The sequence below is a fragment of the Rutilus rutilus genome (genome assembly GCF_951802725.1).
Source record: "Rutilus rutilus genome assembly, chromosome: 16".
NCBI classification, from domain to species: domain Eukaryota; kingdom Metazoa; phylum Chordata; class Actinopteri; order Cypriniformes; family Leuciscidae; genus Rutilus; species Rutilus rutilus.
In genome coordinates, this window is record NC_140224.1 from 5,648,872 (window position 1) to 5,771,783 (window position 122,912).

Here is a 122,912-nt window from a genome sequence, read left to right on the forward strand (position 1 = left end):
TTCGATTCTCAATACCGGCAGGAAATTACTGAGTAACCCACAATTGTGTCCACAGTTTGCAGTGTGTGTGTTCACTATCACTACTCCTAATGTGTGTGCACTAACTTGAATGGGTTACATGCAGAGAGTATGGGTTACCATAATTGGCCTTCACATGTCACTTTCAATTGTACCACCTGACCACAGATTCATTTTGCAATTGATAGTGTTGACATAGAAACACATAATATCCTCAGAGAATGTCATAAGTATGGGAGTTACGAGTTCACTACGGGTTCACATAGTGTGAACACAGCATATACACTCACCTAAAGGATTATTAGGAACACCATACTAATACTGTGTTTGACCCCCTTTCGCCTTCAGAACTGCCTTAATTCTACGTGGCATTGATTCAACAAGGTGCTGAAAGCATTCTTTAGAAATATTGGCCCATATTGATAGGATAGCATCTTGCAGTTTGTGGGATACACATCCAGGGCACGAAGCTCCTGTTCCACCACATCCCAAAGATGCTCTATTGGGTTGAGATCTGGTGACTGTGGGGGCCATTTTAGTACAGTGAACTCATTGTCATGTTCAAGAAACCAATTTGAAATGATTCAAGCTTTGTGACATGGTGCATTATCCTGCTGGAAGTAGCCATCAGAGGATGGGTACATGGTGGTCATAAAGGGATGGACATGGTCAGAAACAATGCTCAGGTAGGCCGTGGCATTTAAACGATGCCCAATTGGCACTAAGGGGCCTAAAGTGTGCCAAGAAAACATCCCCCACACCATTACACCACCACCACCAGCCTGCACAGTGGTAACAAGGCATGATGGATCCATTGTCTCATTCTGTTTACGCCAAATTCTGACTCTACCATCTGAATGTCTCAACAGAAATCGAGACTCATCAGACCAGGCAACATTTTCCAGACTTTAACTGTCCAATTTTGGTGAACTCGTGCAAATTGTAGCCTCTTTTTCCTATTTGTAGTGGAGATGAGTGGTACCCGGTGGGGTCCCCTTCTGCTGTTGTAGCCCATCCGCCTCAAGGTTGTGCGTGTTGTGGCTTCACAAATGCTTTGCTGCATACCTCGGTTGTAACGAGTGGTTATTTCAGTCAAAGTTGCTCTTCTATCAGCTTGAATCAGTCGGCCCATTCTCCTCTGACCTCTAGCATCAACAAGGCATTTTCGCCCACAGGTCTGTCGCATACTGGATGTTTTTCCCTTTTCACACCATTCTTTGTAAACCCTAGAAATGGTTGTGCGTGAAAATCCCAGTAACTGAGCAGATTGTGAAATACTCAGACCGGCCCGTCTGGCACCAACAACCATGCCACGCTCAAAATTGCTTAAATCACCTTTCTTTACCATTCTGACATTCAGTTTGGAGTTCAGGAGATTGTCTTGACCAGGACCACACCCCTAAATGCATTGAAGCAACTGCCATGTGATTGGTTGATTAGATAATTGCATTAATGAGAAATTGAACAGGTGTTCCTAATAAGGTGAGTTAGTCCCTTTAGGTGAGTGTATAGAGGTGTGTTCACGCCATGTCGTAATTACCATAACGATTCTGAACTGTAAAAAGCCTTCACGTTTTTGTAGATCTTACAACATGTAAACTCTTAATTTTCTGAGAGCTACGACTTGTACCACATGACCGCTGTACCACCTGACCACTGCAGATTTAGGTGTGTACAAATTAAAGAGGCGCTGTGCAGACTGATCGATCGGTGTATGACATCAATGTAACGCGAGAGTGATTCTGAGCTTTATTTACGGTAATTACATTAACTCAATGTTAACAACACATAGGCTACAAGACACATTAAAAAATGACTGCCAATGTAAGAAACAATGCAGATGCAGATTTATGTAAAATTTTCTCATAATTATTGCTTTAAACAGATATTGTTTGCAGCCATTAGGCTGATTCTTCTTTATAATCACTAATCAATAATTGCAGAAGGCAATATAACAGGGCTTTTGATGTAACTATTTTTGAGTGTATTCATATTACAAAGACTAATTTCTTTTACGAAAAGTAAGAAAAAAAAACAACAACAACAGTCTATTGTAGAGAATGTATACATTTCTACATTTATATGTATACAATAATAGCTTGTAAAATACACACTGATGTCTATGGAAGCGGCAATAATAATCCTTTCATAATTTTTTGATGTGTTTTATTGATATCACACATTGATATCATATCCCATTACAAATATCTAAAAAGGAAATCTTAAATCAAGAAATACCTGCCAGCGAGGTCAGAAAATTTTATTCAGAAGGAAAACAGTAATATTTGTCTTACCTCACTGGGAGATGTTTCTTGGTTTAAGCTCTTAAATTTAACTTCATTTTGATAAATATTTCATTAAACAAGACTTAAGTCATTTTGCTTAAAATTGTTAGTTGTTTAGATAAATGTACTGGTCTGAAAAACAAGACAAAAAAATAAAAAATAAATTCTACCAGGACATGATCTGTTTTCTACAGATTTATATCTTACAGTGCAGTGATGCATGCAGTTGACATTTTAATTTGTATTTTGTTTAGTCATCTTTGTACATAAATGGTAAAGTAGCCTATATCATTCTTAATGTATTTTGCATCAAGATGATTCACTTGCTCCGTCCTTATCATTTTGATGCATGGGTGTATGGATTTGCATGTTTCTTCTCAGAAACGGAATTGTATCATCACAGCTTCATGACCCGCACCCTTCAGCTGGCTTCCTTCAGTTCTGTCTTTCTGATCTGTACTGACTTCTACATTTTCTTGGAGAGGTGCATTTCAAGACCAAGAAATCATGCATTCCTTCCTGCTGGGATGTTCGGTCATGGCGCTGATTTACCTCTCAGGTAAATGGCTGTTTTATACATTAAAAACTGCATTTTTGTTTGAGTTTTAAACGCGGTTCTCTTTCGATGCACTTTTTAAGATATGGGAGGAATTATTTAAGACAGCAGTTCTTTACAACCGATTGATTTGATTTTTGGGTAACACTTTAGAATACTGTTCCTTCATTAATGAATAACTACACAGGAACAAATGAGTAATGCACTATTAACATTGTAGTAACTACTATTAACTAACAAGAAACTCTGATTAACGAATTAGTAAGTAATAGCGTTCAGTCGAATGTGGTAGTTCACTATTAGCTAATCAGTAACTACTATTTTTCATACCTCACTGAAGACTACTAAGAACTACTATATACAGGTTCATAATTAATATTAATAATGCATAATATATAATAAGGTAATGGTAACTCATTAGTAATGACTCAAGTGTTACTACATCTTTCTAAAGGAACTATTAATTATTTGGATCAGTATTCTAAAGTGAAGATCACGGGAACACACTAGTAATGACTAAAGTGATACCAAATCCATTGGAAGGAATTACTATTCAAAATCTTACAAAAATCTCAAAAGCTTACAATGACTTCAGTCAATATTAGGTAGTTATCATGTTAGAATGATGTAGTAATACTTGAGTCATTACTAGTGGGTTACCATTACCTTTTATTAGAAATTATGCATTATTCATGTTAATTATGAACCTGTAGATAGTAGTTCTCTGGGAGGTATGAAAAAAATAGTAGTTATTGATTAGCTAATAATGAACTACTACATTCATCTGAGCGCTATTACTTACTAATTTGTTAATCAGAGTTTCTTGTCAGTTAATAGTAGTTACTAGAATGTTAATAGTGCGTTACTCGTTTGTTCCTGTGTAATTATTCATTAATGAAGGAACAGTATTCTAAAGTGTTACCGATTTTTGTTTTACATTTAAAAGCTGCAGGATTACATTTTGCATATTACAGTTGCCCTAGACTTGTTTTCAGTGTTGCTCTTCCTTCCCATCTGTGAGTGAAAGAGGAAGTCCCACCGCTTCAAAACAAGTTTGCATGTGCCACCTTAAAAATAAACAGTTATAATGTGGGATGCACATACTGTTAAGTGTCTTTGATAATGCCAAGCATGTTTCATGGTTTTACTTCTGCTGATAACTTACAGCAAATGGCCATTGCAATATTAAACCGGTTCTGTCTTATATATTTTCTCTCTGTCCATCTCATAATTTCAGCTGAGGCAAAACATATCCATGTGTTCCAGAAGCCACGATTCCTTGGCGTTAAGACCGATCAGAATGTGATGATGTTCTGTGTGTCGTCTCAGCCGTCTATGCCGGCTCGTGTAGTGTGGTTCAAAGACCGGACTGACAAAGGCACACTCAACAACAGCCAAAGAATATATATAAAGGAGAAGACTGAAAAAACAAATGCCTCTATTCTCATAAAGAAAGTGGAGGTTGAGGACAGCGGCATTTATTTTTGCAAGCTGAATGATACTCTTGGACCGGGAACTGCGCTTGACGTGTCCAGTAGGTGATGATTTGTTGTTGATGTCATTCACTTTCTTTCTCCGCTAGCCTGTTTACCATACTTGTATTTCTTTGTTTCTTCCATAGGACATAGTAATCCCCAAGCTATCTTGCGCAGATCTAGAGTCAAGGATGTTATCATTTTCCTTCAGGCTTTTCTGTTGATTTTGTGCATTGTCGTTCCTCTGGTTCAGTTTTACAAGCTGGTAAGAGCCACAAACGTTCTCTATTACCATGTGCACTTGTGTGAGGTATCCATCACTGTTTGGTGACTCTATGTGAACTAACTCATTGATTTGCAACTACATGTCAACTGACTCTCATTAGAGTATTAGACTGTTTGGTTTAGTAGAATAAGTTGACATGTGGTTGCAAAGTTACTTATAGTCAGTAGAAAATTGGTTGAGGAGCATCAAAATAAAGTGTTAGCGGATATTAAACAGGCAGTCTACTGATACTCTAATGACTGCTAGTTGACATGTAGTTAGTTGAATATCTAAAGTGGACCATCGAAATTAGTTTAACCAACTTTTTAGTTGTTGTTTTTTGCCATAATTCAGTTATCAATGAGCAAAAACAACAGTTTCTCATTGTGTTTGGTTTCAGGAGAAGAAAGAAGAAGCGGATTATGAAGAACCTGAGGATGATCACATATATGAGGTGACGGTTTGGGTTCATTCGGTTTGCTTGTTACTGTCATGTGTTGGTTTATGGTTGGTTGAGTTTTAAGCTCAGAGTTCTGCAACTATTGTTGCATGCACTACAGGAAGTGAAAACACACATGGTCTGTTGTGATAGACAATGCATGAAATTACACTTGTGATGTACAATGCGATTTCATTACACAAATAGGAACATTTCTAAACTTTTCCTCGAATTTGATTGGCCGAGCGGTGTTCAATGAGTTCAGTTGGTCTGTGTCAGTTTGCACTGCAAAAAATTATTTGCTTAGTATTTTTGACAAAATGTAGGGAATGCACAATATATCGGCCGATATATGTTCATTTCTAATGTTATCGTTATCAGCTCGATAAGAAAATTTGGCCGACATATTAAAGCACTGTATTTAATAAATGTATTATTTCCTTCAGCTGAGACTTGATGGTTTTGAATTGCATGAAATATGATTGAAATCAGTTCAAAAAGGAAAATACAGTAAAGTGCAACATGTTCAGCCCAAGTCTGTCATATAGGCTACATAACAATGGTCAATGTATCGGTTATCGGCTTTCAAATATAAAGTTATCGGTATCGACCAAAGTTTTCATATTGGTGCATCCCTAACCAATATAGTAACTTAGTTATTAAAGTAGTTATTATCCTTGGTGTGAACGGGCCTTAAGTAACTTTGCAATTGCATGTCAGCTGATTCTACTAATCCAAACCCTAACACCTAACCCTAACTTAACAGTTTGCTAATACTCAACTAAAAATCGAATGAGAGTTAGTTGACATGTAGGTGCAACGTTACTTGCACAGTCAAACAGACTGTCTAAAGGGGACCTTCAAAATGAATTATAACCCTGATTCATTCACCAAAGTCCCTTTAAGGCAAGTCATTTCACTCGGCGGCCATCTTTGAAACGCGGCTATTTCAGTCATGCACGTGCAGCTCCTATCTCTCTCAATGGGGAAACATCAAACTCTTTAAAGCTGTTCACCAAGCTCACGATTAAAATTTCATATTTAAAATCACCAATGAAATCTGACAACAACTGTCTGAACACTCAAATCATGACCAAAAATGTGCATTTTTCAGGCTGGACCAGCCAATGCACATGTACAGTCATAAGCGTGTGTCTCAAAACACTGACTGTTTCTATTGCAACTGGAGCTTCTGAAAGCAGCTGCAGTGATGCAATGACTTTACCACTTATTCCTCCATATTGTGCGTTGTACTTTCTCCCATTCATAGAAATATGAGTGCACAGTATTTGTATATCTAAAGTCTTTGGTCTTTTGGTCTTTGGTGCTGTTAGTAGACACTCAACAGTTGATTCTGCTTTGGCTTCACTTGGAATTAATTTACAAAATAGACGAAGTAACCAGCACTAATGAATTATAGACCTTTTTTCCTGTGTAGGAATTGATCGTTCTGTCTATATTACAGTTTTTCCCGATTGCAGACACATAATTCATGAAACTATTTTCTCAAACTGTAAACACAATCTCATAACTACACACCAACTCATACAAACCTCAAACTTTCATCATGTCTAATCAAATATTTTTGTAGTTTCTTGGTCTTCTGACAAGAATTTCTCTACCTAGTCATTTCTCAGTTCTGCAAAAATACAATACATGTAAAAAAAAAAGGACGTTCAACGGTTTACTGAACATAAAGTAGTGAGTTTTCCTTCATCTAAAGTACTGAGTTCTGTAATCATACTGTATGTGTAAGCTGTATGAAAAGCCTGTGTATGTACATAGCACATAACATGATTAAAACATGGTTAAAACCTGAACATGGTTAAAACCTGTATAAAATGAGGGCATTTTCGCAGGAATTATGAAGAAAACTGGAATGTGTGTGAAAACAGGTGACGTTTTAAAGGGATAGTTCACCCAAAAATGAAACTTCTGTCATTAATTACTCACCCTCATGTCGTTCCAACAACCATAAAAGTAAAAGTGAAGATCTTTTTGATGAAGTCTGAGAGCTTTCTGTCCCTCCACTGACATCCTGCGCAACTTCCACTTTCAAGCCCCAGAAAGGTAGTAAAGACATCATTAAAGTAATCCATGTGACTTCAGTGATATAACCTCAATTTATGAAGCGATGCAAATGCTTTGTTTGCGGAAAAACATAATTTACCACTTTCTTTACAAAATATTAATCTCAAACGCTCGTTCACGCTACAACGTCCGTTCTCGCGTCAACACAACACAGCGGCTTCAAAGTGGTAGTTGCATAGACTGTCAATGGAGGGAAAGAAATCTCTCAGATTTCATTAAAAAAAATCTCAATTTGTTCTCCGATGATAAACGAAAGTCATATTGGTTTGGGACGGCATGAAGGTGAGTAATTAATGTGAGAATGTTCATTTTTGGGAGAATAATCCTTTTAAACATTTTATGAGATGTCTTTGTTTTGAGAACTGAATTAATGGTTTGGAAAATTGTGTCAACTGAATCAGTTATTATAGTGTGTTATCAATCGAGAAAAACTGTAATAATTCATAAATGAAATGCATGGCTTCCTATGTCTTATTACTTTAGTATACTACTTTGACAACATCACATGCTCTTAATATTCTTTGAAATCCATCTGTTTTTTCCCGATTCTCTGTGTGCTGTACAGGGTTTAGAAATCGAGCATTGTGGTGGTGATGTATACGAGGACATCTCTGTTTACGCCCAGCCCACAGAAGCACCATGGGAAGTTGAGTCCCCAGACCAAGAGTGAGAAAAACACATCCAGATATCAGCTTCAACACCAGAACAATGATTACGTTCAGTCCATATCACGACTGTACATCTGTTTGTGCTGTATGCACACTGATGATGGCACTGAGTGTGAGTGTATGTTTGAAAAAGATTTCACTTAAAGCATGAAACTGTTATCTCGGAAGGAGTAACCATGCCGTTTATATACGTTTTGATGATGTTGTGGAATTTACACATTTACATCACAATATTCCCAGCTAACAGGGACCGTTCTCAGATGTGTACTGTCCTTCTTCCAGTAATGTTAATAGAAAGTTCGTTCAAAGTTATGGTCTTTAATAACATTGTCAAAACGTAGTTGTTTACACATTATTCATGGAACGTTTTTCTGAAATATTTTAATTGGACGGTATATCATGTTTTTTATTTTTATTTTACCCTACTACTTTTTTTCAGATGGTTCAGAGAACATCCAAATGTAACATTCCCGTAATACTTGCAAAATGATAAAATAGAGAAAACATTATGTAATGCTCACATAACCGAGAATTTTTTTTTTTTTTTTTTTTTATGTTCTGAGAACATTGAGAAATAACGTTTTCATAACTTAATGAGAACGTTAGCAAAACGTTCTTGGAACATATTTTTGTTGGCAGGGTTGTAATACATTTAACATAAGTTTTTATTGTTGTTTGCTTTATTACTCAGTTTATCAACTGATATTGTGTATGTGCTAGTTTTTTTGTGTTTTTTTTTTTTTGTGAGTGTGTTTGTTTTATAAATGCACTGGCTCTGGCTATTCTTTCGTGATAATAAGGTGCTGTGTGTGTGGAAATAAAAATACTAGTGGTAAGGAACTGCTCAAAGCTAAAGGAACCTGCAAATCAAATGTCTACTTTCACTTCATATCTGTTAAAATAAGCATCAGGTGTTTTCCACAAAGCAGCTTTTTTCGGTATATTTTCTTTGCATTCTGATATAGACTCCACAAGTCTGATGATCATTTGAAAGAGCATCTGCAAAGAACATTTGACCGTCTGTACAAGGATTTAACATTGTCAATGTCACGAATTTGCTATTTGACTAGTAAAATATTGCAAAATCCTAAATACGTGTTCTTCATTTTATGTTAGTATTTGCTTTGATTTTTTTAACCTATAGAAAACAGATCGCATTTCAGTTTGGACTGTACAGTAGGCCTATATATGGATTAAGTAAGCCTACATACTTGAATGGAGACTGAGACTGAGGATAATACACATGTGGAAAAGAGAGAGAAAGAAATACAAAAAGAGACACAGACTGACAGAAAGAGACCGTGTTTAGTCTTCTAATAATAAAGTGCTGTAAGAGCTGCAGGGAAAGCGCGCCATCTTATGGCCATTCAGACAAACTAACAGTCGAAATCATTTTCAGGCTGGAATACACACGACTTTTCAACAGATTTAACACCTGTTGTGCCGAATTTCGACCCCCTGCCAAATTAAGTCAGTACATGACTGCCTAATCCACAACTAATCCTAAACCTACCAATGCTAGGGTGGCATAATATAATTTGGGTGTCGAAATTCGGCACAACACTGGGCCAAAGAGTCATATACTGGCTCGGTATCACAGACAGGGTTTAGATTAAGCCAGGATTAGGCCCAAATTTAACTAGGTTTTACAAACGTGCCTTAAAACATTACTGGTGTGCATCTTGAGATAAAACAATGGCACTTACATATTTTAAGATACAAGAGACTTCTAGTTAAAACAGCTCACGCGTGCATTTTAGTCCGGGACTAGACTTAAGCCTTGTCTGTGAAACCCGGGGTTTATGTCATAATTGCGAATTTTAAAGTCCTAAATTCTCATAATTTTTACTTTTTAATTTCAAACATTTTATAATTATGACGTTTCAGAGCATTAAATGGGCTTCCATATTCATATGATGATGATGATGATGATGATGTGTGAGATCCTCAGTTGTTTAGTGTATGATGTTCAGTTTTTCTTAAACTTCTACAAAGTCCACAAGTGTGTGTGATGTTCTGAAAAGTGCTAACATCGGAAAACATTTTCTTTTGAAAGGATTTGATCAACTTTCTTTATATTTCATAAATAAATTCACAAAATATATTAAGAATTCAAGTTTTTATTGAATGTCAGAAATACAAAAATACATATTTTTTATGTAATCGGTAATCACTGCATTTTTGCATATTAATGTCACAGCTAGAATGAAGGATTCATTAATAAATAAATAAATAAATAAATAAATAAATAAATAAATAAATAAATAAGGATAAAACTATGCATAATATAAAATCTATAAAATGTTTAAATAAAATAAATCTATAAAAAATAAATATTAAATAACAATAAATAATAAATATCTTAAATAATTATTAAAATGTAATATCTTTAATATAAATAAAAGCTAAACAGAATAAATAAACAATATAACTCTTTTTCAACTGTATAACAATGAATCTGCAGTAATAAAAAGAGGAGTGTAAACACTGATTAATAACACTGAAATATTTTTATGTTCTTTTGTAAATGCGAAGCTTCTAGAAGTCCCGTCATTAAGCCTGAATGTTGAAGGGGAAATGCTCCAGCTGGTTCATCAGACTTATGACCCGTTTTCTGACGATCTCCCATTCACCTCCGTCCTCCTGTGAGAGCAATGCAACATTAGGATGAGTTTCCACATTTACAGCTGAGGGTTCATCTTTCTATACTAGAAGAAGAATCTCACCTTGTTCAGGTCTGTCATTTGTCTCAATCTTTCAAAATAGAGATGCAGCTTTTTGTTCTTCTTCATTTTGTAATCGCCCTGCATTCAGAAAGAAAAGAATGAGTTCCTCTGGCTCGACTGCTGATGACATATACGTATATATATGCAAATATAAACGCACTGTACTCACACACGAGCGCAGTCCATCAATCTGCGAATGGACGATGTTTAAGAAATCATCAAATTTTTTAGCATCCCAGGGCACGACGGCGTCGTCAAAGAGGCCGGTGATCTCTTGCAGAGCCTGGATGACAAACAGGATCTGCTTCTCAGGCTGAAAACAATAGAGATACATATATGAATATAGCTTCATAATCAACAGCACAAATCAGGGTTGTTGTTTTTTTTGTGAAAAATCATTTTTGCTAACCTCTGCTCTTCTGTGGTTATCGATCAGCTCATATGGGATAGGGTTGATGCCCTCACGGTCATTATTGATCTCACCCTGAAAAATATTCAGAAACAGATTTAATGAAGAGACTATATTGAACAGAGTGAACAGATTCAGATCTTAAAAAAAAAAAAATTGTATCGTATTTGATTGTTATGGGTCATATAGTATGATATTGTAAGAATATGAAGTTCATCAGTTTTATTCAAAGGCCAAAACTGAGCAGAAATATGAAAGTTGCTGTAGAGGTTGACATTATGGCCAAAAAGTAAGATGAAATTCTGATAGCTTGTAATGTAAATCAGTATAACAGATACTGACATATATTCATGTAAGTATCAGTAGATCTCACAATAATGTGTCTTAGTAAGATGATATTTAAATGTTTAGTTTTATGAACCATATATAGATATGGAGCAAAGATGCAATGTAAATAAACAATACAATCAATCAATCATCAATACAATGATGATTGACAGATTAAACTTTCCTCAAAATTTTTCATCATATTGATACCAAGTAATCAAGTAAACCTAAGTTACTTCACGTAAGTGTTCATCTTGAAATATCCCCTAACAATATAAAAGTTATTCTTACGTTTATTTTACACACTGGACATTTCTACATTGTACTAAAAGACCTTTTACTTACTAAATGTGTGAATTATCAATGTGAAGATTGTGGTTCTTCAGCTACATTTAGAGACCTTATAAAGTCATGTATCGAATATGATACAGTATAGGGATAAATAAACTTTTTTTTTACACATCCATCAAGACAATTTTTTTAAATACAAATGTTAGTCTCTCAATGAATAGCCAAAAAATATAGGTAGGCCTATGAAAAATAATTATAAAAAAAAAAAAAAATCGGAAGACATTCTTTAAGTAGAAGAAACACTCACCATCGTTCTGATGAGATTCAAAGAGATTCTATGGTGGTGCTGAAACTTTGATTGACTTTCTCGACCATGTTTGGTCCACCTGCAGCTCAGCGCAAGGCTGATACACACTGCCAGAAGCAGGCAGAGCTGAAGATCCAGACGAACATTCATTCTGATGTCTCGAGTGATGATCAGTGATTCCACAGGTTGATCCGGTTGATGAGCTGCTGCTGCTGTTTCAGTCCTCCGGTTGTTCTTTACTGCTGGTGGATGATCTTGTGTCTTCTCCTCCATGCTGTCCTCTTATATATGCTATGTCCTTATCTCATGAATCGAATATGAGATTCACTTTTCAGATGTCAGCGGCCACACACCTGAGCGATAGGTATACCACAGTGCGCAAGCTCGAGACTGAGTGGGGGAAGTTTAGCGTTTCATCAGAATTCCTACAGTGATCTCTCATTGTGAACAGTTAAAGTAAATAACAAATACATTACACTTGAATAAATACAGTATAAACGCCACAGAAGACCTATTGGTAATGTACAGTATAGCCCTAGCCAACAATAAAACTGAAGAGAGAGAGAGTGAATGGACTCGTGTTGCCTTAGATATATAACGAACACGACTTCTAAATAAATAAACAAAGAAATTACACGATAGGTTTACTGTTTATCAGAATAAAGCATAAATCAATGTTGGAAACCGTAAATATAACCTATATATTAATTAGCCTACACAAATGTTTTCATACAGTGTGTGTGTTTTGTTTATTAATTTATTTTGGTAATTTGTGTCTGTTTGTTTGTTGTTTGTTGGTTTGCAGAAGAAGAATCGTCATGTTTCTGTGCGTTTGCGTGTGAACCTTGACTTTTACTGTAGAAAGAAATTCCAAAGCTGAATACCTTAGAAAGTGAAATCGAAAGCCAGTGACGTCACGAGTCGTGACGACATAGGCTACCTATTTCATATTTCATATTTCAAATAGCCTATTGTCAGTTTGGAAAATGCTGCCAGGTAATGCCTTGAGTTGAAAACACACGACAGATGATGATGATGAAATGATGAAGAAAAACAGATAATGATGATGATAATAATAATAATAAGAAGAAGATAAAAAAAAAAAAATCTGGTTTAAATAGTAAAATTCCAAAACCCTTAAATAAAGGTGAATGCAGGTAAAGTGGGACACTTTTTTGTTAAATGTGTGATTTAGATACCTATGTTTCTTTTCTTTTCATTTCTTTTCTTATTTTTGTTAACTTTAAAGTCCAGCTATTTCAATTTGAATACAGTTCATATAAAGTGTTATTTGCAAGGTATAAACATTTTGAGATCATGTATCCGTGACAATGTTAGCCAGATGGTCTGGTAAATGGGCCATCCCTGATTTATCAAAAATGATATTAAAAACATTAGCACATATCATTAAACAAACCCAAAAACATATAGCTTAGGCTATGAGTAAAATTCAGTTCACTCAATGCATGTGTACAATTTAAAACAATAGATAGAACATGTTGTGTTGACATTAAATTTAATGAAATCTGAATATTGGAATGTTTAGAAGTGAAAATGAACTCTACAACATAATAAAAATGTGAACATGCAAGGCTACCAAAAAAATGAATAAGAGGACCATTCATTAGGGCTTTTTTTCTGTCTATTTTCTCTAAATTCACTTTAATTATGTTCATATCTTATAGCTCTATATACTCTGCATCTAAATGTTGCTCCTCTCGTCCTTTCCTCCCTCCACAGATTGAATTTAATGCCTTCTTTCTTTCCTTTCTTCCATCTCTGACTTGAATTTCCTTGTTTAATGATACATGTCAACTATAAAATAACCAGTGAATGTCAATTTGAGAATAATTACTGAAGGTTAAAGGTCGCCCCGCTTTACATGAATCCCACTTTATCTAACACATTCAGCCAAAGTGGGCCAGCAATATTTAAACACAAGAAAACTTCAAGCCTTTTAGTCTTTGCATTTTATTCCTTTGTTAACTGTAGTAACAAACAATAATATTTGTTTGAATTTAGTTAGCAACCTTAAGTTAAAATCTTATGTCTAAGGGTTTTCTTTCATATTGAGGGAGTTTTTTGATGTGTGGCCACGACCACCAGTGTCATTTTGCATCAACCAAAACTAAACGTACATGGAAAATAGCAAATAAACTCTGACTCATAAATGAAGACATATGAAATAGGAATTTTAATTTATTTGTTTTGAAACTCATGTGTGAAGAGTTGTAGAACAACCATATTTTTCTTATGCTTTATTTTTCATTAATGAATAATTTTTATTGTCACTTTTATACAATATTAGGCTATTTCTTGTAAATGTGATTGTTTTCTCTACTTTACATTACTTTTCTGTTTTATTCAACTATGCTGATTGTTGGTTGTAACATTTCATTCATTTCCATCAGCCATAAATCCAGCATTAAGAAAATAATAATTGACTTTCGCCGTCTGTTTAGAAAAGCATGCTGTTGTATTGACACAGGTCATCATCTCGCTGGAGTCTTCAACACACTCAATCCTGCGCACGAGTTGCGCAATCGCTCCAGTCGTCAACAGGAACACGGTGAACCTTGCGTTCATTTCCCATCCTGCCTTTCGCGTCAGCTGATCTGATCACATCGCCTGTGCTCTTCTGTTTTCCTGGATCAGCGAACGAGAGTGACAGATATCACACGACTCGTGCTCATGTCGATTCGGTAAGAGGAAAGATAACACATCGGCCATGACCATGTATTGTTGAATCGCCACCGCGACAGAAAAACGCAGAACAAACATGGTGAGTGGACGAGCTTATTGCGCTGTTTATGTATTTGGAATAACAATAACGATAGCATTACTGTCTGTTGTGTAATGACAGATTCGTGAGCAATAAGAAAGTCTGGATATGGTCGTGTGTTTGTTTGCTTCTGAAATTCATTCCCAACGGAGATGAAATAAAATACTTTTTCGAGATGAAATGCTACTGTTTTGACCATGTAAACAATGCTTCTGGGTGTGTTGTCGTGTTATTCTTTAATATTCAGTGAGTGAACTGTCATGAATTCTGTGTTGTCTTGAGTCTCTAGTGCAAATGACATCAAAAAGAAGTACACTTTAATATACTTTGAAAAAAGAGTAGGCTACTTATTACTGAAATAATGTAGTTAGCCTAATATTAGTAATATGCTTAAGTGCGAAAGTGAATGTAATGTGTTTGGACACTTAAATGTATTATAACTTAAATTTATATTTAAAAAATACTTTTTTGACCCACTTAGGTGGGACTTAAATACATTTTTAAATGTAATTTCATAATTCTGTTTTCTTTTAATATGGTTGAAGTGCACTGCTAAATGTACATACAAGCATTTACTGGACTCAGAATGCACTTAATTTGATGTAAAATGAGCATGTTAACATATGCATGTACTTCATTGACGTGTGAAAGAATCTATTTGAAGAGGAAACTTGTTGGCTTGTGTGTGTATCAGTTCCACTATTCGCTGCCTAAACAAAGACTGCCAGTAATTAGCCTACGCTTTTCTTCTCCTCATTGTGTTTTTATTAGCTACCCTATAATCTCCTTTATTATATGAGCATGTAGGGAAGTGTAACACCATCAGTCTAACAACCTAGAAAAGATCTACAGATGAAATCACTATTATATATGAACTGAGAGAACAGAATTAGTGTCATTTAAATAAGCAAATTCTCATGTATAATTTGATTTAAAAAAAAACAGGCTCAAAAGTATTTCATGTACATGTTTAAAAAACATCATGGATGAAAACCACGGAGGGCTGTAACACTTTCCAGCGTAGAACAAAAGATGGCACAAAATGAAAGAGACCAACATAAACTCACACTATATGTGTTTCTAAATTTGCTTCTGGTATTATTTGTGTTTTGAATGAAAATGTTACCTAGAAACAGCGTCCATTATTTGTTACATACGTGTGGTAGGTTGCAACAACAGCACTCTTTTTACTATTAATTTACTCTTATTCAGATGTTCAGATTTACACTGATAAGTTGTAGATTTTGAAACTACTTAAGTTTGAGGCTAACACATAATGACTGTGCTGCAGTGTTACAAAATGACTGTGCTGCAGTGTTACAAAATGTTACAACACTCCCGATCTCCTCTATAGTCATTTGTCTATTTTGCAGTGTGTAAAGCACGACTAATCGAAGCCAGAGGAGCCATGCTGGCCACCCAAACACCTGAGAGCGGCCCAGAGGCAAAAGATGTCAAACAGGTTTGCAACTTCCTCATCTTTTTGAAGATTAGTTGGATTGTGGACATTACAAGGTCATTGATATGAATGTTTTGACTTTTTGTTGAGCAGGTTCTTGGAGGAAATTGCAGGAATCAGGATTTGTTCTTGTAAACCTGCGTTAAATCAAAGATGATGTGTGTTGTTTGATGAATGTTAAAACACTTTCTCCTATCACAGCTTAAATGCAGAGAAAACTATCAGTAAGCCATGCATAGGTTGATTTGCATGTGAAGTTAACACTGTGGCACTATCATAACATTGTTTCTCGTTCTGTTTTAATACGGTTTGGTAAAAGGAGTTTATAGGAAGCTACAGTTTGCGTGTTGTCTTGTAGATGTCAGACCGCACAGGCGCACACATAGAATGGAAACTAGACAAGTATTGAGCTTGTGAGAGAAGTGTCCGCTCAAGAGATAATGCTTTCTTTCTGGCCATTTCCTCTTTATTTGCTTAAGACTTTTGCTATTAGCTGCAGTTCTGTAGCACTTTATATTCAAAAGATTTCACATACAGGGATAACTAAAGCAAGACGAGGAAAATGTGTACAAAACTGTTCAGATTCAATCGCTCCATTTACACAAAACTTAATGCACAGATTCAATCAGATTAATATTTTGTGCTATCTGATACATTCACTCAGGCAACTGTGTTTCGTTAGATCTTTAATTCATACTATTTATTTTTAATAAACCGTTACGATAATGAAACAAACAACAAAAATATATATACATACTGTACTTAACCATAAAATATACAAAATATACAATATACATACATTCTTGGACTAATCGTCATATAAAAATATACATACATACACACAAATTGTATCTTTCAAAACGAATAAAATAAATATATGGAAATAAATAAAGCAAAAGAATCTTGAAGCACACAATTACCCAAACATTGTACATTAAGGCTTACAAATAAAAAACATTTTTTTCTAATTGATCAGTTATTTACTTCAGTAAAAGCAAAATTTATTAAATCTCCCGAGAAACTCACTAATTTTGCCCATTTCTTTTTAAACATATCTTCTTTACCCATTCAAACTCTTGACATTTTTCTAACGGTGTATTGTTGTTATATTGTTTCAAATATATTTTAAATACATATACATTTAAGACTACCTTTCCAACTAAAATAATACTTGAGTTTAATAAGAGTTTTTTTTTTCTGTGTGTGTGTGTGTGTGTGTGTGTGTGTGTGTGTGTGTGATCATCCCAAATTACCCTATATGAATTAAGTGGTAATTTAAGACCAATAGACAACAACAAAAAGGCAATATCAAAATAAATGCATAATGTCTTCCTCCTCTTCTAAACAGGAGGATTTTTATAAAATTGATTTAATCTGAAAATCCCAAAATGTTACACTTAAAAAGGTTTTATAAATGATCTAAAATATTTTGCAAGCTTTTAACAACCGAATATGATAATTGTCTTTGTATCTTAATATTGACATACATAGAAAGTGATTCATTCAGACCTAGCATATCTTCTTAAAGAGGTAGTTCAGATGATCAGATTACAAAGAGAAAGGATGTTTTTGCTGTTGTTTATACTATGGTTTATTCACATCATGCAACAAGATCTAATCTGTGCCTGTTTCCTCTTTCATTTATCATGATTGACACAAACTCATTGTTTTCTAGTCATCTTGGCTTCATTCTTCCCAGAAACTTCACTACTGAGGTTTTCATGCTGTTTGACTTGAAGCTGTGTTTGTTCCACAGCTTTGATTGACAGCGCTTTGGCGCATTTGTAATCAGTCAGCTGACATCAGGTGACAGTCTGTCTGTAGGTATTGCTCACATTCACATGGTAAAACACGATGACTTCTCCGTTCTGCCTTCTTCTCTTAGATCCTCAAGAGGCAGCCTAATGCTTGCAAAGCATTGTGTATTGCAAGAGCTTTTTTTGATTCGGTCTGCTGACCTAAATGTCACGATCATTCAGTGACCTGATCTCAAACCAACCATGCATTACAATCAATGCAAATTACACACCCTTAAACTTTATTGACTTTGGCGTTTCTACTGGATCACTAAATAAAAGACTATTGCTTTCATGCGTTTCCTGGTATTTTCCTCCATGGTTTCTTTGTTTTGACATCTTGTCAAAGGAAAGATGTCTAGACAGATGCGTTACAGAGTCAAGTCACCTTTATTTATATAGTGCTTTATACAAAGGTCTTTCTGAATACTCGATTCTGATTGGCTGGAAGGTGTGCATTAAAACCGTTTGATGCACAGGTTGTTCCAAGTCAGTTTAGGCAAGGCAAGGCAAGGCAAGGCAAGTTTATATATATAGCACATTTCATACACAATGGCAATTCAAAGTGCTTAACATAGAAGAAATTAAAATAATCAAAAAGAAATAAGAATAATTAAAACAGTTTAGAAAAATAAAATACAGTACAGTACAAACAGTCGGACGAACAGCGGCACAGTGCTCATTCAGTAAATGCATAGCTAAACATAACAGTTTAATTATCGTTCTATATTAATGCGCTGTTTTAATTGAAGCACACACACTCAATCGTCACTCGGAGTCGGAGATCATGCTGCTCACACACAGAAACATTCAGGAGCACAGAAACGTATCAACGCTGCTATTAATAAAATAGCTTTGCTATTGAATCACTTCATTATATTTCTCAGCAATGAGGGGGTAACATCGCTGGTTTTGAAGTATTTCAACTCACAGCTTCGTTGTTAATTGAGAGAGACGCTGCACAGACGCAGGTAATTCACACAGGCATCTCTCATCTCTCTCTCCCTCTCGCTAAGATTTCTCGATTTCTCTCTCTCTCGATAATTAATTAAAATAAATGCTATTAGTTAATTAGTTCAAATAAATGTAATCTTACGGCACTACTTTCTCTCTGTGTCTGATTTAAATAGGACAGAATGCTTGATCTAACTGACGAAAATAACCAACCATTTTTACCCTTCCTAAATATTAGCTTTAAGTTTTCAGTGCTGGAAAATGACCATGGTATAAGTGGGATAATCCACAGCTAGCTGTGCATTAAACCATTTGAACCATTTGGGTCAGTCGTCGCCTAATAGTTAGAGAGTCAGACTGGTAACACAAAGGTTGAGGGTTCGATTCTAAATACCGGCAGGAAATGACTGAGGCCATTGAGCAAGGCACCTAACCCCCAATCGCTCCCTGGGCGCCACAGCAAAATGGCTGCGGGTGTGTGTGTTGTTCACTACTCACTGCTCCTAATGTGTGTGCACTAACTTGGGTTATGGGTGGGTTAAATGCAGAGGACAAATTCAGAATATGGGTTATCATATTTCCTTCACGTCACTTTTACACTTTCAAATGAATGCACTCCACTTTGCGTCATGTAGTTATTTGCCTCTACGCCGTGCATTAAAATCGTTTAATGCACATCTAGCCGTGGATTATCCCTTACTTATATAATACAGATTGTTTCAAAACAGCTTCAAAATAATAAACAGAAAAATAACAGAATCAGTGATGCAATAGTGTCAACTCAATTCAGTTCAGTGTTGATTGATCTCTGTTCAATAACTATGTAAAGTTCATCAATTATGAAACTATTCAATTCAGCTATATGCAGCTCTGCAGAAGACAATAGTGTCATTGTTCAGCTCAATTCAAGTTCAGTTCATGTCAGTGTAGTCTAATTTACTGAATATTAAACAGAGCGATATTAACCCTTCTCTTGTTCTCAGTGGATCAAGGAAAAGATCGCACGGACGCTAAAAGCCCTGCAGAAGCGCTACATCACCACGGACACGGCGGTCACCAGCGAGGACCTGGAGGCGAACCTGCTGTGTTGTGCTTTGGAGGCGGTTTTCATCCATGGAATCAAGAGCAAGTTCATCAGATTTGATGGAGGTAACTTGCGCAAAGGAGGATCACGAGGAGCGCTTCCTCAACCTGTCTTCTGGAGCCTGTTGAAGACCGTCACACACAGGTGGGTCATAGGTTAATTGAAATTTATTTCAATAAAGTCGGCAGGAAATGAAAATTCACCCTATCTATTGTAAGGGGTATACAGTTTAGGACCCAAGGACCAGATGTTTGAAAGAAGACCCGGAGTCAGAATTATAAAAAATTGAAGAAAAGTTTCACTGAAGATAGTTTCATCAGCAGAAGTCAGCTTCAAGACTCACACAGGAGTTCGTAGGCTGCCCCGCTTACAGTTACAAAGATCACAGCAGTTATACCATTTCCAAGGTCTAAGCTACGTCATTGCTTACAGGTTGAATGATTCTGACTGGCTAAGAAATTGATAAACATAGTAATTTTCCACACATATACAGATAGACAGAAGCATATCCCCATAGATTATGCCGCTGACACTCGGACCCTGAAGTTAGGCACGTCGTGACCTTCCAGGTCGGGGATTTGGGTTGCTGGGTGCCAGCATGTCCCGAACAACAACTCAGTCAATCTCCAACAATGCCAGTGGTTCCTTAACCTGTAACCAAGAAGACTAACACACACACCGACACACATCTTTTCCAAGATTGGATTTGGCCAGGCTCTAACTATAAACAGGAGTCTCGTCTCAAAACATCAAGATAACAAGTTATTTCTCTCAGGAAGAGCTACATTTTAGTCTAACTGAAAAGTAAGGCTTTAACTGAGAAATGCTCCCTTAAACTGTAGACTTCAATGACCCCTATATGTTTTTAACATGTTGAAGACCTTTCTCAAACACAAAACATTTCCCTATTTTATTTCTGGAAGCCGGGTTAAATGAGAAAGCACTGTTACTGCATTCAGATATCAAATACTGACATTAAAAAGAATACATGAAAAGAACATTTCAGTAATCACACTGGTAACTTCTATAACAAAGTAAAATCTCCAGAGAAGTCATTCAACTCATTTGATATTTAGAAGGAAAAATATTGATTAATACCTTGATTATAATCACTCATTACATATACATTGAAGCAGCAGTGGATTCCAATCAAATGCATGGTTTAGATCTTATTGTGAACAATTTATTTGTGCATTCGTTTATTTTTTTTAAAGGGTTCCTATAATGCCCTTTTCACAAGATGTAAAACAAGTCTCTGGTGTCCCCAGAGTGTGTATGTGAAGTTTTAGCTCAAAATACCCCACAGATCTTTTTTATAGCATGTTTTGACCTTGTAATATTTAATTCAAAATGTCATAACTGGACCTGCATAAGAGATCTTAGGACCCCAAACTTTTAAATGGTAGTGCACCCACCAACCAATTTCCAGCTTTCAGCAAATCAGTTAGCGAAGGCCACATAAAACTTTTTTTTTTTTTATCTGAAGGGTCATTGGCTCTCAAGGGATAGCATCTGTCTTTTGAATTTTGGATGCATTGGATGCTAGTGGGAACTAAATGTTATTAATGAGCCTTCTTGGATTACAGTATACACCACTCTTTTCAAAATAATTCCTAAGCATTTGGTTTTTTACTGACCAAGTCGATTGATGTTGATTCATGCTTCAAAATAATTTTAACCAAGTCTTTCCAAGTGAGCAACCTGTCACCCGTTTGGAAACAGAAATAGGCATGTCAGGGAGAGACTGTGAGGATTGTGACAAGCCTGTAGGATTAGTTGAATCATGTGGTTTAGTAATTGGCTCCAGAGCCTATGGGCAATAGTCAAGTGACACTCACTCACTCGGTACTCTGAGGCACTTTGACTCATGCTTGAGGGTTTCGTTCATAGTTAACTCAGTAGGAAAGTTTTCAGTCTTTGTTTTGAGTCTTGAAGGAAGGAGGAGGAAGTCGATAAAGACAGTACTGACAAAATGTCTAGTATGGAAATCACAGTACGTCACAATGCGCAATTTTATATGCATAAAGATGTAGATTCTTGTGTGGTTCATTTCATTTTGCCTTGTAAAAGTGACAGAATAGAGAAATGCCAGTATTTGTCAATGTTTTCACTTATTTAGATGACCTTCTCTAAAAACTGAAAAAAAATATATATATATGAATGCACACAAATAAATAAGTATTGAGACAATGTTGAGAGAAAAAGAATTGCATTACAGTATATGAAAATGTCATCAAATACTCACCTTTATGTCATTCCAAACTTTGAACACAAAAGAAGATCAGGATAAATCCTCAGAGAGTTCTGTCTATCCATTTCAAAACTTTAATGCTTTAAAAAGTTCATAAAGACATGAAAGTAATCCATATGAACTAGCGGTTTAAATGATAACAGGTTTAATTTAGGCTTTTATTCATTTATAAACATTGATCAATGCACGTCAAACATGGTAAACGGAAGATCAAGAAACAAACATTTTTGGTTCTCGAGCCTCAATCAAGCACGTTTGAGCTTCCGTTTACCGTGACTTTTCAATTTTGGATGAACTGACCCTTTGAGTGATCACATGCAACTCTTTTGATTCTGTAGGGACGTAGTTCAAGAACTGGAACGTCTAAGCTTCATAAACTCAGACATTGGTCGCTGCAGAGCATGGGTTCGCCTGGCTCTAAATGACGGGCTTCTGGAGTGTTACCTGACCTCACTGCTTCGCGAGGGGTCCAAATTGGGCTCCTACTACCAGCCCGGGGCTCTTCTGCTGGACCCGGAGGATCGCGAGGTTCTTCTCACCCTGCTGCAGGGTTTGGCCTCGATGACCTTCCAGCTCTCCTATAAATCAGCTGTGCTGAATGAGTGGACCAACACACCACTGGTCCTCGCAGGCCTTTGCCCCCTCACGCCTGCCGACGAGCACCTTCTGGGCCCCAAGCGCAAGGAGTCTTGGGATACAGTCTCACAGTCATCTGCAGGGTCCGGAAGCTCAGATTGGGCTCAGGAAGCGATTCAGAGGGAGTCGAGGAAAGAGCAAACCGAGGGTTGTGAAACGAACACTCCGCTTACCTCATCAAACCTCAGTCTGAATACGTCAGGATCGTCACAGCTGTCCTCCAGCCTGAGCTCTGATAGTCTGCTTCAGGGTCAGGAGCCCAGGAGTCCCGAAAAGGAAAGCTGGAGTTGTGACGTGGAAATCAGCCACAAAGCACAACAGAACACCGTCACAGAGTGAGTAAAAGTTAGTCTATTCTGTTAAGTCTTGTGACATGTCTCAACCAAGTGCAATAAAGTGTCAAGTGATAAATCACGTGAAATGGAAGTTGCGATTGTCTTTTTTTCCATGTTTTGATGTGCATCCGAGTGAAACGGCTTCTTGAATAAGAAAACAATGGGTGGGACGTGATTTTGTCCGTGAGGAATTGATTGGATGGTTGGATTGTTATGGTTTGCTATTGGTGGATCTCATGTGAGTGACAGGTTATTCCGCCCTCATGCCAGTAATCAGAGAAGAGAAGAGATGTTTCTGCAAGAGGAATTCTGGAAGTTATTTTGATTAAAGATTACGATGTAGATTCTTACGAAGATTACGAAGATATTCCATGATGACTTTAATCAGAGTTGTACAGATTTTCAAAATCAACAAGTTGGGTAACTTAATAATAATTATAATAATAATAATTGGTCTGAATAATCAACTATTTGGCCATATAATGGCAATGATTCAGCGTCATATTTAGCAATATACCAAAACCTGCCTAGGTGCTTTAAATAGGCTACATTCCTTTTAAAAACTAAATAGTCACCTTCTCTAATTGACTCGTTAGGTGTTGGTCAACTAGTTGGCCAGCAAACCACCTGCAACCATCAACAGCGTCATGCTATAAGACATTTTGTCAGTTGCTTGGTTTTTATTTTCATAACCATCCAAAATCCTTTCCTCAGCTGTATATTAAGAATCACATGACTGGGATTTTGTCGCTTCATGCAACATTTCACTGACACTGAGCTCAGAAAACTTGCCTCCATGTTTTGAAAGTTGTTGTGAAGGTTCTTGTTAGGATAAAGTTTCCTAAAGGAAATGCCAGAAAAATTATTTGAAAAATTGACATTTGAAAGAAGTTGTTGTGTTGTCTGAAGTACTTATTTAACATACTTGTTTTTTTGTAGAGAGAACAACTCCTCTAGTCAGGATTTGAAGAAGGAAGACTTTGATGCGTTCGTGCCAGCTCCAGATATTCAGCTCCAGAGTGACTCTACCAAACATGCTGTTGATTTGAAAACGCACATGGACACGGACACAACTCTGTCGGATGCACACATCACAGAGGGATCTAAAGCATGCTCAGAAAAGATATCAGCTGAAGCGTTACTGGAGACAAAAGAAGGAACAACGGAAGAATCGGAGATTCTAGTTATAAGCACAAGACTAAAAGTCAAACATGCAGTCACTGAGACCCAAGAAAGGGAGCAGAAGAGACAGAACAGAGACTCATCTGTCGAGTCCCCTTCAGTTTCTACTGTTGAGAAGACCTCTGACCTCGTTAAAGACCCTGTCACTGTTCTTCCAGAGACCTCTGCTGCCCCTATTGCAGTAGAACAATCCCGAAATGCTGCATACAGACGTTCCGCAAGTACCGTCAGCAGGAAAATATCCTCAGACTCTCTGTATTCCTCTTGTGTGAGTGTTTTCAAAGAATCATATTCTCTCTATAATATCCTTTAATATTATAGTAATGTTAATATACCAACTGACAGGGATCGTGTATAATTACAGCATTAATTGAGAGATTGTTTTCCTTAAGAACAATTGATTTGTACTGTATCTGATGTATATCCAAAAGATATTGAATCTAATCGAAAAGCTTGTGAATCAGAATTGATTCATAAAATGAATATTCATGTCAATATCTAGCCCTATTTGACCCTTAGGGTGGATGCTAATAGAAGATCTTAAAATCTGTTTGTCTCTCAGAAATCCACATCTTGGATATCAGAGGATGACTTTTATAAGCCAGAAGAAACGGGCAGTTCTGAAGCATATGCGGTTATTGACATCACGCAATTGAACGGGGAGGTGACGCCCACCTCTGAACCGGACACCCTCCAGCCCCCACCAAGCGTAGTGCACCGGAGACAGAACGGTAAGATGGATAAAACAGGAATTTGCTTATGCCAAATTCTTGATTAGTAACTACTGGAAGACTTTTGGAAGCCTGGAGCTGCAAAAAAGTGCTATTTCATTTGTCTATTTTTGTTGCCTCTGATGTGTTATCTGTGCTTAAAATTTACTTTAACTGTTTCCTTCTTGCAGAATAATGACCGTAAAAAAACTTGCAGACATACACTACCAGTCAAAAGTTTTGGCTCGGTAAGATTTTTAATGTTTTTAAAAGAAGTCTCTTCTGCTCACCAAGGCTGCATTTATTTGATATAAAAAATAATAATAAATAAAAAACTGTTTACAATTGTACTGTTTTGTATTTTAATATATTTTTAAATGTAATTTATTCCTGTGATCAAAGCTGAATTTTCAGCATCATTACTCCATTCTTCAGTGTCACATGATCCTTCAGAAATCATTCTAATATGCGGATTTGATGCTCAAAAAACATTCATTATTGTTAGCCATGTTGAAAACAGTTGTGTGCAATTTTTTCAGGATTCTTTGATGAATATAAAGTTCAGAAGAACAGCATTTATCTGAAACAGAATCTTTTGTAACATTATAAATGTCTCCACTGTAACTTTTGATCAATTTAATTCATCCTTGATAAATAAAAGCATTGATTTCTTTCATTTCTTTCCCCCCCAAAAATAAAATAAAACATTCTTACTGACCCCAAACTTTTGAACGGTAGTGTTTAATGTTACAAAAACTTTCTGTTTCAGATAAATGCTGTTCTTTTGAACTTTCTATTCATCAAAGAATCCTGAAATAAAAATGTAAATGACTGTTTTCATTATGATAATAATGAGAAATGTTTCTTGAGCATCAAATCCTCATATTAGAATGATTTCTGAAGGATCATGTGACACTGAAGACTGGAGTGATGATGCTGAAAATTCAGCTTTGATCACAGGAATAAATTATGCTTTACTATATTCACATAGAAAACAGCTGTACTAAAATTACACAATATTACTATTTTTTTTTTGTTTATTTTTTTTTATCAAATAAATGCAGCCTTGGTGAGCAGAAGAGACTTCTTTTAAAAAACATAAAAAATCTCAACTTTTGACCGGTAGTGTGTGTATGTGTATGTGTGTATGTATATATATATATATATATATATATATATATATATATATATGCTGCAAATGCAAATATACCACTGCAATAAATATTTTTAAAAACGCTGTTACACTCAACCTTGAAAACAGCAATACGATGAAAAAGACAGATGTTCAATAAAAAGTAGAAATCGTGGATGTGTGTATAAGATCATCTGTGTGTCTCTCAGGTCTTCCTAACCCGTTCAGGGGTTTGCTGAAGCTGGGTCAGCTGGAGCGGCGCAGTGCGGTGGGCATGTGGTGGGATTACTACTGCGAGCTCTCTCCGTTTGAGTTACGGCTGTACATCAATGCAGAGGAGCGCATCTGCTATGAAAACCTGTCCCTGCTGCGCTGCGAAGACGTCCGCCTGTCCTCTGGCTCCGAGGGCCGTTTTCGGCTCTCCTTCCTAAACAAAAGAATCTACCTGCGGGCACCGTCTCATGGGGAGGCTGAGGACTGGGTCGATCGCATCATAGAGGCCATCAGCAAACTCCGTCCCATGATGAGAGACGAACAGTGGGAGGTGCTGCAAACGTCCATTGATCAGGAGATCCCCTCGCCAGCACCCTCGAGCCCCGAACGCACCATCTCAGAACTTCCAGATCCCCCTCAGTTAGATTGGACCCGTCATAAGGACCCAGAACTAGATGCCATAAAGGAAGCGGTGGTCTATCAGAACTTGGAGGAGAAGGGTTGGCGGTCTCTTGTGCTCTCACTCTCCCTGGAGACCCTCAAAGGTTTCCTGGTCCAAGATGACTCCAAGACACCCCTTTTCTCACACCCCATTAGTAACATCAGGGATGTGGTTCCAGATGTTTCTCTAGGTAGTCCTGCGTTTTTTAAGGTTCTGACTGCGCGTGACACACTGACGCTGAGGGCAGAGAGCGGTGAGGAAGCCCGAGGATGGAGGAGTCTGATACGAGGAGCGCTCGACTCGTATCTGGAGACGGAGGATGACGGAGCGCTTCAGGGCGTCTCGTCGCCCGGCGGCGTCCACAAACTGGTTCAACACAGACTGAAGGGAGACGGGGAGTTGCTGTCTCACTTGTCTGAGGTCCCCAAGGAAAGAGGACTAGACGCGCAAAATTACAAATGTGCAGGTACGAGAGGATGGCATGATGAGTTTTCTTTTTTAGAATTATAATCAAATGAAATTCATACAGTCAATGACTTTAACTGTTTGGCTTTATTAAATATAATAAAGGTATAATTATTTTGTTTATTATATTATTATTATTATTTCCTGAAAATAAAAGCATCAAAGTAGTTATATTTATCATTCATATTTGAAGAAAATATTTAGGTAACATGCAGGAAGCCACTTTGTTGTCATGTGACAAGAAAACCATTAAACAGGAAATGATACCACAAAGAAGACTCATGTAAACTCATACTGTCGATATGTGTAAACTGTAGTAACTTTAATTTTTAGATCATGGGGTCGGTAAGACTTTTTGAAAGAAGTCCTATGCTTTCCAAGGCTGCATTTATTTTATCAAATGTTTTATTATTTTTTTAAATATAATTTATTCCTGTGATCAAAGCTGAATTTTCAGCATCAATACTCCAGTTTTCAGTCACATGATCCTTCAGAAGTCATTCTAATATGAGGATTTGCTGTTCAAGAAACGTTTCTTATTATTATTAATGTTGAAATCAGGATTAAAAATATTCTGGATTATTTGATGAATAGAAAGTTTAAAAGAACAGCATTTATTTGAAATAAAAGTCATTGGTGACTTTATAAATGTCTTAACTGTTACTTTTGATCAGTTTAATGTGTCCTTGCTGAATAAAAATATTATTATTCTTTTTTTAAATCTTACCCACAGTGTATATCAGATATTTATATATTTTATGATATGGCAAGGTTACTTTGGTTTTTACATTTCAAATGTAGGTTTCATAGTGATAGACAACATGATATTCATGATTTAAAAATATTTCTGTAATCATTGTTTAAAAAGTAAAAATTGGAGAAAATTCTATTTTTACTTGGTTACACCACGGGACATTTTTCTATACATTTGACAGAAATGTATGAAACCAACAAGAATGCAAATATTACATTAGAGCTGTGCACATGCACTTTAAAATGGATTTGTCTAGTCTTTACTTTTCATCGCCCCAGAAACGAGCCGTCAGCCACGTGTTTCTGTCCTTTGTGAGACTGAGGAAATGAGTCCCTTATGTCGATCTTGAAGTGTTTTTCACTGTGCCTGTGCTCTCTGGCACTAAGTAAAAGCTCTTGTAAACGTGTACCCAGGTTGCCCTCGGCAGATCGGCGTGTCTTTCGGGAGAGCCAGACTCTGTGAGTTCTCAGGCCAGTATTACTGTGAGTCCTGTCACCAAGGAGACACAACCATCATCCCCTCCCGCATGGTGCACAACTGGGACCTAACAACACGCCAGGTGAGCACAAACTACTTTTTTTTTTTTTTTAATCTTTCTTTATTAATTTTTTTGCTTTAATTATTATTATTTTTTATTAACATTCACTTCCCATTTTTCTTCATTGTAGTTCTTCCTGTAGTTCTTCAAGTTTTTATTGTCATATTTTTGCAGCTATTAAATTAATAATAAATTTTTTCTTCTTTTTTTTTAAGCCTTATGACTTTCATTTGATAAAATTCACAAGAAACGGGTAACACTTTACAATAATGTTCTATTCATTAACATTAGTTAATGTATTAACTAACATTAACTAACAATGAGTAATACATTTGTTACAGTATTGCTTAGTCTTTGTCAATGTTAATTAATAAAAATACAAATGTTCATTTGTTTAATCAGCTCAGGTCCGTTAAATGATAGTAACATACAACTTTTGATTTTTAATAATGTATTAGTAAATGCTGAAATTAACATCAGCGAAGATTAATAAAGGCTTTAGAAGTATTTTCACTGATAGTTCATGTTAACTAATATAGTTATTGTATATAAACCTTATTGTAAAGTGTCACCATGATATGCTGATTTATACACACCTGTTCATAAGTTTGGGGTCAGTAAGATTTTTTAATTATTACTTTTGTTCATCAAGGATGCATTCAATTGAACAAAAGTGACAGTAAAGACATTTATAATGTTACCAAAAATGCTGTTTTTGAACTTTCTATTCATAAAAGAATCCTGAAAAATACATATCATTGTTTCCACAAAAATGTTAAGCAGACAAAAACTATTTTCTACATTGATAATAATAATAATAAGAAGAAGAAATGTTACCTGAGCAGCAAATCATCATATTAGAATGATTTCTGAAGGATCATGTGACACTGAAGACTGAAGTAAAATTCAGTTTTGCATCACAGGATTAAATACAAATGTTCAATTTATTCAGATAGAAAACAGTTATTTTAAATTGTACTGAACCCAAACTTTTGAATGGTGGCGTGTACAGTATACGCCAATAATTGTGATTTGATTCAAAGACATTATTATTCTTCAGCTTGCAATAACATATCAGATTTCATGAGATCAGAAGCGGCTTCTCTCTTGTGCTTATTTGTTACAGTCTCTATGTTCTTCAGCTGTGTGTGACTGTGCACGTCTCTATGTTCAGGTTTCAAGACAAGCCTTTAAGTTGCTGACTCAAATAGAGCACGAGCCGCTTCTGAACCTTGATGTTTTGAATCCTGACCTGTTTGATCACACTGACACTGTGGCTAAAGTGCAAACCCTGAGGCAGAAACTCCGTTTCCTCGGAGACTACATCCTGATCTGCCGCAGCGGGATCAGCAAACAAGTCCAGCCGAGGTGTGTTTGTGTGTGCATGTTGATCCTTTGCACACCATTAAAGCTTTAATAGATGTTTGCAACAGATCCGTAACAAGTTTTTTTTATTTCCAGACTCCAGCAGAGGACTTATTTATTGGATAACAGTGATGTATACAGTGTATTGGACTTGCAGCAGGTATTTATTCAGTAAAAAAAATGAGCTGTCATCAAAATGGTTGACTATATTTACCTCCCAGAACTGTCTCGCACGATCGTGTTCCCAAACACCACGCATACGAACGCAAGATAACATGACAGCATTAATTGCGTTACGTCTGCGCGCTTTGAGGCGCAAGTCATTTATGATGCCACAGTGGCTTCCCCGATCGCAGAAACTTGTAACATTTTCTCAGTAAGTGATGATTTTGTTTTCTTAAAGGGGTGGTTGATTATGATTTCACTTTTCTAACTTTAGTTAGTGTGTAATGTTGCTGTTTGAGCATAAACAACATCTGCAAAGTTGCAATACTCAAAGTTCAAAGCAAAGGAAGATATTTGCTTTTAAAGAAAAGGACTACAACAAACGGCTGGTTGGGACTACAAGACATTCCTCCCGGGTTAGTGACATCACTAACCCTAGAATTTACATAAACCCCGCCCCCGGGAACACGCAGTCCATGTTGAGAAGAGGAAGAGTTGTTGTATAAGAGTACATTTGTGAGTCAGCTCAAACTTTAGCATCCATCTTTTCACATGCAATAGAAAGTCACTCTGTGTGCATCTCACAACAGTTCCTATATGAGCGATTTATAGATTTATCATGACAGAATATCTTAATTGAAGATAGTTAACTCCACATCAGCAACATAAATTCATCAACTAACCATTCAGAGACGTCCTGTTGCATTCTACATGTTGTCACTTCTTCTTGAGTCTCTCCATCTTTGTCTGACTCCGTTTTAGCATTAAAGGCAGAACAGTTTCTGTCATTTTAGTGTGTCTGCGTGAGGTAATAGCAGCTGCTAACACACAGGAGCTCTTGAAACCCCGCCCTCTGCAGCAGCTCATTTGCATTTAAAGGGCCAGGCACAAAACGGTGCGTTTTTGCAAACCCTCAAAAAGTGACAACTTTAACTTGCTATATAAAAATATCTGTGGGGTATTTTGCGCTAAAACTTAACACACACACTCTGGGGACATCATAGATATATTTTACATCTTGTGAAAAGGGCATTTTACCACCCCTTTAAACGCATGAAATGGAAACGGGGCTTTAGTTTTGTGCGATATTCCAATTTTGCGCATAAGTTAAATTCGCAACTTTTGATCGAAATATAGCTGTTATTGAGGTCTGGAAAAAGTTTTTCCTGAATATCAGCATGATTGCGAATGTCATGTTGATTTTTATAGAACAGTTCAATAAACAATATGCTAACATTTTCAATTATATTTTGAGACCAAATAGTCATTTTCTGTATTTGCTGTTTTGTCAACAAAAATTTCCAGATGAAACCTCTGAAAAGATCTGTTGTCCGTGTCCGAGCAACACATAGCGGCGCTTCATTACTGAATGAATCTGTGTTTTTAACAAATCAGTTTAATGAATGACTTAATGACTGAATGAATCAGCCGTTTGATGAATCATTTGAATGATTAACTCTGATTCAGGTTTTAGTTTCATATATCATTTAAAAAATAATATATATATAGTTTTAGGCGGTAGATATTGCCTCATAGCACAGAATATGAAAAGCTTTGTGAGTCAGCCAAGGTACCAGCACAAAAACACACTCAGCAAAATATTTAATTATCATAATCAACAAAATCCCAGAAAATATTGAGATGTGTGTGTGTATATATATATATATATATAATCGCACACCTTACTTTACATGATCAGACTTGTGTTTTCTTGCACACAGATAGCAGACGGACACTATGAATCTTACCTGCAGTCTCTGATTGAGTTTGGGTCGAAGCACGTGCACAACTGTGACCTTTGCACCCAGAGGGGCTTTATATGTCAGATCTGCAACTCTGACAACATCATCTTCCCTTTTCAGTTTGACAGCACCTCCAGGTATTGTCATATAACACACATTATGCCTAAAATATATATAAACAGGGTTGCCAGGTACCAGAAAAATGTCCATCCCTACCTACTCAACATAAATGAAAACTAGCCTAATTCTTTTCTACGTCCAATCAGTGTTTATTTAGATGATTTTAGCGAGACCACGTGTATGCAGGAGGGACATCTAACCGAAACTGTGACGATTGCAGTATTCTTGCAGTGTTGCCATGTCCACTTATTATAAGCGTTTTGGGGCTTGTTGTGTAAGCTTCACTCATATAGCGATCAAGTAGTTATTAAAGTGGGCAGTTGCAGGTCGCGATATTTTAGTCTTATTTTCAGCTTAAAGCATTTGGATTTATTTCGGTTTATTCTTGTTTGTTTTTTATTTCTAGCAAGATCTAGCAACACGAATGAGTCGAGGCTTGTAGGCTACCTGTTTTCCTGTGATTTCTTGCATCACACACGTACAGAAGAGAGACAGATGTGCGTTTTTATACGTCATTAACAACTAGTTGGTCAGTTCGGATCCGTACACACTGTAGAATTAATGTAGAGTTAATTTGGTTGTAGAATGTGACTCTCACCCCTATAAATGACCGTGTACAAAACAGGGTGAAGTGCTTCAATAAAGGGCGTTCGATCTTTTGAAATATGAGATTTTAGTACATTTTACTGTTCAAATCATTTTAATTTGTGACAATATAAATATACTGCCGATATCCAAGTTTATATAATTTTTTACTGTACCAATGTTTTTTCATGAACCATTAAACTTTGCATATGAAAATGCACAATGAGCCTATTTTGCGACATTTCTCAGCCGCCACAGAGTTAAATTCTTTAAAAAGGACATAAGGCCTTGAAATATGACGCACTGCCCTGACGAAAGCCACATTTTAAACGCTTTTTACTGTATCAGCCTTTTTAAACGGACACAAGGCTGTAATATTAGAGGTATACAATAGAGCAGATAGATCTTTATTAAATCATGCGCATCCATACTCTCGTTTACTTCATAGTAAAATGCCAGTGACTCTCAAAGGAAATATGTTATAGACAGTATACATAAAACGGAAATTGTAACGCGTGGGCACACAGAAAAAAAAGCCCCGCACACATGAAAAGTTTCTCATCAGCACGCAAAAGTCTGTATATTTTTTATTTTTGCAAAGGTCTGTTTAGGGGCTCTGTAGTTTTCAAAATAGCCCAAATGTGCTAGAAAAGCACAGCCCTGGCAACACTGAATATAAAACACTGCACATCTACTTTCACTTTTACACCATTCACACTGTTGTTCTGCCTGTGACTGCATTTTTCCCACCACTTTAACATTCACATGACTCCACCAGAGAGGGAGCAAAAGTGTCGGCACAGCAGTCTAAAAAAATGGTGTAAAAGTTAAAGTAGATGTGTGTACTTTCACACCATTTTTTTTTTTTTTTTTTTTGCTGTGCCGACACTTTTCATCATGAGAAGTGATTTTCTGTGTGTTTTCTGTCTCTCAGGTGTAGTGTCTGCAAGACGGTGTTTCATTCCTCCTGTAAGGCCAAGTGTCCGCGCTGTCCGCGCTGCGTTCGAATACAAAAGTATTTGGAGAGGGACTTGGAGGACTGATTTAGCTGTTTGTTAAAAGCATGAAGGTTTCTAAGAAAACGGTCATGTGCCAAGTTCTCTGTTGCTGTCGTATCTACAGAGCTCAAAATCCAGGGTTAGTACCATATTATTGTAAAGTTATCTTATTTTTCTCAGTTAGCTGACCAACTGGAAGCGCTTGATCTGTATTTCACACTAAGAGTTTATTGGACTCATCAGAAACTCGCCTTAAGTGCACTTATTTACACATACATATGTACATATTTACTCACATTAGAACACCCATGTATGTTAATTCCTGAGATGTCAACAATGCCAAACAAACAATGGTGGAAGAACTGTTATTAAAGCTATGATTTTTGCTTTTTAACTTTATAAACACACCAACATTCAACGGTTAATCTATTTCTCTGGCCTTCACTTGTTATTCTGCAGGTTTGTGTTTGGAATCATAAGTCTTAGTTCTCCCTCTCTCTCTCTTTTTTTTTTTTGCGTAGTCATTACTGATTTAGTCCAGCCAATAAAATCATATTTATGAAACTTAAGACAATTAAATGCCAAGGATCTTAAAGCTCTTGTTTTTATATTTTTACTATTGTTTTACATCTGAATGTCACATGCCAAGTTTTATATGAAGCATTACTAGTTTACAAAACATTGTGTGCATTAATAAGTATATTCTTGTATATGCAGGAATTGTACGCACCTATTAAAGAAGGTGATCAATGAAATTATGAAACGTACTAACACTTACAACCTCCTTTAACGGGTCATTTTTGTATTATACTGTGCCTTTATTTTCAACTTTCGTTGTAGCATTCATTATCACTAAAATGGATTGTTCCAAAAATGTAACTATTATAAGCCAATGTGAATTATTAATGTGTGCCACAAAATCAGAAAGTCTCTGTGGATGATAAAAAGGATCAACTCTTTTTTAATATTTGATTCTTGGTTTAATGAATGTCCATTCTTAATGATTGATTTGCCTATGAAGGTTGACCGCTGCTTCATAAGCACTTGTTTTATGTTGGAAACTTACATTTTTCTTTTTGTTTTGTACTTTTATTTTAACAATGCTGTTTTTCCTGGTATGTTTATGACAAGTTCATTACATCACCTGTTAAAGGAAAAACTCCCAGATGACGTTCTGTCTTTCTTATCTTCTGTTTTTCCACTCGGGGCAGTGTCACCTAAGCAAAAGTGTCTCAACATAAATTGGCAGGCAGTTACTCTTTTTACAGTCATGAATACTGAAGCTTTTGTTTTGTTTAGATTTGATGTTAACTCCTTTTCTTTTATTATTAATAATTCTTTCAGAGTAAATGTTTTCATCCTCATAATAATGTGCATTTAGTCGTTTAGCAGACGCTTTTAACTGAAGTGTTTATAAAAGCCAACAATATTTACAGTACACATAACTACCTGGAAATGTTGACTGTGCTCCTGTGTGTTTAAGCTGCTCTCTGATCTCGTACTGTCTACAGGTGTATGTTCGTGCCAGTGTAACTTAAAGAAACAACATTCCCTAGAATCATCAGCTATAGAAAGACGGACACATATTTTTGTCTAACTTGTCATTCTCCTCAAACTACGTCGCGCTGCATTTGTCTCTGACTGGTTCTTCGTGTTTTCTTACCTCCTGGCACTCTTTTTCTGTCTGTGTTTGCTTCTTTCCATCCATCATCTCCATCCAGTCTATACCAAACAAACTCCATTTAAAAATGTTTGTAAGCATGTTAGAATCTTAAATTGAGTCCAACTTGTGTAACTAAACCTGGATCAGAGTTTGAATAAATTATTTTTACTTTAGCTACTAGGCTACAGAGAAAAACTTTTTTATGCACTGGTCAATTCTGAACGATTTTGCTTCCATGACATGTCTTTTTTCAGACTAGAGGAAAGAAAGCATCCAAAATGCATATTTAAGTGTTTGTTTTATTACACGTCTTCTTCTGTTTACATCTGCATGGATTTCAATTACATTTTATTTCAAATTCAAAGTCAATACACGATCAGTGTTTACTTTGGTAAGGCTATTAGTGTTTATATTTTACACCGTGCGGGATGGTTTTCGCGGGAGACTGTGTACAAACGTCACTCGCCCGTGTGTGTCTCATATCCGTAAATAGAGAAAAGTTGCTCCAGCTCCTTCGAGGCTTGTATGGTGTGGTAGTGGCATAGGTTAGTTGTCACAAAGGGCTAGAAAGGTTGACATGGAGCATGCTAAATCTCAAACTGCTGGGAAATCACCCGTTTTAAACAAACGCCGAACAGAGGAGAGTCTACTGGCAAAAAGAGAAGGCGACAGAGTTCGTAATAAAACGGGTATCAACACTGACTAGTAGCAACTAACATTGACTAATATAACTGAGGCTTTTCGGAGATGGGTGATGGATTTTTTTAAATAAAAGCATCGCGGAGAAGGCTTTTTTTTTTTTATTACACAGGTGAGTAAAGTATTTTATTGAGCAGATACATTGTCATGTAGCTCTCTTAACAGAGTTCATCATAAAGTAAGGGTCATATTCATCCGCACAGTCACGCAGAGCCGAAGCACAACCAAAACAGTGTTCTTCCACAAAATGCATGCAGTTTTGTTTTTTAATCGCTAGAGGGCTGTTAAGTTGAAGGCCACGAGTTTTTTATTTTTTTATAGAAATCTCCACTTTAGCAGCAGTTATATACAACAAACTTTACCGTTGTATTCCTATCTACCGGTATATTCTGAAGTGTACAGAGTTTGTTAAAATATAATTCACCTGATTTACATACCATCCCCCCCCACCCCCCCACCCCCCCCCCCATAAACATGGTAATATGACAGTATTTTCTGATTTATGGAGTGGAAATGCATATATTCAAAGTCCCCTCTGTAAAAAAATCCAAAACTTAATATGTCAACGAAATGAACCAAGAATTTTGAGCCTGGCTCTATCCAATGTTCAGATTTCTGTTCTAGAAATGTATTTAAATGACTGCATTTTTAATTAGATAATGCCTCATTTGAATATATATATATATATATATACGGATCATTTTACTGACTTTTGTTCGATCTCGTTCATCAAAATGAACGAATCTTTTTTCGAGTCATTCAAGGGGCTTTAAATGTTATACTTTTAAATAATTACAAAAATAATTTACCTTCCGAATCTTTCGTTCATTTGTCACATGACAGACGCATGAACGACTCATGGGGTGGGGAACGGTGATAGTCGTCTATTGAATATGTGGATGTCTTTTTCTCGATGATAACCTTCTCTACCTCAACCGCACCCCATACTTAAAGACCATCCAGTATTCAAAGGCTGTAATGCCGTTTCCTGTTGACCCTGGACCAGTTATCAGCACGACACAGACCACAGAGTGAAAGAAAACACACGAGAGATTAGCGTCATTGACGGATGCGTGAACCTAAAACCTTCATAAAGGTTCCTTAAAATCAGAGCATTCCTGCCAACACCCACGTTTGAAGTCTGTGGATTCCATATGACTCGGAAATATTGAGTCATAATGCCGAAAAGGACTTTAATGAAACACAAAGTACAGGCCTTCAGTTTATATTCACGCCCCTGCCTGCCGGCGTTGCCATGTCAATGTTTAAAAACACATCAGCACGGGCACGTTCTCTTCAGCGTTTCTCTTTTTTTTATTTCCTGCTTCCTCATTTCTCAGTTTTTCCATCTTTTGACAGTTGTTCCCTCGCTTGGTGAATGTAAAAGCACTGGTGGTTTTGATAAGCAGTTGTGCTGTAAATCATACGAGGATCAGTGTTTGTTTGTAGACACACACACACACCCTCTGCTCACTTCACTCAGCCACACTGAAACCCGTCTAGCAACACAAATCTGGGCACATTTCTCTCTCACACTGACTCAACAGCACTACAGGTCTAGAGAGTATGGGGCTGACACATCCTGGATTAATCGAGGGAGAGACAGAGGTGATAGCTCATTACTAATGTGAATTCTCCAGTTATCCCAGAGCTCACAGAAGAAGGAGTCGAGGGATTATTCTGCTTTCCAATGGTAAGTTACTTTTATCTGTGTGTTTCATTCACCCAGAATACCTCATCTCACTGTTAATGCATGGAGTTTTGTTATGAACAGCTGTCAACATTATTTCCTGCAATCTGTATATATTCATGCAGTAATAAGTGCAATGTTCTTCAGAGACTTATGATAATAGTTGTACTTTCCCAATCATGTACCAAAAAGGAGAGTTTTGTTTTGATTGTTATGCTGTGCTTTATCTATAAAACAGAATTTGATTTAAAATGTGTTATGATGTAAGCAAAAGATTCAAATGATTCAAATAACATCTCATAATTGTTTGTATATTAATCTCACTTTAGGTCTGTATGTGTTTATATACAAACGTGTGTGTATGTACTGTAAATATCTAAACTATATGTGTAAGTCACATGTGTACATGTGTTTATATGGAATAATTCATAATTGTTCAGCAGTCTGAACACTCTGTCTAACTTGAATGTTTTCATGAGTGGTTCGGATACATTGATACAAGAGGCGTTGACTGGCTGTAGTTCATTCCACTGAGACACAGGCACAGCAACGCTCATGTCTTTGTCAGTAGCTGTTGGTGTGGAAGTTTTATAATTAAAATAAGATGTTAGTTAATCAGTCATCACAGAAACATCAAATCTGCTTTAGCAATTATGTCATTAGTATTTTGCAACAACCACAATGAAACCGAGATTGCAGTTTGCACACAGCATGATGGATGTTTTCCTGTTTTACGAGTTGATGTTTCCCCTATTTTGGCGTCTCTTCTTCTGTGTAGGTTTGGGGTTAGTGCAGCGTTCCTCTGCAAAATACACTCACTTCCTGTAGCAAGTGCTGTGCAGAAGAGCTATCCGCCGCTTTAAATGTTCATGCTTTTAGCATAGCTGTTTCCCTCTAGGTAGTGATGGGGAACTAATCATAATTTAACTTAATATTCAAATTTATAGCAAAATACTGTCTTTTGACAAGCAATATTACGAGATATTATTTGTATTAATTGTACAAATATTGTAATTGCAATATTATTTGTAGTAATTTGCACTACACATTACAGACCAAAAGTAAAAACGACTGCAAAAAACAAGGAGAGCCGTATCTTTCTAACACATATATTAACGATTCATTGGTTCATTTATATGAATCATGAGTCTGCTTTTTTGTCCATACAGTAGAAGTCAAGGGTAGCCTAACCAAAATGGTTTGGTTGCCAACAAAATATTCTTCAAAATAGCTTCTTTTGTGTTTAACAGAAGAGAGGAAGTCAGGTTTGGAACAACATGAGGGTAAGTAAATGATAACAGAAATCAGTGCTTATTAACGTGACAAAGATGCAATATTAACCTCCGGTTTCACAGACAAGGTTTAAGACTAGTCTAGACTAAAATGGATGTTTGAGCTGTTTGATCCGAAAGCAACTTTCACTGGTAGATCTTCAAATATGTCAGTGCCAGTGTTTTGTCTCAAGATACACATCAGTAATGTTTTTTTCTAAGGCACGTTTATAAAAGCTATCTTATGTCCTAATTAAACTGAGGCCTAATCCTGGCTTAATCTAAGGCCTATGTTTGTTAACTGCATTTGCAGTTAATTTATCATTATTTGTTCCTGCCCTGTTTTATATGATGATTTATTGTCGGGGGAACTCATGGGCCGGATGCGCCGTCCTGCCCTGAGTGTCTCTCTCTCTCTCTCTCTCTCTCTCTCTCTCTCTCTCTCTCTCTCTCTCTCTCTCTCTCTCTCTCTTCTTCATGCCTGTATGTTTTCATCACTTGTTGTCTGCTCTCTGGTTTCATTAATGTAAAAATTCAGTTTTAGGCTGTCTGCTGTCAGGTTTCTCTCATCTCTCACTCCGACACACCTGTTGTTCCCCTGGTTTATCTGCATTCCTCTGCTTCACAAATATTTTGTTCCACCCCATCAGAAAAGCCCTAGTTGCAATAACAAACCTTATGTAATGCTCTAAAATAACCCTTGTTTGTTTTGTTTTTTGCCATTTTCACCTATGTGCACCTATTAGTGACACTGATTTAATTTACAGTACATATACATATTCTCTTTGGCTAATAATTATTTTTTAGAATTTTACATTTTAATGATGCTATAGGGTGCTGTGGGTGGTTGCTAGGGCATTGATATGTGGTTGCTAGGTTGTTACTTACTGTTCCAAGAAAAAAAAAGCACCTAAAGTTTTGGCTTTTTGTTTTGCATTCTTTACATTCTTGTCCCAAGTGAATCTGTAAGTAAAGGTTTGTTTTGTATTTTTTTAATATTCTTGACCCTATTAGGTCTGTACTTCAAAATGTATTATGTTTTTGTTTTGTCTTGTATTTTGTATTTCTATTTTTGGTCCTAGTAAATCTGTAAGTAAAGTTTTGTTTTGTTTTTTATGTTCTTGGTCCTATAGCAAATCTGTGTTTTTGTTTTTCATATTTGTGTCCTTAGTAAATGTATACGTAAATGTATACGTAAATCTGTTAAAGTTTTGTTTTGCGTTTTTAAATTTTTATTATTAGTTTTTATATTTTTGTTCCTAGTAAATCTATTAGTAGTTTTGCTTTGTGTGTTCTTGTTCATTATAAAAAAAAATCGTTGTGTTTTGTTGTTCCTAGTAAATCTGTAAGTAAATTTTGTTTTGCTTTTTTAATTTTTTGTTTTGATTTGTTTTTCATATTCTTGTCCCAAGTTTGTTTGAGCTTCAGATCTGAATTGTTTCAAACAAATGACCTATTGTTTTGTTTTTTTTTCTCCTCTTTCTTCAGATCTCATGATGATTATATATGAGCCTTGATTTCCTCTTTGCACCGAACACCAGCCACTTAACAGGTTTGGGATCAGCAGACGTGGGCCACTATGTCACTTTCACAGCAGGTTCTGGTGAAATTTGAATACAGTTACACTGCTCGAGATGGCAGAACGGTGTCCATCAAACCCAACGAGCACTACACCCTGGTAGCCAAGACCAATGAAACCTGGTGGCACGTTCGGAGGCACGAGACGGACAAGCCTTTTTTCATTCCAGCTACGTATGTGACCGAGCTCCCACCTGAAACAAACCAAACTCCACTGGACCCTCCAGAAGAGTTTAGTGGATTGAAACCCCTCAAGCCCAGCTCCGAGACAGCTCCTGATAGTCTTCCCGCCAACATTAACCCTGCTGAGGTCACGCTTCGAGTCCCTGACTCCATAAAACGAGACTCAGAGAAAGACGGCCATAGAATATCAACATATATTATTCCAAAGGAATTCTTTGAACTGAAGGGTTTGGATCCAGATCCCCTAAAGGTTGAAGCAGAGGCCGGTCCTGTGCCTGAACTCCAGATTTATGACAATGTTTCTTTCAACCCTGGTTCTCCATCTAAAGGGGAAACACCACCCTCTATCGTATTGACACCTGCTTTTACAGATAACACCTCAGAATTGGAGATCAAATCAATTGAGAGTCCAAAAGAGTCAATAGAGAGGCCTCGGGTGGACTCAAAGAGCCTGGATCAAGATATTCAAATGCTCATTAGATCTGGCTGGAGTGAAGACATGTGGAACCTCATGGATAAAGACAAGAATGTGTATGAGAGTATAAATACGGTGAGAGAACCAGAATCCTCAAAACCTGATGATAATATGACAGTAAAGACACAGAGTTCCCCAGTCCCAAGCCCTGTTACACCAGATAAGCCTCTGGTAAGTAATACTTCTTCATGTGCAAAGTAAAGCTGCATTAGCCTACATAAGACAGCCATTTCTGTATGTAGCAAAACAATTTTCTATTTTATTCCATTCTCCGAAATATGTTTGTAACAACAGCAATGTTGCTCAGTGACAAAGGCTAGGTATAGCCTATTCATTTATTTATAAAATGTCTGTGAATTTAAGTGATGACCCAGTATACTTTAGTATACTCATCCCATAATGACTTGGATTGCTCACAGTCGGATTGATTTAGCTGCTTTTCTTGAACACATGGTGGCGCTGTATTCAAATTAGCATCTGAGCCTACAAAAGCCAAACCAAAGGGAAGTGCTGATGTCTCAGGTGTCAAAATCGTTATCAAATGATATTGAAGCAATAATTGCGTCAGTTTAAAACTTTAGCTGTCCTTAGAATTTGGTGTAGAAGTGCAAGCATTACATGACCAATTGATTGATAAGAACTTACATTTTTTGAATTTCTGAAGGCCTCTAAATTTGCAAAATGATCAAAACTTTGCTAAGAAAACTGCTTTACAAAATATAGTAGGCCTACATGTCATCTGATTGATCTTTAATCTGATTGAATCTTTGATCATAAAACAGCCTTTAAATATCATCTACTAAGACATATAAGGAACATATAGAGTGGCAACTGATATTTATATGCATTTTATGCAAATAGTCTGTTATACTGTCATAAAAGGCTCATTGATTTACATTACAAGCTATCAGAATTTCATCTTAATTTTTGGAGATATAAACAAAATTCCACAGTTTTTACCCTGAGTAAAGATTTTTTTTTTTTTTTTTCTGCTCAAGTGTGAGCTCCATATTCTCACCATATGGGTCATAAAAGCCTGATAAAACACAAAACACATGTAAAAAAAAAAAAAAAAATGTCTAAAGGTTCAGTAAATTGTTCCATTTTTTAAAACTATTTCTTCTGACCATTATTTCGTATGTCAAGCTTTGGAGGGTTATTTTTGTTTTTTTACAGTAGGCCTATGTAATGTAACTGGTGCTCTGTCTGTCTCTGACTCATAGCCTACCGTTGATTTTGCTCAGATTTGATTTTAGAAAATAATGGGCTAAAAAACGTTTATCAAGCTCTTACCTCCCTATCTTAAAACAAGTAGGCTACGTAACTAAACGTACGTTTTGTGGTATATACCTACTTAAGATATGTAAACATATGTAAATTACTAATAAAAATAGTAGCATACTCTTTCGACTGTTCCATCCGTGCCGATCCTAACCGCTCGCGAACTACTGTTGCTATAGTTGCAGCCTCACGAGCCTAGTCTTGTGAAATAACCACGTTTGAAACTTTCCTTATGTAACGTTAACTATGTAACATTTAAATTTGTTTAGACTGGTCGTAAAATGAAGAAAAATTTACTGTGAAGAGTCAAGGAACTCCTCGTTATATGCGTCCTAATATTGACACAATTTATGCTGATATAGGCTATAGCTGTTATATTTCTGCGTTTGAAGCGCTGTACCCGGATTGTGTTTATTAGCAACGTTTCGACCCTCTTCCAACGCCCAGTCAGACTCAATTTCTGGAGCTCCCTGCCAAGTGATCTGCATGTCAATGGTTTGCTCTTCTATTTGTGTGTACGGCCGCTGCCCCTCACCGGCACCGAACCGGCTTCTCCATCCGTTTAATCTTCCACACCGGTAAACAAGACGCGACGCGGTGCGTATGGACAACTTTTATTTGTCTAGTAACGTTAGAGTAGGTACCGAGTTTATCATTAATTGCCTAGTTATTTATTAAGGGAGTCGAAACGTGATGCGTGGTCCCGAAGTATGAGCCTAATTTGACTGTGTAGGGGGAAGGAGGTTTCAACCATTCTATCAGAGTCAAATGAAGAGCACAACAGGTTAGGTGAGTTGTTACCAAGTGCCCTTATGAGTGTGAGTGGCACTGAAGGGAGGTACAGTACCTGGCGTTTACTACAGCCACTCCCACAAACACACCTGTTTCCCTGCGGAGTGAATGGATAAAGCACGTCAGCGTTAAAACGATGGATTCTAAACATCAGTTTTGCTGCCGGTTGGATTATCTTTTCATCTTCTTGTAACGGGAAGGTTTCACCTGTGCAGACACGTAAGGTATGACAGAATAATCCTGCGCTTCCGGTTGGGAGTGATGCGGTGAGGAATCTGTGGTGATTTGACGGACAACACTATCGTGTGTGTGTGTGTGTGTGTGTGTGTGTTACTTACAGAATGAGACGCTACCGACAAAAACACTTTTGCGATTTTAGGCTTTTGACTTTTCATAAAGTGTTGTCTCTAGTGGAAAGAAAACACCCACTTTTAGGTGCTTTTATTGCACTTCATGTATTTGCAGATTTCAATTAGCCAACAATGCAAACTTTAAAAGGCCGTTTTCTCAAAATGTGTTTTTTTCTTCTTCTCCTGCACAGTCAGAAATCTCCAGTTCAGCAGCTTTACACACACAACACTTTACAGTTTTATTCCTATATCCGTATTCCGAAGGTTTATACAGAGGGGTTTGTTCATATATAATTCGCCTGATGTTATACATTTTGACAGAATTCACCTCAGAGTGATGAAAAGAGAAATCCAAAATCCCCTGTATGTCAACAAAATGAAACAATAATTTTTGAATCTGGCTTAATCTAGTGTTCAGATTTCTGTTCTGGAAATGTATGTAAAGTATTGTATATTTAATTAGATAACGCCTCATTTGCATATAACATTTCAGAAAACTTGTAATGCAATTTTTTTTTTTTTTTTGCAATTCTTAATGTAATCAATCATCTTGGGAAGTATGGGGATATCTAGTACCGTAGTTAATTTTCTTGTTTACCCTATTCACCTGGGGTGTCTTGCCTTAAATGCATTAAAAAAAGAAAGAATTATATTATATTGATCTTATTACGTAATAGATAACATCGAAGTTAAATTAGCACAACCTTACTTTAAGCGTATTTATGTTTGATTGTGACTGTGAGCAAAATAAGAAATTAACCAACATTTTAAATAGGTACATTTATTTAAAACAAGCACCAAAGTACAAAAAAGTACATGTTTTTTCCCCACATGGATAATTTACCATGCTTGGGTGTGTTTTTATTTTATTTATTTTTTATAGTTATTAAGTTGCAAGGAATGCATTTCAATACTATTTATTTCATGGTTACACTACTTAAAACAATTGGTTGGAAAAAAAATTATATAGGCTATCATATTATATAAGAATTTGGCATTTTAAAATAAAGTTTTTTATCTCAGACATTCTTATTAATTATTGACCCATATATCAAAATACCATAGTGTTACCATCTGATACCATCACTTTTTGCTAGGCATTACGTTACTCTCTTCCATTAGTGGCCAGTCAGTGTGTGATTAACATATAAAAGACATAGGCAGCAAAGATTTGTTTTTGCCCGTTTACAATAAAAATGTCATCATAGAGTCAAGAGCTCTCAGTCTTGCTTTTAGGTAATTGATAACTGCATTAAATGCAGTTCTCTGCATGTATCTCTGAAGTGTCTATTTCAGCAGGTTTGTAAGCGTGTGCTGTCTTCTCTCTGGGTTTTAGTTTGGTCAGATAGCACAAGAACTCTGGAGGCCTGCCAGTGAAGTTTTGGTTTCCATAGTGATGGTGGTTTCAGCAGTGGCATGGCTGAGGTGCCATTCAGTCCGGCGGGCACAATGTGTGGCGCTGGTGTGCAGTCCCGGATATGTAGGTCAGCTTATGCTAATGCTTCTCACACAGCGCAGTGCACTGGAAGACCCCATCCATGTGCATGTGCATGACAGCAGGAGTGTGAGCAACATAGGTGGAGTAGATTAAGATTACAAGAGATGCAAGTCCGTATGTGTCCAATCGAGTTTAGAGAGAGAGATATTGCTTTTGTCAATGAATCTTTACCCAAGTATTTGGCAGGGATATACCTCAGACTGGGTTTGAGTCTGCCCTGGGACATGTTCCCATCCCTGATCCCATACTCCCTCTCTCTTCTCCTAATCATTAAGATATTGCAAAAGCTCTGTTCAAACTCAGCTCAGCATGCAATCGTAATATCAACAGTGTGTATGTAGTCGGTCACCGTGATTTTGCCGAGTAAGACATGTTCTTGGATCAACATATTTTGTTGATCCTGGAATAACATTCCTGTCCCAAAATTTAATTCCCTACCGCTAAACCTAAGCCTACCCATAACTTTTCCCTAAACTCAGAGGGAAATAATAGGTAAATAACACTGATGTCGTAGCACCTCACCCTGGTTAAGCCTAAACTTGACATAAACTTGTCCCTCAAATCTGATTGGTTGATTGGAAAGTTGTTCCAGGATCAACAAAGATGTTGATCCAGGAACATGTGGTACTCATGTGGTTCACCTTTTAAAGTCACCATGAAATCAAAATGGACAATTCTTTTTTTTTTCATGGAATATTGCAGGATTTAGTAAAGACGAGTGTAAATGCACACTCACTTAAGTACATTTTAATTTTGACGTTTCAAGCAGCTTTTGTCAATGTAGCCTACCTTGTCAATTATACCATCTTTACAAAGTTTGGCTATTTTCTTAACGCGTTACGTGTTTCTAAATGTGTGCGTTTGCTTCAGCTATTACTCTACTTAAGGAACTGATATTGCAGTATTTATCATAAATTATTTATTTGTGCACATTATTATTATTATTTTTAATTCATGAGCCCTCATAATCTTTGATCAAAATAACTTCTCCTCGCTCTTGCAGCAACATCTCTTCTCTTCTCTGATGACATGATTACTGGCACGAGGGCGGGGAAACCAATAGCAAACCACAATGATCCAATAAATTCCTCATGGAAAAAATCAAGTCCCGCCCTACAATCTTTCTCGTTTAAGAAGCCGCTTTACTCGGATGTACTCCGCAATAGAGAATAAAAGACTATCGCAACTCTCATTTCATGCCGACTTTAAAATGTGTTAAAAAAATAAATACCGGTATTAAACACATGATTTTAAGAATGGCAAAAGTCATGGCATTAACTGTTAATTATTCAGTTGTGTCCGCCTAAAGTGTTTATGTCTTTTGGCTGTTGCAAGTCTGTACTGATGTGCTCATTAATGTCTTTGCGCTTCGTTTAGTAATTAGGACGGCACTTTATAGGTGGGGCGTCTAATTTTAGCGCAGTGGTGAAGCCCATATCTCTAATGATGCAAATTACCTTAACATTTACTATCAAAACAAATGTTCGGCTATTTCCCTCTTCTGGTAACTCATCACATTATATACAACTTTACAAATTATAGACTTTGGATCAATAATTGTTTGCTCTTGACCAAATAAATCCGGGGCATATAGTTAAGCGTTTGAATTTGAGTGTTTGAGCCGATTGTTAAGTTTTCAGCTCCATTCAGCATGTTGGATCTCCTTGCGTGATCGTGACTCTTCTGCCTTGCTCTGTTCAATGAAATGTGGGAAGTTCCTTTTCCACCAGTTTGTTTAGAGACCACAGGCAAAGATCTTGTTTGTCTGATGGTCTGCATGCTAGTAGCTGCCTTGAAATGTCAAGCAATGTCAGCAGTGTGTAATGGTATACTCCATTTAAAACTATTTTGTAATAATTTTTTTGTAATATTATATTCTGTGTAATTATTATAGTTAGTATTTGTACTATTTGTACCCAAAAAAAATTTCACACTACAAAAATCTGATTAAACGTGTTGAAAAACTTAGTTATTATATTATATTATATTATATTTAGTGCTGGGCAATGATTAATCGCATCCAAAATAAGTTTGTGTTTACATAATATAAGTGTGTGTACTGTGTAATTATTTTGTATATGTAAATACACACACATATGCATACATATTTAAGAAATATTTGCATACTGTAGGCTATATATATATATATATATAACACAAGTCTATAACACATTTATTATATATATATATATACATATATATATATATATATATATATATATATATATATATATATATATATATATATATTTAATAAATGTGAACTTAAAACTCATCTTCATATATATATATATATATATATATATATATATATATATATATATATATATAAATAATTAAACACAGTACACGCACATATATTATGTAACACAAACTTTTATTTTGGATGTGATTAATTGTGATTAATCGTTGCCCAGCACTTTATATTACATTACATGATTAAATGCTAACAACTTCACTGACAAAAAACACACCTAAACTTCCCCATCAGGTATAGTGAGAAGAAAGCACTCAAGAGCTCTCAGTTCTCTTTGTACATTCTGTGGGATTTCAGGTGTGAATAGGGGAAGTTTTGGTCCTTGCTATTAGAGAATTAAATCCAATATGCTGTACAGAAGTGCACTGTTATTCTTATTCTGTGTCGTGCCTTCAAATTCATTTACTACACTTTGAAATTTAGGTACTGTAGACCATTTTATGCCCTCTTCTTATAGTAACCACTCTGACAAAACAATATCCTCATGATCATGTCTAGCATGTACACCAGAAACAATTGCCCAAGTAACGCGAGTTGCCTGTGTTTTTATTTCCCAGGAGTCTTAAAAAGAACATGTGTGTTACATATAATCAGCCCCATGTTGTTCAAAATTATTGCTGCATCCAAAATCTCATACCACATTTGGTTTTAAACTTTCTTTGTGACCATTAAAAAGTATGTTCTATATAGTATGAATGTGTGTAATATGGCTTAAATTCAGACATACTACTGTACATCCACCATGTTGTCATCACATGGTCATCACAAGACCTACAGCGTCAGTTGCATCACTTCACTTCCATTCACAACTCACATTTCCATGCTGGTGCAATGCTCTCCCCACCCTCATCCGGAATGCAGAATCCCTGACAACATCCAAAAGACAACTTAAAACTCATCTCTTCCGTGAGCACTTAACCTCTAAAAAAAAAAAATTCCTAATTCTAATTCCTTTCCTTTTCCCTTAATCCTCCCTTGTCTGGCTTTTGCTTCTTTGAGCAATGCCTGCACTTTGTATTTTGAGCACTTCTTGCATTGTTTTTGCCTCTTCACAATGACTCGCCTAATTTATAAGTCGCTTTGGATAAAAGCGTTTGCTAAATGTAAATGTAACTCTTCTCCCTTGGCCTCATGGGATAGTGCAGTGTCCACCGAATGTGCACTTCAGAATCTCGCTGGAATGAATGAATGAATTCGGACATATTACTCAGCTCACACACTGTTTTTCACCTACTATATAATATGGAAGTAGGCATATTCGAATGCAGCAGATGATTTTCTTTCTGCTGTGGAACACAAAAGAATATATATATATATATATCAATACAATAATAGTCAATGGGGACAAAAAGTTTCAGGAAATGTAAAAGTTTCAGGAAATAAAAGTGCAGAAGTAATCCAAGGTTATTCATTCTCAAATCAAATTAAAAACAGTGATCAACACATGTATACAGAGGCCAAATCAATAATATCAAACTTCATTGGCTGTTTTGTGTCACGTGACTTCATGTCATGATGTCATCACACAAGAGCCAATGAGGTTTAAAAACCTTGAATGTCTGGAAATATCAGGTCATAAAAAAAAATAAAAAAAAGTATTATAGTCTAGTCACTATATACACGATACACTATATAGTCTTGTCACTACTTATAGTCTAGTCACTATATAGTTTGGTCTTATAGACTAGTTTATAGGCTAGTCTTGCTCAGCATAATTTAATTGGCTAAAATTAGTGTCCCTTGTGAATTATATAAAATTATTATTTTCTAAATAATTTCCTCCAATCTTCATAAGTCATAGAAATGTGTTGGTCAAAGGATTGGGAACCTATTTTAAGGTTTAATGTTGAATTTAGTTACTTATATTAGAGTATACTCATATTACGCTCTCCTCTCAGAACAGGATGTGAAACTTTCTTTTTATAAAGACCTTTGTAGCACATATTTAGTGTAGACATGCTACTGTTTGGGCTTAAGATTCTCATCTAACCAATAATAAAACCAATTTAAAAAAAACCCTGCATTGAAGGAGGGACCAAAATATCACAAAGACTGACCAATAAACCACATGGAAACCAGCCAAAACACAACTGCATTGCAACAGCTTACCAATGTTTTTTTTTAATGATCACACGCACTTGTTGAAGTTGGAATGTATTTAAGGTTGTTGCATTTACTTACAGTATGTGAACGTGCCTATCTCTTTGAGAGAGGAGGAAGTGAAGTACCTGAGTGTGAATGATGGGCAGATAATGGCTGCAGTGTGCTAGGAGCTCTCACAAGCCCAGACTTTTAGTATTCAATGAGGTAATCCAGGATTCCAGGCCATGATTGGTGATGTAACAGAGAGGGGGAGCTGCTGGGTCCCTTGAATGGCCCTTCTGTGTGTGTGTGTGTGTGTGTGTGTGTGTGTGTGTGTGTGTGTGTGTGTGTGTGTGTGTGTGTGAGAGAGAGAGAGAGAGAGAGGTAGGAGTTCAAGCTGCTGATTCTGCAGCCTCAATTTCATTGGTCGATAAATAATTTGGTTAAGTAATCACCAGCATGATGTCCCATCTATGCACCCTACAATCACTTCTTTCTGAATTCATTATCGCTGTAAATTCCTTGGCTATCAGTATGTTAGACAGAAGTAACGTTTGTTTCTAACATCCTGCTTCACACTATACGTCGTCTCAGTGCCATTTACAATCAGATGGTGTTATGAATAATAGATATTCATGAATGATAGTCTGAAGAAAGGTATATAAAACGAATTACATTTCCAAATATAAAATGGTAAAACACGAGTAAAGGAGGCCCACAGATGGTATATAATTTTTTTTTACGGTCATCATAACATTCTTGTGTGGACCTATGCTTCCTTCATGTGCTGTTGGAAGTTTCCTACTTCCCACTTCTGAAGTTGTAATTACAAGTTGCATATAAGTGCTTTTTATTTTGAAGGAAAGAATAGGAATTATCGAGGACACCAGTTTTATTTTTGCCTATTTCTTAGGGAAATTTTATTAAAGCCGAAATGTATTGAGATATTTAGTCACTATTCAATGGAATTTGAATGAAATGTAGTGTTCATTCATTGGCAACCATGTAAACTTGACCTTACCCATTGTGAACATTCACCACGCTATTAAGATTATTCTGGAATTTTGGTCAAATACTGTAAATGTTTTTTCGCTGTGCAAAATACATACAATATGCATCAAGTGGTTATTTATATGCATAAATATACATGACTGCAACTGCAAGAGAAAGCAATGTTGTGGGAAAAATGAATAAAACTTATGAGTCACACAGCGATAGTTTAGAGTGTATGGCTCGCCCAACTTTAGGCATCAGAATTATCGTTGAGTTTCCCAATCGTAAATTAGGCTTGAGAGGCTGTTCATTTCCAATTTTCCACTACGAAACCCATATTTACGATAATTCTAAAGTAAATAAGTCAGGCTGACTCAGTGAGGTTTACTTTGCCTTGCCCAATGGGACATTGCCACAGAAACTATTAGTCATAAATGTTCATAATTACACAGAGAGTAGTACACCTGTCCATTTCATATTTCTATGTGCAGTCATCGCTGTAATGACTGTGTCTGAACAGGTTTCATAATCGCTTCCCCTGCTTTTTTTTTGTTGTTGGTCAAACTAATAGATAGTTCCTTCCACCCCCAAACTCACACCATTGGTTGAGGAATGTTGGCGGTATCTGGCTGGTTCGGGATGCTCAAACAAACAGAGTCATGTTTTCATAGCACCACAGTAGATTTAGTTGAAATCATCATACAAATTACAGACATAATCTAAAGCCCTATTCACACTGGATTAGTATTATCTGGGGACCTCGTGTGATTTAGAAATTACCCACCCACATCTGAATTTCGTGTGGCATTCGCATTCGCACGGGATAAGCGAAGCCTGTGATTTTACTCGAATTTACTGACTTATCTCCCGGATATGATGTCAATAGGCTATTGCTTGGAAATGTATTGTCGTTATTATAGGTCTAGCTGTATGATATCTCATAAACAGAAGAATGTTCCTTACCGCATGCTGCTATACATGTCATGTTTGCTCTTCTGATGGTTTTCAGCTTTCTCTTTCGGCAAATTGTATAGTTGTATCGAATGGTGTATAGCGATATGACCCAGCACCCAAAATACTATCAAAACACTCAAACATTCTTCGCAAAAGATGGATAAAAAAGCGCACAGGAAACAAAAACCCCACCAAATCACAGAGATGCCGATTTGCACGGGACTAATATTATCACAGGACCTCGGTGTTCGGCGAAATATGCTAGGTCAATTTTTACTTTACAAATTACAGACATGGCCGATTCGCACGGGATTAAGATCACAGACAACCTCCGCAATTATTACAGATGAGTAGAGGTCACCAGGTAATACTAATCCCGTGCGAATAGGGCTTTAGTTCCCACTGCTAATCTGGGATAGGATCAAATGTTTGAATGTTGAAACAATGACATCCATGACATTTTTGATTTCCATTAAACCACGAACTGCAGCAAAAATGCATAGATAAGAAAAGACAAACTTTTCTCTCAAACAGACCGAATTATCCTGTTCCTTTTTATTCTGATAGATTTTGTCCAGAAATACAACACGTTATGCAGACTTTGACATAAACCAGGAAAACGTTAGTGCTCTTACACCATAAAATGATCATACTTTTAACAGTATAAGATTTAAAAAATGTACGGTAAAACGTTTTTTGAAGTGAAAAAAGTAAAAAATCATTTTTTTTTCATTTAAATGATCATAATTCTTAGGGTTTTTGTTATCATCAGTTTTATGTTACACCTTATGTTGTTATATCAATGTTTATTGCATTATTTTAGTGTCGTGTGTTACCATGGTGGTTTTGTATTTGTGTGTGACACCGTGCAGCTTCCACATATTAGTATTTACCTCAGCTTGAGGATTCTAGATGTGGCTTTCTCTTTAACACCTGTGTTTTTATGGTGGTTGTCAGAATATTATAAGTGTTGGTACTTTAGTTGGTATTAGTATCAATTAATGAAGTTTGTGTTTTGTTTTGTTTTAATCTAAATTTAAGTTCAATCCGTAAAACTTTTGACTACGGTCTTTTTCCACTGTAAAGTTTTTTTTCCACTATAGTTTCGTCTACACCCTGCTTTTAACTGCGTATAGTATCTGTGGTTATCTCATGTGTGTCAGAGCACCTGAAAAACTGTGTGTGTGTGTGTGTGTGTGTTTTAAACAAACTAGTCTAAATAAGGACTAGACTGTTGTTCCCATTCTTCTGAATGGCCTGTGCTCAGTCATAATGGATTTCATACCATTGATATTTAAGTAGCAGCTGTCAATCAAATGCAAAGTTTCCCTCAGGGAAAAAAAATGAAATTGCAGAGTGCTATAAATAGCATGGGACATTGCGTTACTCATTAACTGCTCATTTTGGTGTCTAATCGGCTAATACAGTATGTTCTAAAGGAAAGTTCAGGAGGAACTTCATTTCACTTGGGCTTTCACCGAGGTCAAAAAGAAGCATGATTACGTCATTTTAAACTTTCGTGTTGTTTTTTTCTGTTTAGTTATCCAACTCTCGGGTCATATAGCTGTAGGCTGCCATGTTAAAGATTTGAATAACAAAACTTTTGTGAATAGTAATCCCTAACACAGGCTTGTGGATTTTTAGTTTAGGCTTGTTCCAGGAACTTTTTATGTCTGGTCTGCCTCACTTTCATTACACACATCATTAGAAGGAGGAAAAAGAGTGTAGAGGCTTATCATGATATATCCATACATTAGGATCTCTCTATTTCTCTCAACCACAAGCAGGGAAATCAGCATTATTTTAAAATTTGCAAACGCAGATTCTGTTTCAGACAAGGAAGCTGTCTTGTTTGTCAGACTGCTCGGATGAACAATTGTTGAGTAATTCCCCCGATCCTAAACATATTTCCTGTTTTAAATATTCACAGTCGAAATGCTGATCAGAAGTCACAACAAAACACAGTGGCTTTGTCTTCTGATCTTAATCTTGCTACCACATCATGGCATGTAAAATACATGTTGTTATACCTGTCTATCCGCTTCCTGAGGCTTGTAAATCTCTATTTTAATGTCAAATTCACTGTCTCTATTTTCTAAATGCATGTTAAAGATCTGATTGTGAATGATACATCCATGAACGATACATTCTGATGAATATGACTTCTCAAGTCATTCCCTTAAACCCCTTCCCCTCCACAATCAAGGAAGAAACGTTCCACAGCGACTTTAATATTTACTCTAAAAGCCATTTGATTGTATAGGGAAAAAAAGAACATCTTGAGATCTTTTAGGTGTCTCAGCTGATCCTCCTAGACAGAAATGAGAAGTTGCTTTTCACAAATTTAGTAATTTCACACAAATTTCAGAAGCGATCTCGACATGGTCTCAAAATGCGTCCAGATTAAAGGCCCGTTCATACCAAGGCTGATAACTATAGTGATAGCGATAAAGATTTAGTTCTAAAAATCATTAAAAGAATAGCAGAGTTCACGCCACAACTATAACGATAACGGCACAGAGAAACTATATCGCTGGAATCACTTTCAGAACGTTTTTTTTTTCAGCTGATGAACGATAAAAACATTGACAGCCAATCAGAATCCATCCTGCTTTAAAGAGCTCGAGCATTTAAAGCGGCATGATGACAAAACTGCAGCGTGCACTTTGAATAAACAGAACGATATCGTCCACTGGTGTGGACGCTAATATAGTTATCATCATTATAGTTATCATTCTTGGTGTGACCAGGCCTTAAGGCTATATACAGTATAGCTAAAACTAAAACCAGAACATTTTTAATTGTTAAAGTAAAAAAAAGTTAACTGAAGTAATAAAAAATATTTAAAAAACTTAATTTATTTGAGTTAGTTTTCATTTCTTATTTTCATTTAGTTTAACTTGATGGACTAAAAGTAAAAATAAATCAAGCCTATTTAGATAAACAAATAAAATGTACTAAAACTAAACTAATAAAAATAATTCAAAATATTAATCAAAACTGAAATTGTTATCTCAATGATGCTAAAATAACACTACAATACAAGTCTACAATCAAAACTCAGAGATCTCAATAGGATCTCAACGTTTCTCATTCAAATCTGAGCTTTGCTTTTCATTTTATGACTATAAACTATATGTCAAAAATTTTGTCTATTTAAATTTCTGGAGAAAGTTGACTTGACACAAATTGACATTGTTACCCCATTTGAAAGAGGATATTCAACAAGAAAAATATCAGTGTGAGACTTGAATTTATCCACTGAGAATTGAATGTAATATGAAAAGTGGATGCTGCATACCAGAATGGAGCCAGTTTGATCAAATAATGTCTGAATGGCTATTTGGCCACTTATTAACATAATAGCCCGTGTGGCCAAAGGGAATTCATTGGAAAAGGAACATTGTTTCAAGTGACTATACGTTTGAAGAAAGCAAAACGAAGACTTCATTTCTTTGGAATAATATGCACCAATGAACCATGAACACTATGGTCAGTTATGATTTTGTGTTCACTTTAAATGATAATAAAAAAAAAAAATCTCTGGCCAAAAACAATTCTCTGTTTTGTTTACTGAGAAATGCAGGCATACTTTTTAATTGCCTGTCAGAGGTGTTACATCAAAATGTGAGGAAACTGAGGAAATGTGCTCAAGTCAGTGGCTTTGACTCGTGTAGGTTCTGTTTCGATGGACAAAAAGAGGAACTTAAAACTTTTTCATGTTTGTGAAAGTATATTTAATGCTTCATCTGTTACCTAAAATCTAGCAGTTACACACCTTTTCAGTGTCAACACTTCTCTCTCTGCAGATATTTGTCATATAATCAGTTTCATACGTTATCTACATGATATGTTCATCCTTTATTCACAGCACTCCTCATACCTGCCTCTGTCTGTCTCTCTCTCTCTCTCTCTCTCCATCTGTCCGTTCTATTCATTTGCCCCCTCCCCCTTTCACTCTCGCAGAGTAGCGCTTCAAGACAGATGTTCATTAGTTGTGCCATCGACTGCAGAAGCAGAGGGTTTGTGTCTGTATGAGTGTGTGTGTGTGTGAGAGAGAGTGAGTACGGCTCAGCCTGTTTACCATGATGCTCGCTATTGGATAGCTTGGAGTTTGACTGTTGTCTGATCAGCTGTATGGTTGTTGCTGACTGATCGAAACAAAGACATGATGGATTATTACTCTGAGATCCGGTCCAACCACCGGCCCAGAAGCGCAATGCCCCTCTCTCTGAACACGCAGGTACGTCCGCAACCCCCTCAGACTGGGTTTCTGGGCACGGAAGTGCTGTCACTTGTTGTCATTTTGATACGAGTTGGTGTGTAAAAAGTTATACATTGGCATGACTGTTCAACACATTGTGTGGTGTTTATACATGAGCATTGTGCATTAAAATGTCAGCAATGTTGCGCATTAGTTGGACTTTGCGTACATGCGTGTTTCTGTAGTTCTCAGCTAGGATGTGGTTTCTTCCTGTTGAGACACTCCCTGGTGCTGATATATCAAAAACACTTGTTAGACATCATCGGGGTCAAGTGTTGTTTGTCTCTGTAAAGTTGTCCAACTCTGTAAAACTCTATGAGACAGAAAAGCTGCAAGACACTGACCTTTAGCATCAGAAAAAGGAAGTTTTGTTTAATTGTTCAGTCTGCATCGTTGCAAGCTTTCATAAATGTTGTATGTGATGAACTACAGACTGTGTGTGCCAATGCCAGACGGTTTCTGCTTTTATAGGCTTCTCCCTAAACATCCATAGCTTCTATCTCTTTTGCTCTCAGTTAGCCTACTTTTACAATGACTTATACAGGTTGTATGGCTGTCTCTGTTGGCCAGCGCATTCAGATCATCTAAATTTATCTCACAAAAAGGATGGCATACATTTAAGGCTGGGGATTTCATCACTCCCTTTGCTTTAAGATGTTTTAAAGGGATAGTTCATCCAAAAATAAAAATCATCATTTTCTTTCTCCCTTGTCATTACAAACCTGCATGACACAAAAGGAAAAATGTTAAAGAATGTACTCGCGAAGTGTCATCAAATTTGTAAAAGTAAAAGTCCAAATTACTTGTGCACTATATTGCAAATATTCTTAGGTTGATTGATCGCTTCATGAGAAATTTAAGTTGCTACTGAATGTCACATGACTGCATGTTATAAGTTTGAATATGCAGAAGCTCAAATGAGATTTGACCACTACAGCAGAGGGAAAGCAAAGCTTCCTGACCATGAAATCAAAGTTGTCAAATTCTTTTTTTCTTATGGAATATTGCAGTATTTATTATATATGATTTGTTTATGCACATCGTTATTAGTTTTTAAATTCCTAGTGTCTTCATAATCTTTCATAATGACGTGCGCGGGACAATAATCTCTCCCCTCCAGCAAACGACCACGATTCAATTATTCAATCAATTCCTAGTGAATGAAATTGGGAATTTATTGACTCAATATCATTCTAATATACTGATTTGGTGCTTAATTAATGGCTCTTATTATTATCATCAATGTTGTGAACCGTTTTTGTTGCTGAATAGTATTTTTGTGGATTTTCAGGATTCTTTTATGAACAGAAAGTTCAAAAGAACATAATTTTTTAGTGTAACTATGTCTTTACTGTCACTTTTGATCAATTTAATGTGCCCTTCCTGAATAAAAGTATTGATTTATTTCCTTTTTTTTTTTTTTTATCTTACTTTTGAATGGTAGTGTATCACAGTTTCCACTAAAAATGTGGCAAAAAACTGTTTTCAACATTGATAATAATAAGAAATGTTTCTTGTTTAGCAAATCAGCATATTTAGAATGATTTCTGAAGGATCATGTGACACTGAAGACTGGAGTAATGATGCTGAAAATTCAGCTTTGATCACAGGAATAAATTTCATTTTAAAAACAGTTTTTTAAATTGTAATAATATTTCACAATATTACTTTTTTAACTGTATTTTTGATCAAATAAATACAGCCTTGGTGAGAAGAAGTGTCACAGTTTGTGTTGTAGAACACACACGAACATGATGATGAGTGCAAAAGGCAGTATTTAATGAATCCACAGGCAATAATCCACACTAAGAGAACAGCGTACAACACATGTAACATAAACGAGACCCGACAGCAATCAACAGAAACAGAGGAACTTAAGTATACATGCAAACAAGGATAATTAATGACACACACCTGAACCGAATGACGAAATCAAATGAACATGACAACAAACTCAACAGGGGAAAAGTGCAAATGAAAACAAAGTCCAAACCGAGTGAGACTGTGACAATAAGAGACTTTTCAAAAACAAAACAAATCTTAAATATTCCAAACTTTCGACCGGAAGCGAATATCATAATAGAGAAGCAAATACGATCGCAATTTGCTTTTGATGCCACCTTCATTAATAATGAAGAGTTACATTTCAGTCTGTTGATAACTTTTTGACCTCGACAGCCCAGATCCCCATTCACTTTCATAACGTGGAAAAGATTGACCAGGACTTCAACATTTCTCCTTTTTTATTTCCCAGAAAAAGAAAGTCAAATGTTAATATTGGGTGGGTAAATAATCTTCTGACAGAAGTTTAATTGTTAGGTGAACTATCCTTGTCGTTATCACTCAATTCTCATTGCCCCAAATAATCTCAAGTCAGTGTTGTTTGTGGTGGACGCATTCGTGCGGCTGTTATTTGTGATCATTATAACAATAAACCTGTTTCCTCTCAGAAATGCATGTAGGCAGTTGTGGCTGACACACACTTGGTCTGCGCCAGGGCTGGGTAAAAATATACCCAGGAAATGACATGCCGGCTGACTTGCTTTTATTTCCGTTGTTGTGCTTCGCGTGCAACTCTTGCTCTTCTATTTCATTTTAGACTTTTCTCTGTCTTTCTCTCTCTCCCTCTCACAGACATTTTTCAGGAGAGGTGTGTCCTCGTACAGGCCTCTCTCGAGGCTACAGGTGAGCTCAGTGTAGTCATCTATTCCAGAGCCATCTTCACTCCACATGCATGAACTTCATGTGTTCTCTGTATCATGCTCTGGGTTGTGAATTATTATTTTTTTGTTGCAATCTCTGTTGAGCATTGGTGGAAAAAGGAACTTCAAGATCAAGTCATTTTCATAGCTTATGATTTTTCTTAATACTATTACTATTTCTCATACTTACAGTTAAGCATTTGAACAAACCCCTAACCTAGTAAACTTCTGCATGCGTCTCTTCCAGCCAGGCCCGGCTGCAGAATGAAATGACTGAGGGGGCATGTGAAATTGTTAAAGGGGCTTAACTTTATACCATCAACGAACAATACACACTGATAACTTGCTTAGTAAAAAAAGGCAGCATAATTTATTATGCATATTTTAACCCTTTCACGCTTAATTTTAATATTCTAACTGACTCCCCATAGTGAGTGTGTTTGGTCATTTAAAAACCTTAATAAATAATCTTGATCTTGATCTATAACGTGAGATGGCTGTTTCTTTGTGCTGAATCCTGTGAGTCATCAATTTCTCCCGAAATACATGCAAGAAAGTGGAATAGAAGAATAGAGTAAACTACTTTATAGTTACTACCACTGTGTTTGTCTGATATTGAATAACACACGTCGGCAAATTATATTTGAATAGATTGTTATTGCTGCTTCCACAGACATCAGTGTGTATTTTACAAACTCCAAATGTATTGTTTTACTAGTGCTTAATGTGTATTGTGTATTGTGAGGTTGAAAACACTGCATAGTTGTGATATGACAGCGCTGAGCACGTCCGACTCTGACTCAGCGTCAACCAACGCGCGAAAGCACAGTTTGAATCTGGCAGTTATGTCGTCACTGAACATTCTAAATCCCATATGTGGGACCGTACTCTCAGGGGCACTGAAATAAAAAATCCCATATATGGGACTGTACCGCTCAAAAAGTTAATCATTTAATTTGTAACCATGAATACAAAAATGAAACTGAGGGGGCACAAATAAGATCTGAGGGGGCAATGCCTCCTTTTGCCCCCTCGTGGCGCCGGGCCTGCTTCCAGCACTACTTGTGCTGCATATATTGCATTTGATATATATTGCTACATATTTGTACCCTGGAAATCCAGAGTTCTCGCGAGAGCACAAGTTGAATTTGCTCAGCGAGTTATGCCTGGTTCAGATTACACGATTTTTTTTTGTCTGTTAGGATAGTCACTGTGTCAGATTACACGATTTTGACTCCTAAAAATCTTGTAATGTCGTGGATAAGAAACATGTCAGACTACACGTTGTTTTCCGACCAGTCATCGCGAGCCGTCTCACACACTCATTCACTCGCACATATACACACGCTCACTCACATAGCCTACATGCACTCACACACGCACTCACTCTCTCTCTCTCTCTCTCACACACACACACACACACGCTCACTCACTCGCACATACACACTCACTCACTCGCATACACACACTCTCTCTCTCTCTCTCTCTCTCTCTCTCTCACACTCACACACACACACACACACACACACACACACACATGCTCTCTCTCTCACTCAAACACACACTCGCGAACACACTCTCACTCACTCTCCCTCTCTCTCCCTCACTCACTCGTGAACACACACTCACTCACTCTCCCTCACTCTCCCTCACTCACTCAAAAATTAAACATGCTAGTCTTTTTGTCGTGATGTCGTGAAGCAACAGTAGGTTGTCGCCCACTATGACACACTATACGAGATGAAACGATCGAATCTTGCGTCCCGACGCCCGTTGTCGTTTGCGAATCCCCAGGACACCCTACGTCAAACGGATCGTGCCAAAATCGGGCTAAAATCGTGTAATCTGAACCAGGCATTACTCTGGCGTCGAGTAATGATGCTCATTAAATATGCCCTTGTATCCGAGCTGCACCAATCACATTGGGTTATCTGATATAGGCGGGCCAGAGGCGAGCTAAACAGATGACGACAGCGCTGCGACGTCGAAGTCATTAGTAAACATTGCAAGATGGCTATGGATGAACACCAGTTGTTTGAAACGGCTTTGGCTGCTACAGTGAACGAGTTAGACTTGGCTTTTTATTTAAAACAGGAACAGAAGACAGCGCTCGAATCGGGTGTTTTTGCTGTTTTGCCGACCGGATACGGCAAGAGTCTAATCTACCAGTTAGCTCCGCTGGTAGCTAAGCGTATGGGGCTTATTGCTGTGATTGGTCGTATTGTTATCCAATTGCATGCAGATTTTCAAATGCATGCTTGGTGCCGCCCCTCGAGCTGGCCGATTTTCATTAGTCGATGCCAGACCATTAATCTTTCAGATTTAGGTCTGGATTTCCAGGCTAACATATTTGCCCATCAGCCTCTGTCCATCATCATGGCCTCCTAATCATCCTCATATATACTGATTAGCTTCATCACTCTGTCTCCTCTCCACCATTGAGCTGATGTGTGGTGGGCGTTCTGGCACACTATATGGCTGCCGTCCGTCACATCATCCAGGTGGATGATGGGATCCCCCCTTCCATGTAAAGCGTTTTAAAATGGCGAGAAAAGCGTTATATAAATGTAACAAATGATTATTGTATATGAATGACACCACAAATCATGCTGTTTGTTGAGGAGCGGTGTGCCATTTTCACCTGGCAGACGATTAAATGGGCTAAAATCTCAGACTTCTCTTGGAGACCAGAATATCAAAGAGACTTGATAAAGACTTGAGCCAGTAAGCAACCACATAATAATGTGTTAAAACCCATTCCAAACACCTGAACAACCACATTGCATCCGTGACCTTTGCACACACTTGCACACACTGAAAAAGAAGTGCTTAAAGGAATAGTTCACCCAAAAATGAAAATGCTGTCCTCATTTACTAACCCTCATGTTGTTCCAAACCTGTATGATTTCCTTTCTTCTGCTGAACACAAAAGAATATATTTTAAAGAAGGTTGGTAATTAAACAGTTGCTGGTCCCCATTGACATCCATAGTATTTTTTTTTCCTACTATGGAAGTCAATGGGGTCCAACAGTCGTTTGGTTTCCGACTTTCTTCAAAATATCTTCTTTAGCATTTTCATTTTTGGGTGAACTATCCCTTTAATATACTGAATGTGCACACTATTCCAGCAGATATTAATCAAATAAAAGGCCACTTAAAGGGATAATTCACCCCAAATTTTTTATTCTGTCATCATTTACTCACTCTCAAGTTGTTTCAAACCTGTATAAAATGTCTTTGTTCTGCTGTACACGAAGGAAGATATTTTGAAGAATGTTGGTAACCAAACAGATTTTTGGGCCCCATTGACTTCCATAGTAGGAAAAAATATATACTATAGTAGACAATGGGGCCCAATTTGGAAACATTCTTCCAAATATCTTCCTTTGTGTACAGCAGAACAAAGACATTTATACAGGTTTGAAACAACCTGAGGGTGAGTGAATGATAAGATGACAGAATTTTAATTTGTGGGTGAACTATCACTTTAAGTCTACTGAAAGTTGGTACAGTTTCATGACGTTTCTCAATACCAAGTACGCAAAGTTCGGATACTTGCGTCCTTGGTAGTTCCGGTGATTCTGCAAATGGAACAGCAGCGTTCTCGATAGCGTCACTTAGCTCACTCTGGCTACTCCGGCTATCTCTGTATGTATATTTTAGGCAACAAAAATACAACTGTCCCACACTTCTGAGAGCGACGTTCACATGAATATGCTAATATATGCTGTGCACTTTCCTCTCAATAACGAAATAAACACAAAGTTGACAGCGGAGAGAAACAGCAGTTAAGAAAGCGTCTGATCGTGGCGATGTGGAAATGTTCGCACCAGCTCTGTGATTCACCGGCATCATGTCGACAGATGAGGTTATTATAATTAAACTATCATAACAGTGTAATATTAAAGTATATTTGAGACTATACACTATGCAAGACTGTAGTTTGAATGAATCCCTTTTCTTTGCTTGACACATTGACATTATAGTACAGAATACCTCTTCTGGTTTTCCTGGGAAAAACTTCCCGAGTCATAAAAATCAGTCTCAGGCTTTTATAGACAAACTAGGAAGTCGGGGAAGGTCTCGTTTTTTTTAACGTTTGTTACAAGCTGTTCACACATTGGCATTAAAAAGTGATTATTACATGAACATTCTTACATCTAGCCCCTTTAAGTAGACTTTTTTTTGTTTTGTAATTGCACTTTGTAATAGTTTCAAAGTTTTACTTTAAAGTATATTTTAAATTATGTGTTAATAGTCCTCCTGATGTGTTGACTAACTATACTTGATTAGAATTTTAAGTATTTGATCAATTAAAGTTATCTGATAATACATTTAAAGTTAATATTATTTTTGTGTACTAAATTGCATCTTCATCACAAATGTGCAATTACAAATATATTTAAATACATGAAATGCAAGTTTCATTAGAAATGACATTAAAGTATATGGTAAATGCTTGTCAGTGCATTCAGTAGTACACCATATTTCAAAGACAATAGCAAGTAATTATAAAAATACACATAAAGACATACGGGTCTAAAATGCACAGCTAATTGCTTTTAATATGAATTTAACGGTTAATGGTTTTTAATTTAATTGCAATTAACATTCAATAAAACATTACATTCAGTATGCACTTAAGTGTATTGTATCTGTAATAAGTACTCGTTTTGTATGGCAGCACGCTATAACCAACCGTTGGTCTAAAACTACCTCAGTGTTCCTCATAGAAGCAGCACTGCATCAAAGCAAACACCGACAATCAAAAACTAGATTAAAAGGCCCCTGTCGCTGATATATAGTCTCAATCTCTGGGATGAAACATGCTCCATTCTTTAATCAGGACCATGTGAGGTTTATCCTGTGGGGCTTTGGCCATCTAAATAGGACAAACATTAATGATGAAAGTCTGTTTGTGGTTTTCTTCTTTACGGCTGACAACTCTTGTTCTGTTTCCTGAGATCAGCGCGCTAAGGAAGTGCTCTCTTACTGTAATTGGCACATGAGGCCAAAAGTTGAAATCACTTTATTATTTTGAGCATCAAAGCATTTCCAGAATGCAGTCGACAGTAAGCGTGGGTGTTACTCGGGTTAGGGAGCTTTTTGTTTTGTTTTTCTTTCTGGTGATGTGGAGAGTCCCTCCGAGCTGAGCTTCATGTTGGTACGTGGTACGTTTTGCATAAGGGAGGGTGTGAAAGCAGACGCTCCATCCACTGTACGTTTTGCTCTTTGTGTAAACGTTTGTGACATCACACAATCACCTGTTTACGTCAGGTCAGTATCACTGTAAAAGGTCAAGTGAATCAAGTTACGCATGCATGTCTTCAGCCAAATGCACAATATTTATATCATATTTCATGATCTCTGTTATTACACAATATTTCATGATATCTTTAGCTTCTGGGCAGTTGACATTTCATTTTACTATCCTTTGCATTCTATTCATTCATCGTTTGGCTGGATAACAAAGAACAAACATTATTTGTAAATACAATTTAAATGATCTATTCTAGATTATATTCTAATATTTCTCACTTTATATACACTGGGGTTGAACAATATTTATGCTGTCAACTTATCAAAACGTAAACATTTTCCATATAATATTTGAATCATTTGTTTTGGCTTTTGTACAATGACAGTATATTATAGTTTTTGTTAATATTTTCTATTGGATTTTATTTAAATATTTTCTGTTTTATAATAATAATAATAATATTTTCTGTTTTCATTTAAATTTTAGTTACAGTTGTTTGTAATTTTGTTGTGCAATTTTTTTCTTTTTATTAGTTATTGTTTTTTTTAAATATGTGAGTTTATTTGGTATATATGTTGGTTACAGTGATGAAAATGTTTTTTATGGTTTTAGTTAACAACAATAAACCTGATTTAATTATTATTTAAACAGCTTTATTTATTTATTTAAACAACATGTTGTCTTTAATATTCCACATACTATTTTTTACACAGTATAAATGGGTCTGTGAATATTGCTTAGGATGGGGTTCCTCTCAAAGAGATCATCATATTTGAGAGTCTTTGATATCAAGTCTGAAAGCCCCTGCCTTGCACAAGTATATGCGTTTTAAGCTAAACGTTTTTGTCAACTGCCATTCTAATCTCTTCATCCTGGCTTTATTTTAATATCAGCAATGCTCCTCATTTTTGTCCACCAGGTAGAGGACGACAACGCTCTCACAGCGGTGTATGTAAACATCCCACGTGTGCGTCGGAGTACCATTGACACCTCCAGTCCCATTACTCCTCCATTACAGGACTTCCCGGACCCTCCCGATAACCACCTTTTGGACTCTGCGGGATGGGAGGTCCATACTGACGACCAGAGCGGGCAAGAGTACTACTTCCATCCCTCCACGGGCCGGAGCACCTGGGATTTTCCCCTCAGCTACTCCATGGATTCGTCAGTGGCGACGGAAGAGGCCCGTTCTCCTCCCTCTTTCCCCCAGTCTCCCATCAGCTCGTCCGCAGGCCCTTCTCCTCGGAGGTGGAGCTCGGACTGGGAGAAGGTGCTGGATGACAATACTGGCAGACATTACTTCTTTAACTCCGTGTCGGGTCAGAGCTCATGGGATCCCCCGGAGGACATCAGCTCACCAGAGAACATGAAAATTCTGGAAGATTTCCCGGTATGGAGGTTTTTCTGCTGATTCAAACGAATGATACTTTGATATGTACTATGGTACTAAATGATTACCATATTCATATATTATGGTATTGATGTACATTTTCAGTACAATTTTCAGTTTTAAATTAGTTATCACAAGGGTTCTCAACCATTTTGACTCCAAGCCCGCAACAATATTTGAAGGCCCCATGACTTTTTCAGTTTTTATTACAATTTCTACCCCATTAACTCTTTTATAGCTTGGCATTACTAAAAAAATATATATATATTCATTAAAAAATGCCCATGAAGTTTACGAGGTATATATAATATATAATTTTTATATGTTACTTAAGGTCTGTATCACTGCAAAAGGTCATCTAAATGAAGTTACTTGGGACATGTCCCAAGCTGATCTCGAGGATCGTTATCGAGGCCGATTAAGCTTCTTTTTTTTTTTTTTTTTACTGATAGGTATGTGCTATCCTTAGTCCTATCCTTTATTTTACGTCAGCTGTCACGCAGGTGTCGTGCAGTAGGTGGCAGTATGCACCTTCAAGTGGGTTTGCCAACCCATTAAAAGGAAAAGATGAAGATCAAATGTGAGTGTGTGACACACACCAAAGGCCCTGTCCCAAATGGCACACTTCTTATGCACTTTTGGTCTTGTGGAGTTACAATGGCTGCCGCGTGCACGTGTCCGTTAAGTCCAAGAGACCGCAGGGTGTTCGATTTGTCATTTTAGGTTTCAGAAGGCCCCTTTGCGGTCGATATGCACCCTTGACGCACTGAAGCGAGCTCCACAGCAGACTTCTTCCCAACAGTCAAAGTGGTGTTACGTCACGAAAGTGCGGACTCAGAGGAAGACCATGAGCGTTTAGGTTGCCATTTGGGAAAGGGCCAATGAGGTCTGTCCTAGCGTCTCACGCGCATTCGAGTTTCCATGTTAGCATTTTTGATGTGCACTTTTGTAATGAATCAATTGAAAGTCATTTATTTACTGTTTACTGACAGACTTGCATTCTGACTATTCATGAGCTTCATGCTGTCTAACCTTATCTCCACTTTTTTCTCTTTTTTTAAAACAGACATTCTTTTATCATTTCATTTTTTCTTGTTAAATTGTTTAAGGTTGGTTTCTAACTTTAAAGATGATTGAGGGGAGGGTAGCGAATGACATCCTGGGTCGATAAAGACCCGAGGTATGCATTTAAGGGTTAATCCTTATCCAGTAAATCATGAACAACAGAAAATATCATAGGGCCTTTGAATATTGTTGTGGAGAAAGTATATGCTGTGGAGCCTAAAGTATATATTGACCAGAGTTGCATTAAAAAAAAAATGGTCAAATTGAAACTAAAGTTTGTCATTTCTGTGCCAAACGGAACTGCAAAAATAATGCATTGCATAAATCTGATAATCATATTTTCTCAAAACCTTTTCTGTCAAAATAATTGATAAATTTCTACCATTATTTCCTTACAGTTTGATTAATGTTAATACTGCCTTCTTTGCTTCCCAAAATGTAGCTTCCGCTTCCTGAGGAAGACTATCCAGCATCGCCAGAACTGGAGGAATCGTCTCCTCTCTCTATACAAGCAGAATATTCTTTGATTAATATGAAGAAGGTCTTTATTCCCAGGGTAAGTCTGGACCAAAGCACCCCACCAGGATGGACCCTCAACGTTGACCCTGAAGGAACTTGGGTCTTCACGAGCCACTTCACGCAGGAACAGGTACAGGACTCTCGACACTGACCTTGGCATGTCCTTGTTTTGGGCTGGCTTACTTATAATATTTGGGCTGATTACTTGCTATTATTAGTGAGATGTATGATAGTATGGCTGTGGGCTAGTTTTGTAATTTGATGAACTAACGAAGTGTCTTGTTGACAGTGGATTAAGTCGCTAGATGATCGAGGGCGGACATACTACTACCTAAGAGACGGCAGCAAGTCCCAGTGGAGCTTACCTGAGGTGGGATACAGTGGGAAACTTTTGGATGGGTCTCCTAAAGGCCTGTTCACACCAAGAACTATATTCAAATCCAAACCAGCTGACTATAACTTTGTGCTTGTCTGCTGAAAATTTCTCTCAGTAAAATATTTTAGAGAATGGCATAACAAAAAAAAAAAATGCTTATTCATAAAGTGTATAAAAATGCCTATGGACTTTCAATATTTCATTTATCCCCATGACTTTTCCAGCTCTGGAAATCATACTTTTAAAGTTTGGCTGTCTTTTGTATATAAACTTTCCGTGATGAGAATCCTGGTTCTTCTTCAAAATAAATAAATAAATAAAAAATAACCACTTGTTAAGGGGGTAAGTTAAGCTACAATAAGACATATATTGTTTTTTAGTTGTTTTGTCTTATTTTAAATCATTTTAAGTTATCTTAAGGCCCCCTTGGAAGATTGCTGAGAACCACTGTCCTAAACTATTCCGACATCATTTTCTATATACAGTGAAAACACAAAATGATACATTTGGCAGAATGTCCTTGCTGCTATTCTCCTTAAATCAAGTGGCTGGTGATTTACTTTGAAACCCTTTTCACTCAGAAATTGCTAGTAAATTTCACAAATACCTACAAAGAAATGGCAAAAATAACACTTTGAAGAAGTAGAAAGATAGAAATGTTGTTTTTTTTTTCTTGTAAAACGTACTCCAATAATCGTTGTTTTATTAACAGTGTACTTGCAATTTCAAATAAGTACAAAAACGTATCATAAAGGCATCATTTCTAATACAAATTCTCTCTCACACTTTTAGTACTCTGGAAATCCAGGACAGTATGGAGTGGGAAATGGAGCCTCAGGAGAGCAGGACTCAATGGGATCGACACAAAGCTGGAGACACAGTACAGGATACCAGGAAGATGTATGTACTCGCAGAAGTTGCGAATTTAATTAATGCCCAAAATTGTATAAAACTTTGGTGAATAAAGCACATCCATTCCATGTGTTCTAGAGAATTCTGGGTAATTGGAGTAAAATACCTGTAATAAAAATCAGGATTCACCCACACTCATAAACAAACACTTCCACGGAGCGATGCCCTGACGCATATGACGCAGACCTGATCCTTCATGTGTGTCCTTAGTGACCGTGTTTCCTAAACAGGCTCTAGAATGCACCTGAGACTCAGTTATAGTGTTGCTCTATTTAAGTCCTTCCCAGTCCTTCCTATCATTCAGTAGTATATCCAAACATATACTCACTATTTATTCTGTTTTCACTGAACTGATCCATGGAAATGAATTCAGTTACTAAAACACTGATACTGGACTATATTACTAGTGGTGGTGTTTACTAACGCACGTATTGGAAAAATACTGAAAATTGTATATTTCCCAACAGTTAAATTGTTTTGTCTCTCTCTTTTGAGCTTCGAAGGCATGCAGAGTGTGCTTTACACATGTGATTTTGTCTTAACAGAAGAGTCATTCATCATACCCTCTGAATAGATCAGACAGTGATGCCTCAGGCTCTCCTGAGATGCCACATAATGTAAGATTCCAGTTCAGACTTTATGCATAAGAAAATGTGGGCAAAATCCAGTTGATCTAAATTTTACAATAAACTACATGAATGAAGTCTTCAAACATCATTCATGTGATTATGATATGCTCATTATTAGCTTACTGGCATGAATGTTAGCTAGAATCATGTGACTTGTTAGGTAGACATGCTGTGCCATAAACTTGTTTAAATGTTTTCCTTGGGAACTGTTGGGTTTGGGAATGCCTGTATAAAGGTGTTGGATAAATTACACTGGAAATTTTTACTATACAGTTCCACAAACAATGCTGAGTAAAAGTAGGTTAGGACTAGTGGAGAGATGTCTGATCAAAAGTGTTAGATTTATGACTAGAAGAGTGACCCAGTGTAATATTATTTTGCCACACTGTCCTCTGGTGGTTCCTAGTGGAACTTAGAGCCTGATTGCGGCCTTCCACTCAGACAAACAAATACCAAATGTGTCATGATACTCCCTTGAGATTTAGATGCAAATTCATGGCAGTGCCTTGAGTTTTTGGACATTTACCCTGGTAGTACCATGCGTACCATTTAAATATCTTAGAGGCCCATTGATTTCCATGGTTTTACCATCTGATACATCACTGTACCGTGGTACTGCCACAGTAAGGCTTTTATCATTCATACATGTAGGCATGTAATATTGGATTGTTTGTTTTATACAACAGTTTTGATGCTAAATTCTGATTGGATGAGCCGAATGTAAAATGCAGATGAACAAACATTTGTGACTGCACATTCTATATTAAAACACTAATGCTACTAGTTTGCTTGGCAACAATAAACAGCCTACACATTGGCTAATGAAGTACTATATTACTGGATTTTTATTTCTAATTATTATATTATTTGGATTATATTCGAAGCATACATACACTATACTAGCATGAGGCTATATATTGTATAAGGCAAATCGCAACAGCTTGATTTGCTTGTATCGTAGTAATCGTACCAAAATGTAAACTATATTATCGCCCAGCTCAAATCGGCTAAATGCGACTATAAGGCAAGAAGAAGAATATTATAATATTTACAAGATTTTCTGTAAAGCTGCTTTGAAACAATGTGTGTTGTGAAACGTGCAATACAAATTATTTGACTATTATTAATGACAAATTTAACAGATTATTGAAAATTGGCGTATATTGTATTGATGTTTCGTCCATTTTATAAAAGCAATAGGACATTCAAGTTACAGTGATTTTACCATGGTTAAAGGTGTTTTAGCTCAAACACTTCCTACCTGTGTGGATAACAATAGGCTGCTTGTGACTTATATTATTAAATAAGCATAATAAACAGTGCCATATTCTGAATGGTCTCTTAAATTTGAAACCATTGCTATAAAAAATAGCTAAACAATCATCTACTTTTTCTGTTCTGCATTTTGAGGGGAACCTCAAAGGTTCAAATTTACTTCACTTTCATGTTGTCAGATATTATTCTGTACTATTATCCTGATATTATCCTGTTTTTTTTTTGTTGTTGTTGTTTTCTTTTCTTTTCAGAAAGGCTGTATTAACTCATTAATAGTTTTTTCAGGTTTCAAACTTGGAAAAGGCTGGAATCCTGAACAAAACAAAGGTGTCTGAAAACGGGAAGAAAATTAGGTAAAGTTTTCCATCATGAACTTAAATCAGTGGTGGTACTGCTTTGATAGCTATAACTGTATCGGTGAAAAATAACAATTGTATGTAAATGTCTAACATTTTATCAATCCTCCCACAGGAAGAACTGGGGTCATTCCTGGACGGTTCTCCATGGAGGAATACTGACATTCCATAAGGACCCAAAGTCCACGCCAACCGGAGCATCGGTGAGAATCTAAATCCATGAATTTGCATTATCAAGTATTTCATTTTTGTTTTGTAATACTGAATGTATTTGTATTATGTAGAGCAAGACAAATCATATAGTCCCAGAATTCACAGTTGATCTGAAAGGGGCTACAATTGGCTGGGCAACCAAGGACAAATCAAGCAAGAAAAATGTTTTTGAGGTATGGCCATTTCAACACTACCCAAGATTACGCTGGATGATCATCTACTTTACTAGTGTGTCTTGTTGATGCATTCCTTGTGTATTTGTTCATTCAGCTGAAGAGTCGGAATGGCGCGGAGTACTTGATCCAGTACGACACTGAGAGCATCATCACTGACTGGTATAAAGTCATCGTAGATACCATAAGCCAGCTGGTGAGCCTTGCATCGTGATCAATAACAAACACTCGGTTATGTTTTTCTCCATGAAATCTGCATAATCGCATCTGTCTTTTTGCTCTGGGCCGTCAGGATTTGGATCAGCACCACTCTGAAGATGAGGAGGAAATCAGTGAGAAGTTCTCAAACTTAGACAGAGAGGAAAAACCCTTTGACAAAAGAACTATGAGCAATGGTAGTGTGGCAAATGATTCTTAACCTTCAGATTTTCCTCTTTTAGGGGTCACACTTGTGAGCCTTAGCGGTCAAAATAGACTGTATACATTAAGCCTATACATTTTTTGAATGAATTTAATGTACTATATTTTGGTTACATGATATTTACTCTTTAATATTTTGTATCTTGAGAGGATTTCATGATACTAGACAATATTCATTGAATTATGCAGCATTTATTTCTGTATAAAAACATTTTGATATGATTTTCAATTAATACAGTGTTAAAGTTATAAATAGAGTAATGCGTGGAAGTAAGATTGGTGCCATCTGGTGGGAGAAATAGTGTGTGTGTGTGTGTGTGTGTATATATATATACACACATACTGTATATGTATATATACAGGGTGGGCCATTTATATGGATACACCGTAATAACATGGGAATGGTTGGTGATATTAAAGTCCTGTTTGTGGCACATTAGTATATGTATATATCACCACCCATCTTGAGGAGTTTGCCCCCTCACATATACTAATGTGCCACAAACAGGACTTTAATATCACCAACCATTCCCATGTTATTACGGTGTATCCATATAAATGGCCCACCCTGTATATATATATATATATATATATATATATATATATATGTACACACACGTATATTATATAAACTCAAACTCTTATGTTAGATGCGATTTAATTACGATTAATCGATTTGACGGCACTAATATTTATGTATGTATAGCAAGTGCCACAAAAGTCACCACGTTTCAAACCATTATGATGAAGCAAAAAATAATAATAATAAAACACTTCTAAAATTACCAAAGACCACCAGAGTTAAAGGGACAGTTCATCCCAAAATAAAATGTGACTTTCTCCCTTCCGTTGAACACAATAGAACATATCTTGAAAGATTATTTAAATTCTTTTGTCCAACATTAAATGTTGTCTGGACTCCAATGATATAAGGTTGAGTAAATTATGTCAGTGCATGTTCATCCTTAAATAAAGACGCTTTTTGAACAGAGAATGGTAATGAGTGTAAATATGTAACGCCCTCTTCCTGTTCATTAGCATCTCGACTGCCTTCATCCAGCTCGGCATCTGAAGCAGATCAGAAGAAGGTTCGCACCAAACTGAAGAAGTTTCTCCTCAAGCGGCCCACCCTGCAGTCAGTCAAAGAGAAGGGATATATCAGAGGTCAGACCATCACTCTACCTCATCCATTTCCTATTACTTTGACAGAAGCTCAAGATTTCGTTGAGGAATGATTCTAATGTGACCCTTCGCCTCTTTTCATTTTAGAAAATGTATTTGGATGTCACTTGCACAATCTCTGTAACCAAGAGAACACGAGAGTGCCCAGCTTTGTGGAGAAATGCATCCGGGCGGTAGAGAAAAGAGGTTTGTTACCTTTACCCAACTGCCAAACAGCATTACTAATTGAAATGATTTATGTCATTAATATCAAGGCCGGTTCATAATGGCCTTTTTATTTAAAGGAATTAAATAATTAAAGGGGTCATATGATGCTATTTTAAAAGTTCGTTGTTTTGCTTACTGGGTGTAATAGAATAGGCTAACATGCCCCAAACAAACACATTATTTTTCACATACTGTACATTATTGCAGCTCCTCTCTTCCCAGTCTGTCTGAAACTTGCTTATTTCTTTGAAGCCCCTCCTTCTGAAAAGCCCAGAGTGCTCTGATTGGACAGCTGACCCAGTGCGTTGTGATTGGCCAAACACCTCAAGAACTTGTCGTAAATGTAACGCCCCTAACCACAATCCCAAGCTTCAGCTTCCAAGGCAGTTGTAATCGCAGTTAATAATTGACATGGATTTATGGGAATATAGAAAAAGAAAGAAACGGGAAAAGTAAAGTAAAGTAATCAATTTGAACTATTTGCAAATTATATTTTTATTTTAATATATGCACACATTCACTCTTATTCATATGCCTAATATGTTGAAAACGCAAAGAGGAGCAAAATGTTCAGTTATGAATTACATGATTCATATAAATAGCTGCGTTTCCATTACCCTTCAAATTGCGCAAATTGAAATTGCGAATTGAAAATACGCTCAATGGAAACGCTTCAATTTCGCAAAAACTCCCATATATCGCAATGGAAACAGTTTTTCCGCATAACAGGTCACCTGCCGCAAGTCGATCATTCTTTAAAGATGGCGCGGTATGTTTGGACAGAAGATGAGACAGAGTTCTTTATTAAACTCATGAAAGACAAAAGAATTACGGGAATATTGGATTTTAAACAACAAAGAAATGCCCCAATTAATCAAGACCTCGAAGCAGATATGAGGGAGAAACACCTAAACACCTCATACGTGCCACCTCAATGTCTTCTCGCTATACTAGGAATTATTAAGTTTTAGTCGCATAACATCAGTTAATGGAAACGCTGTCATTTCGCAATAGTATTTTATCGACATTCAGAAAATAGCGCAAAAGTTTTGCGCAATTCTGTAATGGAAACACGTCTACTGATTCAGCCTATATTTTCAATTCAAAATGGCAAAGTTTAGTTATTTAGTTACTTATTTAATTCAAAATAAGTCAAGTAGTAAAACTCTGGATATTACTGTGATTCGTTCAACATTTCACCTTTAAAAATGTAAGTGCCGTGCTGGAATTCGTGTTCGGTGTATATGGACAGTAAAGCCCGCCTCCTCTGATTTGATTGGTCAACTCAGTCAATTTGACACTGACAAGCGCTGTCAAAAATGCGCTGTCAAGTTAAATATCAAAAATGTTGAGTGTTCACAGCCCTGTCTAATAAAAACAAATTTCTTTTGTTGTTGTCATCCATCAGGTCTGTGGATCGATGGACTCTACAGAGTTAGTGGGAATTTGGCGGTCATCCAGAAACTGCGTTTCAAAGCAGATCATGGTAAAATTAATCTGCATTCATTTTATACTTAGTTTTTCATCAACTCAGTTCTTCACTTCATGTCTTTCACCAAGATGTCATACTCTGGATTATAGTTTGTTTGTTTCTCTGAAGACTTTAGATGCACTCATATTACTATGAATGGGAGAAAGTGCAATGCACAATATGGCTGAATAAGTCCCGCCTTCTAAATAAAGTTTCAGTCTGTCAACTTTTGCACCACTTATTAGTTGTTATATTATTTTTTCTCTCATAAATTTGGTGAATTTTAATTTTAATGACCCATGCATTTTCCACTTATATTCACTGTGCTCTCTTGATGCTTTAGCCCAGTTTATAAATGTTTCCCAGCAGCAGCTCTGACTGACTCGTGTGTTTCTCTGTGTTTCTCCAGAGGATCTGGACCTGGAAGAGGGTAACTGGGATATCCATGTGATCACAGGAGCACTGAAGCTCTTCTTCAGAGAGCTGCAGGAGCCTCTGTTCCCTTACAATCTCTTCAATGATTTCATCTGTGGCATCAGTAAGATCCTGATTAAATGGATTGTACATAAAAACGGGGGACGTACGACTGTAGTGGGTTTCCAGTCTGGGTTTTTCAGTGGCCAGATTTACTCTTTTGTCAGATATTCTTGCTGCCATTGAAGCACAACATGCTCTTTAGATCATTCTTAAATTGTACTAGATAACATGAACATTAGGTTTTTATTAATTTATGCAGCTCAAACATGACACACAAAAAGACTTCCCCCCCCCAAAAAAGACATTCTGAAATCTGTTATTCATAATAATTCAGCTTTTCACTGATAATATTCAGTATTCATAATTTTCATTAATTTTTGAACCCATTTATTTAATATAATATAATGATATGCATATGAATATATTTTGTCTGTCTATACATTATACATCTATCTGTCTGTCTGTCTATCTAATCTATTTATTTATCTGTCTGTCTACAGAAATCCCTGATTATTTCAATAAAATATCTCACATGAGAAATGTTGTGCGGTCTTTGCCAGCACCCAACCGTGACACAATGGAGGCTCTCTTCAGCCATTTACGCAAGTATGTTGTTATTCTTTTACATGCATGTATTTACATCTTTTTTTATTAATATTACAGTATGTTTCTACAGCATGTCTCTCTGTCTCTTTCTTTCAGGGTCGTTCAACATGGTAATGAGAACAGAATGACTGTGCAGAATGTGGCGATCGTCTTCGGCCCAACGTTACTCAAACCAGAGGTGGAGACGGCAAACATCGCCACATACATGGTCTTCCAGAACCAGATTGTAGAATTCTTACTCAATGAATTTGAGTCGATCTTCCACATGTGATTGACATGAACTTGCACTGAATAATAAATAAAAAAAACTCAAATGCTGGAGATAGTGGGAGAGAAGGTGCAAAACTCATCTCAGTCCAGTGAGAAGGACATTATGTATCAGCTCTGTGAAGGAAAGCCTCTGACTGGCACATTTTGCAGAAGGATATGAATAGATATGCAACAAAAATCTAGAAAAGTAGCTTACATGGTTAATTTATTAATATCACTGAAACAGAATGAAGGTTTTACATGAGCAGTTTAAATATTGAATGGGCAATACACATTTTAAAATGATATAGTTTAATATAGTTTAAATATTTTGATGTTTCCTTTTAGAATTAAGGAGAGCTCCCATCACAGAAAGTTTTCTAAGAATATTAGTGAGTTTTCTTTTTAAAATAGTTATCAGCTGCCACTGGCTTTTCTTGCTACAAACGAAACAGGTCAGTTAAATAATAATTTAGTTTAACTTTGCTTTTCGGTGGTCTTTTGCCTTTCTAGAGTCCTGTGAAACACTGAATGTTTTTATCCTATTCCTTGGCAATGTGATAATAGATGAATGATATTAAAGTACAACATGTTTATGTTTAGATATCAATTTTAGTTTTTCTTCTTTGTAAACTTGCATCTGTAACATAGAACTTTACAAAGAAAATACTGCAGGCCTGTAATTGTAAACTGGAAATGCTAAGCTGTAAGACTTGTACATTGTCATTAAAGGCACAATAGTTTAGATTTTGTGGTACCAAAATATAGAATCTGTGAAATAGAATTTGCACATAGATCTAGCATTAATATTTTACGGAAATTGGCACACTTATACAGTAATAATCATTGTAAGATGTTTAAAGGCGTCTGTATATAGAAAAGGCATATTTATGCTGTACATTACCTGAAGTAAGCAAGCTTTTAATAAAGTAACTCTTTTATAAATAAATGCTTCATTGTTATTCACTTTTTTTTTATTCATACTGTGACCGATATATTGACGAAATGATTGATAACTGTTAAAAGATTTCAGCTAAATTGGTATCATTTTATGCTGAAAATGTAGGTTTCAAATAAATGAGTTTAAATTCCCTTCAGGAAAAAGAACAATGTAATTCTGAGTAGCTAAAAGAAATAAATGGCTGGTGATAGGGGACTTTTAGTGTCGGGCGGGAATTCTTGAGCTTATTTTTTGTATATTAAATACATTAAAAAGGAGGTCCCATTATTTTGTAGTCTTTTCTTATTCCATTACACTGCCGAATGATGGCAGTACGACGCTTCTGTTTCTTCCGTTAAATCTCTAAAGAAGAACGCATTCTCATGGATTCGGGTGTGTTGATTGGTTAAAACTAGTTAAGGGGCGGAGTCATTATCTTTTGAAAGTCAAAAGTGCTTAGTCCGACAGGCGCCATTGTTGAGGAGTTAGTTAGTGGAGATGTTGTGATCAACTGAAATATATTTATTTAGCAAAACATCTTTTTTTTTGTGGCGGATTAGATAAACCAATACCTGGTTTAACAGTTACACAAGTAAATAGGTAAGTTTTTTTTTAAAGTTAGTTTATATGTACAGTGTGCTTGTTTTTTTGCTTTTGAAAGGGAAACGCGTCAGTCCTTTACTTCAGCAACCGTCAAAAGTTATTAAACACATTAAGAAAACTGAACTTTCTTCCATCCTAATGTATCTACATGTGTTTTATTACTTTTATATCGATACTGCATTTATTTCTCGGTGGATATCAGGAAGTATTTGATCGTGTGTTGTGTGATCTCAGATATGGCGCAGCGTGTTGCTGTGAATGAAGCTCCTGCTGGATCCAGGCGGACCTCCAGAGTTCGTGTAGCGGTTCGGCTGAGGCCCTACATGGACACGCAGGACGATAAGGGAGAGGGGTCCTGTGTCAGGGGCCTGGGCCCACAAAAGCTGGAGATCATCAACTGGAGGAACGCCACCGAGACACTTCAATACCAGTCAGTTAATAACCCTTAAAGTTTGCAGTTTTTTTTTTTTCGTTTTTTTTTTTTTCATTTATTCCTCTCATTCTGTCTTCTTTATTATTAAGCACTTTAGCAGGTCATGGTCTCAGTGCAGTAGGTCATGATTTGGTAGCTGGTGCTGATATGAATCTTCTCTTTTAATGAAAATCCACTGGCTCTTTGTGTGCCTGTTGGGATAATCAGGAAGAGAAACACTCATAACTGTCCTTTTATAACTTGCTTGGAAAAGAGGGTTTTACTGTTACGTCTTGATTCTGTGTTGCAGGAAACTTGATTTCATTAGTTTCCATGTTTAGGTCAATTATCAAAATAATATGACAATGTTGATCCCTTGTGTTTTATTTCTTATTTATTGTTTAATTTGATTTCCGGGAGCATTTTTAAAGCTTTTGTGTTTGTTTTTAAAGCCCACATATGAGGGCTTTTTTTTATTTTATTTTTTATAGTTCACCTAAAAATTCTGTCATAATTTACTCGCGCTTGTGCCGTTCTAAACTCTTAAGTCTTTCAGTCATCATCTGAACGCAAATTAAGATATTTTTAATTAAATCGAAGAGATTTCTGTTCCTCCGTTTAACATTATCTGTATTTATTGAGGGTACACCATTGTCGGTAACAATATAAAAAATGTTCGATATAGCGCTTGATATTTTCATTAAAGGGTTAGTTCACTCAAAAATAAAAACTATGTCATTAATGACTCACCCTCATGTCGTTCCAAGCCCGTAAGACCTCCGTTCATCTTCGGAACACAGTTTAAGATGTTTTAGATTTAGTCCGAGAGCGTTCTGTCCCTCCATTGAAAATGTATGTACGATATACTGTCCATGTCCAGAAAGGTAATAAAGACATCATCAAAGTAGTCCACGTGACATCAGTGGGTTAGTTAGAATTTTTTGAAGCATCGAAAATACATTTTGGTCCAAAAATAACAAAAACTACAACTTTATTCAGCATTGTATTCTCTTCCGGGTCTGTTGTCAATCCGCGTTCACGACTATTTACCCAAGTGCACTGATGCTTAAACTTTCATAAAGAGTTTGTAAAATGAATCAAGTGGTTTAATCAAAGTCTTCTGCAGAGACACAATCACTTTATATGATGAACAGATTTAATTTAGGCTTTTATTCACATATCAACATTGATCAGCAAGCATACGTAGAGCGCTCAAGTTTGGTAAACGGAAGCTCGTGCTTGCTTGACGTGTGAGAACAAAATTGGATTTATTTTATAATCTCTTTATGAACTTTTTGGGTGAATTCTAGAGACTCAGTTGAGGGACAGAAATCTCTCATTTCATTAGTATCTTCATTTCGTGGTTTCAGAGAGGAGCGAAAGTCTTACTGGTTTGGATCGACATGAGAGTTGAGTGACTGACTGAATTTTAAGAACAAAATGTTACAAATTTATAAAATTACTGGTAACATAAAATTGTTGTTGTTGTTAATCTTGGTACTCAACAAATTATGTTGCAAGTTGCTTTCAGTGAAAACAGCTCAAACATGCATTTAAATCTGGGACTAGCTTAAGCCTTGTCTGTGGACCCAAGGGCAAGTGTTTTTGCAGTGATTGATTCACGCTGGTCTGAATTGTATGTTGGATTGTAGGTTTGATGTGTTTCATGGTGAAGAGACCACACAGCAGGAGGTGTTTCTGACCTCTGTCAAACCCATCCTCCCCCACATCCTTAATGGTCAGAATGCCAGTGTCTTTGCCTATGGACCCACCGGAGCAGGTATCGTTCCTGCCTTCATCTCCTTTGCAGTTAACTTGCCTTTTTTAGATTTGAACTAGGTTTTATGATGTGATTCTTATTGAGGTTTTCATGATGTGCTATTATCTAGACATTTCACACTCTAACACGGAAGATTTCTTCTTCCTCCTCTCTTCAGGAAAGACCCACACCATGTTTGGCAGTCAAGAGGAGCCGGGGGTCATTCCCAGAGCTGTGAGGGAGGTCTTCAATCTGGTTGGAGCTCAGGAAAAGAGCCAGGATGGTTGGGAATACTCGGTTGGGATGTCTTACTTAGAGATCTACAATGAAAAGGTATTCTATGGTGGTGAGCATGCTTACCTCAGAATAGATGTGCTTTTTAAGTTTTCAAAAATTTTAATAGGGCTTTCACGGTTCTAGGGATGGGACAATTACCGGTTTCACTATAAACCACGATAAAATGTTCTGACGGTTAAAATTTTATCATTAAAACCGTGTTTGATTATCGTGGTTTTAATAACTCTCTGTGAATAATAATAATAATTCATTACATTTATGTAGCGCTTTTTCTGAGACCTCAAAGCGCTTTACATAGATGGGGGAATCTCCTCAACCACCACCAATGTGCAGCATCCACTTGGATGATGCGACGGCAGCCATATTGCGCCAGAACGCCCACCACACACCAGCTTACTGGTGGAGAGGAGACAGTGATTAAGCGAATCAGTATATGGGGATGATTAGGAGGCCATGATGGACAGAGGCCAAGGGGCAAATTTGGCCAGGATGCCGGGGTTACACCCCTACTCTTTTTCGAAGGACATCCTGGGATTTTTATTGACCACAGAGAGTCAGGACCTCGGTTTAACGTCTCATCCGAAGGACGGTGCTCTTTTGGCAGTATAGTGTCCCCGTCACTATACTGGGGCATTAGGACCCACACAGACCACAGGGTGAGCACCCCCTGCTGGCCTCACTAACAACTCTTCCAGCAGCAACCTGGTTTTCCCAGGAGTCTCCCATCCAGGTACTAACCTGTCCAGCCAGCAACAGTCTGACACAGGCGCAGCGCGCAATTTTTATTTATTTTTTATTCGAGAAGGAATGGCGGAAGGCAGTGACCGTGCTCGGGAGACTTTTCAGCCTTTTAAGAGGACCAAATCTGAGGTGTGGTCATATTTTGGCTTTTACAAAAGTCCTGAGTGAAACTTGATCGAGGATGGTCACTACAATAGGGGGGAAACACTTCAAATCTGCCGAGTCGTCTTGTGTGACCATCACCCACTGTTTATAGCGAACGCAAGGCAAGTTAACTTTGACCTCAATACCAAAACTACGTCTGGGAAATTATTGGGCACAAAATGTTGTGTTAAGTTGAAATATTTGATCTCACTCACTTGAAATAAACGTGAAGCTTCCGCAAAGAAAAGTTCGCAGCAAGTGGCTTTGAGCCAAAGATGACCTAACAAGTTCAAACAAGACTATTAAGAGTGACATTTAAGGGATAATAATGTATATCATTGTAGTTTATTACACCGAATTATTATTATAATTTTTTTTACCATATAATTACGGGGACAATTGAGATTAATGTTTTAAATCTTACGTGTTTATAAAGCCATTTTGTACAAAACAATCGTCCAGACAAGATGTTCACAACAATATTAAACTCTGCAAACAATAAATCAACTCTGATTTCATTTTCAATACAATCAAATACGGAGACGCAAGACGGCAAGTTGTATTTGAATGAAACGAGAGCGTCCATGGTAATACATGGATGTGCGCTGTTATAATGTGTTGCTATTGATGGCGGTCATTATAAGGAAGAAAATGCCACAGAATATAATCTTGCTTTAAAAAGTGCATAGAGCTGATTGTTTTATTTGTTGTTTGTTGATTTTTCAAATATAAAACTGTTTTCAGTGTGAGCATCAGTTCTTTTTGAACACTTTCATCTCGTTTTAACAAAACCGTGATATTGATTATCAAGATAATTTTGGTCACTATAATCGTGATATGAAATTTTCATACCGTCCGATCCCACGGTTCCTTGATTAAATTTTATTTATTTTTTGTTGTTTTTTGGACCCATGTCGAGTAAAGCCGAGTTCAGACTGCACGATTTTAGCCCCGATTTTGGCTCGCCGACAGGTTGAGAAATCGCCGACAAATGCCCGAAATCACAGGCAAATCGGTGCTCGTTCACGCGAGTGACAATCACGCAGTGTGAATGAGCAAAGACCCGATCTGAGAGAATCGCAGACGCCCGTGAGATATTTGGCATGCTAAATATCTGGACCTGTCGGCGATTCAAAATCCTGCTGTGTGAAAAGTGTTCTGACTGAAAACTACATCGTCGATAACCGACAGCCAATGAGAGAGCAAGATACAGAGCAGCGGGGATTTTGGGGAGGAGTTATAGACCAGAATATCAGTATTTTAATAGATATATTTACAATCATATCAAACAGAAACAAAGCACAAACATTTGCTTGACCAGCAGCACATTGCAAAATTTATTTACCCACAACTCTCTTTGCAGAACACACAGTCCTTGCTCCCCTCGTCTTCCTAACCATCTCCTCCTGCATAAACTGTTTATTTTTCTCCTTTTTGCTGCAAATCAGCGCACAGACAGTTTGGATTGCAATCTTCTTGCAGGCTATAATTTTTAATAACAATTTCAGTCTTGCGAGAGCTCCGGTCTCACGCACGCGTGATCTTGCGTTATTTCCTTATCACTTCTCACGTGTGTTTGGTTGTGAAACGTAGTTTGCGGACCAGACAGAAGTTGTCGGTGATTCTTTCTTTTGTAAAGTCATGCGGTGTGAAACCGCCTGCCGCTGATCCATCGTGCAGTGTGAACACACCAGCAACTGAATGTTACCCCAGATAGTCATGCAGTGTGAAAAGAACAGTGACCCGACTACTTTGAAAATCATGCAGTGTGAACTTGGCATAACAGGCAAAATTAGGAAGTGGTGCATTCCACGGATGAGAATCCATGAACCACACATTAAACCATTTTCTAAGGCTGCAAGATGTATTAAAAACAATAGCGCTATTGTGAATTTAATTTAAAACATTTTTTTTATTATATATGCAGGGTGGCCGCGGGTCCTTAAAAAGTCTTAAAATGTCTTAAATAGAGTTTTCCTAATTAAAGGCCTTAAAAAGTATTAAAATGTCTTAAATTCAGATTCGATAGGTCTTAAATATTTCTGGTCACGTTACCGCTAAAATTTCTCCAGTCTGACGGACCTAATGTCCGTCAAATAACCAGTGAAGCATCGAATCGCGAGAATGATTCAGATTTTATTACATAAACAGCTATTGATAATGATAATGTAGGCTTTTTCTGGTAACGCTGTTTCGTTATTTCAAATGTAGGCGGGTCGCGCGTGGCAAGCGCGCTCATAATGTAAGAGACGGCGCGACCACAACATTGCCCAACATCAAATGGCAAACGTAAAATGCAAGCGGAACGAAACTGCTCGTTATTGTGTGGTTGAAGGACCGTTAATCAGTTTGAACCAAAGCAGCGCGAGCCGATCGTGATCATGCGACACTGTTACTACACCGCGCTAATAAGAGATGCAGTAAAGAAAGCATTTGAATTCGCCACAGAACTGACAGAAGTAATAACGTCGCTGCGAGATCAAGTGAGAAGCATTCATATTTCTCCGTTATTAACGGATCAAACAGCGCTGACGTGGAAACCAGGAAGAAACATTGTGAACTATCATGAATGAACTATCAGTGTCCACAGATCAGCAACATTCACCATGGATTTACTATAGTAACACTAACTGCAACCATGGACGTTTGGCAGGAATAGTAGGCTGTAATGCCTTCAAGTAACACGTCGGTTTTATTTTGACATTATGAATACAATTGCTGCCCTCAAATGTTAATCTGAACTAAAATAAACCTTTGTTTATAACTAATTTGTTTATACATTTCATTTTTTCCAAGGAGCTGTTTTGTTTTATATGCTCCTAAGAAGAGTCAATTATGGCTCTAGAATTACTCAAAGTAAAAAAATATCATACTTTATGATGTTAGTTTTAATATAAAAAAGAATATAAAATTTAAATCAAGGAAATTTCTCTGGCATTTATTTCTTTATGCTGTATCAAAAACGTACCGAACCATGACACAAGTGTATCGTATCGAACTGAACCGTGAATTTTGTGAACCGTTACACCCCTAATATATACGCATGTAATATAATGTGTATTTCCATCACAGGTTTGGTCTTAAATTTCATTCAAAGTGGCATTAAAAAGGTCTTAAAAAGTCTTAAATTTAACTTGTTCATATCTGTAGACACCCTGATATGTATGTGTGTGTATAGGTATGTATATTAGGGGTGTGACAACGTGTCACACGAGATTGGGTTCACAAGAACGAGACAAGATTTTTGCACGATATTTTAAGAAATCCTCAATGACAAAATTCATGCCTGGAAAAATAGTCTCCAGATGCATTTTGAAAAGTTTTAACCAATCATCTTGTAATTAATGTCATTTTTGTTCTACTTTCTGAGTGTGAATGATCATATGCATTCAAAGACGACAATATACAAGAACTGTGAAAGGTTTTGCCACAATCTCTGACTGGCTTCTCTCCTGTGTGATTTCACATGATTCTCTTCAGACCTTAGAACTGATTGAGGCTGTGTGTGTGTGACCTCCTAATTGAACTCCTTTCCACAAACTGAACACTAAAGTAATTTGAAAGGTTTAGGTCTTTGCTTAGGTCTATTTTTATTTTTATTTTTTCTTAGATGAGCGAAGTGAGTTTCTTAGATGAGTGAATTTGGTGTCAGTAAATGTTTTTGAAAAGTATTTTATGCACACCAAGCCTGCATTTAATAATACAATAAAAACATTAAATGTTGTGAAATATTAGTTGAAAATAGCTGTTTTCTATTTTAATGTTTTAAAATGAAAACTTTAGTCCTGTGATAACAGCTGAACTTTTCAGCATCATTACTCAAGTCTTTTTTTTTTTTTTTCTTTTTTTTTTTTTATTCTTGAATGAATAGAAACAACATTTTGAGTATTTTGTAAAAGTAGAAATGAACAAGTTAATGCATCCTTGCTGAATTAATTTGCAAGCCTTATTTTTGAAAATGTTCACATGTATTTTTGTTTCTACCCTGTTTCAGTGGACATCTGCTCTGGAATATTGATTCGCTTTGTGTCTGTAGGTGCTGGACCTGTTGTCTCCAGGTTCCCAGGACCTGCCCATCCGTGAAGACAAAGACAGAAACATCCTCATTCCCGGGCTAACACACACACCCCTCTCATCCTTTGCCGATTTTGACACTCATTTCATCCCCGCGAGTCTAAACCGCACCACAGCCTCAACTAAACTGAACCAGCGCTCCAGTCGCAGTCACGCTATACTCCTCATAAAGGTTTGAACGTGCACTTTTCACTTCATTCTAGTTCTCCATAAGCACTTAAGCAGGTCCTGGTCTCTGTGTGGTAGACCATGATTTGGTAGCTGGTGCTGAAAATAAATCTCTCCCTCAAACAAAACCACTGACTTTTACTGTGTCTGCTGGTTGTAATTGGGAGAGAGAACACTTATTTTAGTATTATAGCTAGAGCCCTATGATTTCTGCAATGCGGAAAACACAGATCTCTCATGAATAAAAAATGGAATTTACTGTATAATGCAGAATGTCACAGAATTGGGCAAAATTTTGGATAAATCACTTTAAATTGCAATAGTGTCTGTTAAATTAAAATTCCACCATTTAAATATGAAGTCTACATATTTATATCTACATATCTACCGCAGTTACATTATATGTTCACTAAACCTGCCAAAATAAAAGCAACTGACAAATATATTACTATTGTACAGTAGAATGTACTTTTCAAAGTAAGAACAGTAATGCAGTCTATAAGGAATATCACAAATTTTCTGTGTGCCAAAAAATGAAACCAATTGTCCAAATTTCATTTGATTACATTTGAAGAGTTTGATAGTTTTATGCATTCAATTGATTACCACTGTTTTTGATAATGGATTTTAATTAAATCATAAAACACAGAATCCAGTAAAAAATTAAAACAGACAACAGACTTTCTGGGGAAAATAAACATTTCATAGGCTGTTGTTGTTAAAATTTAATAAATGAATGGGCTAAAGTTTGTTAAAGTTTTGTTTTCAATGTTTTTTGACATTTAATGAAACCATTAAAATGGATTGCAGATATATATATATATATATATATATATATATATATATATATATATATATATATATATATATATTAGGGGTGGCACGGTTCACAAAACCCACGGTTCGGTTCGTATCACGGTTTTAGGGTCACGGTTTTCGGTTCTGTACGGTTCATGTTGTTGTTTTTTCTTTTAATCTTTAACACTCCAAAAATTTACTTCAGCATATGATATATAGCTGAATTATCTAATTATTTATTTATTTATTTCATAAATGGGGTGTGTTTGCAAAACGCAGCTTCTCATTTCCCATTCTGAAGTAATATGAGTGAGCAGTCACCCTGAGGAAACTTTCAGTGGCCCTGGAGGTCCATCATCTGTAGAGCTACGTGGGCTGTGTTGGACCGTTATTTGTCAATTTATCCTCGTGTCTCGTCATCATAGGCGGGACATGTCCCCACCATTTTTTGCCAGGGTTGATATTATCTTGCAGCACGGGTGTACCAATACAAATAAATAAAACATTTCCAGTTAACTAGCAAAGTATTTGTTTCATTCGTTTGTTAAATAAGAAGCAATTTAGCGCTGAAATGTGTTTTTTTAATCAAGTGATCAAAGTGCTCGTTGCAGTTGCGATCAGTGGTGCTGATACAGTGTTCTCGTGGCTCGCGCACACACCGCAGCGGCCGCACATTCATCACTCGGACGCGCGCTTCAATCCATTGAGGAGACTCAAGGCTACTCGTTCCGATTAAATAATAAAACAAAATTCATACAAATCGGTCCCTGCTTGATATACAACCGCTGATAAACATAATCGGTTTTGATAAAGAAAAAAATATATACGAGCGCAGATTAGAACTCAGAACCTTTGATACGCTTGGCAAGTTCTGCCACTGGACCATTAGGCTACGTGGAACAGTCGATCTATGTAGCCTATTTATTCACATGAAAAAAACAACATATAGTGTGGAGTAGATCTCATTAAATGTCTAGGTAAACTCAGTGTACTATATAAATCGATTGCTGGACATTGTAATGTAATTCTACATATGTCTGATTTATGATTTAGCATTGTATTAGCACGGGCACGAGGCTACATTGCGCATGCGTCGAACCGTGCAAACCGCGCGACGCACACGCGCACCGAACCGAGACAAGCGAACCGAACGGTTCGGATGTTTTTTCATGTACCGTGCCACCCCTAATATATATATATATATATATATATATATATATATATATATATATATATAAAAGAAAACTGCGGAAAAACTAATTTCATAGGGACCTATAATGGTTACTAACCCTCTGAAAAAGACTGACAAGTCACATCAATGCATGCATTTGCTCTCAGGTAGTGAAGTCTCGGCATGGGCCGCCACACAGACAACAAACTGGAAAGCTGTATTTGGTTGACCTGGCCGGTTCAGAGGACAACCGACGCACAGGAAACCAGGGCATTCGTCTGAAAGAGAGTGGAGCCATCAACCTGTCCCTCTTCACCCTCAGTAAAGTGGTGGACGCTCTGAACACAGGGGCCGGGGGCCGCGTGCCCTACAGGGACAGTAAACTTACCCGTCTACTGCAGGACTCTCTGGGTGGTTCCGCACATTCTGTCATGATCACCAACATCGCACCGGAGTACAGATACTATTTTGACACCTTCTCAGCCCTTAACTTCGCCGCCAAGTCCAAGCAGATTGTCAATCGACCCTTTGTCAAGGAAACCGTTTTAGCCCCTACAATTGGTGAGCAGTGCAGTATTCGTATGTTTTTCTGGATGCTGAGAATAACGATGTATGTAATTGTAATTTGTCCCTTCTCTTGTAGGTCATGGAAAGAGATCCAGAGAGGAACGGGAAGCTGGAGGTTCTGTTGAGCCTCAGAACAAGAGGTCTAAGGAGGTAAAGAAAGCCGAACAGTCCACGTCGCCGACCATACATCCACATGGGTAAGAGCATGCGTTACAACAGCCAAACTAGTTTACTGATCTGGAGCACTTAAGCAGGTCTTGGCTTTGTTCGGTAGGCCACGATTTGGTAGCTGGTGCTCAAATGAAGACTCCCTATGTCGAAAACCACAGGCTGAATGTGCCTTTTTGGACATTCATTGGGAGGACATATGTACTTTGTTGCGGGGCGATCTAGCTAAAACCTTGATCTTTCTGGGTTTTTAATTTTTTTAAGCATAGTCCATATTTAAATCTTTATTTATTTGCTGTGAATTGCTTTTAATGAAAATTTCATTTTGCCCAAGGGTTTCCCAGACTAGGGTTTTGTGAGTTGAAGTTAAAGGGATAGTTCACCCAAAAATGAAAATTAGCCCATGATTTTCTCACCCTCAAGTCATCCTAGGTGTATATGACATTCTTCTTTCAGATGAATACAATCAGAGTTATATAAAAAAAATGTCCTGGCTCTTACAAGCTTTATAATGGCATTGAAAAGGTGTATATTTTTTGAAGTCCATCAAAGTGCATCCATCATGATAAAAGTGCTCCACATGGCTCTGGTGGGTTAATAAAGACCTTCTGATGTGATGTGTATATTTAAAATAAAGCTTGGATGAGCTTTTTTTCCAATAAAAAAAAAATTGGAACCAAAATTGGTAACCATTAACCAACATCAGAAAGTATATGTCAAGTTAACGTGGTGTAAAATAATAGAAATTATCTTAAATTAAGTAAATATTTCAGGAATCCCTGCTAACTGCCAATATAGTAGTTAAATTGGGGTACAGTAAAGACATTTGTAATGTTACAAAATATTTCTATTTCAAATAAATGCTGTTCTTTTGAACTTCCTATTCATAAAAGAATCCTGAATGTTTCCACAAAAACATTGTCAACACTGAAAATAATTGTTTCTTGAGCATCAAATCATCATATTAAAATTATTTCTTAGGGATCATGTGACGCTGAAGACTGGAATAATGATGCAGAAAATTGTGATTTGAGTGATTCTTTTGAAATGATCAGAAGTGAACTGAACTTACTATTACTCTATTTTTGCTGCTAAACGTTTGCTGGGATGAGTGTATTAATGGGGGGATTTTATTGTTAAATGGTATTGTGATTTTCATAGTGATGATTATGTAAAATCATTGTAAACACAATGGATATGTACATGAATCTTCTGGTGTAGATGTTCTAAAAGATTAGATGTCTTTCAGATCACCAGATTCACAGGTTTTGGAAAGACTCCTGGCCCTGGAGAAGATGATGATGGGCTCAGCTGAGAGAGAGAGACTCAACCTGCTCAAAACTGTGGCGCAGTCCCGTAAAGAAATTCAGGTATCGTATACACTCCTCTGACTTGAGCATTTCCATCTGAACTTCAATGCATCAGAAGAAAGAAAATAAGCATCAGTGAGATATACCTCTGTCCTGCTTATAGTTAATCCATCAATTGCAAATTAGGCTGGATTACTAATACAAACTGCAAACTGTACTGGAGTCCACATGAACCGTAACCCAGTTTTCAAGTGGTCATGGTGCTCAGTTTGAAAAACCTTTTCCACATCAACTAAAACTGCCAATGGGTGACTCAAATATATGTTCTGCTCTCTCCAAAGATGTTGAAGGAGAAACAGAAGGAGCTGGAAGACAAAGCAAAACTGTTTAACAAGAGTGAAGATACTGAGAAAGAGCCCGAAGATGCTCTTCTCTTTAAGACAGATCTGCCCCCACTGCACAGAAAACAGTCTACAGCTGCCAGACCGCGCAAACAGCAGGCCGTTGTCACACCGCTACAGGGTGAGATGAGGCTGACTTCATCCTTTTCTCCTCCTGGGACCCTTTATGCATGAGCACTCAGCATTGATGTTTCATGACCCTTTATACCCCTTTTCCACCAACAAGAACCGGGTGCTGGTTCAGAGCTAGAGCTATTGCCAGTTCGGAGATGGTTCGACTGACGAGCTTATTAAGAACCCGTTTGCGTTTCCACCGGCCAGAGAGCCACAACAGAGCTATATCTTACGTCACTGCATACGTATCATGTTGCCCAGCAACGCTAGTGCGGCAGCGCCAAACACAAACACACCAGACTTGTTCGAGATGCATCGGCTTCTCGCAGAACGATCAGCACATGAAATCAAAGCACTGCGAAAGCGATCAAAAAGCACAAGGAGTCGTATGATCTCCAAACACTCCCGAATCTCTGATCGGTCCACGCTGCTCCGATGCATCTCGAACAAGGCATCAACAATAATAGACGTTGCGTTACTATGGATGCTCATGGGTTTGCGAAAATAAATCGGCATCCAAACACGGCGAATCCAACGCGTTCGTGCAGCTCGCCGTAACTTACATAGACGGATATTATAATCGAGCTGCTATTAGCTCGACTAGCTGCTATTTAAAAATGGCGGTCACAAGTTTCTCTTCAGTCTTGTTGGCCACGGTAACCCCGCCCCCAGCCTCTGACGCAAGCGGTTCTTTCTTGGCTCCGTTCTAGACCCTGCAGTGATTTGGTGCTACTTAAGAACCAGTTTTACTGGTTCGGAGCTGGTGCTTTGGCGGTGGAAAAACAAAGAACCGATTTGAAACTAGGCTCTGGCTCCGAACCAGCACCAGCTCTGCCTTGGTGGAAAAGGGGTATTAGAGACGTTTCCCTGGTCTTCCCTCTCTACCTGTTCATTTGTTCTGTTAGCATGCACTGTTTCTATGATGCTGTGGGTGCTTCACTCTTCAGGGCTCAAAGCGATTCCGCTCGGTTCCCTCTCTCGTCCTGCTGCCGTCAGCTTTTGTGCTTCCGGATGGGCTTTATTTTGCAATCTTATGGCCCTTATATACTCAGTTCTTTTTAGTTCTTCGCTCAGGGGTAAAAAGTGTGAAATGCGTTTGCAGCGGTATACTGTTAGCGAACATCCCGACGCCGCCCACGCTGCGGATAGTGACGTTTAGATGAATATGAAAATATGTGCTGCTCACTTTTCCCCTCAATAACAAAATAATGCACAACAAAACTGACAGCAGTTAAGAAGCATCTGATCATAGCGATGTGGATGTTTGCACACCGGCTCTGCAATTCGGCCCTTCGATCAAGTCCTGTTTATTTATATAGCACTTTGTAGAAAAGATTGCTTTAAAGCAAACAGCTTTACAGTATAAAACATGTAAAACCGTGTATGTGTTGCTTTCAATTAGCATTCAAACTAAAGTTTGTGCTATAAAGCAGCTCTTCAGTCTGTTCGTTTTTACCATAGACTGTAAAAAAAGAAATGGTGGAGCATCACCTACCTATTACATAATCGCCATGGGCCGACGGTAGTTTGATTGGTGTTTTCCAAAAAGTTTGCATTGGCAAGCTGTTTTGAACTCCCGAATCAAACTCCAAACATATTTCGTTTTGGCATGTTTCTGTTTGAAATGCCATCACACCAGTTCTTCCATTTAGCTTGAAGTATATCAGGGCCTTTACTCTTGGAATTGTCAATTGATACATTTAGGAAAGCATTGTACAACATTTTAGACTGTGTTTAGTAAATGAGGACCTCTTTCTCAGTCTCCCAGGTGCAGCCCTTGCAGCAGTGTGCTGTGGTGTGTAAACCCTCTCAATTATTGGATAAGAAGAAGAAACGTGTCCAAACTGAGGTCAGTGTGCAACATTGTGTGCTGTTAAAATGCAGATGCAGGTCCGAATGCCAGTGTTTATTGTACGAAGGCCACATTAGTGGATAGTTCACCCAAAAATGCAAATACTGTATCAAATAGTCTCTTAAAGGAACACTCCACCGTTTTTTCATATTAAACTGTTATTCCCTTAACTAAGATGAGTTGATGCATACCTCTCGTCTCAGTGCGTGCACTCAATCGCTCTGGTGCGCGGCGACACTTTGATAGCGCTTAGCACAGTTCATTCATTAGGATCCAAACAGAGATGAAGTTAGAAGCGACCAAACACCTCCACGTTTTCCCTATTTAAATACAGTTACACAAGTAGTTACACGACCAAGTAAAAAGCAGTAAAAAGTCACATTGGTTCTAATGACAGAAGTGAGAGGGAGAGGATTTTTCAGGAGAGATGATATTACTGCACCGAGTCGAAGTGCTCCCAAGTGCTATTCCGCATTATAGTTATTCTTTTTACCCGTTTAGAAAAGCGCCACGTTTTATTTTGTGTCACCATACTTGGTCGTGTAACTACTTGTGTAACTATTTAAATAGGGAAAACGTGGAGGTGTGTGGTCGCTTCTAACTTCATCTCTGTTTGGATCCTAATGAAGACTTGTAGAAGACTTTAAGAATTTAAGAAGACTTGTATTAACCTTCCTAAGCTTTTTGAAAAAGGGGGTTATACCTTGTCTGTTTATATCTTTTTTACCTTTAATTTTAAGTTTTAGATCTAATTTAGGTCTTGTATGTAAATTTGTTTAACCATCATTTGTATAAGCAAATTCACAAACCTTTCAAACTTCACAATAGAAATCTACATGTATTTGGGTCAGATTGCTGCCATCTGGTGAAGAAAAATAACATGACTTCATGTCAGGTCCAAATCATGTGTATGATTTGGTCACAGTGGATATTTATTTAGATATTGTCAAACTAATATTTGTAATGGTATGGTGTTTTAAAAAAAAAAAGAGCATTTTACATCATAATTTTCAGAGCTCAGATTTCGGCGCGTGATTGGACATAATTTGAATCGTCCCCATATGTCTTGTGCTTACAATGCAGGAAATTCCCGCAAACATGTATTCACTTTAGCATGTAGGTTGTATGAGTAAATGAATCCCCACAGATTATACGCTCAAATCAGTCATTTTAAAACTTTCTGTGAGATTTAATTTCACTAAGTGTGAGTGATTCAGCTCTTCTCTCTCTCTCTCACTCTCTCACTCACTCTCTCATCACACACAAAATCGGGCCAGTGTTGCATCTTCACTAAAGTTTATCATTTGCTCGTCTTTAAGTCTTATCAATTTAAACATTCAAGCTATTTTAAACCATTCAGTACTCGCACGCTCTCGGAGAGATGGGTTTCTCTGCGCACGTGTAAAGCCGCCTCACGAACAGCTCGAGTAACAAATTAGTTATTTTTCGCTGCTTCGGTCAAATTAAGTAAATTCCCGTCTTGGCTAGTATTCTTGTAATCACGGTCAGTTATGTCTTAAACATAAACAGATGTGATCCTGCACTAGCTCTTAGAGTGACAGCAGCCTAATGTGTCTGACATTAATGTTGATTAAAAAACAAAAGTAGGACTAAAAGACTATCCAGTGTTATTTTCTGTAGTATTTCTGTACCTGAATACAGTACTCACCTAAATGTTTGCTTACTCATTGTAATGTAATTTTTAAAATTAGTTTTATTAAAAACTTTCTGTGGTTGAAACGGAGCGATTTATGTGACGATATGGATTTTGTAAGTTGTACTGTAACTTTCAACATGCCTTCTGATGGTCATTCATGTTTATTTCATGCTTTAATGAAGTAAAAAGGAAGAAATGATCAGTTCACAAGCTTGAACTAAGCTGCGCTACAGCGATCTGTCATACATTAAAGAGCGACAAAATGGTATTTATTGTTTGAAAATTGACCATTTGAAAGCTGAGACCTTTTCATTGCAAAAGTAGCAAAGAACGAAGTTTATTGCGATTGATTGGATGGGAGGCATGCTACAAAGTGTTCATTAATCAACTGGAAATGGCTTCTTGGGATTTAAGAATCTGACTTAATATCAAATTGACATTCGATTAAAATTACTTTACCTATTACTTTCATGTGACATGAAGATAAAATATTTGTGACTTTCTTTTTTTGCTCTTTAGGTGGGTGAGGGTAAGGAAAATGGAGGTGCGGATCCACCCTCCGCTGTAGACATCAACTGGGAGTCCCATCTGGATTCAGCATTACTGGAGCAGTCCAGGAAGAAAATCCTTCAGACGCTGAACTCCGGCTCTCTGAAGGAGCTCAAGAGCCTGCAGCTGATCGGAGATAAGAAAGCCAAACTGATCATGGGCTGGAGAGAGATTCATGGGGACTTCACACAGGTATAGTGCTGACTGATGCTGACAAAGACCACCTGTAGAGATTGAGTCCTTACCTGTGAAGCCATAATAGAGACACATGAAATATGGAGTTATTTTCCCCTTGTTTGCAGGTGGAAGACCTGAAGAAAATCGAAGGCGTTTCAGCTAAACGTTTCTCTTCTTTCATAAAGGTATTTTGTTTGCAGTAGTAATGTCTACTAATGTTTGGGCATTGATGCAAATTTCACCGTTTAATTTGATTCTGATTCGCAAGCTTGTGATTCAGTTACATTCCAATCTCGATTCAGCGTACATTAATTTGGATGTGTATCAGGTACAGTACGAAAAATCTTAATGCTGTAAACTATACAGGGAACCTTGTCAGTTGGTACATCGATATTAAAGTTTAAAATTAACTGATTTGTATACAAAAATGTTTTTGAGTTTTTAATGACCGTTTCTGCTCCAATTTGTTTTGAATTATAAACATTTAAAAGGTGTCTGTTTCCCAACTTGTTTTCATGACAGTTCTATTCAAACACACAGATATTAAATGATAGGTTAAGTAAAAGTAGAAAATGTAATATGATGCAAATAATTAGCAAAATGCTCTTTAGAGTGAATTTTTCTAGCTGAATGAGTTTATGAAAGGCTTTTCTGAGGTAAACGTTACATTGTTTACAAGCTGATTTGACGCATTTTTATGGTTGAAACACTGAGCGATGACATCATGATACATTACATTAACTTGTACGGTTTCTTTCAACATGCCTTCTGATGTTCATTAGTGTTATTCATGCTGTAACTAATGAAGAGGAAAAGATTGTTTTACCTGCGCTCTGTCACGCCAAATTACATAGCATCGAAATGGTTGAATTGAATTGAATATTGATTGAATTTTGTAATAAAATTGCCACCGTTGGAAAACTGAGACCTGTTTCAAATCAGAAGTTAAAGCGCAAAGATTATTGCAATTACTGGATGGGAGGCGCACTACAAATAATGTTTAGTGACGTTTTGCTCATGTATCAACTGAAAACAGCAGACTAAAAGATTCTTGGGATTTAAGAATCAATATCTGTTCATCCAAATGAGAATCGATTCAAATTGAGAAATTTATGTTTTCAACTCAGCCCCACTATGGATTTTTAATGACTGGAGGGAAAGCACAATTGAAAGTGATTTAGGAAATTTACTTTGAGTCACTCACTCTCACTTCTTTCCCTCCGCAGGCGAATATTCTCAGCAGTATGGGGAAGTGAAGCGTTTGAGCCACGCCTGAAGAGCGTTTGAACGCTTGTGCTTTATGAGAGTGTTTTAAGATGTTTTTACACCCATTTTATGTATAATATTTTGTGTACAGTTTTGTCTTTTGGGGGGGGGGGGGTCTACAAGTTTGTGTATACTTGACTGCTCTTTTCCATGTTTTCTGATTCCTGCATACTTATGCCAATTTTACCTTTAGTATTTAACTTTTTTTCTTTTTTTAAATGAACTTGCTTCATTTATCATGTGGCACTAAAATAAATGTCACCATCAAAGAAGCTCAGCGAGTTTTATTTCACTTGACAAATGTCTGTATTACCTGAAATTATTAATTTTGTGAACCAAATTGGTATTGGTATTCTCAAAAACATCCTTTAACAGAGCTATAGTTTTCAGATCAGCGTGAGATTCTCCCCACATTGGCCAGTAGACACACATTAGCAAATCTGACTCTCTGCAGAGTCATGCCCTTTCAAACTCAGACTATTTTTGCAAATACTATCAATGCAACTTCCAAAAGATGTAAAATGTTTTTAGTTTTGATAATTCACCCTTTTGTCTGACAAACAAACTAGACCGTAAAGTTGGTAGGCTTTGCGAAGGCTCAATTACCTGCCAAAATTATAGGTTGAAGATAAACTGTTATTTAGCCTGTGTGCCAAGGAGGTTTGGCATGCGGGTGGTTGGGGCAGTCTCGCCGAAATGTTACAAAATACTGTCAATGCAACAACCAAAGAGTTTTAGCATTTAATGTCAAGTATTATATATCCATTTGACTGTCAACATTTTTTGAAAGTGACTAACTAAACATCTGAACACTTATTAGGGAAGATTTACTTATTAATCGCAGGTTTACAAAAAGCGCTTCCAAACATATTGATAAGGTGCAGTTTAGTTTTACGGTGTCCAGTGTGGATGGTTTAAATTAATTTATTTCTGTAAACTAAAGAGTATGTGGGAGACTGAATCAATGCAGGGTTTATAATCTTAATATTCTGAAATAGCGATTAGTACAAAGGCCTTTATGTATGGGTTTATTATTCAAAACTGTAATAAAACAGTAAAAGCTGAAATAAAGCTTCATTTACAAAAATAATTAAATGGTTGTTCTCAGGCTAAACTGCAGGACAGAGACTCCAGGAGCTCTGGAAGTGCATTTATTTTCATTTTTGGCACTATATTGTTTTATAACTTAAACCTATGAATCTGAAAAAAATGACTGTCAAATTGGTTTGGTGTTTTATCCAGTGTAATTATATTCATTCATTTTTAGCTAAGGCTTACATGGCCATATGCTCTTTGAGGGCTTTGAATATCCTTGACTTGTCATTCAGGATTTGCATTTTGAACTGAAAGCGAATGTAAATCGGTTGTTGGTGAGTGTGTGTCTGCTCTTCTCTGCCTGCAGCCAATACTGCTTATTTATTACTCAAGAGAGCAATCCTTTAACCAGCTTGACAGACCAGACCAGCCAATCACAGAACTGCATGACAAGACCACAGCCTAGATTCACTTTCATGTTTTCATTGTAATGCTTGTAACCCTTTTTAACAAAAAAAAAAAAAAAAACTGACTACTTTTTTTTGTACAATTTTTTGGAAATTTTAATTTTTTTATTTTAATGCATTAATTATGCCTTAATGCACCTTATAATGTATTGTATGGTCTCATAAATAATTGTAACCACAGTTTTGATACATAATACTTGTCTTGCCTATTCATTGAACGCACACTTGAAAGTATAATGCATTTAAAACAAATGGCAAACAACCAATTTTAGATATAACAAGGAATCTGCAAATAAATGCTTATTAACTTTGGTTGCGTTTACTTATGAAAATGCATTGATTATAATTTTATGATGCATCATAGATCACATTTATAATGCATTTTTATACTATGAAGTGTTACCACTTTTTTTTTTTTTTTTTTTTTTACAGGGATCAAAGCTTACGTTGTAATGTTCATGATTCTTTGTTTTACTGAGTAGGCTAATACATACACTGCGAAGCCGACTTATTTAGTAGAAATGCTTGTTAATTGTAGCGTGAAGCAAGGGCACTCTAATGATTATAAGACTAAAGCCTATAATCTGCCTTCAAAAAATGAGTGTGTCACTCATCCACTAGTGTTTTTCATCACAGGGGTTTCCAGTGCGCACAGTTCGTGTAGTTTCCTCATTTCACGCCGTCTTCCGTCCAGTGTGTGTGAGCCTGCAGACCTGAGAGGATCCCTACCGAGACAGCACGCGCTCTGATAGACAACACCTTCACGCGCTGGTTTCTCTTCACGTGCAGAACGACGATTAAATGTCACTCTGGAACATCGAATTGTCTTTAGAATCGCGTTTGCGAGTGTTTATGCAAATGCGTACGTGCGAGTCCAATCGTACATTGGCTTGAATCGCGCGGTCTAAGGTAGGTGTTTATTTATACTATATAAGTTATGTGTCTAAATGAACGTTTGAATGGTTTTTCATTTTCTGTAGGGCACAAAAAAAAAAAGAAAAAAAAAAGGGTTTCCCTAACCTGGATAGGTACCTGTGTTATCGGATGGATGAGGACAAAGAATGTTTGTCTTCATAGAAATGAGGACTTTATAATGTTTCACACTCTGTCCGTCGTTATTTATTCGTCTTTATTCGACATTATATCGTATACATGGACTATGGACTAAATTATATTAACACTCTTGTTTTTTTTTTACACACTCTCTCTCTCTCTCTCTCTCTCTCTCTCTCTCTCTCTCTCTATCCCTCCATATGTCTCCTATTTTCCCCACGGCTTTGTTTATTTGCCCTCATGTTCTCCGCGCGTGTTATTTGGAGCATCCTGTGATTATTTTCACTAACACCAGTATTTTCTGTGAGAAATGTAATTCTCCTTTGTTTAATAGTCATATTCAGTCCTATTATTGCTGTTATCATTGAATAAATATGTCAAGGATATTCAAATATTTCGACAGAATGTGGATTAATTCTCCTGCTGTAAAAATTTTAATATCTATGACTATGTCTGTAACTGAGGTCGGTTTCATGACCTACATTTCTAGGTTAAAAGGTTAAAATGAGATAAACAAGCATGCATGTTAAATGAACGAACCATATGATGAAAACGGTATTTTAACAAAGTAGACGAGGCTCTTTTGTGGTAAAAATAGGACTCAGATGCTGGATTCTGCAGGATGTAATTTGAAGTCAGATGGTGTGTGTGTGTGTGTATGTGTGTTGATGACACCATGTGCCGGAGTGTGAGTTTGCATCTCATCATGCTTTTCCATGCACTCACAGCCGATGTTAAGGAGATTCATAACATAAATCTTGTTTCTCACAAATTTTCTCCGGTTTTAGCCACACCATCTGAACATCAACTCAACACCGGCCACCTTTGCAACCTCAGTCGTCTCTATGGAAACAGAGTACCATCAGGCGTCGTTGGGCTCTCTGGTTTGTACCCAAGACGGGGAGGCCATGAGTTGCCAGACCCCGGGCCCTGTTACATATCAGCCGGTGACCGCCGGAGCGGGATCGGACTCCTTCCCGTGTCTGCGCCCCCTCACGTTCCCCCAGCCGTCCGTTGAGGAGGCACGTTGCTCTGGTGAGGTCATCGTTATGGTCAAGGATAAAACACAGAGTGGTAATTCATCATTTCATCAATAATATGTCATTTTGGAAGGGTTTTGTGAAGGAGGGGGGGATAAGAATAATTGATAAGAAAGCATCTCTGCCTTGCCTCCAGGAAGAACACATTGGGGACTTTCAGGTCCTGCTATGCCAATCACACTACAGTGATTTGCATACAGCAATCAGTATAATGGCTTTAAAAATGGCATGTAATTAGGCAAACAACAGAGATGAGTTGAGGGTTTTCAGTGCTTAAAAACGGCAGGTACAAAAAGACAGACTAAAAAGGGGAAAAATGTAAACTACAAAGTTTTTTTTTTTTATCCATTTTTTATTTATTTTCTAACCATATATTCTTTATAAGAAACCATTACAAAAGCATGTGTTCAATTTATTTTAAGGGCTTAAATTGAATGTCTGTGACAAAGATAACAGACTGTTATAAATATTTTTAATTAGCTTTTATTTGAATGACTTCAGTCTACATTTTCATTTTTCAGCACACAAAAGTAATGTTGTTATATGTTTGTTGGTTTTATTAGTTTTTAATATTTTATACATATTTTTATTTATTAGTTTTGAAGGGGCTGTATAGCTGTCACGATCTCAGTGAATAAAGTCCACAGAAGAAGGTCAGATAAAGTTGAATTCAAAAATAAAAGTATTTAATCAAACAAACTCAGATCATCCACAGGTAACGTAACAGTGTGTTCTCGCACGAACTCCAATCACAAGTAATAACCGACAACTCAGGCAGAGAAATTAGGGACCTAGGGTACGTTTACACGACAACGGAATGCTTAAAACGGAGAAGTTTTTCTTTGGATTTTTCCACGTACAGACGACACCATTGTCAAAACAATCCCCATTCGCACTGATCCGCGAAAACGACTGAAAACGCTGTATTCTGCTGCCAGGCCATTAGATGGCGATGAAACACTATAGACTGAACGTAATACGTGTGTATGCCGTCATCGTCTTCAGAGATTCGCGTTTTTGTTGTTTACACTGGGACAGTTTTCAAAAGTTTGCTTTTTCAGGCACCCAAAACGCCGTTGTCGTATAAACGAATGGCCAAAACGCATAAAAAGTTTAACATTTTTAGTTGAAAACAGTGTCGTGTAAACAGCCCATCAAATATTCACGGATAATGAACTAAAACGACTAGCAGGTGCGATTATTAAGTAAATTACCATAGTAACAACAAAGAACACAGGAAATTAAGAATTTCAAACCAAAAGTCCATGATAGTGAAACTTAACGAATAAAAGACTGAATGTCTCTGACAGTTGGCTTCATCACAATTTCCAATGTGTGAACAGCTTGCAATGAAACTCATGAACAGCAAGTAACGAAACACTAGACCTTCCTCTACTTCTTCTTGAATAGACTGTTTTTTGTGTGTGTTTTGTTTGAAGGACTCACGTTTTTGCCACACACATGATAATGCCAAAAGAGCCACTCTGTACTGTAATGTTAATGTGTCATGCAAAGAAAAGGGATTCATTCAAACCATCGTCTCACATAGGCAGATCTGCAGTCTCAAATATACTTTATATCTTAACAGTGTAATTTTAATGACCTCATCTGTCGAAATGATGCCGGTGAATCGCAGAGCTGGTGCAAACCTTTCCACATCGCTATGGTCAGACGCTTTCGCAACATATATTTACATATTGATCTAAACTTCGCTCTCAGCAGCGTGGACGGCGTTGGGATGTTCATTAACATTATATCACTGCAAAGGTATTTCCAACTTCTTTTTACTTCTAAGCAAAGAATGAAAAAGAGCTTCGCCGTGAGTATATCGGGGCCTTGAATCACGTTCAGTCTCTTGTACTGTAAGTTACGTGAGCACCAGTCCAAGCATGAGCGGGAAGTTGCTGACTGCAGTTCACTTATCGGCCACCGGTGTCGCTAATAACAAGGGTTTCTGAATTCTATATTCCCTTTAATGTCCCCCGTGGTGAAAATCAAGCTTTTAATGTTGTTTATATATCTATGTGGTGTTTTTAATAAGACAAACCATGTACAAATTCATAAGTCAACACCCTTGCTGAGTATTTTCTCCTTAAAACTGCTGTGAACCAAAGACAGTCTCAAAAACACGGTTTGAAATCGCAGGTGTTTCTGACGTCACAAATGACCTTGTAACCAATCATGACAACGCGTGACGTGTGATCGTCCACGAGCGGATCTCTGAGCTGCTGCGAGTGAGTGGAGGCGGGGCTCATTTGCATATTCATAGAACCGTGTATACTAAATGAGGCAAGGGTGTAGAGTTACATTCAAGCTATTTTAAGGCATGACACACTTTTCTTCAAGGAAAAAACATTTAAATATGTCCTTTTGGTGATCAAAGATGAGTTTTAAGTGATAAAATTATTGACTAAAGGGGGACTTTTTAATTCCAGTTTTAGTAAATAGTAACTTCAACTTATTTTATTTCAGTCAGTTGCTAAGGCAACATTTCTGATTCTCATTTGTTTTTCAAGTTTACATTTTCAACTATATTTTGTTTCTGTTTCTTTTTTAATGAACAAAAAATATTTTTAATACTCTTAGTTATTAGGGCTGCACAATATATCGAAATGATCGAAATATCGCAAATGTATATATCGCGATATGCATATCGCAACGGCTTGCAATAACTGGGGTCATGAACAAAAGACAAAGAGAAAATCACTCACTGCTATTGGCTGAATAACTTTTGTAGCTTTAATAAGAATCAGTATATATTAAATTCATACAGTGAAAACTAAGCAGTGTTTTATTTTTACATTTGATTATTCAGTTTCTGTTGTTAAATAAACCTAATGTAGGATAACCTGAACCCCTAAACCCCGTGGTTTACACTGATGTTAAAATAACACTTCTTATACTACAGTAAAACACTGATGTTCACTTTCTTGTCACAAAAAGAATGTGAAACACATATGTAGGTTATATAATTTTTTATATATTTTAAAGATAATTTAAATGTATTTTACACTAAGCATTATCGTATTGCATATTGAATATCAATATCGTGCAGCCCTACTCTTAGTTAACAATAACTACACTGAACCAGATCAATGTCAAATACAAAAGTAGCTGTAAATTCAAGATATACACATCCCTGTTTCAGGTGTAGGAGTTGTTGAGGTGTGTTTTCTTCACATTCAGTGTTTTTAGAGCTGACTAGTTGTTTCTTTTTAAATCGAAAACCACTTAATTAGCAACACATTCACAAAGACAGCTAATAGAGGTATCTGACAGCTACAGGTCACGACAGAGGCACTAATACCATAAAAAGACAGACCAAGAATAGAATATTATAAACGTTACATAACCAATCAAAATCACTTTCTGTCCCCAGATTTTAAATTTGCGGCTTTTTGTTTTTTTAAATCATATTTGCTCTAAGGCTCATATTTGCTCTTATTTTCTGATCCTGGTTATACAAAAGAAATATATGATGCATAATTTCAAGATGTAATGAGCAAATAGCTTTTAAAAAAGTGAAAATAAAAGTGAAAATGATTAATTCAGAGCACACTTCCCTGCAGCACCGTTAAGAGGAATAGTTTGCTGCACTGCAAATCCGATCATTGTAAATAATGCACTGTAAATCTCGTTCTTTGTTGACTAAACACAGAATGATTGAGGCCGAGAGCTGGCCGTGGACAAGCACAAAATCTCCTCTCCTCTGTTTTGTTGTTTATTGTGGCTTGGTGATGCTCTGAGTTCGTTTAAGGTTAAGAGCGAGATGGCACATTATTTATTTCCCTTCGTTTTACAGTCGCTGAGTGTGTCGTAAATACTCTTAATTAATTAAATTAAAGTTGTGCATCCTAATCAAAACTGCCAACGGGGCTTCCTGGCAGGAGGAGCTGAGAGGCATGACACAGATTAGAGAATTAATTGCATTGGTGGCCATTTAATTAAAGTTGCTTTCAAGAGCACAGCATCCTGGGCAACACACATCATCACATTTGGAGGGAAACATGGTGAGACAAACAATAATGATAACAGACATGTTCTTAGTAATTATTTGAATATGGCATGTGCACATTATATAAAATGATTGTCCTATTATACACTACCGATTAAAAGTTTGGAATCATTACGATTTTTATAATCAGTTATTATTAGTGCTTTATAACTATTAATAATGGTTTTTAATATTAACAGTTAGTTCATATTTAACTTCTTAGTTCATATTTTTATGGAATCCAAGATACATTTGGTTTCAGAATGAATAGAAAGTTCAAAAGAACATCATTTATTTGATGTAGAAATCTTTTGTAACATTATAAATGCTTTCACTGTAAAGTATTTTACCAATACTAACTTACCCAAACTGTTGAATGGTAGTATATCATGATTTCCACAAAATATTAAGACTACTGTTTTCACCATTGATAATAATAATAAAAGTTTCTTGAGCAGCAAATCATCATATTAGAATGATTTCTGAAGGATCATGTGACACTGAAGACTGGAGTAATGATGCGGAAAATTCAGCTTTGATCACAGGAATAAATTACATTTTATATTACATTACAATATAACATTGCCAAGTCACTAATTAAATTACTACTTTTGTCTCATCATAGGATCAAGTAACAAAGTAACCAGTTTTATTATTTTTGTCCGCCTACACCCTCTCTTTCTTTTGGCAGGTGATGGGATTTGTTCCCCGAACAATGCTTTCGCATCCAAACCAATTCTCTCCTCTCCTCCTCGCCGGCATCATTCTCTTCCTAATTCTCACCATCCACATGTGGGCCGCACTCGGATGGGCAGCCGCTCCAGCTCCATCGCCTACACAGCGTTCTCCCCGCGGCCCTCCATCTCACGCCACTCTAGCATCGCCACCAACCCCCCGATGGACCGCTCCAAACCCAAAGACTACCTCATCCTCGCGGTCATCGCCTGCTTCTGCCCGGTCTGGCCAATCAACATTGTGGGATTTGTTTACTCCATCATGGTATGTAGAACTTGTAGGGCCTTTTGGTTCATTCTGCAGGATGGCATTTCTGTCCCTCATATTAACCATGAATAGCTAACTTTTAATAGAATTAATTTTTTCATATTTTAAGCATTTTTAAATAAACATGTGTTAATATTAACATTTCACCAAACATATATAGAAAAAAATCCAGGTTAAAGTTTTATTTTATTTTTTGTATTTTCTTTTTCTCTCTTTTTTTGGTCTTTCCCTAGCCAAGTCTCCTTGTTTATTAGTAAATATACACATTTTAATAATAATAAAAATACAGTATATGGAGCTGCTAGCATTTTGCCTTTATTCTTTCTTAGTTTTCAGTTTATTGTTTTATTACAAAGTAGGGTTACACTTTATTTTAAGGTGCCATTGTTACAGTGTAATTATATATTTAAGTACTGAGAAATATTAAGCAACTACATGTACTTACTATAGGGTTAGGGTAGGATTTGGTTGAGGGTTAGTTGCATGTAATTATGCATAATTTAAAGCTATTACTATAGTAAGTACATGTAACATATGTAATAAGGACACTGTAAAATAAAGCGTTACCAAAAGTAGTTGTGTATCAACCTTGTTACCATCATATATTCCATTTTAAAGTTTTAACTATTCCAGAAATAAATATGTAATGGCATCAAGTCACTATATTTAATGTTTTGTTACATTTGTCAGAGAAATCTTAAAGTCAACCCTGTTACCATGATTTTGTATAGTAAACAGCTGACAATTGAAGTATTATTATTGTATTATTGGATATTTTCTGAAATATAATAACTTGAGCACAAGACTTATAATGTCAATCCAGTTACCATCAACCCCGATACTTTTCTGGAGGAAAATATATTCTAATATATATTCAATTTTAATGATGACATTGACCTTTAAACACATCATATGTCCAATAGAAATCTAATCTTACAAAAATGACTTTATCAAAAGGTAAAGGCATCCGCTTTCATACATTTTCTCAATGCAGTAATATCAAATGGAGATGCAAAATGATTATTTTTCCCTCTGTATACCAGACTGAATTTTTAATTGTGTGATACAATATGTAAGATGAGTCAGACTGTAATGGAACGGTGTCATGTTCTGTTAGTCCCGGAACAGTCTGGAGCAGGGGAACGTAGACGGAGCGAGACGTTTGGGTCGCGTGGCGAAGCTGCTCTCTGTGGTCTCGCTGGTGGGAGGAGCGCTCATCATCATAGCATGCGCCGTGAATCTGTCAAGTAAGCGATCTCTGACCTCTTCGTCCATGCCTCCACTTCATGGTCACACACACTCACTCGACGTGAAATATGCTCTTCAATGCTGGATATTAATGCGTTCGAACTTCTATCTCAGAATCCTAACTCTATTCATAGGACATCTAAGTAGGTCAAGAACCAGAGAATCCTTTGTAGCTGGAGATTTTCTTCTCTCTGGTCTTTTGAAGTGTTTAAATACTTCAGATTTTTTCCCAATGGACATTTAGCTTTTTTGCTCTAATGTTGGAAACATTTCTACAAAGCTATAGATGATTAGAGGACCTTTACAGTTAACACAGCTTATTTGTAATCACTTGAATAATGATCGGTTTTAGGCTGAGAAGGCAGATGTCACAGTTGCAAACACTGTTAACGTCAATGAAACGGCACTCGACACAACCCATTTACTTCCAATATGTGACGTATTTCAGAGTGAACAGGATTTTCAGTTAAAAAACAGGACAGGACTGGATTTAATCCAATGAGAATTGATTGGATTATATAAAGTGAGTGTTACAAATGACATATTACATAAGATAAGTGACGCCAACGGAAAGTATATATGTATTTATTTATTTAAAAATGAATTACAAATGATTTGTTCGATATCAACCCTGTATAGTAAACAACTATAATTGGAATATTATTGAAATATTATTGTTATTGTTTTTTAAATCTTGAGCACAAGACTTAATGTCTTGGAAGAATAATAGAGGAATATTTATATACTAATCAACAGTATTTTCAATTTTAATAATTTTGCTTGCGATGGCATTGACACACACACTTATATATATATATATATATATATATATATATACATACATACATACACTTTATATATATAAATACTTAAAATTAATGTTTCCACATTATGACATGAATTTCTTTGCAAAACTGCATTACCACTCAATGTAAGGATTGCAAAGAAGACGCATTAAATTGATCAAAAGTGACAGTACAGATTTCTGTTTTACATAAAATAATCAGCATTGATTAATAACAAGAAATGTTTCTTGAGCAGCAAATCCTCATATTATACTGATTTCTGAAGGATCATGTGACACTGACTGAAGACTGGAGTAATGATGCTGAAAATTCAGCTTTGATCACAGGAATAAATTACATTTTAAAATATATTCAAATAGAAAACACTTTTTTTAAAATTGCAATAATATTTCACAATTTTTCCTGTGTTTCTGATCAAATAAATGCTGCCTTGTTGATCCTGAGACTTTCAAAAGTATTAAAAGATTTTACCTGACCACAAACTTTCGAACAGTAGCATACAGTCAGTGTAGTGTGCTTTTATGTGTTGTTTCTTACATTAACATTAATAACATGATTTATCTGTGATTTTCAGTTAATATAAAATCCTGAGAGCGTTGAGCGCGCCATGGATTTCAGCTTCGCATCAGACCACTGACCCGAACGCCACGGCCCATTTGTTTTGCCCCGCTGCTGCTGTGACGGCAATCACATCTCAGAGAGCAATCGATTATCAGATGTCTTTGTTCTCTGAAAGAACCCTTGATAATCTGCACAAACATGCCATCCTTCAAACAGACGGAGCCGGATACTTTCACTGAAGTCTCGCACGTAACTGAGATTAGTTCCTTGGCACTTACTCAGAGGTTGATGGGTAACAGCTCTCACACTGAAACAATATGGCTCACATCCTGTAAAGACTGGCTGTCCTACTCACACGCTGTTGTACAGGAGGATTGCTGGTAGAGCAAAAGTATTTTTCTTCTCCGGAAGCAGAAAATAAGCCAAATCAATATACAGACGCGGGTTTGCCTGATTATTCCCTTCCAGTATCCAATGAGAACGACACGCCAATCGTTCGTGAAGATTTCACTGTGGACGTCCTCGGTCGTGAGAAAGCTCACGTATAACTGGAGTCACATCATTAAATCAGAGACACACTTGATTCACTATGTTTTCAAAACCTCAGAGAACCAGAGGAGAGATATCTTAGTAACAAGAGTTATCTTTATTATTATATTAATGTCATTTTATACTGTAAATTAGGACTGTAAATTGTTCATGATACAGTTTATTTCATTATTGTTTAATATTTCGTTTCGCTTTATCAAATGACAATCCAACCTTTTTTTCTTCTTATATTTTTTGTCATTTGACCTGGAAACCTTTGACTGTTCGCGTTCATGACTAGTGTTTAGTCATGCATAGACAACATGTAGCTAATAACAATGTTTTGGAAAATCCAAAATTAGAATTTGCAACGTCCTCCTCACCCCTTTTGATAAAGCAATATGCAAGCACTCACAGGCAGGACGGATTTTCATCACATGGTAAAAGTGTCTCTGGAAGTAATAATCTTTATAAAAACACACTGTATCTGCTGCAAACCTTTGTATTGAAGTGTGTTGTTGGGTGATTTACAAACACTGTGTAGTCTGAAATATCTGTAGCTAAATGTAGCCGAATCACAACCGAATCTTGCAATATAAACGTTGTGTTAATGACCTTTCCTGTAGATCCAAATGGGACATTTGGGCTGGTAATGCAAGCTTGTGGGGTTCTGGAAGCGATTACACTGCTGTAGGTTTTGAGTTGTACATACAAAAAGAATGTAAGATGATGAGATTTTGACGAGTGGGACGTTGGGTTTGTAACAATGTCGGTCGACGTCATCATTTTCTGGTTGTGAATGGATGTAGCTTGTGAATTTCACTTCTGTTTAGAGTCAATGGTATTGCATATGCTATACTATAAAATTTGTGATGTGTGAATAATTATATGTATGGTAGGTCCTGTAGGTTAAATCCATGTCTTTCTATCTTTTTTAATATTTATTTTTAATACAGCTTTTTTTTTTTCCTGATAACCTTTTGGCACATGGGATTACAGTCTTGTTTGAGTCTGCCCTATAGAAAGATAAAGAGCTGAAATGTATGAAATATTTAGCTTAAACATTGTGCACTTATTTTTGCATGCACCCGTTCTTTCTCAGATATTTTGATAGTCTTGTAAGCAGCACTATTTCCCTCTATGTATCCTCCTTTGGGAAACAGAATAAAGCATTATAAGATGTGAAACAGATGTGAATGTCTTGCCTTTGTCTGACTACTGGATTTTTTTTTTTTTGTCCTGAATTGTTAGTGGGACTAAGTGAGTTTGAATCTTCTGTTGCCAGGGAAACCATCTGCCTCTCTTCAGGTGTGTGAGATATGAGAATTAGACTGGACATATTGAAGACAGCATGGAGAAAACAGTGTGAAAATGGAGTTATATATAGGCTAGGTCTTTCCATTTATTTGTGTGCCGTTACTTGGTCACAGAGATGGGAGAGGACACTTTTATTTACACATTTTTCAAATGATTTGCTAAGAAATGCTATGTTTGAAATACTAAAGGAACAAACAACAGAAATGATAGATAGACAGACAGATAGACAGATAGATAGACTGAATAATTTTTTTTAGAATAAAGAACAAACAAGGTCAGAATAAGAGAGTGAGTGAGAGAAATAAAAGATGGCTACCATGATCCAGTGAAGCGAACACTGAAGGGGTGGAATGAGAAAGTCTCGAGGGAGGAGGAGTACATCCAGGAGGAAATAGATATTTAATGAGGAACCGCATTCTGCTGTGAACGTCTAACGCTGCTTGAATGATGTTTGCACTGAACTGGAGGATCAGCGAGCGAAGGAATGAGATCAGTGTGTGAACGACAGCTTCGGATCATCCTAAGATCCCGAGATCACAGCTGCACTCCTGCTAAATGCTCTGTGTGTGGACTCCCGTCATTCATTATTTATTACAGTGGAAATCCTGGCAGGGGAAAAAAGCTTTCTTCAAGCCTTTTCCCTCCTCTCTGGCAGAATCCTGGGTTAGCTGGATTTTGAAGATGGATTTTGCATTAAGCACTGAATTCACACATGAATACCGCTGCATGAGTGTGGGGGATTTCTGATAATGAAACCCAAGTCTTTCAACACCCAAATCCCAGATATACCCAGAGCAATATGAGGCCCATGTTGTACTTCTGGAGGGTGAGGTGTGTGTGTGTGTCTGAGTGATAAACAGCTGCATCAGCCTGCTGTGTCATTAGTAGGCTACAGATTATTGCAGTTGAGTGCAGATGCAGCACTAAAACCCAAACATCATCCCCCGCACAGCAGCAACACTGACCTTGCCAGAACCAACCAACAGTAAAGAAACCAACTTTAAAACATGTCCTCATTAGCCAGCACCACCAGATTTACTGACGCAAACAGGCATATCTATCAGAGATGAGTATCAAAAACATTCGATTTCAAAGTGATTCTAAATAGAAGCATATTAAAACAAACCCACCTAAATTACTTTTTGTATTTAATTATTTATGTACACATTTTCAGCAAGTCATAGCATTTTCACAGAGGGAGATCACAGTTATATTGTCATTTGAATGACCCAATTGCATTCAAATTGAGAATAAATAACTTATATAAGCAAACCATTCAAAAGTTTGGGGTCATTGAATTTATTTGAATTAATACTTAAATTAAATAATACCTTTATTCAGCAAGGAAGCACATTGATCAAACATGATAGTACATTTATAATGCAGATTTCAAATAAATGCTGTTCTTTTGAATTGTTTTATTCTATAAAAAAATTATCAGTTTTTGTAATACAAAAATAGCAGCAAAAAATCTGCTTTGCATCACAGGAAGAAATTACATTTTAAATATTTTAAATGAGAAAACAGTGTAATAACTGTATTTTGATCAAATAATTGCAGCCTTGGTGAGCATTAGAGACTTCGTTCAAAAACTGACCCAAACTTTAATAACGGTAGTGTAAACGAAATGGAAATAATATTATTAGCCTATTATTATTTGTTGGTGTTGTTTACATTTTGTGCCTTATTTAGTCGCACATAAATATTTTAGACTACGGATTACATTACAGAATGTTTTTATTGTAATACTGCATTTTACAGACATTAAACCGGTATCAATAACCTATATGTGGACTGAAGATAAAACTGCAAGATATTTGTTGACATCCGTTCCAGAATCAGCACCATCTTCACCCAACGACTGCGTTCCGGATATGACGCAGGACGCGCAATATTTGAACTTGTTTTCAATATCACGGAAGTGAAACAGAACCGTTTCCTCACAGATTGATGTTGCTGTTCTTCTACACCTAAGCATTCATTCTTGTGCGTAAGTAAATACTTTATTTGTTTTATTCAGATTATTTTGTATAACCTTCAGTCTTAAATCAAGCAGAACTTTCGCTGTTTGCTATTCGATATACTGCAACTGTGCTTTTACTTGGGAGGTTCACGGGTCCTATTCATTTTGATTTTGTTATGGAAAAAGCTGAGACATCACACTCCAGACATGGCAGCGAAGGGGGCAAAGGAGACTCTCGTGAATAAACTGGGCTTTAAAAGCAACAGCTCGAAGTCAGTGGACATAGAGATCGAGAAACTGAAGAGAGAGAATCAGCAGTTGAAGAAAAGTCTGGAGGACATGAAGAAAGCTGGGAGACATCAACACACACATCCAGACTCGGACAAAGCCAAACTCCTGGAGGTGAACTCATGCCTGCTTTCTACCTGAAATCTGTTTAAAATGTCAACAACAACAACAACAAAAAAATCAAGATGTCTGTGTCATTCTTATAAATGTATATATGTAGATAGATGGAATATTCTCTACATTTCCTCGTTATGAAGTGAAAGATTATCATCCTGCACATATGATCTCTTTTTAAAACTCAGAGGATTCTGTCCCTGGAGACTCTGACGGAGATGAACTCTCAGCAGCTGCTGGTGAAGGATCAGGAGGTGTGTGTCCTCAGACAGCAGGTACGCTCCGCTCACGGGGACGTGGTGTCTTCGCTGCAGAACCAGCTCGAGGAGAAGCAACGGGAGGCCGAACAGAGAGAGAAACAGTTTCAGGCTCTCGTGAAGGAGACCGAAGACCTGAAGAACAAGTATTGTGTGGTTTCTGAGAGGTGTGGCACACTTGAGAAACAAACGGTAGGGGAGCTGACTTTAGACCCTTCGTATTAGGGCTTTCTTTAACTTTACTGTTAAGAATTTTGAGCTTGAAAAATGCACGGTTTCCACTTCTGTCATGAACTACTGTCATGGTTAAATAAGATACTAAATAAATGTAAAAATAAAATGAAAGATTAAATGTGTGTATATATATATACACACACACAGTCAGGATTTGGCAGGGTCCCTATATATATTTATTGTAAATTATATACTATATTTTAGTTTATATAACCATAGACACTGCATATCAAGCTCAAAATTCTTAACGGTACACTTCAGGACTCTTTCCATTCTCTCTTATTAATTTAAGGGACAGTTCACCCAGAAATAAATATTCTGTCATTAATTACTCACCCTCATGTCATTACAAACCCTCCAGTCTCTATCGCTTTATATGATGAACAGATTAGGCTAAATTTAGGCTTTTATTCACATATAAACATTGATCAGCAAACATAAACAGAAGCTCAACCGAACCTGCTTGACGCGCGAGAACAAACCTCATTGGTTCTCGCTGAAGCTCAAACGCTCTGCGTAACACGAATGAACCTCATTGGTTCTTGCTGAAGCTCAAACGTGCTGCGTAACACGAGAATGAACCTCATTGGTTCTTGCTGAAGCTCAAACGTGCTGCGTAACACGAGAAAGAACCTCATTGGTTCTTGCTGAAGCTCAAACGTGCTGCGTAACACGAGAATGAACCTCATTGGTTCTTGCTGAAGCTCAAACGTGCTGCGTAACACGAGAATGAACCTCATTGGTTCTTGCTGAAGCTCAAACGTGCTGCGTAACACGAGAAAGAACCTCATTGGTTCTTGCTGAAGCTCAAACGTGCTGCGTAACACGAGAATGAACCTCATTGGTTCTTGCTGAAGCTCAAACGTGCTGCGTAACACGAGAATGAACCTCATTGGTTCTTGTTGAAGCTCAAACGTGCTGCGTAACACGAGAATGAACCTCATTGGTTCTCGCACGTCAAGCGAACATGCTTGAGCTTCCGTTTACCACAACTGATGTGTGAGTTGATGAATGTTTATATGTGAATAAAATACTAAATTCAATCTGTTCATCATATAAAGTGATCGAGTCTCTTCGGAAATTTTATCTAAACTGCTCAATTCATATGGATTAGTTTTACGATCTCTTTATGAACTTTTTGAAGCGTCCTTCAATGTAGCTGTCAATAGAGGGACAGAAATCTCTCCGATTTCATAAAAAATATCTTCATTTGTGTTCCGAAGATGTACAAAAGTCAAAACGACATGAGGGTGAGAAATTAATGACATAATTAAAATTTTGGGTGAAGTATCTCTTTAAAGGCCTACAGAAATTACTTTGTTTTTATGTGCATATTTACTATTGGGCTTATTAAAATAAGCACTATTTTTTGTGTGTGTGGGTGTTTTTTTTTGGTATGTAATTTCCTGTAATTTAGCATCATGGTATTTCCAGGCACATGAGTGCATGATGAGGTTCATACACTAGATGGCAGCATTTCATCTCAAACAACTATTTTCTTACTCCGAGAAGCCGCCTAACTAGTGCTGATGGAGTGATGTTAGTAGACCACAACTAATTATTTTAGTAATGATGAAATAATTTAAAAAAAAGTTATATTCAAATCTAAATGAGACGATATCATTGGTCGACTCAATCACAGTCTTCTGTCAAGAAGAGTTCAGACTTCTTGGATTCAGTTCAGAGTTCAGGAAAGTCATGTGCTACCAACACTAGACTAGGGTTAATGTTCGGGTTAGGGGTTTGTGTTTGTGTAGGAAATCAGCACAGTGATTCTCAAGACCAATGAAATCTTTAGAATTTGCTCATAACTGGTTAGGGAGGGGTAATATATTAGCATAAAATTCAATAATTTCATCAAGAACCTTTAATTCCTTAATCGTAGCCAGCACACAAATTCGTGTCGTCCATTTGAATAAATAAACACTGGAATTTTTAAATGTAAATACTCTCAAATAAACACTCTTACTGGAATTAAATTAAAGGCAGTGGGCCTTAGCTCTGCCATGCAACTCCCAGTGTAATCTTTTCATTATTAAATTATGCTAACAATTCATCCTTTTCAGAGATTGTCAGCCTGTCGGTTGAAGTTCTGATTGGTTTGACAGGTCTCAGCAGGGCATCGGTCAAAAAGGTGCTCGGTTTGCACTGTACAAGATTGGTGTTTTAGCTTATGAGGGTGTAAATCTGACATGTCATCACCATACGATCGGACATTGATTCTCTTAGCCAGCGGTATGATATTTGCTGATGCCTCCAAACATACTGCGATACGGTTACATTTTGATTAGATTCAGAGGCCTGCGATCGATATATGGATATTACAGTATTATGTTCCTATTTTTCACAATCAGTTTATATTTTTATTAGCTCACAAATGCAATCAAAATATAACAGGAACATTTAACCGATCTCTATGAAAATTGCAAATCCTGTATCTCAACTGGAACATCCACAACAAAAAAACATGAAAAGTAATAAAATGTTGCACATGACCTCATCAAACAGCTCAGTGCCAGTTTGATCTTGTTTTAATACATTGACATCTTTTTGCACATTGCATACATCACATTATTTGTTAGTCATTTAATGTATGCATTGATCCAAATTGATGTCATTGGTTAAAGATTGGGCTAGTAACCCATAAATTGGTGGTTCAAACCCAAGAAGAGGTTATTATTAGTTAAGTCATTTATGATGTGAAAGGTTTCATCTTTTTTATAATTTATAAGATGCATTTTTTTTCTTTGCGATTTCAATTTTAATCATCTTAACACATTTATCTAGTGTTTATTTGACTTGTTATACTTGTCGTCATAATTCCTGCAAAGATTTCAGATGACGCAAACACTGAATCAACATGCACCAATGCTATATTTTCTAAATGTCATAATCATTTGTTAACAAACAAGTATTCATTACTTCAATGAGCTCATTGTTTCTGCATTAATAACATAGTTTAAATTAATACATTTGTAGCTAACTGTGACTTTGTATATGTACATTTCTGAAATACTTAACTTAGACTGTTACCTCTGATAATTGTAATATGGACTCATGCACTTTCTGTAAAGCTGCTTTGAAATGATGTGTATTGTGAAAAGCACTATACAAATAAACGTGAATTGAATATTTTGTGTTTTTTTTCCCCGACAGGTTTCATCTGGTGAGCTTGCGACAGTGCAGGAGCAGTTGCGAGATGTGAGTTCACAACCCAAGAGTTCAGATGAGGCGTTCCTGCTGCTTTCTGCTAGACTCATCTGTTCATCACCTCTCTCTGTTTTTGAGTACAGGCTCTGGAGAAGAACCGTAACTGGCTTGTTTACGACCAGCAGCGGGAGGCTTATGTTCAGGGCGTCTTAGCCAAGACCAAGGAGTTTGAGACGCAGTTAAATGAAGCAAATAAAGCACTCCAGCAAAAGTTCAAAGAAGCCAGTTCAGATGGTCAAAATTCTTTAAAGACACTCAGAGTGGACAGAATCAAATTGTGGATCTATATAACCCAGTATCATCATTGGTTCTCTCTTCTTGCCCCACAGACCAGTCTGCGCAGGAGGCTCAGCGTGAGTTGGAGGCCGAACGGGCCCGTGCGAGCCTCTTCCAGGCAGAAGTGAAGGATCTGAGAGGGAGGTATGAGGAGAAGAGGAGGGAAGCGGCTCAGGCCCGGGAGCAGCTCCAGGAGGAGAGGAGAAGAGACCGAGAGATTCTGCAGGAGGAGAGGAGGTGTTCGTCAGAGCGAACTGCTCGACTGCACGCTGAGCTGGAGGACGAGAGGAAGAGGGTGGCCGAACTACTCATGCAGGTACACGTGCAGAATATGAACCTCATTTTGGGTGTTAGATCAGTATGGACTTTTTAATTGCCCGTATTTGGAGAGCAGGGGGGCCAAAGGTCCTTCTCATGCCAATATACATTATGCCGTTTTAGTTGGCAAGTACGTATATTGAAATTTTGTCAATCATGTACATATCATTTTAAATATATTTTATTTTAATAATAACAGAATGCAATGGACTCGTTTAGCCTCAGTGGCCAGCCTGGCCGCCACACTTTTAATATTAAAACTTAAAGAACAGGACAAAGCAATATGCTTATTGGGGGTCATTGATGTTATCATTTAATATAGAAAAATGTGATTGAAATAGAAAAAACTGCACAATAATTGTGATTAGATTGAAAATCCACGATCAGTTGATTAATCAATAATCGTGACAGGCCTAATGTTTTCTATAATTAATTAATTAATAATACATATAATATACTGATTCATAATATGAGTTGCGATCTATAGTTTTTAGAAATGCCAAAGACTTGTAAGCAACTAGCACAGTTTGCTATGGGAGAATACTAAACCAGAAACTCATTTTTGTGTAAGTACTTTTCACACTACCAGTCTAAAGTTTATACAGCATTAGTGGAAGCTAGTTTTGATCTGATGCAGTTAACGGCTGATGCCGATCTCAAAATGGCCAAATATTAACAGATTGATCAGTCCAGGCTAGAACTGGATTAAAATATTGATTTTCTTATTTTTATGCAACTCTCAGTTTTAAATCCCAAGAAACAGTTTTGAACAATTTAAACATTTGCAGCGCGCCTCTTATCCAATACATCGCATTAAGCTTTGAGCGTTGCTACTTCTAATATGAAACAAAGTCTCAGCTTTTAAATTCTGTCAATTTTATAATGAAATTCAAACAATAAATACCGTTTTGGTGCTCTTTAATGCGGCGTGACAGATTGATGTAGCGTCTCATTTTAAGCGAAGCGGCGGCGCGTGGAAATAAACATGAATAAACATCAGAAGGTATGTTGAAAACTTTCCGAAATGTCTCATGTAATCGCTTAATCAGTGTTTCAAGCACAGAATTTTTTTTATAAAACTGCTTGTAAACAATGTCACGTAACGTTACATTTTGAATTGAGTCAAATTGCAAGTTTTTGAATCGAAATTGAATCGAATCGTGAAAGTTGTGTCGATGCCCAGCTCCATGCTGCATTTCCCAAATACTGTCCATTTTGGCTTCCAGTGCTTTTGGGAAACGCATCCTTGGTTGATATATTGGTATATATATATATATATATATACTCATTTCATTTGACAGACATATTAACTGTATTTTCTAGACAAAATGAGCAATTCTTTTTTCTGTTTTGAAAGGTGAACCAATTGCAGAAATCCCTGATGAATCAGCAGGAGCAGAAGAAAAGAATCTCTATATTGGAACAACAGGTATTCAGATCAACACTAGCTTTCACTGTTTCATTCCTGGGTCTTTTTTTTTAATCTTGCTCATGTTTTTGACTTGTAATATGTATTTTGAGTGTATATGCCCCCTACTGCTGATTTGTGCTGCTCGGACTGATCTACTTTAAACAGCGTTTCTCACAAATCGCTTACTACGCCTTTAATGGTTACACCACATGACATATTTTTAAACCAAGCCAACATGAATTTCTAAGACATGCACCTATCCCTAGATTGATGAAGATTTTTTTCTTTTATTATTGGTGTTATCATCACCCTTATTTGTCATTGACCATCCTACAGATCCAGTTGTCGGCCAAAGAATCTGAAAATGAAAAGGTAGACCGTCAAACTTCACAGCACCAACTGCACAAAGTTTTGAAAGAGCTGCGGAAGGCCAGAGACCAGATCACACGCCTGGAGTCGTCCGTAAGTTCTGAGATGCTCCTTGATGCGTCCCGACACGATCATTAACCTTTTTTTTTAATTATGTAATTGTGTAATAATATGCTTGTATTGACCTTGTGCCTCAGAAACAGCAGAGAGAGGCTCGTTTCTCTGAGCCCAGCTCATTTAACAGGATGGATTTTGAAAGACTGACTATTCAAGATCGAACCACGTCTCCATCTAAAGTCCATAACATCCTAGACGAGAGTATGCTGGAGTGTCCGAACTGTGGCTCTTCTTACCCCACCAGCCAGCACAGAGAGCTGCTCGCACACCTCGACTACTGCTTCAGATAAAACTTCATTATTTACAGTGATTTATTGTAGTCACCATTGTAAAGAAATGTTTCAGTATTTTATATTAACTTCATCATATATGTTTTTTTTAAGTAGTCACGGTTTTAAATTCTTGAATTTGAAAAGTTTGAAGGGACTTCTCTTTTATTCATAAAAGTATCTGTTTTACATGGGACATATTTAAAAATATTTTAATTTATGAGTTTAAATGTATGTTATTTTCTTAGTTTGCTTTTGGTGACCAGGTTTCTCTTTTATTTGTAGTTGTTCCTAAAAAAGTGGGAACGTAGTCCTTCTCTGAATTGTCAACTCTACTTGAATAAAAGGAAAAAGACAGAAAACAAGCCTGTGTTTGTCTTGTATCATGGCACCTCTGATGTGTTACTTGTCTAGAAACGACTCCAATCCATCAGTCCTGACTTTGCAAACCAAATCTGTCTTGAATTAGACTGCATGTGTAAATCCTGCATTAAACTATTTAAAGGTTGGATTAGGTGAAGGCACAGTAGCTGGAGGAGAACGAGTTAATTAACTCTTCGATTCCAGGAAGTGTCATGCATTATTTCATTGCCAGTTAAGCAATATATTTGAGTAAGGATAACTGGCAACGACAATAAATACATTTATAGAATCCATCTGAGAGAGAGAAAGCATATACTCAGGACATTATGTCTAATCTAGATTGAATCAATAGATCCCTGGTCATCTGTAAATAATATATATATATATATAGGCTATATACACAGGGCTTGACATTAACTTTTTTGCTCACCAGTCACTGGCTAGTGGTTTTCCAAAGTTACAAGCCACTCTGTAATTTCCCGACAACATAATTGTGGCCAGTGAAAATGCAGTTTTTTAGTTTTTTTTTTTTTATGGGAACCTAATACACAATATTCGGTGCACGAGAATGAGATGAGACGATATTTTAACAATATTTTTAATAGTCTTTTTATTCGTCTGAAATGCAAAACAATGCAGGTGTGTTTTGAAATGGTATAACTAATATAGGGCTGTGTCACTAACCATTATTTTGGTAATCAAGTAATCAGTCGATTATTTTTGACAATTAATTGAGTAATCTGATCTTTTTTGTGGTGATAAAAACAGACCTAAGTAAATATAGCCTTTAAAATGACTTAAAATACACAAAAAATAACAAGGCAATAATTTGCTCAATAAAGATTGTTAAACTTTACATCACAATCAAATAAGTTTTTAATATTGGTCGATCAACATTTAATTGAAATGTCCATTTAATATTTGGCCACCTGTAGAAATGCTACAGGCACTGTAATGTCTTGGACAATAACATAGACATCAAAACATGCAAACTCCGAGTGAGGGTTTACATTTTTTATTTTGCAACTGTGATGAACAACAATTTGCATATTTAGAAACATATTGATGTATTGTCCTGTGTTGACGTAGGCTTACAAAAGATTTGCGTAACAAATCTGGTGAAATGACGCACGTTGCGTTCCCAGGCTAGTTATAAGCAACCCAAACTCAGCATTTGCAGAGATGGAGTGGAAATTATTACAGACAGTGCAACACAGACTATGAAACAAAGCGTGTAAGGCTTTATACCTGTTTCCAAAAGCACTTTATTGTAAACTCAAACAAATAACAACATGCAGAGACTAAGCATTTACTGGGAACTGAGACGCTGGAAGAAACGCGTAACCTGCACACAGCGTCGTGCTTCACTCTGAAACCTGCAGCGCACAGCATCCACCTGCATTCAACTGGCCAAGGTGGAGAGACTGCTACACGAAATCGAGTTTTAATGTCAAGCCCTGTATGTATGTATTCTGTTTAGTATGTCCACTGTCTCCTCGCAGAACCTTTCAGAGATGCCCAGGTGTGTATGCAGTGGTGGGCCACCTTCTCTGCTGGCCCTGTCAAAATCCCAAAACATTTTTTTCATAATTAAATTAAAGTGTGTCTAAATTCAATTACTGTCTATTTCAGTACGTTACGATTATATTTCCAGAAAGAATATTGTAATTTTTGTGAGGCTGAGCTGGATTTTCGTGGAGCAGATAGCCTTCCGTTGAAGCTGCCGTTTTCCATTTGATCATAACTTTGACTGACGTGTGTTATCAGCCAATCAAATTTTGTTCAAAAGTTTTATACATCACCTGAAAGCTGAGTAAATAAGCTTTCCATTGATGTATGGTTTGTTATGATAGGACCATATTTGGCCGAGATACAACTATTTGAATATCTGGAATCTGAGGGTGCAAAAAAATCGAAACATTGAGAAAAATCCCTTTAAAGTTGTCAATTTACGTTCGCGATTCTGCTGCATTCACTCACAAAAATAAATGTTTCATATATTTACGGAAGAAATGTACAAAATATCTTCATGGAACATGATCTTTACTTAATATTCCAATGATTTTTGCCATAAAAGAAAAATCGATCATTTTGACCCATACAACTGGTTTTGTGATCCATGTTGATATAACTCTTAACAGATAAAACTTGACAGATTACATGATCTTATTATGTATTTCCTCATACTGACCTGTAATGTGTGTGCTGACACTCGTTGCTCTGTATCATGGTGCAAGTTGCACAACATTTTGTCAACAAAAAGCATTGATTTACCACAGTGCTGTTTGTATTGTTGGTTATGAGTTCAAGTGAACTTTGACTCGCTAAACTATGGTGATACCACAGTCAATCACTGAATTTAATAATGAATTCATATACTTGTTTTGATTTTTTAAGTTTATTTGAAAAGTTGCACTTATTGTGCATTAAAAATGATTATTAGGCTACACATTTTCACTTTTGCTTTGCGTAAAATTATTATCCATTCTCTTTTATTAAGTAATATGATTAATAATTTACATATCAGCTTGAAATATATAACAGATTACATCCACAGGAGCTCTTTTGAGCAGTGGTCATTTAGGCAGCGTCACAGAAACCTGCACAATAAAAAAAAAAGCAAAAACACATTAGCCCATTTAGATCTTTTGCATATACTGACCAATGAGCGCATATTCGTGATGATAATTCACGAGGCTCAGCCATCTTACCAGTGTGTGAAACGCGTCTGTATTTGCCCAGGAAGCAGACCTCCTGTTTCTTCTCCGTCACAATCTTCTGGTCTTCAGCCCTGAGGCCATCAGGGTGACGGGAGAATATGAAGGAATAACCATCCAAGCAGGTTCCATCCTCATCCATCTCTCTGCAGGAGTAGTGGATGGCGTAGTTATCGTAGTCGGTGTCAATGACCCAGTGGTCGTCATCTGTGAAACGGTCACAAACAGGTCGTGAGCAGATGACCTAACATGAGATTTGCACATGATAAATCTACACTTACATCCAGTCTGGAGATATGCAGCGGCTCCCCAGTATCTCAGCTTGAACTTGGCGGGGTCTTCGGTATCTTCAAATGTGCCAAACATGTTGGCGCACATCTCCCAGTTGCTGAAGAGTAAAACGGCATGCGAGAATTGAATGGTTTTTATTGCGCAAGTGCACGACATCAACATAAAATCCCACTTGAACTCACTTGAGAATGATGACTCTGCCAATAGCGGCGGCCGTCATGGTTCCGTCTTCCTCCACTTTGTAACTGGCGACAATATTATCAAGAAGGAAAAGACCAACGGGGTCTTTCTTGGCCACGGCATACCATGTTCCTTGATACTGCAAGGTCAGTGGAAATGTATGAGGAACAAAAGCTCAGAAACAAGATGTGGATTGAAGGAAAATACTGGTTGACTCACCCTCATCTTGTCAAAGTCCTGTTTGACGGTGATGTTGCTGACCTGACAGTCCTGCGCCCAGCATGTGGCCAGGACACAGAGAGCTATGCAGAACCTGAGCATGGTGCTTCTGTGGTCGAGCTGTGGGAAATGAGTAGAAGAGTTAGGAAAACACCAACAAACGCCTCACACGTCGTCCGTCAAACACATCCAAAAGTGCGTACCTTGATCACAGTATCTGAAATGACTGTCGCTCAGCGGCCGCTGCATTATATAGGGCCAAGATTCTGCGACCCTAGATTCAAAACCCCACCCAACGACCCAAAATTCAGCCTCCACCATGCCTGTCATTGGACAAAAGTCATTACATAAGAGCAGTGTTTCAGGTCTCTGTGTGGAGCGCGGTAGCGTTGACCTCTGCTCCCCGAATGTGTTTTTCTTCAGGTTACAGCTGGATTGTGCAAGAGCTTGAGCTCAAGCTAAAATAAAGGGAATTCTTCAACACATGCCGGCTTGTGTGCGTTTCTGATTCGTGTTCCCTGAAACCTGTTCAATAGGGAACATTTCAGTTTTGTGAGTGTAGAACCATTTCATTCAGGTTTGTAATTGTAACCAAACGACTTAAATATATATATATATAAAACAAATATTTTTTTTATTCAAAGAATCAGAACCCAGCCTCGAACAGAAACAGAGAATCAAAACGAAAAACAAAAAAAAAGATTTCTTTTTTGGCCTTTAAAAGTAACCAAATGACTTTAAGGAAGGGGAGGGGGATATATCTGGAAGGGGATATTTGTATTTAATGACCCTACAAGTTCAATTAAACCAACATAATTTGAGGAACATGTATATATTAAATACGAGAGAAGAACAAAACACTAAACCGTGCAAATAAAATGCAAAATAGCTCACAGGAAAAAATAAAACATACATTGACTACAACATAATCAGTTATTAATTAAATGGTTCTTTCTGCATGTGTTCAGAATTTCTTTATATGACAGCCTGACAAAATCCTTAACTATGGTTTTAGTAATATTTGAACAAAAGGTAAATATGTCAATATATTCACTCCACGGCTACTATATGTTCAACTGCTCATTATCACAAATATCTAATCAGCCAATCACATGACAGCAGCTCAATGCATTTGGTCATGTAGACATGGGGCAAGCAAGACGATCCGCTGAAGTTCAAACTGAGCCTCAGAACGGGGAAGAAATGTGATTTAAGTGGCTTTGAATGTGGCGTGGCTGTTGGTGCCAGACGAGCTGGTCTGAGTATTTCAGAAAGTGCTGAACTACTGGGATTTTCACCAGAGAATGGTTCGAAAAAGAAAATGTCCAGAAAATGAAAGAATGGCCAGACTGGTTCGAGCTGATAGAAAGGCAACAGTAACTCAAATAACCTCTCCAGAACATCCTTGTTAATAACAAAGAACTAAGTGATTGTGCTGTAGAGTATTTCATGACTCTTTTTAGTGTTATTGACATAAGTTACGTAGCTGGTTTTGCAAAACTAGGTTTGCAATGACCTAAATTCCTGGGAAAACCTTGAAAAAAAAAAAGTAACTTTTTGTTACATAAATATTACAACACCTCTTTTTTTTTTGGATGGTACATAAGGCAGCAAAACATTTGTAAAGGTGACCTACAATGCCATTTTGAGGTCAAATAATTAAAGGAATAGTTGACTCAAAAATGAAAATTCTGTCATAATTTACTCACCCTCAAGTTATTTCAAACCTGTATGAATTTCTTTCTTCTGCTGAACACAAAAGAAGATATTTTGAAGAATGTCGGTAACCACAGTTGATGAGCCCCATTGACTTCCATTGTATTGCTTTTCCTACTATGGAAGTCAATGGGGTCCATCAGCTGTTTGATGTGCGTTTGAAAAAAATCGTACCGACCACAAACTTCTGAATGTTATATATGGTAAAAATCTACAAATTATTACTTATTACAATTTGTCTGACTTTCATGTCTTTCTTATGACACTGTTGTGCACACAGTAAAATTGTTTTAATCAATTCAACATTCATTTTAGTAAGCGTCCATGTAAAAAAAGAGACTGGCTGACTGTTCATTATCTGTCACTACTATAACAGAAAACTAATAACAGAGATATTGTGATGTCATCGTATACATTAATATGATTTTTATTGCCAGTTTTAACACCCTTTCATCTTCAACCGCTTTATTTGCAACGTTACTAATACAAGTTAAGCAAAGCAGATCTGATATCAAGCTAAGTAAGCCTAATCTCAGCTCATTAGATCTTGATTGTTGTAGGCTGATGATGAGCAGCAGGCGATCATTGACACACAAATGATGATCCTTTTTGGATGTTTGTTTGGGAATGAGGGGGTAAATATCAGACAACCCTGTGTTTCGGCTCAGAGGTGATGCTGATGGATTGCTGACAGCTGTCTTGAATATATCAGGGTCAAAAATTCAAGACTTTACTGTCAGCCTGAGGCCTGATATCTCAATCATTCAAGATCATTCAATAAATACATAAATGCACTTGTTTGTTTGCGTGTGCATCAGACCCTACGTATATACATTTGGCTTCATTAAAACATTGAGTGTGTGGTATTTTATCCATCAACATTCAATTAAATGAATGGTGAGTGTGGTAAATTTAGCATCGCTGTGTCTGTCGGCTCCTCACTGTGAACTTAAACGTGCCAAGCCGAGCTCTCTCCCTTCAAGAGAGGATATCCTGATAATCACTTTTACTTAATCCTGGATTTACAAAGCCAGGTACATATAATGCAAGGCTTTTTCCTTTTACATACCGTATGCCTGCTACCTGATCCGTTCCTTGATAAAAAGAAAAAGGAGACAGATCGCTTTATTTGTCTGGCAGACTGACAGATCCTACCGGTGTAAATAGATCCTGGGTGTGCAGCTTCATTCCCGGGTGCAGAAAGGTTAAAAAGGCTAATAATAGCCCGATTTAGAGAATCTCTCTTCTTACTCGGAGAGCTTGAGAGCTAGGTTGAAGAAGGGCAATGCTTCAAAGATTTTAC

At 37.0% G+C, this 122,912-nt stretch overlaps 8 protein-coding genes across 13 annotated transcripts; 6 read left to right on the forward strand and 2 right to left on the reverse strand.

Moving 5' to 3' along the window:
- Window positions 1-2,682: 2,682 nt before the first annotated feature.
- Window positions 2,683-8,889, forward strand: cd79b (CD79b molecule, immunoglobulin-associated beta). Of its 2 annotated transcripts, none has more exons than XM_084434868.1 (5): window positions 2,683-2,862; window positions 4,126-4,393; window positions 4,481-4,599; window positions 5,000-5,053; window positions 7,695-8,889. In XM_084434868.1, exons 2-5 carry the CDS (start codon window positions 4,165-4,167, stop codon window positions 7,797-7,799), a joined length of 507 nt encoding a protein of 168 aa, XP_084290994.1. In that variant the 5' UTR covers window positions 2,683-2,862; window positions 4,126-4,164; the 3' UTR covers window positions 7,800-8,889. The 2 variants fall into 2 exon arrangements, with proteins under 2 accessions (XP_084290994.1, XP_084290993.1); XM_084434867.1 differs by having other exon boundaries at window positions 2,729-2,862; window positions 4,097-4,393.
- Window positions 8,890-10,350: 1,461 nt separating this feature from the next.
- ifnphi4 (interferon phi 4) lies at window positions 10,351-12,130 on the reverse strand (the record flags this gene model as incomplete). Its single annotated transcript, XM_084433500.1, has 5 exons — window positions 10,351-10,440; window positions 10,524-10,601; window positions 10,693-10,836; window positions 10,933-11,007; window positions 11,858-12,130. 5 exons carry the CDS (start codon window positions 12,128-12,130, stop codon window positions 10,351-10,353), a joined length of 660 nt encoding a protein of 219 aa, XP_084289626.1.
- A 2,264-nt stretch (window positions 12,131-14,394) lies between these two features.
- plekhm1 (pleckstrin homology domain containing, family M (with RUN domain) member 1) lies at window positions 14,395-35,405 on the forward strand. Its single transcript, XM_084433625.1, has 12 exons — window positions 14,395-14,639; window positions 16,013-16,101; window positions 19,832-20,076; window positions 22,522-23,154; window positions 24,094-24,604; window positions 24,899-25,067; window positions 26,388-27,299; window positions 28,466-28,611; window positions 29,765-29,958; window positions 30,052-30,115; window positions 31,842-31,999; window positions 33,502-35,405. Exons 2-12 carry the CDS (start codon window positions 16,048-16,050, stop codon window positions 33,608-33,610), a joined length of 3,195 nt encoding a protein of 1,064 aa, XP_084289751.1. The 5' UTR covers window positions 14,395-14,639; window positions 16,013-16,047; the 3' UTR covers window positions 33,611-35,405.
- Window positions 35,406-37,307: 1,902 nt separating this feature from the next.
- Window positions 37,308-76,027, forward strand: arhgap27 (Rho GTPase activating protein 27). 3 transcript variants are annotated; one of them, XM_084434052.1, is made up of 18 exons: window positions 37,308-37,620; window positions 40,377-41,295; window positions 64,478-64,948; window positions 66,456-66,662; window positions 66,822-66,902; window positions 67,701-67,808; window positions 68,366-68,437; window positions 70,001-70,077; window positions 70,196-70,283; window positions 70,365-70,466; window positions 70,564-70,662; window positions 70,759-70,861; window positions 71,925-72,050; window positions 72,156-72,254; window positions 73,684-73,761; window positions 74,156-74,284; window positions 74,724-74,829; window positions 74,926-76,027. In XM_084434052.1, exons 2-18 carry the CDS (start codon window positions 40,468-40,470, stop codon window positions 75,098-75,100), a joined length of 2,949 nt encoding a protein of 982 aa, XP_084290178.1. In that variant the 5' UTR covers window positions 37,308-37,620; window positions 40,377-40,467; the 3' UTR covers window positions 75,101-76,027. The 3 variants fall into 3 exon arrangements, with proteins under 3 accessions (XP_084290178.1, XP_084290179.1, XP_084290180.1); XM_084434053.1 differs by having other exon boundaries at window positions 70,010-70,077; XM_084434054.1 differs by lacking the exon at window positions 68,366-68,437 and having other exon boundaries at window positions 70,010-70,077.
- A 425-nt stretch (window positions 76,028-76,452) lies between these two features.
- On the forward strand, window positions 76,453-95,789 carry kif22 (kinesin family member 22). Its single transcript, XM_084434869.1, has 13 exons — window positions 76,453-76,618; window positions 76,856-77,051; window positions 78,686-78,813; window positions 78,971-79,125; window positions 84,011-84,220; window positions 86,353-86,746; window positions 86,829-86,949; window positions 88,170-88,290; window positions 88,572-88,752; window positions 90,506-90,594; window positions 92,774-92,995; window positions 93,106-93,165; window positions 94,207-95,789. Exons 2-13 carry the CDS (start codon window positions 76,858-76,860, stop codon window positions 94,234-94,236), a joined length of 1,905 nt encoding a protein of 634 aa, XP_084290995.1. The 5' UTR covers window positions 76,453-76,618; window positions 76,856-76,857; the 3' UTR covers window positions 94,237-95,789.
- A 642-nt stretch (window positions 95,790-96,431) lies between these two features.
- prrt2 (proline-rich transmembrane protein 2) lies at window positions 96,432-107,448 on the forward strand. Of its 2 annotated transcripts, none has more exons than XM_084434168.1 (5): window positions 96,432-96,657; window positions 97,590-97,836; window positions 102,527-102,834; window positions 103,955-104,084; window positions 105,466-107,448. In XM_084434168.1, the coding sequence occupies exons 2-5, from the start codon at window positions 97,647-97,649 to the stop codon at window positions 105,480-105,482; spliced, it is 645 nt and encodes a 214-aa protein (XP_084290294.1). In that variant the 5' UTR covers window positions 96,432-96,657; window positions 97,590-97,646; the 3' UTR covers window positions 105,483-107,448. The 2 variants fall into 2 exon arrangements, with proteins under 2 accessions (XP_084290294.1, XP_084290293.1); XM_084434167.1 differs by having other exon boundaries at window positions 97,590-97,875; window positions 105,466-107,447.
- Window positions 107,449-109,178: 1,730 nt separating this feature from the next.
- On the forward strand, window positions 109,179-116,481 carry cep55l (centrosomal protein 55 like). 2 transcript variants are annotated; one of them, XM_084434251.1, is made up of 9 exons: window positions 109,179-109,287; window positions 109,447-109,662; window positions 109,851-110,111; window positions 113,310-113,354; window positions 113,447-113,597; window positions 113,693-113,955; window positions 115,315-115,386; window positions 115,705-115,830; window positions 115,935-116,481. In XM_084434251.1, the coding sequence occupies exons 2-9, from the start codon at window positions 109,468-109,470 to the stop codon at window positions 116,142-116,144; spliced, it is 1,323 nt and encodes a 440-aa protein (XP_084290377.1). In that variant the 5' UTR covers window positions 109,179-109,287; window positions 109,447-109,467; the 3' UTR covers window positions 116,145-116,481. The 2 variants fall into 2 exon arrangements, with proteins under 2 accessions (XP_084290377.1, XP_084290378.1); XM_084434252.1 differs by having other exon boundaries at window positions 109,196-109,283; window positions 115,935-116,462.
- A 2,384-nt stretch (window positions 116,482-118,865) lies between these two features.
- rbp4 (retinol binding protein 4, plasma) lies at window positions 118,866-120,163 on the reverse strand. The gene is made up of 6 exons (XM_084434661.1): window positions 120,097-120,163; window positions 119,894-120,013; window positions 119,677-119,813; window positions 119,485-119,591; window positions 119,198-119,410; window positions 118,866-119,086 (listed from the first exon to the last, which is right to left on the reverse strand). The coding sequence occupies exons 2-6, from the start codon at window positions 119,993-119,995 to the stop codon at window positions 119,067-119,069; spliced, it is 579 nt and encodes a 192-aa protein (XP_084290787.1). The 5' UTR covers window positions 119,996-120,013; window positions 120,097-120,163; the 3' UTR covers window positions 118,866-119,066.
- Window positions 120,164-122,912: the final 2,749 nt, after the last annotated feature.

What these genes read in the sequence shown, in the direction of transcription:
- cd79b (XM_084434867.1), top strand. Translation starts at nt 2,811, where the DNA reads ATGCATTCCTTCCTGCTGGGATGTTCGGTCATGGCGCTGATTTACCTC. An exon ending in AACTGCGCTTGACGTGTCCA is followed by an intron (nt 4,394 to 4,480) that starts GTAGGTGATGAT and finishes TTTCTTCCATAG; the next exon opens with GACATAGTAATCCCCAAGCT. An exon ending in TGGTTCAGTTTTACAAGCTG is followed by an intron (nt 4,600 to 4,999) that starts GTAAGAGCCACA and finishes GTTTGGTTTCAG; the next exon opens with GAGAAGAAAGAAGAAGCGGA.
- plekhm1 (XM_084433625.1), top strand. Translation starts at nt 16,048, where the DNA reads ATGCTGGCCACCCAAACACCTGAGAGCGGCCCAGAGGCAAAAGATGTC. An exon ending in GGGACCTAACAACACGCCAG is followed by an intron (nt 28,612 to 29,764) that starts GTGAGCACAAAC and finishes CTCTATGTTCAG; the next exon opens with GTTTCAAGACAAGCCTTTAA. An exon ending in AGCAAACAAGTCCAGCCGAG is followed by an intron (nt 29,959 to 30,051) that starts GTGTGTTTGTGT and finishes TTTTATTTCCAG; the next exon opens with ACTCCAGCAGAGGACTTATT.
- arhgap27 (XM_084434052.1), top strand. Translation starts at nt 40,468, where the DNA reads ATGTCACTTTCACAGCAGGTTCTGGTGAAATTTGAATACAGTTACACT. An exon ending in CTCCTGAGATGCCACATAAT is followed by an intron (nt 68,438 to 70,000) that starts GTAAGATTCCAG and finishes ACTCATTAATAG; the next exon opens with TTTTTTCAGGTTTCAAACTT. An exon ending in GCGTTTCAAAGCAGATCATG is followed by an intron (nt 73,762 to 74,155) that starts GTAAAATTAATC and finishes GTGTTTCTCCAG; the next exon opens with AGGATCTGGACCTGGAAGAG.
- kif22 (XM_084434869.1), top strand. Translation starts at nt 76,858, where the DNA reads ATGGCGCAGCGTGTTGCTGTGAATGAAGCTCCTGCTGGATCCAGGCGG. An exon ending in CTATGGACCCACCGGAGCAG is followed by an intron (nt 78,814 to 78,970) that starts GTATCGTTCCTG and finishes TCCTCTCTTCAG; the next exon opens with GAAAGACCCACACCATGTTT. An exon ending in GTTTCTCTTCTTTCATAAAG is followed by an intron (nt 93,166 to 94,206) that starts GTATTTTGTTTG and finishes TTCCCTCCGCAG; the next exon opens with GCGAATATTCTCAGCAGTAT.
- prrt2 (XM_084434167.1), top strand. Translation starts at nt 97,647, where the DNA reads ATGGAAACAGAGTACCATCAGGCGTCGTTGGGCTCTCTGGTTTGTACC. An exon ending in CAAGGATAAAACACAGAGTG is followed by an intron (nt 97,876 to 102,526) that starts GTAATTCATCAT and finishes TTCTTTTGGCAG; the next exon opens with GTGATGGGATTTGTTCCCCG. An exon ending in GATTTGTTTACTCCATCATG is followed by an intron (nt 102,835 to 103,954) that starts GTATGTAGAACT and finishes ATGTTCTGTTAG; the next exon opens with TCCCGGAACAGTCTGGAGCA.
- cep55l (XM_084434251.1), top strand. Translation starts at nt 109,468, where the DNA reads ATGGCAGCGAAGGGGGCAAAGGAGACTCTCGTGAATAAACTGGGCTTT. An exon ending in TGCAGGAGCAGTTGCGAGAT is followed by an intron (nt 113,355 to 113,446) that starts GTGAGTTCACAA and finishes TTTTGAGTACAG; the next exon opens with GCTCTGGAGAAGAACCGTAA. An exon ending in TGGCCGAACTACTCATGCAG is followed by an intron (nt 113,956 to 115,314) that starts GTACACGTGCAG and finishes CTGTTTTGAAAG; the next exon opens with GTGAACCAATTGCAGAAATC.
- rbp4 (XM_084434661.1), bottom strand. Translation starts at nt 119,995, where the DNA reads ATGCTCAGGTTCTGCATAGCTCTCTGTGTCCTGGCCACATGCTGGGCG. An exon ending in GGCAGAGTCATCATTCTCAA is followed by an intron (nt 119,592 to 119,676) that starts GTGAGTTCAAGT and finishes TTTACTCTTCAG; the next exon opens with CAACTGGGAGATGTGCGCCA. An exon ending in TGCATATCTCCAGACTGGAT is followed by an intron (nt 119,411 to 119,484) that starts GTAAGTGTAGAT and finishes ACCGTTTCACAG; the next exon opens with ATGACGACCACTGGGTCATT.